Source organism: Prionailurus viverrinus, chromosome D1 (genome assembly GCF_022837055.1).
Source record: "Prionailurus viverrinus isolate Anna chromosome D1, UM_Priviv_1.0, whole genome shotgun sequence".
In the NCBI taxonomy this organism is placed as follows: domain Eukaryota; kingdom Metazoa; phylum Chordata; class Mammalia; order Carnivora; family Felidae; genus Prionailurus; species Prionailurus viverrinus.
In genome coordinates, this window is record NC_062570.1 from 8,556,472 (window position 1) to 8,678,367 (window position 121,896).

The window sequence follows — 121,896 nt, forward strand, 5'->3', positions numbered from 1 at the left end:
TATCTAAAAAATTAAAGAGAGTCAACTGAAAACCTATTAAAAGTAACAGAAATTTTAGTAGGAGGGTCAGACATAAGATCAATATATATAAAATTTTTTTTTCAACGTTTATTTATTTTTGGGACAGAGAGAGCCAGAGCATGAACGGGGGAGGGGCAGAGAGAGAGGGAGACACAGAATCGGAAACAGGCTCCAGGCTCTGAGCCATGAGCCCAGAGCCTGACGCGGGGCTCGAACTCACGGACCGCGAGATCGTGACCTGGCTGAAGTCGGACGCTTAACCGACTGCGCCACCCAGGCGCCCCAGATCAATATATATATAAACCAATTTTATTTCTAGTTCCTTAATAATTTCACAACATAATGAAAAACTATCCATTCACAATAGAATCAAAACTGTAAAGTAGCTATGAGAAAACCTGTCAAGAAAAACAAAAGAAAACGATGAAGAAATATTAAGAAAGAAGGATTTAAAAAAAAAAAAGACCAAAATAAAAAACATCGTAAGTTTCTGGATGGAAAAACTCAAAGTTGAAATTGAAAAAAATGCCCATTTTCCCCAATTAATCCATAAATTTAACATAATACAGGATAAAGCCTCAGAAAGAATTTCATAAATCTTAACTTTACTGCTAAATTTCATATGATAAAGAAAATAATTACAATCGCCAAGATTAAGAAACAAAGAATTGTAAGAGGATAGGTGTCTCCTAGATTATTCTCTGAAATATTTGGAAGCCATAGTGATTACATTAACGTGATTTGGATGTAGAAATATATAGATAAATAAAACAGAATAAAACAGAAACGGACTCACATATAAAAAGAACTTCAAAATATTCCGTAAAGATGGCATCAGAATCAGTTCGGAGAGGATATACTCATTACAAATGACCTGAGGATAAATATCTGTATTTGGAAAAAATAAAATAAAATTAGACCCTTATTTCAAATTATACATAGAAAGTAACAGCAAATGTAATCGAGAGCTTAAAGGTGAAAAAAAAATTTAAATATTACACTAAAACAACAACAACAACAAAAAATAAGGGCCTCCTGGGTGGCTCAATCAGTTAAACATCTGACTCTTGATTTCAGCTCAGGTCATGGTCTCATGTTTCATGGGATCCAGCCCCACTGATTGTTCAGAACCTGCTTAGGATTCTCTCTGTCCCTCCGCCTGCTCATACACTCTCTCTCTCTCTCTCTCTCTCTCTCTCTCTGTCTCTCTCTCTCTGTCTCTCTCTCTCTCTCAGAATAATTAAGCATAAAAAAAAGCAGGGGCACCTGGGTGGCTCAGTCGGTTAAGCGTCCCACAGGGGCTCAGGTCATGATCTCACAGTTTGTGGGCTTGAGCCCCACGTCGGGCTCTGTGCTGACAGCTCAGAGCCTGGAGCCTGTTTCGGATTCTGTGTCTCCCTCTCTCTCTGCCCTGCCCCTGTTCACGCTGTGTCTCTGTCTCGAAAGTAAATAAACATTTAAAAAAAAATCAGATTTGTAATCTTAAAACTGAAAAGGCCTTCCTAAGTTATAAACACAAGAATTCAAAATGGGAAAGATTGATTTAATTAAATAAAGTTTAAAAACTTCTTAATGATGACATTGACCATAAATAAAGTAAAAAGACAGTTGTGGTAGAAAATAATAGAACACAAAACACATAGAGAATTACTATCCAATAGTGGCAGAAAAGCTATAAATGGCCCATCAAAACCTATCAAAAGATGTGTAACCAGTAATAATCAAGGAAATACATATTAATATAATATCATATTTCCACCATCAGTTAGTAAGAGTTTAAAAGATTTATACTACCTGCTACAAGCAAGGATGCAGGAAACTCAGCACTATTAGTAGATAAATTGGTAAACTCTTTTGAAGGGAATTTGATGGCACTTAATGAAATTTTAAATGCACGTTCCTCTGGTCTAGCTATTACATTTCTAGGAATTTATTTTGCAAAAATTTTGCCCATGTGTACAGATAAATATGCATTAGAATCTTCAGGACTATCCAAAACATTTAAAAATAGAACTACCTATTAATAAGGGAATTAATAAGTGAACAGTTAAATAAACCACGAAACAATCATATGGAACTACTTAGTCTGCTATCACCAGAATGAGGCAGACCAAATTTTTTGACACGCAAAAATCTCACACGTATGGTGCGATTTGTAGAGCAATGTATACAGAATGAGTGTATTTACACATTAAAGTAAATATGCGTGTGTGTGTGTGTGTGTGTAATATAAATGTTCAGAAGAAGACTGGCGAATATGCTTCAAATTGTTATTTTTATTTTTAAGTGAAAGCAGAGTTTATTGAAGATGTATCTAATAGAGACAGAGATACAGACAGAGAGTCCAGGAGACTCAGAAAGGAAAAAACCCCTGAGGTCTGGGGTTTTTTACTGGCAATCGTAGTCTGGGGTACGTGTCCTCTTAGACATCCAGCTACTGGTCAGAACAAGGACAGGGTCCAGGTGTCCTCGATAAGTCATGCATTCCCTCAAGTCAGGGGTCTTTGCATCAAGGTGTTTGGAGTCCACGTTCTTGGAGACCATTTATGACAACCTCCCTCAGTCATTCTTTGGATGTTATCTCTGGCGCTGGAAGACTCCAGAGATATCATTATCTCTTTGTCCCTTACACAGAGGTCGTATGCTATTTGCATGACAAGTCATGTGTCGGGTTGGGGATGCCCTGGCAAGAATAGAAGCTGGAGCAAAGTGGGGGAGGGGGAGCCTTTTTTAACGGGATCCCTTTAGTTTCCCTGTCTCATTCCCCCGTGGGATTTTTATCCTCTTTACTCTTGAGCTGTTTAGAGGTTACTTCTGGGAAGGGTAATGGGAGTAAGTATGGATAGAGAGCTTTTAACATTTTGTTCTGTATAGGGTCTATTGTTTGAACCTTTAGTTAGGTTACACCTCTTTTATTAGATTGGACTATTTGAAATGGCTGGTGTTCTACCACTTTGACTTACAAAAGTAAAAGCTTCATAAAATTCAGCTTAAGGGAGGAAGAATTTTTTATGTGTTGCCTCTGTAATCTGTATAAGTGGATAAGAGGGGCGCCTGGGTGGCTCAGTCAGTTAAACATCTGACTCTTGATTCCAGCTCAGGTCACGATCTCATGGTTTGTGAGTTTGAGCCCCACATGGGCTCCATGCTGACAGTGCAGAGCCTGCTTGGGATTCTCTCTCTCCCTCTCTCTCTGCCCCTGCCTGGCTTGTGTTCTCTCTCTCTCTCTCACAATAAATAAGTAAATATTTTTAAAAATAAGTGGTTAAGAAAAGGAGTGAAAGACAGAGTATGTGCATGCTTCCTTGGGACTGAGTTAATGAACAGCCTTAAACAGAACTCTAAGAATTGAGGAGGAACTGTCCAGAAAGAGGGCAGTGTTCAGTCAGTGATCACTTAAAACGGCTGCCCATTGCCCTGCTGTCCTTTCTGCTGTTTTGTCCAGGAGTTTTGTGACCTCAGCGTTGAGGAGACAGGCCCTCTTACCTCCTTCGGGCCTGTAACCCTGGCTGCTGAGTGTGACGGTGGTCTCAGCAGCACCTTCCTGTTTGGACACATCTTGACAGTTCTGCACGCTATAAATAGAAATGCCACATTTTACAAGAAGGTCTGAGAAAGGTGATAGTCGCTATTTCTACGTCTCCATTAGTAATTTTCTAAAATCATCCTGAGTTCCGTGGCAGTTTACTGTAAAAACAATGACCCAGGCATCCTATTTTTTTTTTTGCCATTACCGAAAACCCCATTAGCAATCCCATTTGAACAGACTTTTTTCCAATAACCACTGCAAACAATTCTAAATCAATCCACTTTTGTTCTTAATAGAATGTGTAGTTGTCAAAAGCCTCATTTATTTGCCTTTTAAAAAAAAAGCATGCTTTTTCATTTTCCTTGCACTAATTTACTGAGAATATATAATCTTAGTTTTAGAAAAGGAATCTCTTCTAGTCTCTTCAAAGATGACAGGTATAATAATTCACTTTTTAAAATTTTACCAAAGTAAATTTGTGTCAGGTCTGTAGGTTACATGATAGTATCGGAGCGGTGTTGATTTCCTAATTTTAATAATTGTTCTGTGGCCATGTGGCAGCAGTGTTCTTGTTTTCAGGAAATACACATCCAAGTATTTAAAGGTCAAGAATCATTGTATCTTCAACTTACTCTTAAAGATGTCAGGGAAAAAAATTATGCACACGCACATAGAGAACACATAACATCAATAGTAAAGAAGGGCAATACTATGTCAACATGAAATTATATTAGAATAAACCTCTTTTAAAAACATTTTTTTGCTGTTTTTTTTTTCAACGTTTATTTATTTTTGGGACAGAGAGAGACAGAGCATGAACGGGGGAGGGGCAGAGAGAGAGGGAGACACAGAATCGGAAACAGGCTCCAGGCTCTGAGCCATCAGCCCAGAGCCTGACGCGGGGCTCGAACCCACGGACCGCGAGATCGTGACCTGGCTGAAGGCGGACGCTCAACCGACTGGCCACCCAGGCGCCCCTACTGTTTATTTTTGAGAGAGAGCATGAGCAGGGGTGGGGCAGGGAGAATCAGAAGCAGGCTCCAGGCTCTGAGCTGTCCGGCGCAGAGCCCCACGTGAGGCTCAAACTCATGAACTGTGCGATCATGACCTGAGCTGAGGTCAGACGCTTAACCAACTGAGCCACTCAGACGCCCCTAGGATAAAAATTTTTTTAATCTGTATTTTCTCCCTAAGTGATTCATAGGTTATGATAATAACAATCCCTACTGCCCCAAGGCCTCCCATGTACCAGACGCTGGGGTGGGCCTTTACAAAGACTGTCTACTTCCAGTCCCTGTGAGGTGATCTGTTATCCCCCCACTGCAGAGCGTGTGAGGTTACTGGTCCCCGACGCCTGTGGTCGACCCCTGATCCAGGGCCTTAGGGGCCGTTCTAATCCTTCACCACTCTCTTCGAGCCCCGCCACGCGCTCCACCCCCCAAGCGCATTGATTCATTCTTTCGTTCATCATGTAATTATTTCTTTTGTCTTCTATATATTTGGAATCACTGCCTCTCGTTGAAAAGAAAATACATGTGCAAAATGGCATCACTTAGGTTCAGGCCCCAAGTCAGGAAACCAACACTTAATACGTAACCTAACTGCAGTTTCAAACCCTGCACCCCCAATGTAACCTTTAACTGGTCAACATGGAATTTCCCGGCCAATAGTAGGAAGTTTACTGATAGAGACTTCCACCCCCCTTAGGAGAGGCACCTTGCTCAACAACGCATTCCTTGCTAATAAGTCCTTTTCTTTTGGGGCGCCCGGTGGCTCAGTCATTTGCAAGTCTGATTTTGACTTCAGCTCAGGTTGTGATCTCATGGCTCATGGGATCCAGTCCCGAGTCAGCTCTGGGCTGACAGTGCGGAGCCTGCTTAGGATTCTCTCTCTCCCTCTCTTTGTCCCTCCCCCGTCCCCGTCTCTTGGAATGCTCTCTCTCTCTCCCTCTCTCTCTTTGAAAACAAATAAATATTTAAAAAATTCTTTTCTTCTTTTTTTAATGCTCTCTCTCTCTCTCTCTCTCTGCCTTTAAAAACCATTCATTCTCTGGTTTAGCGCACCAGAGCTCCCCTCTACTTGTGAGGTGCGATACTACCCAATTCATGAATTGTTCCACAAAGCCAACTTTACTCAGTTGAATTTTATTTTGTGACACTCTCCACTGCCTCCCCTCAGGCCACATATGCATGGTGAAGTTACTTCCATCCTATTTTAAAAGTTCACCCTGTGGGGCACCTGGATGGCTCAGTTAGTTAAGCATCTGACTTTGGCTCAGGTCATGATCTCCCCCACTTGCGCTCTCTCTCTCTTTCAAAAACAAAGAAACAATAAAAAAACACAAGTCCACCCTTTGCTCAGTGTCCTTCTCTGGCTTCACCTCAGTCTCTGACTTCCATTCACAATCATTCCAATTCTTTTTGGAAAGAATGACGTGTGTTTCCCCCTCTCCCTTCCATCCACACAAGTGAAGAGAGGGAATCTACACCTACCATGTGATTGATGTTTGCCAGTTTTTTTTTGTATAGGCTTCTAGAAAACAGAGCAACACTGAATTTAGAAAAAGATAAGGATGGGGAGCCTGGGTGGCACAGTTGGTTAAGCATCCAACTTCAGCTCAGGTCATGATCTCATGGTTCGTGGGCTTGAGCCCCGCGTAGGGCTCTGTGCTGACAGCTCAGAGCCTGGAGCCTGCTTTGGATTCTGTGTCTCCCTCTCTCTCTGCCCCTCCCCTGCTTGTGCTCTCTCTCTCTCTCTCTCTCTCTCTCAAAAATAAGTAAACATTAAAAAAGAAGAAATTGCTGCCAGGTGAATTCGACCTCTGATTCTTTTTTCATCAAAGGAGAGTCAGGTAACATCCTCACTTAAAGAAGGCTTAACCCCCAGGACAGCTGGGGGCTTTGCTCGTTCCTTTGGGCTCACAGTATTCCATGGCACAGGTGGGGCTCCGGTGGACCCCAGTCTGGAGTTGCAGGAGCCCCTCTCAGGAGAAGGTTGTGAACAGTCTCCTCCCCATTCCCCAAGGCCATGTCCCCACTCCCGGCGTCTGGACACTTACCACTACTATAGAGACGAGTCGGGGCTGCAGGAACAGGGGGCAACATTCAGCATTGTTGAATAAAAGGATGAATGAGTGGATTGTATCCTCAGTGGCCAGCGCATAGATGAAATTTTATGAATATTTCTCGGATGAGAATTAACAAACGTGATCCAACACATAAAAAGCCGGGGCAGGATGACTGGCCTTTCGCTTATGATCCCAACCTTTCCCCACTGCTCTCCCCGGCCCACCACCACCCCCCTCCCCAGGCTCACCGCATCATTTGCAAATATTTGAGGGGTCAACTGAGGCTGAAGACCACAAGTTAGTTACATTTTCCTCTAAGACTATTTCTGAGCCAAATGCAGGTAAAAGCAGAGGACACGTGCAGCCACCTCCGAGGCGCTGCAGCTTGCAGGGGTTGCCCTGTGCCACGAGACAGTGGAAAAACAGAATATCACAAAGGAAAGAAATAACTCACACAGTATATTGGAAGGTGATAAACCCAGGGGGCGGTTAGAGAGAATGGACAAGGAATGCAATTTTAAGTAAGGTGGTCAACGTAGATGGAAGTCGCTGAGCAAGTGATAGTGGGGCAGAGTCCTACAGGAAGTGAGGCAGCAGAAGGTCTGGGGAAGAACATTCCAGGCAGCAGGAAACAAACAGAAAAGCCCAGGGCTGGGAACGCTCTTGGCGTGTTCAAGAAAGAAACGCTCTTGGCGTGGAGCAAAGAGCTCCATACGGCCGAAGCAGGACGAATAAGGAGAAATAAGGGGAAGAGGTGGGTTGAGAGAAAAGGATCCTGAGCCCTACTCGTTGTTCTACAAGCTTTGCCCTTTCCTCCGACTGAGACAGGAATCTGGCAGGTGGTTTCTAACACGTGTGACCCGGGTCTTTACAGGATCCCTCTGGCTGCTGAAGTAAGAACAGGCTGGAGGAAGGCAGGGGAGGTGGCCCGGCAGCCGTGGGGGGTTGTAGGTCGGTGGGAAGGCTCTAGTGGAAACACAGAAAGGGAAGCTGCAAGGAAAAGAAGGGGCAATTGCTAGAGCCATGTCCTTGAGGAGGCCAGGGGGGCGTGGCTCTTGTGCCCAAGCGAAGGGTCACCGAGAGTCACAGGGGAGGGCAGAGCCGAAGGCCGTAGGCGAACACGAGTAAGTAGACGCGGCGGCGGGAGCTGGTGTTATTTCTCTCGCATTTGCCTCAGTGTGTCCGCCAACTAAGACTCAAGACCCGCAAAGAGACTGACGATGAAGCAAGAGGTATTGCAAAGCTGAGGAGAAAAAGGGATCAGCCCTGCTTGAACGCAGCTTTAGATAATCCCTTGAAAAACTCGTAAAACAATACACAGAAAAATTTGGCTATAGATGTGGTTCCAGAAAAAAAAAAAAAAAAAAAAGACCAGAAAATATTTTTACACATACAGCATATGTAAAGCCATCTGAGTACAACAACATGTACAGACGAAGTGACACGATTTGGCACATTTCCATGAAGCAAGGAAAACTGTAAGTCAGTTCTCTAAACTCCACCGAGATTCGAGTCAGGCTCAACCATCTCTTCATTACTGGAAGTCTCTGAAATGTAGGTCACTGCGTTAGGAGTTAAACACGGTAGGGTAAAACACGTGTCCAGAGTGAAGCAAGTGAGAAACGCCACCGAGGAGCATAATCGGAGGCTCCGTTTCACGCCCCACACTGAATTCCAACTGTCTTTCTCACCGAGTTCTGAGCTGTACCTCCCCCAGAGACGGGGAACCCGGGATTCCCAGGATTTTTTCAACCGTCTTCTCTGGTAATAGCTCAACCCACAGTTCCACTACGGAAGAACATGCTAGAACACACACGGTGCGACTACTAGATTTCGGCAACGGGGTCCGACGGCTTCACAGTGCAACACACAAAGAGTTCAGGCGAATTGAAAAACCCCAAACACAGCTACTACACCTTGTTAAACCGGGAGCATGTTAAAGCATTATATGCGCTTTCTTGGTACCTCAGGAGGCTGTCCTCCAGCTCAAACGCTGACGACGTGGCTCGGCACCCAAGGCTGGTTTTTGGTGCTCCGGGCTGGGCTTCACACAGCCGCGGTCTAGGGTAGACAGGCACAGCCGTCCAGCAGCACAGAGGACATTTAACCAAGTGGACAAGTGGGCACAGGGGTGGGGGTGGTACGAGCAGCGCCAGGGGCAGGCAGGAGGCTGTACCACCTTGGGCTTGGTCTTAGGCAGTCTGGGGCCCCACCTTGGAAGCAAGCGTCCTCATCTTGGAAGCTTCGGAGGCAGGTCCGCGTGTGGAGATGTGAGCCCTGGAGTTGGTATCTCTGACCCATTTTTACTTTCATTGTTAACTCCGTGGATTTTAGCTTTTTAATTTTGCAATCTCTTGGCTTCGTTGCTTTCTTCTAACATAGTATTATTTTTATCTTTTAAATATCTTCTTTGCCTATAATGGCTTTCTTGTACCTTAGTCATATTTAGCCCATTTGGTCTTCCTTGCTGTTTTTTCACAATATTCAAAAGCCTATATTTTATCTAATTTTCTAGCCACTTTCAACTCTCTGACCACTTTTTTTTTTCAATGTTTATTTATTTTGGGGACAGAGAGAGACAGAGCATAAATGGGGGAGGGGCAGAGAGAGAGGGAGACACAGAATCAGAAACAGGCTCCAGGCTCTGAGCCATCAGCCCAGAGCCTGACGCGGGGCTCGAACTCACGGACCGCGAGATCGTGACCTGGCTGAAGTCGGACACTTAACCGACTGCGCCACCCAGGTGCCCCTCTCTGACCACTTTTTATGATAGCTATACTTGGGGTGCCTGAGCGGCTCAGTCAGTTAAGCCTCGGCTCTTGATTTCGGCTCAGGTCATGATCCCAGGGTCAGGGGATTGAGCCCCACGTCTGGCTTTGTGCCAAGCATGGAGCCTGCTTGGGATTCTCTCTCCCTCCCTCCGTGTCTCTCTCTCTCTCTATCGGCCCCTTCCCCACCTGCACACACACCCTCACTCTCTCTCTCTCTCTCTCTCAAATAAATAATAGCTATATTGATTTGTTCTCTTTTTTTTTCTTTAGTTGCAATGTTGCTTCTGATTTCATATCATTGCTCAGTGGCTCCCTATTTCTTCCAGTTTTAACAGCCGCTCCCCATCCCCCGCCACTCTCCCAAACTCCCAGCTAAAGCCTTTCACAGTTCAGGAGATCCCACCACCACTCCTTCCCTGGAAAACAAATTTCCCCTTAGAGCCGCACATACTCGCACATTGGGAATGGGGTTTGTCGTGATGTCCTTCTAGAGCCTGCTGTCTCTCCTGTACAGATTGACAGACAACAGGAACAGGACCTGTAGAGAATCCCCACGTGGCCGCAGGGGGAGGGAGGCGCCAGCTTTCTTTCCTAGAGGAACCGGGACAGGCTGTCCCCGGGGGAGGAGGGGGCTGGGGGGGGCCTATTTTAACGAGGGGGTTGGGTCTCCAACCTTGTAACATCTCTCCAGAGAAGGAGCTGCATCAAGACCAACAAAACCTTCAAAATATAAACTCCCTAATTAATAGGGAGTTTCATTTCAAAGTTTGCTGTTTTTCAAATCTTGCCGTCAAAACTTCTGCTCTGGGGTAGATCTTCCACCCTCCTCCCCCATATTTAAGTTTCCCGGAGAAATGAGCTCTGGCAGGAATTATCCTGAACAGGGTTTGGCTTTGGGTTTCGGTTTCGGTTTCGGTTTGGTATTTCATAAGTATATAAATCTATGTGTGTGTGTACGTATAACCGACTCAGCTACTCTTTTCTTTGACTCTGAATCACTTCAAGTCCAGAATCTTAGGAAGCAGCCTGGGGCCCCGTGAATCCCAGAGCCCCACAAGAATGTATAATCTGCTCCTTTCCTTGATGAAAAATGAGTCATTCTTCAACAAAGGAGGGACTAAGGCAAGATGCTTATGTACCAGGGCTTAGTTCCCTGAAAGAAAGCGGGATGCCATCTTGATGGGACTCGACTTTCTAAACACCACCTGATTTAGATGGGCCTAGCCCATGGGCCTAGCCCATGTCCACGATTGCCGTAAACTAAGGGAAATGTCACCTGTTAATTTTCTCCTTACATTGCCCGAAGAATATGTTTAAGCAAGAGTCCCTCTATCATGAATCCAACCATTCGTGCTGTCATTGTATGTCCTTTCCTTGCAAAATTTCATTTTTGGGCTTACGGCTCAGCCTTCTTAGAGCCTCAGTCCCCTCTACTGCCATGGTTTGTACTGCTGTGATTCTTCTCCACGGGCTGGTTCAGGGCAGAGGGACCCCTGCGTGCCTGCTAAATTTCCACTGGTCCCTGGTCTTCACCTCAGTGAGCTGTTCATTGATGCTCTGCTTTATGAACCTCAGGAGAGATAAGCCAAGTCTAGCCAGTTCTGGTTCCCATCTTAGCCAGCAATAAAAGGTCTGTTCAGCCCTTTGCTTTGTTTTTATTTTTTAAGTTTATTTTTATTTATTTTGAGAGAGAGAGAGCAAGTGGGGGAGGGGAAGAGAGAGAGGGAGACAGAATCCCAAGCAGGCTTCATGCTGTCAGCACAGAGCCCAATGCGGGGCTCGAACTTACAAACTGCGAGATCATGACCTGAGCCACCCAGGCGCCCCCATCCCTATGCTTTGTGACTCTCATGGTCATCTCCTGCCAGGTTCAGGAGATCCCCAGGAGCTTTCCTGCAAATGACAGAGATCTGTCTCCTACAGTACAATGGGAGGCTTTGTGCGTTTTAATACCTTATGCCATTGACCAATCCAGATTCCAGTAAAAATAATCCTCTCCTTTGCAAGAATTAAAGTTTTTAAAATTTTCTTACGGAAGAAAATGACAGAGAGAAGAGTCTCTGCAATGTAAAGCCATGTTAAAGGGTCTGTCACTCATGTCCCAGGATTACATGGTAGCAACCCGTTTATCCACACCTGCTCCTGCTTTTCAATAAGATGAGTGTGATAGGCCTTCGGGTTTGCTCTCCTGCCACGATGCACACTGATCGCTCAGGTATATGGCCTCTGACAGATGGGAATTTATCTCCAAAGGCTGCAACGTCAAGATGTCCTCCACGTGTGGCAAAATCTTTCCAGAAGATGGCTTGGACCAAAAGGATTGTTTCCACGTGGCATGGAGAGAGTTATTTTAACCTAAATGAAAAAAAAAATCCCCTAGAAAGTGTGTAAATTCCACCAAATACTACTGAAGGGCAGTCTCTGGTAATGAGTTTAGTATAAATCTCACTTTATTCTCAATTCTCTTGCATTTGGGGAGGAAGAAGGGCAAAGTACTAAAATCAATGGCGGGTGAAATTTGAAGCACCACAGACTTTTCTGGAAAGCCATCTGGCAATATCTTTAAAAATTAAAATCATATATACTCTTCAATTCATCAGTTCCATTGCCAGGAATCTACCCATTGGACACAAAAGTGCCTCTATAAAAGGATGCTTATGTGAGAGCCAAGAACTGAAAACAAAGAGGAAATCCCGTAGGGTGGCTGTGGCGCTCGTGGAATACAACACAGCCACGGAAAAGAAGGAGGTAGGGCAATACAAGATGATCTGGGAGGGTCCCATAAGCAGCTTTTGAAGGAGAAAAGCCAGAACCACAAAAAAACAAAGACAGGAAAAAAAAAATGTGTATGATATAATTTGTTCCCATTAAAAAAAATTACTCAAATAATCTGTATGCGATAGATATATATATAGATAGATCTAATACACCCATATAGAATTATATAAAGTTGATAAAAAAATAAAAAGACGGGGCGCCTCGGTGGCTCAGTCGATTGCGTGTCCAACCTCGGCTCAGATCATGATCTTGCGGTTCATGAGTTTGACCCCACATGGGGCTCACTGCTCTCAGCACAGAGTGCACTTCAGATCCTCTGTCTCCCTCTCTCTCTTGCCCCTCCCCTGCTTGGCACACACAGTTGTTCTCTCCCTCAAAAATAATAAGTAAATGTTATATATATACATATGCATATATGTATATATATAGAGAGAGAGAGAGACAGAGAGAGACAATCGCTAAGGATTAACATGGGTCACTTGGGATGGACAGTGATCAGAAGTGGGATATGAAAGTCTAGACAGGGTGGGATGATAAGTGTCCATGAGAAGAGCAATTACTGTTCGTGTAAAGTCATACATATATTTTTTAATTTTTATTTTTATATATAATCCTAAAATAAGACATAAAACAATGATCATCAAAGGTTAATGATGGTTACCTCAGAGTAGTAGAATCTTAGATGAACTTGACTTCCTTTTTTTTTTTTTTGAAGATTTTTAAGTAATCTTTACACCCAATGTGGGGCTTGAACTTACAACCCAGAGATCAAGAGTCACACGCTCCATGGACTCCAACCAGGCACCTCCTTTTTTTTGTTTGTTTTTATATGTCGTTTGAACTCTTTAAAAAGAGCATGTGCTACTTGGGGCACTGGGGTGACTCAGTCGGTTAAGCATCTGACTTCAGCTCAGGTCCTGGTCTCATGGTTTGTGAGTTCAAGCCCTACATCAGGCTCTGTGCTGACAGCATGGAGCCTGGAGCCTGCTTTGGATCCTATGTCTCCCTCCCTCCCTGTCCCTCCCCATCTTGTGTTTGCCCTCTCCCTCTCTCTCTATCTCTCAAAAATAAGTAAACATTAAAAAATTTAAAAAGAAAGAGCACGTGCTACTTATAGTTTATCTAAATGTATTTATATATTATATCTGTGGAAATAAAGACCAACCAAAATAGAAAAGCAAAGCCTACATGTTCAGAGCTTGCTACAGCAAGGGAGACAGCCACTATCCAGAGAATTCTGGCAGAGTCAAAGGCAGGAAGAGGAATGGGAAAGCTTCGTAGTAGACAAGAGTCATCAGGCATGCCCTGATTGAAGGCTGTTGGCGTGGGGGCGGGGCGGGGACAGTAGGCGGGCTAACCAGAGGGGTGCATCCTATGTGATTGGTTAGAAGTGCACATTTGGCTTTCTCTGATTGGTCCTAAGTTGGAAGCAGAGACAATCAGGGAAGCTGTTACTTCCTAATCAAATTCTGCCCATTTTGGAGTGATTGTTGCATGTTATTGTTTAGCTTACCCGATCGTTTCTAGAGAGAGCCATCTGGCCTCCTGAAAGTGTGACTTACAGCAGGCTGGCTTCCCGGGCTGATTTCGTAGGTAAATGGGCTGCTTCTCTGGAAAGGTTGCTTCAGGTTGTGCGTCAGAGTTCTGGTTTTATAGTTGGTCTGGGCATTGTCCGTTTGTATATTCAGTCCCCACTATTTTATTATATTTATAAGTAAATATATTTTATGTATTGACAAATATATTTCATATTACCTAATTTGTATTTTGTATAAAATGCCAAATTTCCGGGGCGCCTGGGTGGCTCAGTCGGTTAAGCGTCTGACTTTGGCTCAGGTCATGATCTCACAGTCCGAGGGTTCGCCCGCGTCGGGCTCTGTGCTGACAGCTCGGAGCCTGGAGCCTGCTTCAGATTCTGTGTCTCCCCCTCTCTCTGCCCCTCCCCTGCTCATGCTGTCTCTCTCTGTCTCAAACAAAACAAAACAAAAACATTAAAAAATATTTTTAATGCCAAATTTCCATTTTATGTAAATATAAAGCTATTTAACTGTGAAAAACAGAACAAAAAAATTTTTTTAATTAAGGAGGCTAATGAATGATGTAAGAGAAAACAGGTCCTGTCTTCTCGGCCCTTTCATTATATGGTAGTGGTTCCTAAACCTGTTTGTACACATTGTTGCACCTTTTAAAACAGGAGTTTGTTAAACTGCAATGGAAGAATGTTCCTATTTCTGTAGGAATCTTTTCCTTGTAACTTAGAAGAGCTTCTAAATCCCTGTTGCAATTGCCCTGCCAACTTCCCACTGCTGGCTTGTTAAGTGTATCACTCTCTCTATGGGAGTTTGTGAGGACTGTTAGTGGTGAGCACCAGCCTGGCTTGGTTAGCAGGGTAAAGGGGAACACGCCATCGTGTGCCCATGTGCCGAGCTGGTCTAGAAGCACCATGATCAACTATCCCAGTCAGTTGCCTCTGGTCCTCTCACTGGGGAAGTTAAAGGTGTAAAACACCCCACATGGGGGGAGGCTGGGGCAAAGGAGTTAACAGACAAGAGAGCCAAGCCCCAGAGTGGGGCTGCTGCTGGCTCCTTCAATCAACTGGGGCCACACTAGAATGTATCATTTCTTTGCAACCTGAAAGAGTCCAACTATCACATGTGGGCCCTCAAGAAATACATTCGATTTCATTAAAAAACATTAAAAATATGCACATATAAAATAATACAGAAATACATAAAATAGGGGTGCCTGGATGGCTCAGTTTTGCATCCAACTTTGGCTCAGGTGATGATTTCCTTGGTTCGTGAGTTCGAGTGCCGCGTAGGGCTCTGCGCTGACAGTTCAGAGTCTGGAGCCTGCTTCTGGTTCTATGTCTCCTTTCCTCTGCCCCTCCCCCACTCACACTCTGTCTCTGCCTTGTCTCTCTCTCTCTCTCTCTCTCAAAAATAAACATTTTTACAAGAAATATGTACCATAAATATATATAAAATAAATGTAATAAATCAAGACAGGAGACCCTATGCTTGGTTTGCATGACTAATTATAAAGATCTATTTATTGACAGTCTTCCAATGTACAGCTTTCAGAAAAAAAAAAAAAAAGAATTGGAAGCACATATCAAAATGAATGTCTGAAAGGCCTGTTTCTTCAAGCTCTGTAAATCTAAAGTGACTTTGTTTTCAGTTCCTAAGGTTTCATATACGTTACGCTGTTCTCGGACTGAACCTGGTCACCGGTCTTACGACTCATCTGAACACAGCTTCTGAATTAAAGTCTAGGGTGACTATCCTTTGTCACAGAGCCATTTACTTAGTTCCTACTCCACCACTGACTATGTTACACCCTCATCTCATAAAAAAAAAAAAAAAAGAAAATCAGAAAAGAAAAATTTAAGATTGTGGACTGAATGTCTGCTTGAGACACGTTTGTTATCGTTTCTCTTCTCGTTCTCCCTGAAGACGCCCCCTGAGAAGGGACAGGATAGAGATTTAGTGCGGCCATCCTCAGACCCAGCGCAGGACTGCAGATTGGGCCACCTTGAAAGGAATATGTGAGGATTTCGGGAACTACTCCTCCGGGGGGGGGGGGGGGGGGGGACATGGGTAGTTAGGGTGGCCACCTTTAGAAGGGAGGACAGAGCACTGTGATCTGGAAAAGAGGGTGGGAGGAAGGAGGTGAGGTCACCGGAACTAGAAGTGGAGGACGAAACAGTCGTGTCTGGGGATTGGATGGCTGGACCTCATCCCCAGCAAGGTCCTAATTCCACCTGAATTAGCCCAGGAGAACTGTGGTGTGGGGCACCGTGGGTGAGCTCTAATGCTGCGGCAGGCTGTTCCCTGCGAAAGAAGCAATATTAGACCTCCCCCAGCCATCACCAGGATGTGTTTTGAGTCCACACACACCAAGACGATCTGGTCACATTCAGGCAACCCCACACCTCACTCCAGGACACATAGGAACCACTGGATACCCGGTGGGGCAGGAAAGGAGAGGCTGTCACATCTGGATTTGGGAACCCAACAGTGGTTCGCTTGAACAACTCTCTCCGGCCAGGAGAGGCAAGAGGGGGCACCTTCACTGCTACCGCCCACAACTTTTAGTGGCCTGTCTCAGCCCTCTTCCTGTGGAGTCAGGAAGTGGCCCTGGGCCTAGCTGCAGGAACTCTGCTTACCCACATTCACACAAAATGAGGGTAGGCACAAGAGATCTCCTGATAAGTCAGACGATCACCACTAGCCGTATGCATTCTGGCCCCACATTCATAATTCAGAATTACTTTAGATGATGGGGAGGGTGTCCTCTCTCATATATAACACGAAGACAAGTATCCTCCTTCTTGCCATTAATAATGTTATATGATGAGCCAGGGGGTGGATTCACAAACAACTGGGCCTTGAATCTATTGCCAGAAAGAGAGGCTCAGTATTAATTATGCAAAAGCTAAAAATACTGTCTTTGATAGTCTCCAAGATTAAACTCCAAAATTTGACACAGAAAAAGAAAAATACTTACCATTAGCTAATGTGATTTGCTATCTGGAGATACATTTTGCCATCAATCTACCCTGGAAAATACCCCAGGAAGGCAACTGAAAAGCTCTAACATCCACCTTCCTCTTCATCAGCTGTGCCACTCTCTTGTCCTTTAATGTTTGACTGGACAACTCTACCGAGTTCTAACAAGTCTCTATGCTTCTGGTCTGTTTCATCCTGGGTACTTCCAATGAACCCATTCTGCCCACAGAAATGTGTGAAAATATGTAGCTGTGCCACAGAAATGTGTGAAAATATAAAAGTCCCACCATATAACAGGGCCTCTGCAGTACTGGCTTCCATCCTTGGAATTGCACATGCTATCTCCTGTTCCACGGATCCCAATCTGGTACTCTCTACTCCTGTCTCTTCTGCACCCCTGACCCCAACCTTGATGGTTCCCATTGGACTTTCCACTCCAACTCAACCCAGCATCTCTGTCAGACAGAATCCTGATACTTGCCTTCCACATTCGCCACCGAGTATTTGGATAAGAGATACTCCTAACCCTCCCCACACCAGTCTTTCAGCAGCTATGCCAAGGGAACCTGGAAAGTTTCCAGCTTTATCTCCTTCTAATCTATCCTCACTGAAGCCAAATTCATCGCTCTAAAATAAAATTTTTATACTGTTTCCCCCCTGCTTATAATTCTTCAATGGTTCCCTGTGGCCTTCAAGATGAAGTCCAAACTCCCCATGGCAAACATGGCGGGCAAAATCCTGCTTGACATTGCTCCAACCACTCTTTCTAGATTCTTACACTCAACTCCTCAACCACTCTTTCCAGACTCTTACTCTCAACTCCTCTCTACCCAGTTTTCATCTTAACCATCATAATATACTTGCAGCTCCCCCAGCACACCATGATTTCCTGCCTCTGATATCCCCCCTTTCTAGAATGTTCTTTCCTACGCTGTTTATCAAGTGAACTCTCACTCAGTCTTCAAATATAAATGCTTTCTTTTTCGGAAAGCTTTTTTTTTTTAATTCTCAGAAAAGAGCTTAACATGTCATTCTTGGAGGTCCTATAATGCTCTTTACTAAAATTGTTATATATCACTGTAATCATTTGGGGTTTTTCTGTTTGTTTGTTTTTGAAGTTTATTTATTTATTTTGAGTGAGAGAGCAAGAGCGAATGGGACAGGGGCGGAGAGAGAGAGGGAGAGAGAGAATCCCAAGTAGGCTCCTCACTGTCAGTGTGGAGCCCAACGTGGGGCTGGAACTCACGTACCATGAGATCATGACCTGAGCTGAAGTCGGATGCTCAACCAACTGAGCCACCCAGGCACCCCTGTTATCATTTGTTTTTAATGTTTGTCTGCCCACTTAACTGTCTTTGAAGTCCTAGTCCCTTGTGTAATATCTGACCCATATTTATTCTTGAGTGAAAGAACAAACAAATGAATTAAGAAATGTTAGAGTGCCTCCAAAGCATGTTCTTGAGAAAATTTTAACATGACTTTTGGATGTCAATCTCTACCAGAGTTGGATAATATCACTGATTTTATTATTATTATTATTATTATTATTATTATTATAGTGAAAGAGAGAAAGGAAAAGCCTGTCCTTTATAGCTTGAGCCATATGTTGTGACAGTTTCTCTGTGACCCCGGTGATTCCTGACCATTCACCAGGAATTCTGACAAGGAAGAAGTTGTGTTGAGAAAGGAAGGAAGTAGAAGGAAGAAATTTAAAAAGAGAGCAGCTAATGGTTCTGCCAGGTTAAAAATGGGAAAATAGGAGCTTTTGCTTTGATAACATTTTCAAATACATGAGCTACCAGGTAAGACACCAGAACAAACCAATTTTGGACAAGTTGAGAGAGAAGGAAAATTTGCACCCAGAGATGTGAGTCTGTAATCAACTCTGTGAGGAAGCGTGCCGGTGGGCAGATAGGACATCTGCTCAGAAGAGATGGAACCGTAGGATTGTTCCTAGTAGTTTAAATTTTTGTTATTGCTGTCTATGGTAATGAAGGAAAAATAAGATTTTGGTACGTGTGGCATCAGAGAATAAATAGAACCCTGAGATCTGTCTTAAACTGACATAGCTGATTATATATGCTTTGGTCGTTCTATTAAATATTTAATTTTTTTTAAATTCTGAACAGTTGGGTGGGGAGGAAGAACAAATTCTACCCTGTCCCATGTCTCATAGATGCTGTGCTCATGATTCTCTGATTCATTTCCACGTAGAGGCAGAAATGATCATCCAAGAGTGTAGTGAACGAGCTTATATATTAATAATAGGATGGCAATCTGGCCTCTCTGCTGTTTTTACTTTCAAAGCACATATCGATCTCACCAGCCACAGAGACCATTGACTTATCAGGCCCTGGACAGAGAAGGCAATCTCTGCTTTGTCTGTCTCTTAGCCAACTCCCATCAAGAGCCTCTGGGAGAATGGTATTTTATATAAATATATAAATGTATGTAAATAAATAATATATATTAATACATAATCTATTTTATGTATTTATATAAATGTATATAATTATATGAATAATAATTACTTAGATAGTATCTCTTATGATACACAATCTCTCTGCTCTTTTATGTACTATATAAAATTGTTGAATAGAATCAAATGAGATGTTCATCAAGAAAGCCTGCAAGAAACAGTCATACCATTTCCTATTTTAAAAAATCACTGGGATTATTAATGACCATCCCTTAACAGAAAGTTTCATGTGTCATAGGGGTGCCTGGGTGGCTCAGTCGGTTGAACGACCGACTTCAACTCAGGTCATGATGTCACAGCTCGTGAGTTCGAGCCCCACATTGGGCTCTGTGCTGACAGCTCGGAGCCTGGAGCCTGCTTCGGATTCTGTGTCTCCCTGTCTGTCGCCCCTAACCCACTCGCATTCTGTCTCTGTCTCTCTCAAAAATAAATAAACATTAAAAAAATAAATTAAAAAAAAGAAAGCTTCATGTGTAATATTTCTTTAAAATACAGAGAAAAGAGGGGCGCCTGGCTGACTCTGTAGGTAGAGCATGTGACTCTTGATCTCAGGGTTTTCAGTCCATGCCCCACTTTGGAGGAGGGATTACTAAAAAAATAGAATCTTTAAAAATAAATAAAATAAAGGAAAAAGAAACAAAACAGGACTCAGACAGTTTTAGCTACTCTGCTTCCTCCTTTTTCAAGTCAAAATCGCAATGCAGTAGCTGACTTCTTTGGGTGCTCTGAGCCCAGTTCGCAGGAAAAGCTAGATTGAGCCACACCAAGCAACATGGCCAACCCAGCCCTTCCTTGCTATCTCTTGAGCTTACAAGCCGCCTTCTCTATCTCCTCTGCTTTTCCTCTATTTTCCTTAAGAGTAAGCCTTTTCTAGTGGTAAATTCCCGGCCCTATTCTCTTATTTATTCATTCAACAAAATGTATTGATATAGTGAGAGCCCACTATTTGCCAGATACCATGTCATATATTGGAGGTTATGAATGAGACAGAACCAGTCATGGAGTTGATAAGCTAAGGTAAGAATCAACTCAGGCTAAGTTATCCTTAGCTCTTTGACAACCCCACGATTCCTCTGGTAAAAAGCACAAGCTCTTGGCTACTTTCTCAGCCGTCGGATGCCAGCGGTGGTCTCTGTGGGCTGGAGGACTCTGCAGACATCACCAGACACGTGCACATCAAGAAGCACCAGGTGATGAAACATTCCATTTGCAACTCCAGGCCCCACGTTCATAAGGACTTTGGAGGGAGATGCAGTTTAACAAAGGTACAGATTCCTTTTTTTTTTTAAATGGAATTTATTGCCAAATTGGTTTCCATACAACACCCAGTGCTCATCCCAACAGGTGCCGTCCTCAGTGCCCATCACCCACTTTTCCCTCCCTCCTACCCCCCATCAACCCTCAGTTTGTTCTCAGTTTTATAGAGTCTCTTATGGTTTGCCTCCCTCCCCTCTAACTTTTTTTTTCCCTTCCCCTCCCCCATGGTCTTCTGTTAAGTTTCTCAGGATCCACAGAAGAGTGAAAACATATGGTATCTGTCTTTCTCTGTATGACTTATTTCACTTAACGTAACACTCTCCACTTCCATCCACGTTACTACAAAAGGCCAGATTTCATTCTTTCTCATTGCCAAGTAGTATTCCATTGTGTATATAAACCACAATTTCTTTATCCATTCGTCAGTTGATGGACATTTGGGCTCTTTCCATAATTTGGCAATTGTTGAAAGTGCTGCTATAAACATTGAGGTACAAGTACCCCTACGCATCAGCACTCCTGTATCCCTTGGGTAAATTCCTAGCAGTGCTACTCCTGGGTCATAGGATAGGTATATTTTTTAATTTTTTGAGGAACCTCCACACTGTTATCCAGAGAGACTGCCCCAGTTTGCATTTCCACCAACAGTGCAAGAGGGTTCCCATTTCTCCACATCCTCACCAGCATCTATAGTCTCCTGATTTGTTCATTTTGGCCACTCTGACTGGCGTGAGGTGATATCTGAGTGTGGTTTTGATTTGTATTTCCCTGATAAGGAGCGACGTTGAGCATCTTTTCATGTGCCTGTTGGCTATCTGGATGTCTTCTTTAGAGAAGTGTCTATTCATGTTTTCTGCCCATTTCTTCACTGGGTTATTTGTTTTTCGGGTGTGGAGTTTGGTGAGTTCTTTAATTTTTTTTTTTTAAGTTTATGTATTTCTGAGACAGAGAGAGACAAAGCAGGAGCAGGGGAGGGGCAGAGAGAGAGGGAGACACAGAATCAGAAGCAGGCTCCAGGCTCTGAGCTGTCAGCACAGAGCCCGACACGGAGCTCGAACTCACAGACCTCGAGATCATGACCTGAGTTGAAGTCGGTCGCTCAACCGACTGAGCCACCCAGGCGCCCCGATGAGTTCTTTATATATTTTGGATACTAGCCCACCAAAGTGCAGATTCTGCCAGAGGCTACTGACTTTTGAGACTGTTCTGATTCCCATGATACAATCCCTGTCTGCCCCTTACACCCCCTCCCTCCCTTGCACACTACGCTTGATTGACAGTAAACTGCTCCAGTTCCCTGAACCCACCGTGTCTTTCAATTCTCTGCATCTTTGCAAACTCTGCTCTCGTCCTTCCTTTGCCAACCTGTTCATCTACCATACTCCTGTCATTCAAGTCATTGCTTAAGGAAGACCCCCTCCCTAATGCCTGCTGGCTTCCCTTCTCCCTTCCCCTTCTCCTTTCCCAAAGTAATCCCTCCCTCTTCTGTACTGGAGATGGATGATGCAAAGTTTTCTAGCTGACTCTCTGAATTCTAGTTAATCTGAGTTCATCTCCTGGCCCTACCGCGTAGCAATGGCAATCTTGGACAATTTACTTAACCTTTCCGCGTCTCCATTTCCTGACCTGCAGAAGGGGGCAACAATACTATCCACCTTGTAGAGCTGTTAGAGCTAAACAATGTAAAGAAATACAAGTGCTTGGAGCAGGTTCTGACGCATAGTGAACCCTTCTACCATTGATCATATCACATTGGGGTGGCTACACATTCGGTTTCACTTCACCCCACTGGACTGGCAGCTTCCTAGGAGCAAGAATCATATCTAATTTATCACCGGGCCCGGCATATGGTAAACGCACAACAAGTGGGCTTTTAGCTGAACCTAATAGTGGTGTAAAATATGAATGTCAGAACTCCTTGCAATTCAATGCAATTCAAATGCAAGGGGTTTTAAGTGGCTCACGCTGTACTAACCGCAGTGAGAGATCCTCCTTCCCTATGCTCTCTTTATAACTGCCTTTTCCTGTATGACTTCACCTGAGCCGTTCATCCATCAAGCGCCTGCTTTGGGCCAAGCACTGTGCTAAGACAGTTAAGATTTCTTAGTGAACAGAAGGCAGTCCTAAGCCTCTAGAAAGACACAGACAAGTAAACGAGCGTAGGAACCAGGTCCTGTGAGAGTCACAATGAACTAGCACACAAATGCCAAGGGAAAATCTGAGGAAAAGCAACCATCTGATTTTTGATGTCAGAGGAATGAAATCTGGCTGAAGGTAGCAGAGTGGAGTCTTCGGGAGGTATAGTCTTCACCCACTAAGTTAATAACTGACCAACCAGCTGCCCAGGGGCACCCTTCTCGTGTTATTAACGGCAGCCCGGAGCAACCCTAGCTCCCTTGCAACATTACTTCCTAAAGAAGACGCCACCCTTAGAAGTGGGTAGAGTTGAAGGCACAATGTGTTGTGAGATGCCTGGGGCCATATCCTAGCTCTCCTAGAATTCGTTGCAATAAATCTTCCTGCTTTATGCAACTACATCTCTTCTTGGAAGGATCCAGGTGTTTTCAAAGCACCAGTTAAAATTATACAGGCATCAATGATTTTTATTATGGTCAGAAAGACCTTGATTCTCTTTGCATGTAACGTGTGCTCCACATCTAAGACATTCGGAGACAATCTCTAAGTTCTTGCATTAGTGAAACATTTATTGGACATCTACTGGGGCACCATGCGTATTACCACTACCCCCAAGGGCCGGCATCTCTTGACTTTTTAAATTCTTCATTTCCTTTCTCCATGATCTCACACTCCGTTTCCCCACACCTGTGGGTTTGTTGATACAATGCAGTAAGTTGAGGGAAGTGTAAATACATGGGAGACATGAAAGTCAACAGAATCCCTCATCGAGTTTTGAGTGGCTTCTGGCCTTAGCCAGAGGGACTCCATTCTGGGACTTCTAGTCTGGTTAGCAGGGAGTGCCTTCCTTTATCTGAGCATCACCGTGGAGCAGTCCTCTTTAATTCACACTTGTCCCTCCCCGTGTCAAGTACAGCACTCCCCCTCTCCTCTTAGCAACAGAATATAATTCTACATGTTGAATTTGAGTTCATTGGTAAAGGTGAAGGGTTCTGGCGTCAGGCAGAGCTGGGTTTGAATGCTGCTGGCTCCCAACCAGTAAAGTCACTGTGTGCTTTTGGGTAAGTTACTTAACATGTCTGGACCCAGCTTTCTCATCTGAATAGAGTTGTTGTAAAGATTAAATGAGATAACATATAAAAAGTTTAACTAATCATTGTTCTAAGTGCTTTATTGTATGAACCCATTTGTCTTTTACAAGGAGCTCATCCCATAGGGAACTTAGGGGTAAATATCATGTCACCATTTTATAGCGATTTCTGCCAGCCCACACCTCCCTTACATGCCACATTCTGTACTTCCCGGGCACAAAATAAAGGCAGCTTTCCTGCCACGGCTGGCCTTGAGATGTTGCTAGCCCCAGGCACCCAGCCCTTGAGCCCTTCTGAAGGGGACCTCTGGCATGCCCACTGTGGCTGCTGGGCTCAGACAGCCTTCAGCACTTTGCACTAGCTGCAAATACATCTTGCATTTTAATCCAAGAGAGCGGGCTTTGCTGACATTAAGGACGTGGTGCAAAGCTCAGCTCTTTAGTTTCCAAATGAATGAAAATGACACATTGAAAGCGAGGCTGGCCACAGCATCTCGCTGGAAAACAATAATGACTCACAGGAAAGACAAAGGCTGAGTAAGCACTAACGAAAGGCCACTCATCCCTTCATTAGCATCACATGGGACAATATGGTCTTGCTATGGAACAACCAGAAGCATATGGACAAAAATCTCCCAGGCTTTTGAGGACAGTCTCATTCCCATCTGGCTTGTCAACTGCCTGTCTTCCAAAGGAACTCCACTAGGAGTTGACAGAGGATATACAGGGGTCACGGATATACAAATATTTGCATGTGGCATGCATCTGCATCAGGACTGGCATTGCTAATCAATTGTGAAATGACTATTAGATAGCCTTAAAAAGCAAGCTTATTATTTACAGTCGAGATGTTGGACCACAAAAGCATTCCACTGGTGACAAAGAGAGATTGACGTTTCTTTCTGTAAGTATACACTGTCAGAGGTCAGGGGAGAAAAAGGAAAAAATCTAAGCATAAATCAAACATTTAATGTGTGACCCTTTCCTTGTTTATTATTATTACTGTCATTATCATCACCTTGTAATGCATATCTTAGGCACAAAAGCATCTTATAACACGTAAGCTTTTCTTTCAACCTATTCATTATTTTTATAGATGATCACTTATTCGCTATATTAATAATTATCTTTGTGCAACAACAAGAAAACACATCTTGATTTTTAATGCTAGTAAATGTTCACAATTTTGAAGTAAAAAAACTGTCTACATACCATCCCACAGGGAAAAAAATTACCGAGGGAAAAGGGTCTCATGAATCACTGTTGCCTTCACTTTCTTGGGGCCTTCTCGGGAGTTACCAGCAAGGATTGGGAGCTAAAAGGAGATGTCTAGAATCTTTTTTTTTCCTTAATTTTTTAATGTTTATTTATTTATTTTGAGAGACAGAGCATGAGTGGAGGAGGGGCAGAGAGAGAGGGAGACACAAATCTGAAGCAGGCTCCAGGCTCTGAGCTGTCAGCACAGAGCCCGACCTGGGGCTTGAACTCACAGACCGTGAGATCATGACCTGAGCTGAAGTCGGAAGCTTATCCAACTGAGTCACCCAGGCACCCCAATGTCTAGAATCTTGTATTAACTAAATCAAGTGTTTGGTTACCAACATCAGGCATTCTTAGAAGACCCACTTCATATATATTTTTAATGGTTTTGGTTCCCCAGCATCTAAAACTCTTTGCTTGGCTTGAGAAACCTAATGAGGCAGAGCCCGCCCCTCACTGCAGAAGCTGAACATTCCAGGTGCCGGTTTGCCCAGCTGCCCTGGTAGCTATCGCACTGGCACATGGTCTAAACTGATTGGCTGCACTCACATCAGAATTTGAACCAGGAGCTAGTGACCGAAGAAAGAGAGCCCTCATGGGCTACCTTCTGGCAAGAATCATAACAGGGCCAGAAGCTACACTTGCTTTCCAGAGGTGCAGCAATCCTCGTGGCCCCTCTGGTACCAGCGTGGGGTGGTGATAGGAAAGCTGTGGTGTCTGCACCTGTCACCAGAGACGTGGCTTCTAGGTCAGCTTTCTTGCTCCATGGGACTTTCCCTCATTTTCTTTATTGTCTTTCTACTTGCTCGTCAGAATGGCAGGAAATTGTGCATGTGTAGACTGCTCTTGCCATACTATCTCTCATCAGCTTTAAGGAATTTCTTCTTCCTACACCTCTGAAAGAATAGAAAGTCTTTTGTGGGAATTATATCTTTATCCTACTCCCAGAGAGTACTGCTACTTAAGAAAGTTTTCAGCAATTAGCTTAACCCTTCGATTAAAACCTAAGTGGTCTCCTACTAAGCCACCAGGCTGCTTGAGACCTAAGTGATTCGAGGTGGTTACAGTTCACATAGAGCTTTCCAAAGCAAACATCTATGAAATTATAAACATGTCCACTTGATAAAGGAGATGGTAAGCATTAGAAAAATATACTAACTCGCCCAACGCACAGAACCAGTTGAAAGTGGGACTAGATTTCGGAGACTCAAAACCCAAGTTTCAAACTTCATACTTTTTCCTCTATGTGACTGTATCTCTCAGCTGTGTCGTTCATGGTGGCCCTCACACTCAGAGCCCAGAGTCATTTCCAAGGGAAATTGCTCCGTGCTGAGCCCCTGCTGACAGGATGGCTATTCACACCCCTCTCTGTCTTCTATTGATTGAACAGGGGCGGACAGCTGACCCCAAAGAAAGGCAATCCACAGACTGGTCAGCAGTCTCTGAGGTGGCCTGACACGAGAAGTTTTGACTCGACAGAGGTGACCTGAGTCAACCAGATTCTAGCTGATTCTTGTTGCTTCTAACCGGGAGACCATAATTGACTCAACCTTTCTGTAGATAGTTGCTGTAAATGCTATTCTGATAAACGGATTGTGTAGAACAAACTTGTTCAACTTTCTATTTTACCACTTTAACATAAACATGTCCTGCAGGACCTCACATGTTTGAAACCTCCCAGTCTTCTTCATCTCCGATAACTACTTTCCTTTTAGAGATTCTGTTCTGTGGGCTCCTCAGTCCCACACAGTCTCGATCCTTTCTCTGCATGATAGGCAGCACTTTGAGTGCTTTACATAAATTATCTTCTTTTAAGGCTCACAGCAACCCCATAAAGTAAATACTATTCGTGTCTCCATTTTACAGATGAAAACACAGAGGGGTGGTGGTGGTCTGGGTCCAGGTGGTGATAGAGGAGAAAAGGGGGCAGATCAACAGATATATTTCGAAAGCGGAACCAACAAAGCCTGACTGCTGAATTAGACGTGGAAGCCAGGGAGGAGAAGAATCAGGGATGATGCTTAAGTAACAGAGGGAATTGTGCAGCCATTTGCCCAACCGACTGTTCATCTCTAATTGGATGTTCCAGAAGCCTTTCCAGAAGATAAGTTCACCATGTCTAAAACCGAAGTGTATCATTTTTCCATAAGACCTGCTCTTGCTTTTAATATTTTCTTTTTCAAAGAGCATCACCACCACGATTATTAAGTGGCAGGTACTTTGCAGAAAGGATTGCAAATGAGAGAAGCCGTTTAAGACTACAGTCCAGATCCTTCTAGATAGTCAAAGTTTTCTCCAACTTACCCATCTGTTTACTAGACTTTTAGCTTCATTGTTTGACCATACACTTCTCAGGGGCAGAGATTGTGTGTATAATTAGAGCTAACAGTTACTGAATATTTGCCAAAGGTCAGGGCTTATGTTAAGCACTTTGCAGGCATCATCCCATGTAGTTCTCCCAACAGCCTTGGGAGGCAGGGCCCAGGGCACCATGGTTAAGAGCCCGGGTTCAAATCCTGCCTCTGGAGTATGCTTTGGGGAAGTTACTCAACTTTTCTGTGCTTTGGTTATCACACGGGACCCTGGTAGAATAGAGGGGGGACCTCTAACTCAGAGAGACAAGATCAAAGAAGGCTTTCTAGAATGGAATGAATTGCTTTGTTCACAAAGTATTAGGGGAAAGGTGTTGCCAGCACAAAGAGCACACCAGGTGGAGGCCCAGGAATAAACCAGAGCATGGAACCTTCTGAGAACTGCCAAGGCACTTTACCAAGAGCAAGGAAGGGGGACAAACTCAAGTGCCTACAAGAGCCAGGCAGGTAAGGTAAGTGAGAGGGGCTGGCCAGGAATACGATAATGGGAAGGTGTGAGGTCGGGGCAAACTGGAGAGCAAGGGACCATCCACTGGCGCCAGGTTCTACTCCCAATACAGGCTTCATTCTCTTCCCTGACCCACCTGGCTTACACTGCCTTGGGGCTCCTGCACTTGCTATGGCCTCTACCTGGAATGTGCTTTGCGTAGGCTGGCTCCTTTGCATCATTTCTGCTCAGATGGGAGTTTTTTAAAAAAAAAAATTTAGTTTATTTATTTTAGAGAGAAAGAGAGAGAGAGAGAGAGAGGGAGAGAGATTGAGCGAGCACAGGTGGGGCAGGGGCACAAAGAGAAGGAGAGAATTCCAAATAGGACCCACACTGTCAGTGCAGAGCCCAAGGTGGGGCTCGAACCCACGAGCTGTGGGATCACGACCTGAGCCTAAATTGAAAATCAGACGCTTAACTGACTGAGCCACCCAGGTGCCCTAGCAAGATGGGATTTAAAGGAATCCTTCCCTGATCACTGCCCACAGCCACCACTGACCTGCTATGCTAGTACTCCGCTCTGATTTCTTCAGAGCATTTGCTAGTATGTATTGTATATTTTTAAATACAAGTTCTACCAGAGCAGGAAAGTTTTCCAGCACCTACAACAATGGTTGACATAGTGGGAGCCCCCAAAAGGCCATCTATTCATTTTGAGTAAACAGAAGGTGCATTTACTGTGCACCTACTCACTGCCAGATACTCTGGGCTGCAGAGATGGATGTGGTAATCACCAGAATATAGGTGGCACTTCATGCCACAGGAATGGGTGAGAAAACCCGGGACAGGCATGTGGAGCCAAAATATAATGGGCCAGAGAGGAATTCTATGTAGGAGTAGACAGAACAAAACCCCAAAGAGACGGATCTGGGAGGTGAAAGGGAAGCAGGAGAGATGTGGTATCACAGAAACGAAGGGAGAACAGAACCCATGATATAAATTACCACTTGATTAGATAATCTGCTTCTGGCTGATGATTCTGTGCAGTAGCTTCTTGGGATGTGGCTGAGACTTGTTGACTGTGTTGTATTTGTGTTGTGTGCCCATTGGGGACTTCTGAAGAAAGCCTTATCTACCTATCTACTTTCTGTCTGGTTTCCTGGGATATAGCTCATTAGTGATGTCATATCTGTTCTCCTTTCACCTTAATTCAAGTAAACTTTCCAGAATTCTCCTCTTTGGATAAACAAATCTCCATTTATGTAGGCATCCTAGCTGGAAATAGATATCTGTATCTATATATCTCTGGTATCTGTCTATCTAAATCTGGATCTGGATCTGGATCTGGATCCGGATCTGGATTTGTACCTCTCTCAGGTGATTATAAGGGCTTAAAAAAAAAAAAAGGCAGGGTTAAGGGATGGAGAGTGACCAGAATATACATGAAGGGAGGCTATGTGTGATATTCCAGATAAGAGTGTTGAGGGATGACTTTGCCGATAAGGTGACATTTGAGCAGAAGCCTGAAGGAATTAAGGAGCAAGCCTTATGGATATTTGGGGAAGAATGTTCCAGAGAGAAGGAATGGGCAGAACAGCAAGAAGGCCACTGTGGCAGGTGGAGAATGAGCAGGGGAGAGTAGGAGAAGACAGGGTTTGGCCATGTACAGGGTGGACTGAAGGCAGCAGCCTTGGCCTTCAGCTTAGGAATTCTCCAAGGCTGCTTTAGGAAATAGGGGGACATCCCAGTGGTGCCCAGAATACAGCAGGTACCCAAAAAGCACTTGTTAAATGAATGAATCCCTAAGGCGGACAGAGAATTATTTTGAGATCTGCATCCTGGGGTTTGCCGCTAACTGAGTGAGTCCCTAACTCAGGCAAGATTAGCATTTGATTATATTGAATTTAGTGTTTTCCCTGGATTTCCCCCCCAGTGTATGTCTTAATGTTTCCTTTAAAATTTTGGTGTAGGGTCGGCGCGCCTGGATGGCTCAGTCGGTTGAATATCTGGCTTTGGCTCAGGTCATGATTGCACAGTTCATGGGTTTGAGCCCTTGTCAGGCTTTACACAGGCAGCCCAGAGCCTGCTTCAGATTCTCTATCCCCCTCTCTCTCTGCCCTTCCTCACTTGTGCTCTCTCCGTCTCTCAAAAATAAATAAATGTTAAAAAAAAAAAAAAGCTTTATTTAAAAAATTGGTTTAGGGGCACCTGGGTGGCTCAGTTGGTTGAAAGTCTGAATCTTGGTTTCAGCTCAGGTCCCCATGCTGGGCTCTGCACGGTCAGCATGGAGTGTGCTTGGGATTCTCACTCTCTCTGCCTCCCCCCACCCCCGACATGTTTCCTCCTTCCCTCCACCCCCCCTTTCAAAATAAATAAATAAACTTTTAAAAATAAATAACAAAAAACAAAAATTTAGTTTATTTAGGACATAGACCATGTCTTTTATGATGGAAAGTCCAGTGCTGGAATTCAACACTTGCTTGGCTTAATTAAATCAAGAAAGGTAGTGGAATATAGATACAGAATTTTTTTTAAAAAAAAATTTAATGTTTATTTACTTATGGGGGGGGTGTAGGGGCTCAAACCCACAAACCGCAAGATCATGACCTGGCCCAAAATAAAGAGTCAGACGCTTCACAGACTGAGCCACCCAGGCATCCTCAGCAGTTCCTACTTTTTACTGGAAACCTTTCTAAAGAAATTCAGGAACTTATTTTATTTTGGATAGCTCCAAGAGGCAGTTAAATGTTCAGTAAGTTTTGGCAAGGACAACTTGTTTACTAGAAGGCATGTCCAGATAAAATATATTGTCATCAATTTCTGTGTTTACTTTGCTAAACTACGTGTTTGTAACAACATTTTAGAGTGTTGGTAGGATTGAGTCTATACAATAACTTGTATTGTCTTGGGTGGTCAATTCTTTATATACAAAAGCAATAGCTAGGATTTACCAAGGCTCTTTTATATATGCAGCTGGCCGATAGTGAAACTGAGGGTCAAGTACTCCTGCCTCATGGATCTTGAACACGGATAACCACGGAAGTGGTTTTCACTGGCTTTTCTAGTACCGGGTAGTATTCTGATGTATTATTTTAAATTATCACGAGAATACATGTTCATGGCAGAAAGTCTTTAAGACACACATGTAAAAACACAAGTTTTCAGAAATAACAAATTATCCCTCATCCCATCACCCAGAGATAAACAGCCACCCTTACAATTTAAAAAAATGTGGGGGCACCTGTGTGGCTCAGTCGGTTTAGAGTCTGACTCTTGGTTTCCACTCAGGTCATGATCTCACAGCTCATGAGTTCAGGCCCCACATCGGGCTCTGCACTGACAGCATGGAGCCTGCTGGGGATTCTCTCTCCCTCCCCCCCTCTCTCTGCCCTTCCGCCATTCATGCTGTCCCTGTCTCTCTCAAAATAAGTAAATAAACTTCAAAAAAATAAAAAACTGGAGGAGGTCACATGATAACTAAAGAGCCAGAGAAACATTTCAGGGGAATACTGATGTTGTTTCAAATAAGGTAACTGTTGTGACCAAAATGAAGGACCATGAGGGATAGGAATCGATACACGGCTGAACCCTAGGCTAAGGTACTGCCTGACTCTGCCTCTGCTTGTCAAGTGTAAACCTGTATGCTCTGGACTGACCACAGGATCAGCAAGACAGAACACAAATCGCTCCTCTATGATCAGAGCTCACCTCCACCAAACTCCTGACTGTGATCAGTGACTTCCCAAAACCACGAAAAGCCATCAGATATTTGTATCATATTTCTCTCTTGAGCCTTGGTCACCTACCTAGGCTTGTGGCACTCACTTAGGGGACCCGTAGAGGTGTGCTTAATGCTTCCTGCCTGGCGGGACTCCTCGAATCCTCGTTTCGGACTCCTGGATGTTCTTTGACCGAATATCCCCTGGAATGTCTACATTCAGACCCAAAGAGCCGAGAGTGGAAATTTCCCTGTGACTTCCACTCTTAAGGTTACAAGTAAATACCCAGAAGCCTGTAGGTTGGCTGTTTTCCCTGTCTCCCTCTGACCTCAGCCACTAGGCTCACTTACCTGTCCCCCATCCTAGACTCTGAAGCCAGCCTAGACCCTACATCAAGGTGACTTTCCCAACCTAACCACCCAACTCTCCAGCGGCACAGTGACTCAGCAGCAAACCCGCTCTGCTTCCTGTGAACTGCAGCCCTAATTATAGGGCTCTCGCTTCCATTTTATTGTTGTGCTACTCGTATGTGTTTGGGGAAGCTGTCTTGTTCTAATTCGTTTGTGATTGGTTATCTTTCTTTTTTCCTTCCTTCCTTCCTTTTTCTTTCCTTCTATCTTTACCAAGCCCCTACCTGGTTTGCTATTCAGTAGTTGGCTCCTTGCCCTATTCCTCTATGCATAAATAGTTTTCTACCTCCCCAGTTCTTCTGAGATTTGAATTCTGCTTTGCCCATGCTCCCAGATGCTGGAGGCCTGAGGCCTGGCTCCCCTGGCCATGTCTGTACTGCCTTCTGGCAGATTAATGCCTAAAGAGGCAGCCACGGGCTAGAGAGTCACGGGGTGCTGTGGTCCCCAGAACGGAGCCAGCTTGAGTGCTTTCTACACGTTGGGCACAGAAGAACTGAGGACACTGCAGAGAGCAGGACAGACAGAGCTCCCACCTTCCAGGAGCTTACCTGCTGATGTGAGGAGACACAATAAAACAGATAAGCAAATATAATTCTAGGAGTGAATACTGTGGAGAGAAAAGAAACATGCTCGTGGGCGCCAGGCCTCCCGCTGATTTTCTGTGATGCCAGCCGCTTACGTGAACTGGTCCTGTATCTGCTCGTGAGAACTTCCCTGAAGGCTCCTTTAAGGTAAAGCAGTTCCCATCAAAAATCTTCATAGAATCTGAGTTTGACGCTTTTGACAATTAAGTTGTGAAAACAGCGACTAATCCCACTAATGCTGGCTGGGAATCCTTTAGCAATTATGGGACCTCCCCTTCCACATGACCATAGGAATCTTTCCCTTCACTGGGAAGCCCCAGAACCCACACATGCAACTCACAGGACTCTCAACTTCCTCTTCCTTGTGGCTGGGGTACTCTTTGCAAAAATAATATCTGCCTATCTATAAAATCCAATAGAAAAGGGCAGACAGTAGCACATATCACCAATAAAGGTAGACTTAAAAATTTTGGGGGGAGAGCTAAATCAAGCACCCCATTTAAAATTCAAAAGCTATAAATGGTTATAGAATAAAAAGGGAATCTCTTTTCCACGCGTCCTTTGAATAATCATCCAGTCCCCCTGCCCAGGACAACCACCATGACCAGCTTCTTGTGTGTCCTTCCAGAGATAATGCAGGCACGTGTAAGCACAGGTAGAAATATTCTGTTTTTCACACAAATGGTAGCATATTGTATACACTGGTATTGACATCACTTTTTCAAAAACAATTCCAAATGCATTAATCCACTTCATTCTCTTTAATAGGTGAATGACTGTCTAATGTATGCAGATACCACAATTCATATAAATAGTCTCCTATGAATAGATATTTAGGTTTATTCCAGTTTTTTTTTCCCTCTGCCAATAATGCTACAATTAATATTCTCGTGATACAGCCTTTTAACACAGGGTATACTTTAACCCGAAAATTCCATCATTCTCTTTCCAACTGGCTCAGTTATGTGCGTTTGTAATTCTGTATACGAGTTTCCTTTTAAAACAAGGGTAGCTTGCAGAGGTGACGAGGATGTTTCTGGTACACTTAAAATTGCACAAAAAAGATTTTGTGCAATTTTTACAACAAAAAGTCTTTGAACTTCTGGGCAAGGTGAACTGTCATGACACATGTTGGTCCTTGTCAAAATGGCAATGTGCCACCTTAGGAGCAGTTTTAAATTCAATAGTAAACGTTCGTGATTCTCAAAATTCCTATGTTGACCAAATGTGGTAAATTAGGGCAGCCACGCTGTCTGGTTCAGGTAGAAAACCAAGCACATGACTGTATGACACAGCATATTGAAAACCTTGTGTTCTGCTCTCTGGGGGCCTCCCACAAATGCTGGAGAAAAAAAAGAAAAAAAACAGGAGTCATGCTGCTGATATAGAATCTTGTGGTAACTCCATCAAGAGAAAGAAGTCCTGGGATTGGTCAACAGCACGTATCTCGTGCCCTCTAGTTTCCTTTCCCTACGAACTCAGCATTAAAAAGCAACTCTAAGCAGTCCCTGAAGGACCTGGGCAAGGATGTGTTTTTTCCCTCTGTGGCTGTCTTCTACAGATCATGATGTTTAGGGGAATGATATTATTAAGAAAACTTTACATTTTGTGGATGGTTGGAATTAACCAGAATTGTCTGGAAGACACAAACCGAACGAAAAGTCACAGCAGTCGTCTGGCTATGGGTGCAAAGCTCTTCAACCAGAGGAAGTCGAGTGCTGGCCAAAGGGCTGGCGCTGAATGAAGCGCATGGAAGGGACCACTGACATTGTCTCAGCTGAGTAAGGTAAGTGCTTTGGTGGAAAAGGTGGAGGCAGGAGAGAGAGTTCTCTTGCATGCTCAAGCATATCCATTGTATACACACATTTTCAAAGAGGAAACTTCGAAGGACATCGCTAGGAAAGTTCTGGATAGAGTAGAAGCAGTTGCTGAGGGTGTGTGACACTTTTCAGTCTGAGAGTGGCTTATGGGCCCTCACTTTTTAAGTCCCTGTAGGTCTTAGAAAAGGCGGCTGGCAATTGGAAGTTCCAGGCTGAGGGTAGTCAGGTGGGAGGTGATGGCCATCTCAAACTGTCTTTTGAAGTTCAAATGTGAATATAGGTGCGCAGCAGTCTACCTGGGAGCTATAGTTTAGAAAGAAGCGCTGCTCTTTTTTTTTTTAAGTTTACTTATTTATTTTGAGAAGGAGAGAGAGAGCACAAACAGAGTAGGGGCAGTGAGAGAAAGAGGAGAGGGAGAATCCCAAGCAGGTTCCATGCTGTCAGCACAGAGCCCGATGCGGGGCTCGAACTCACGAGCCACGAGATCATGACCTGAGCCAAAAGCAGACACTTAACCGACTGAACCACCCAGGTGCCCCACGAACTGCTGCTCTTGTGCCCATTCTCTCCACCCTGACCAACCCCCTGTCCCTAATCTGTTCTTTCCAAAGCATTTGCTTTTAACTAGTGAGGCTGTCCCAAGGCTTTAACTTCTGTGGAGCTGTGGCCACTCAAATTCTTTTCATTATGTGCAATTCAAAGTCACAGCTTGAGGTCCAAGCTTGATTTTATAACTAAAATACAGATTGGTTGTCTCTCCAGAATTGGTCATGGCAAATGTGCCATAGTTGCCAAATGCCTATTTTGAAATTTTATTGTCAAGACATTCAAAGTTTGATCCTCAATTTCACCGTCTGCAAAACGAAAAGTCGGATCAGGCCAAATGAGCTCTTAATTTTCTCTCATCAGTCTTATATTCTCTGAACTCATGGATTTTCTTTCCTGTATATTCTTTTGCTTCTAAGTTAATATAATCTGGACTCAGAAAGAGAGACATTCCCTAATACTTATTTGTCTCAGGGGCACAGAAGCATTTTATTTTTGTTAGAGATTTTCTTTCAACTCTTGTTGACTTAAGACGAATAACCACGCCTGGTTATTCTTATAATAGTGAGCATTCAAAGTTTTCATACCCTCTCTGTAACATAAAAGTCTCATTTATGTAACTATTTGTCTCTTCTAGATAAGGCCATAAAACATTGCCACATACATATTCCACTATTACCACAAATACATGCCTAAAACCAAAGTATTCTCAACATTTGTTCAAGAAAGTAGTTTCCCAACCCCTAAGCTTCCTCTTTTGCCCAGTCTGCAATACTAAAGGTTTTACATTTACACTCACAGAGTTACTTTGGACTTCTCCCGTTTCTCACGTCTTTCTTGGTCAAGTGTATGCAATCATTCACAAAGCCTCAGTACTTTTCAAGTCCCAGTGCGTCACTAAACTGTCCCTTCCTCTCCTTCACTATTTACTTCAGGATTTCATGTCTGTTCTGCCATATTGGCTGTCAAACGTGTCTCCCTGCTCATACCCAGTCCCTCCCCTTTCCAAACCATCCAGTAACCATCACAATATTTATTTTCCTAAAATAGGATGTTCTCCACGTCACCCTGCCTTCAAAACTCTTCACAATTCCACAAAACCCTTCCAATTCATTGATACGCCTTTCCCCATCTGCTCTGTTTATCAAAATACTATTCCTCATCATTATCCAGCTTCGTTGTCTTGTCTTTTTGAAGCCCAGGCTCTTCTTCTATGCCAGTCTTCTCAGCTGCTCCAACTGAAGGCAACCCTTCTTTGGTCTGAAATGTCATTGGATTTATGACCCATGACACACACTAAACACTTATACATTCTCTTGTCTTCTTTGAACTTTCATGTGTTTTTATTTCCTCAGCTGCGTCGTGAGGTAACTAAGGGCAGTTACCATATCGTGTTCTCGCAGTGGGTCCTGATTCCAGAGGGAGACTGTGCTCCCACCCGTGCACTGTTACTGACTGTGATCTTGGTCTCAGTTTTCTCATCTGTGAAATGGAAATAATGATACTTACTTCCTCACAGGGGTTTTGTGTGCCTAGTAGGAGACAACACATGCCAAGTCCCTAGAATGGTAAGCATTCACAAATGTTGGCAGTTGCAATAATTATTCATGTCTCTTAGCTCCAGACTACCTAATATAGTGCCCTGGTCTGTAACTATGCTTAATCAATACTGAATGGAATTCAGTTGAGTCAATGAGGGAACTAAGACTGTGTGGGTGATATATTGTGGAGTAGGGGAACTCCTGGCATCACTAAAATCATGCCACAGATGCTGTCACTTATTGTCAGCCAGCCAGCCTCTTTTTAGGTCCCCGCCGCTCCCCGATACTGCACAAGAGACTTCTGAGGGTTTGGCTCAGCGAACAGGGGATGATTTCCCAGAGCATCCCTCCCTGCTTGCCAATCAAAACGGACCGGGCTGCAGAGATCAGGGCGCCAGACAGGCTGAGGGTCTTAAAGGTGATACTAGAAACGTGGACCAGAGAGCTCTTGTGTCCCAGAAGAAGCCTACCCGTCTGCTATTTCCTTTAATAGGCCCCAAGCCCGGCCTGCTGGAGCGGAAAGCAGGCTCAGCAAGGTGTACCTTCCGTCTTACAGTTACCAGGATGTCCATGGGCACCAGCCAGCAGGATGCTGTCAGCTGGGACCCCGTCATCAATAGCTAAAGGGCTACAAATGTTGGCCAAATAAGTGGGGACACCTGTACTGCTCGACGGAGCCATAGAGGCAGATTTTTTTTTTAAGAACTGGAAACTATAAAGTTGTAGCCCCAGTAAGCGGTATGGATGTCACTACCATTAAGTAACCCAAGCAAAGTCAGCAGATCCCGGCTTAAATCACATATGCTCTATTGAAAACAATTCAGAGAGACAAGAGAGAATTTCATTAAAGGTGAAAAGTCTCATCATCAAAGGCATGATGGTCCAGTGAAACAAGGATGTGCTTCGGCCGCAGACAGGCCTGTATATCCTTCCTGTTCAAACCGTGTCGTTTCAGCAAATTTTTCTAACCTCAATTTTCTGAGGGATAAAGGGGATAATAACACCTAGCTCACGTGGCTGTGGTGACACACACATGAGACAATGCACTTAAAGCGGGCTACCCAGTCTGTGGCGCATGGTAGGGACACAAGCCACATAAATTCCCTTCCCTTTCACTCCCAAGGCGGATTCATCCGGCCCAAGGCTAGGAGTGGGGCAGCCGCTGAGAATTCCACAGGCAGGCGAATACGATTATTTGAACATTACTGAAATGTTGACCTAAATTGTGCCGGCGGTTGGACTACTGACAGGAGAGGAAAAAAGGCTCTCTGCTCTCAGCGCTCTTCACTCTCGCAACTCAGCGCACAGGGCTGTCCGTCTCCTCCCAACCTCCAGCGGGAGATCTGGATTTATCCCGGGTTTAACCTCGATTTTGACACACTGCCATTTCCAATAAGGCCAGTTTCCTTGCCGAGAGAAGTCCTTCCCCTGGGTGAAATCCCAACAGCTTCATTTGTGTAAGTTCCCTTATTGGTCTTGCTAACGCGGGTGTGGTTTTTCCTCGTTACAGAATATTGATAATAAGCAGAGGAGCACGGGCAACTCGCCCTAAGTAGGCAGCCTGTCGGTTTCCCTGCCCGCCCAGGGAATGAATGGGCCGCCTTATTGCTGCGAGGACGAGGTGTCGCCGAGCAGAGAGGCGCCCTCCGGGACGGGGCTGGGGGGGCGGGCCGGGACAGGAGGCCAGGACCCCCGGGCCGGGCCGGGGGAGGGCAGGGGTGCGAGGGGAGGAGGCCAGGCGGGCGCGGTGGAGCCCGACAGGTTCCCGTGGCTCCCCTCACCCCTCTCCACGCCTCCCGGGTTTTCCCCTTGGCTCGGGGTTTCCTGTTTCAGTTCTCGGTGATCTCCAGCAGCAGGTGCTGGTTTGCCAACCTCGGCTCCAGAGGAGGCGAAGGAGAAGGAAAAGAGGGAAGGGGAGGAGGAAGCGGCGCGGCGGCGGCGGCTGCGGCTGCGGCTGCGGGCGGGCGGGCGGGCGGCCGAGGAGCGAGGCGGCAGGCGGGAGAGCCGGCTTCGCTCTCGCCCGCGGAGCAGCGGCGCGGGCGGCGGGCGAGCCGAGGCCCCGGCGCGCGGCCGGCCGGCCGGGCGGGCGGCATGGGGGAGCCTCCCGCTCGCCCCGCGCCCTAGCGGCGGCCGCGGCGGCCCAGGGCGGAGGCGAGAGGCGGCCGGCCGCCGGAGGGCCCCGGGGCCGCCCCGGCTTCCAGGGCATGTCGTGATGGCCGCGGAGAAGAGACCGCAAGTAGGTTGAGCAACAATTCCGCGTGCGCGCGCGGCCGGGGCGCGAGTTGTGCAAGCCCGGGGGAGGGGGCGCCGGGGCCGCGGTCCGCGGGGAGGGAGAGAGCGAGGGCGCGCGGGCGGGCGCGGCTCGGCGCGGGGAGGGCCGGGGCCGGCCGCCGTCGCTTGCGGGCCCCGCCGCCGGCGCGCCGCTTCCTCGCGGCGTCGGCCATGCCGGGCTGCGGCCGCCAGGTTTGTCCCCCCGGCGGCGGGGGAGGGGGCGGACAGCGGCCGGAGGGGCCCTGCGGGAGCCGCGCGAGGGGAGGGCGGCGCGCCGGGAGGCCGCGCCCGGGCGCCGGGCGGAGAGGCCGGAGCGGCGGCGCCGGGCGAGCTCCAGGCCCGGGCGGGTCTGTCCCCCCCCACCCCCCCGGAGGACGGGGAGTGAGGCGGGGAGGGGGTGGGGGGGGGACCGGACTGAGCGCCCGCGGCTCCCGCAAGCTCGGGTGGGGCCGAGCGGAGAGCCCGGCCCGCCGTCCCCGCGGCCGGAGCCGTCCTCGCCGGCACCTCGGGCCGGGTGAGGCCGGAGACCCGGGCCCCGCGGCCTAGGGCAGCGGTCCACTCCCGCCCGCCCGCCGCGGGGCTCGGCCGCCGAAGATGGAGGCGAGCCCGGGCGCTCCGGACGGAAACGGACCCACGGCGCTGCCCCTGCGGCTCTGGGCGCCGCGCGCTCGCGGGGTGAGGCGTCCCCCGGCACCTGGGATCCAGCCCCAGCCCTTAGCTTGCGTGACGCGGCCCCGGCGGAAACCCCTCCGGCGTCCCCGTCCCTCCTGCGCCCCGCGCCCCTCACCCCTCGGCCCCGGGGCGCACCCCGGTTTTCACCTCGCGTTCATTTTAGACGGGCCGCTGCTTCCCACCTTCAACCCCCGACACAGCCCTGTTCCACGCCGAACTCGGAGAAAGGATCCCCGCTTTCCTTCCCTAAACTGCCTCCCCTTTCACCCCTTCAACCCGTTCAGAAGCAGCCTGAGCTTCCAAGTACCGATTACTCTAACTGGGAGTCTTGCCATTTGGGTAACCGTTAACAATACTGGTTTGTGCTCCGTGCTTTGTGATAAAGAGATGAAATCTGAATCCAGATTTAGTCAAAGTTTTCCTATTGGTTGCAAGGCTGGGTTGGAGTATCCCCCAGGCCGGTGAGACGCTTATTGATTCAGATTTCTTTTTTCTTTTCGTTCTTTTCTTTTCTTTCCGTTTTTTAACCATCTTGGAATAGTTACAGAGACACTTGGGCTAGTATATTTAGAAATTTGGTAAAATTCATCAATTCTTGACTCATTTCCTCGTTGAGTTTTTCCAGTGCATCTTCTAAACGGGAAACAGTGGGTATGCCTCAAACACTTTTTGGGCTTACCAAGAACCACAAGAAGTCAGCAATACAGCGTTCTATCCGTATCTATCTCTATAGATAGATAGAGGTATCTATAGAGATAGATAGGAGGTATCTATAGAGATAGATATGTATTTAAGTCTACATATGTTTAGGTTGTAGAAGTTTGTTTAGGTTGTAGAAGGTATGACTTACATGTATTTAAACACTCACATTTAAGTTAATTTTAATGGCAGTTTCTTCATCTTGGTGTTACCGGACTATAAACATAGCTTCGCCAAATATTTGTAAAATTATCTTACTATCTTACCTCTCTGTTCACCTGTTTGCTTCCAATTTGGCGTTCTTATTTTACGTTATCTATACCTGTCTCTTTGAAGATACTCTTAAATATCGGAATGATCTAGTAACTGAAATCTAGAATTTGAAACGTTTTGAAATCTAGAATCCAAAACGTTTTGAGTTTGAGCATTTTTACTTAAAGAGTGGGTTTTACTTTCCAAGTACTGTAAAATTCAACCTCGGGCCTCTGGCCATCACTAAAGTACTGGAACATTACAAACAAAGTAAAATAAACTTTTTAACCAAACGACAACAAAAAGGCCGTTGAATTTAAATCTCCCTTTGATAATGAACATCTAATGAAACTAGTTGATTAACAGTGGAAAATATTAAAGAATAGGAAACAGAAGCGTGGAATGTTTGTATTGTTGATGGGAGTTTTTATTAGTCACTTCCTTTTATTAAGTATTTGTTGTAATTATCAGACTAATAAAAATAACCTATTTTATATTACTGGCTTCTCCGGGAGCTAGGTTTCACGGGTTATATCTGCCAAATTGGACCCCAGGTGCTTCATGGAAATTCTATTTTTGAAGTATTTTCCTCATTCTGCACCTGAGTTACCTTGTCTTCATTCTAGCAGACCACAATGGCTTTTACATTAATTTTAATTAATTAAATTTAATTAATTTTAATTAACAGACGTAAAAGTGTTGCTATCATTTTATAGCTTTCAATTCCTTTTCTGTACCCTCTTGTAAGTTTTTATACTCTTTCTGGGCTTTTCACTGTTTTTGTGCGTAAATTTAGAAGAATTCTCTCATTCTGATGGGATAGCGATTTTAAAGAAACAAACATAAGATATTAAGTAGATTTTTTTTTTTTAATCCTGTTAGTGTTAGAATGTAGGATTGTAAACCAGTCTCCAGTTACTGCTCCCTGGGCACCAGTAAACTTTTATTCCCTCAGCAGATAATTAATTTAGTGTTGATCTAGGTGCTGTATAAGGCCCCTGACCTCTAGAAGAAGACAGATTAGGAACAGCTAGAACACGGTGCTGGATGAAATGGACTAAGGGGGCAAACGAAGAATAGGAAATGCAGGTATTGTAGTGGGAAAGGCTGTTGGCCAGGTCTCCAAAGTAAGATTCAAGCTGGTAGAGCGGGATAAGAGTCCCTTCCAAGCGAACACTGTGAGGCAAGGAAGGCGGGGCGTGGATGGGCCAATAGGAGCACTGAGTGGCAAACACGGTTTCCGGGTATAGCTTTTACTGGACAGAGAAATAGTAAATAAGGTCAGTGAATAACAAAAAAATGTATTAAGTCAGGTTTCCAAATGCAAACCCAAGTGAAACCAAATTTAGAATCTTGAGATGCTGGGGTTTGATCTCCAGTCTACCAAACGTCATAAGAAATCTTGTGTCTCGGAGGTGCCCACATGCCTCGTGGACTTACAACGTCTGAAATACCCTGATCTTTACAAAACTTGAATTTTAAGGTCCACCAGAAGACCTGTTATAATATTTGCTGCTGTTCGTAGTTTGGAGAAATGATGAACAATTGAATTTTTTTTTTATGTATTTCATCCCAGAATATATCTCCAGTGTCTTGTGGAAGAGACTTTATAGGGCAATTGAGCTATTTAAATGAGGTGGCCTGGGAAATGTGGGCCCTGTCTGTCACATCTGGTGCTTTATGGCATAAAGGTAGCTTTCAGATCTGTGATCTGGAGACACCAGTTCTCCATCCTTGCTGTGGTTTTTGTAGCTGATATAACAGCTGTTATGTATTGTGTGCCGATGTGCCCGACCCCATGCTTACACACTGCTCTTCTGGTCCTCATTCTATAGATGAGGAAACCCAGACAGACACAGTGTTCAAATAGCTTCGAGTCACACGGATAGAAAGTTGCAGAAGGGAGCCGGAACCTTTGCTGCCCGACTCTGAAACCCATCCCCTTACCCCTTGGGCAGTTCTGTCTCCCTGTGATTCTGTTTTTACTTTGTTCCGTAAGACGTGTCATCGTGTGTACATATGTAGACACACATCGTTCGAAAATTAAGAGATGCATGATCATTAGCACTGATGGGTCTGGAAGATGAGAAGACATACACTAACTTACTCTCTGCCAAGTACTCCCGGGTCTGGACAATATGAAATCCCGTCTGGCCGAAATAGTTTGGAGGCAAGGACCGTGTCTTTTCAGCAGATTGCTTAGGGTCCCTAAGAAGACAAACCTGAAGACAGTTTTAGTCTGACATGGGGAACATTTCAACAGAAATGTAGCCCCACCAGAAGGAGCATCTTTTGGCAGAAACCGCAAAGGTTTTTATGAGTAGTGATTTTTACTGACGTTTACAACACTTTTTTCTGGCTAGAGTAACGTCACATGCTTCTTGGTAAAAGACTCAGAAAATGTAGACAAACGTAAACAGTTTTTTAAACCTCTATGACCCAGAGCTTGCTAAAAACACTACGACGCATTTCTCTCTTTAACTTTGCTGTGTACCAGCAAAGGATTGTTTTACTTCGTTAAAATGAAAATGGAAAAATAATTCCCCCCCCCCCCCGCCCCAAAGCCTAGTGTATGTGGTTTTACATCACAACACTGACAGTGATTCTTAGGCTCAGTGAACGAGCCCACAAGCAGATGTCTGAAAAGTCAAAGTGTTCTTCCTTCAAGGTAATTACCCACTCCTTAAGGGTGGATAGGGAATAAGCAGAACATCCCAAGGTTGTCCTGTTTGCCTGGAACATTGTCCTGTTTGCCTGGAACATTACCTTTTCTTCGGCTCCTGGCTCGCTGTCGAGGCCTCTGCTTAGATCTCATTTGGTTTGCTTTGTTGTATTTTTAAGGCTGATGACAGTAGGTAACACTTAATGGTGCCAATCATCGTTCCAGGTGCTGTCCGTGTATGTTATACTGCACTGCCCTTGAAAAAGTATTTATGGCCTCTTTTTCTTTCCTCCCCTGATGAAGAAAACAAACCACAATGTGGTAAAATAACTTACGGAGGTCTCACAGCTAATAATGGCAGAGCCAGGGTTCCAGGTTGGTCAGGTTTACAACCCCCTGCTTTAAACACATATTTAGGGCTCTGTAACCTAATGTGTGTTAATAAATTTGGTGGTGTGAGATTTAAACAATGTGATGGAATCCTCTTTCTTGGAAGTTTGGTTCTAAAAAGCTTGGTTTCTAAAAAGTTTGGTTCTAGAGGTCTTTTTCTTGTGCAGGTAGAATGATAGAGCTTTGCCCCCCACCTTCCCATCCCCAGGTAGCATACACTAAGGATTTTCTCAGGATATTCAAAGTATTTCAAACATTTTCTTGCTAAGAACATGTCATTTAATCCTTATTCTGTGTGAGTTACACATGTTTTCCCCCAATATTTTAATATCATTATGCTTTAGCTGAACATCCCAATGAAATGTTTTCTGCACCTGGGTCCTTAGGAGTCATAGAAGTAATGCTCAAACACAACAAGCTTTAAGGTTTTTGATGGCCAGAAAGCTTTCCAGAAAAGTTGAATGGATACGTATACCTGGTAGCAGAGAGAGAGGAGAGAGAGAGAGATTGGATTTCATCATGTTTGAATGCACTATGGACTTTTTGGGGCGCCTGGGTGGTTCCAGCGTCCATCTTCGGCTCAGGTCATGATCTCACTGTTGGTGAGTTTGAGCCCTGCATCAGACTCTGTGCTGACAGCTCAGAGCTTGGAGCCTGCTTCGGATTCTGTCTCCCTCTCTCTCTACCCCTCCCCCGCTCACACTCTGTGTGTGGGTGTGGGTGTGGGTGTACACGCCCTTGTCTCTCAAAAATAAATAAACATTAAAAAAAATTTTTTTAATAAAATTTTTGAGTTTGCTAGATGAGCATTGATACCTAATTTTAATGCTGGCTTTTTTTTTCGCCTTATATTTTAAATTGTTTAAGTACTACAAGTTGGTTAAGAAAAAGCAAAGAGAGAATGAAAGCCACCTGGAATCTCCTTACCCAGAAATAACTAATGTAAATATTTGGATGAATCCTCTATTTTTTATTCCCATAGGTATACTTTACAGAGTTTTTACTTGGGTTTTTAAATAGAAACACAAGCATTCCATAATCTCCCAGTTTTGGGCAAAATTATTTGCTCCCCTGTGTTTTCAAAATATTACATATTCCTCCCTAATCTTTGAATATTTGTCTATGTTTAACTGTTTACTTCTTTCTTTTCTGCTTTTTGCACCTCTACTCTTCATCTGCAAACAGAAAATACTACCTAGAGCATAGATTTGTCATAACGATATACTGATAATACAAAATGTTGATAACAGTACCTTATATGTGCATATGATTTTTTTATCTTGTTTTAGGTTCCCTGAGGGCTAGGACTCTGTGGTCTACATTGTTCTAACCCAACTCTGATACAACGCTTGGCACCTAGTAGATATTTCATGAATGTGTTGTTATTGAAGGGCCACATAGCACTTAAAATGAACCTGCTAATGTGGGTGGGATGAACAAAAGCCTGTGGATGGTGAAGAGATGGTCACAATAATTGATTCAGAGCAAATAAGAGAATTGGTGCCCAAACTGTAAAAATTAACTTAGAATGAATGATGAGATTTCTTGAGGGGCCATACAGGTTTGCCTTCTAAGAATATACTTAACCTTATCTACCCCACTTAGCAGGGGAAGGATATTATAAAACTGACTTGTGTAAAACGTTTATTCTTAAAGTCTTCGAAGAGTGAGATGTTTAAACTGTTTTAAGTGGGAGATTTTGTATGCAGACATGATAGTTTTCTACCTTCAAATAATATGCAGCTTATAATTTCACTTACTGTGAAATCTAATAATAGCTAACATTGATTGGGCACTAACTCTGTGCCAGGCACCGGTATTAAGCACTTTACTTACATTATCTGAGTTCGTTTCACACAGTTCTGTTAGGTTTATACTGTGGTTGTTTTGCCTATCTGCTAGGTAATGGAACTGATGTCCAGAGATGCTTATAACTTGGCCAAGGTTATCGAGATTTCTGGTTTATCCTAAAGTAAATGGGAATACTTATTCATGCCTTTTTTGTTTGTTTGTTTGTTTTTTAAATGGCAGGGGCAGCAGGACCTCATGATGTATACTGGTTTATATCAGCGAATTCTTTGGTCTTCTTGATGTTACCTGTTCCTTGCTGACATTGTCCCTCCCTCCCTCCCACTAAGCCGGGTTGGACAACTGAAAGCTTATGCTGCACAGAGAAAGCAGGTGGGACCTCAGAATTGCATCTCAGCTCTGCCCTTCCCAGACCATGACCTTAGGCAAGCCTCAGTTTCCCTTTGACTTTTCTCAGCTATCAGACACTGTGTACTTCGCAGAGTTGTTTTTACTGAATCAAGATCATGAGCACAGAAGTGTGCCAGGCACTCGGGATTATTAGAAAATGCTTTAGCTGTATCCGTTGATTTGATTGGACAGAGATTTGGTTTGTTTTGTTTTTCTGTCTCCTTATTCACAGGCTCTTAATCATGTCCTGAGTGGTTGGGATTCCCAGGTAGGAAAAGCCTATAAAATTGAGTTTGCCGTTACTGCTTTTAATATGTCAGTTTGTATTATAGATTTTCCGAAGGGCTTTCAAATCTATTACTTCATGTTTTTTAGGGTGAAGCTAAAATTAGTTTTTGTTCTTTGTTCTTCGTCATCTGTCCTCATTTACTATTCAAAATTATGTGGGTTTATTTTATCCTTATTCTGTGACTTAGTCTGTTTCACATCTTGGCTTTTACTTTCTAGCTCATTTTTATCGTGTGCTTCCGGGGAACAAGTTCCCCATGTAATTGAGGCTTTCTGCTTGTTGTTGACTTAGACATTTTTGTTCTACCTTTGAATTGTCATTTTTGTTAATTGCCTCACTGATGTGGCGATCTTCTATATTAGATAACTTCTGGAATTTTGCTATGATTTTAAATGATTAGTACAGACTTAAAAGGCTTAAAACGTGCAGTAAATGATCTATGTTGATAAAGCAAGTATTCCTGTTTTTGCTAAGAGAGAAAAGTACCTTAAGTAGCATAAAAGTCATGGGCATAAAAGTATGTTAAAATTGGCAATATAGTGCATAGGAAGAAACACTCTGCGGTAGCGGAAATATTTTCTAAACTGCATTTCTATTATTTTGATACCTCACTTTATCTTTTAAAATTAAATTTTGAGTTTCCTTAACACCTTCACTTTATCACATTTTTAGAATACAGAAAAAAGATCTAAAATGATGCTGAAAATCATCTGTGATTCTCACCCAGAGATCATTTTGGTATCAGTGTTGCCATTTTTAAACTTTTAGCCCATATAAACACATTGCTTGTGTTGAGAGAGACAGAGAGAGAGAGAGAGAGAGAGCTAGCGGGGTAGGGGCGGAGAGCGAGGGAGACGCAGAATCCGAAGCAGGCTCCAGGCTCTAAGCTGTCAGCACAGAGCCCGACGTGGGGCTTGAGCTTGTGAACTAAGAGATCAAGACCTGAGCCAAAGTCAGGTGCTGAACCAACTGAGCCACCCAGACGCCCCTGATTCTGTTCCTTACAAATTCCTAGATGTGTCGTGAAAATTGCACCATTTTATATTCTTACTGGCCGTGTGTCTGTCCATTCTTTGTACCTGTTACTATTTCCCCACATAGGCTAGCTTTGCTCATTTGAGAGAGAAGAATGGGCATGATGGTGTTAAGCAGCTCATTCTTTGGAGGCAGAGGGACTGAGTTTGAATTCCTTTTCTGACACTCACTGGCTATGTGATCTTGAACAATTTTTTTATTTCCCAAAGCCTCAGTTTTTGGGGTTTTTTTCCCTCTGTAAATTTGTGATAGTAGTACCTACACTCACGGTACTGTCCTATAATAGTGTGGTTGTGGAGATTAACAGATGATGTGTATTGAAGCGTATGTCCTTGAGAGATTTTAGCTGTCATTATTTATTATAAATGAGATTTCCCATCATTATATTTTATAATTTGGTATGCCTATATTTTATACCTAGTCGTAGCTGGTATAAAGGAAAAGTTACTCATTTTTAAATAACCATCTAGCTACCTTACTGAACTCTTTTATGTGTACTCTTAAATTGTAGGACTTAGTTCCAACACCTTTTCAGTCTGAGTCTCTTGATTTTTCAGAATAGGTAATGGTGATAACAATAATAACAATTTTTTTTCAATCCTTCAATTCTACGTTTTCTTCTTATATTGTGTTGGTTGAATTTAGATAACAGTGTTGATGAATAGTAGGTATTTGTTGATGACTTGGGCTTATTTCTGATTTTAATGTGACGTCTTCTCTGGTATTTCACTTACTAAATGTCAGTGGCTGTTGCTTTCATAGATAGGTAGGAATATATACACATATTCCTGCAAATAACCATAAAAGTCAAATGTGAGAAACTTGAAAATAGATTTATATGTTATGGGAGGATTCCCTTAAGTTACTAAATCCTTAAGTATCTACTAGGCACATCTTCAAAAATATATTTTCAGTGTTTAATTCGTATTCTCTTTTTTTATGGAACATGCAATCAATCAATTTAAATATATCTTCAATTTCAATAAGTTTGAAATATCACTGCTTTCAACGTACTTAATGATTCGATCCGTGTCTCATTGATACACCCTTCAAGACCTACTCTTGTTTTCACTATTGTCCATTGTTGTATCATATTTGAATGAAATGAAATCATATTTGAGTAAATGAAACAGTTTTGCCCCTGGAATAGAACCTTTTATTCAAATGAAGTCTCAGGATCAGGGTCCCAGCGTCCTTGTTATTGAGCCTCTGAGGCCTCTTTTAGAACACTACTTGAAAACTTCTTCCCCTCCGGAAAGATTCAAGTAATTTCTAAATCCCCCAAGCTGACAGTGCCACTAAACTGACATTTTCAGAAGTTAGCAGGAGAACTACCTCGTGATCTCATGAGGTTTTATTAGATTTTATACTGAAGTCCTAACTTAGCATGTTTACAGAGATGATTAAGTATGGCAATATGTGCTACAATGAAAATACGGTATTCACAAATCTAGGTAGTATCTTTCCATCATGAGGTTACCGAAGTTTTGGTCCTTGAGTCTCTTCTTTTTTCTACATTCTTCCATGTATCCATCATTACGGTTTAAAACCCCGTCAATATGCCAGGGATGACCAACTTTATCTCCCTCTTAGGCAGCTGCCTGGACACAGCTCCCTTTGGATAGCTATTGGTATCTGAAATGAAAATCATCTACAACAATTTCTATCCTTCCAAATCTGTCTCTTTCCAAGCCTTCCCCGCTTGAGTGTCCTTCATTACCTTCTTCTCAGCTGCTCAAACCAAAAATCTACCAAGCCCTTGATTGCCCAGGTCCCTCCTTCCTCTTCCACAACCAAGCCGGCGCATGAGCCTTTAATCCATACACGTAAGGAATTGAATTAACAAGGTTGTTCAATATTAGAAATATCTATTATCATAGAATAAAGTCTACCCGGGTAATGTGTGTTGTGACAGTTTGAATATGCTATGCAATTCACTTTATATGTAGAACTTCTATGGATAGAAGTAAGATTATGCATATATTTGGTTAGTTTCTGTGCTATTTTTGTTAGGTTTTGTCACCAGCATTATATTAGACTTTTAAACCAGTCACATGCTCTCCATGGTGTCCAGTGCCCTCAAATAATCTAAGTGAAGCTGGATGTTTTGAGGTTTTGCTGGAACACACCCATGGAACCTGTAGGCTCAGCAGCCTTCACCAGGAATGGAGTCGAGGGTATAAATCTTTCACAAGGTTGTATTACTTCCACGGTTATTGACACTAGTAACCTTTTCTTAAGTCAGCTTTAATGATGGATTCTTAATTGATTGGCGTGAAGATTTCTGGGACGAATCCTTTCCATCTCCGTGAACATGACGTGTGTAACATTCCCTATCTGCAGAACTCCCCACCTCTTGGTCACAGTTTCGGGGGGTTGTCATTCATTCGTGCATTCAGAACCACTCCTCCTTAACCGGTTCTGCTTTTTCCTTTTTGCTTCCTAATTTCTTTGTGCTTTTAATTTTATTCCTTTGTTCAACTTTATTTGGTTCGCTTGCTCATTTTAACCTTTCCAGTTTAAATTTTTAATTCCTTTATTTCTTGTCTTCTATTAAAAACAATTAAATTTTCTTTGAGTTTCATTCTGGCCACATCCCATAGATTGTAATTTTTTTTTTAATTTCTTTAACTACAGAGTTATTTGGAAGAGACTTCTAATTTATAGATCGGTGGTTTTTAAAATCTGTTTTTGGCACTCTGCTGCTAACTCCTGTCTGTGTATCATGGTCAGAGTGTACTTCCATTGTCTAGGCTTGGGTTTTTACTAAATGCCTTGAAGAAGGTAGGCTAGTGTCCATGGCTGTCTGTATCTTAACTTTGAAGTCAGGCAGCCTGTGGCGAATTACTCTGTGAGTACTTGAGATAAGGGTCATTGTTACCTTCATTGTTATGGCTTAAATACGAATACACCTGGGAGGTTAACGCCCTCATCATCATTTAAGGCCTGTGGATAAGAGAAGTAAATCTAACATTTTGCATTTGGGGGGCTTTCTGTCATCTTAGTGTCTTAACTTCCAAAATAAGCTGTTTTCACAGTTGGTTTTAAAAGTGTTTGAGTTACTTAAGTGGAGCTCCTCTCCTCCTAGATCTCCACACTTCTTGGCCCTGGTACCGACCCTTCCTTTGTGCTTTCTAGGATGTTCTGGGGGTAGGAGCTGAGCGAGCACCTGTGGCTTCTCCACGGTCCTCCCTGTGCTCTTCACTGATTTAACGGTATGACAGGGAGCATCTTCCGAATCCTCCCCACTGCCCCCCTCAAGACTGTAAAGCTTTGGAAATAAAAATGAACTGTTCTTTCCTGACCTGTGTATGGATGGCTGGATAAACTGGCCAAGAGGAATGGCAGAATTTTTTCACATTCTTGAAGGTGGGGAGTGGTGGCAATTCTAGTGGCTCCTGTGAGAAAATTAACAAATTACTCTGTTTCTGAAGGAGAACCAAGTGCTTCAAATTACTGCCTTTTTATTTCCCAGTAAGCTCCCTGCTGTCCAGTGTGCTCTGAGGTCGTCTGCTTGCATTCGGGGGAGAGCTGCTGATTGGTCCCCACACGTCCGCGCTCTTCCCCTTTTGGAGAAAGATCGCGAGCTGGGAACCAGAGCCTGCTAATGCCCGTACCCCGTCCACAGATGACACAGATTTTCTGTACCGAGACAGACCCTAGACTCAGAGTGCAGGTAGCCGTTTAAAGTATGATTTGGGAGAAACACCAGGAATCTGCTTGTTAGGAGAAATCTCGAAGAATTGATGCTGCGACTTTGGTCGAGGGAGGCAGTTTTCCTGCAGGCCTGGGCGGTGGGCAAGCACGTGCCAGGCTGGCAGCTGCAGCTCAGCCTGGAGACCACCCCGTGCCTCGAGAGCACCTGAGGGAAGCCGGGGCAGGTGAAGAAAGCACTTTGGAGCTCCTGGGTGACAGCCAGCAGCCAGAATGCCAGTTTGGCAAGTGTGCTGCTGGGTGCTGAGTGTTGGGCCCGAACGCTCCTGCGAATAACAGGTAGATCAGCAGTGTTTATTACCCACCTTGGTAGCAAATGAGCGCTTAGATTCTTTGTGCATTTCAGTAGATTGGGTACCTCTTCGATGATCAGCACCTAATCCAAGCAGGACAGTTCAACGTGGATTCACGTTTGATCGAAATAATTTTTCTTGTCACCGTGTGCTAGCCTCGGACTCGATTTTGTGTGTATTATCTCTACAGAAATAATCCAAACTGGAAGATGAGATAAAAAGATGAGTTACTTATTTTAGAAATACTAGTTCACAAGACTGATTAATTTGTACACTTGCCAAATCTTTGCTTCCCAGTAATGTAGCTTTTTGTTTACCAATCCAAATGGGTTAGGAGTCTCTTGGAAGAGTGAGGAACGGGATAAGCTGACCCTGCCCTCCCTGCACCCTCCGTTCTCTGTGCAAATGCGTGCACACATGAGCAGGGAGGAGGTGAGGTGCGGGGGCAGGGTAGGGGGGCCGAGGACCCACAGTGTGCTCATGCTGTCACGTTTCACCGGCTTTCATCAGCTTCCCCATCTAAGTAGTCATTTGCTCTAATGAGCTGTCCTTTCACCCCGTCCTCCAGAATCCTTCTCACGTCGATGTGTGATGACTTCTTGAATTACACAAGCCTCCCAGCGCCCCCAGTGGTCTGTCTTTGCGAGTTTGGGGTTTGGGTGGGGGAGGGACTGAAGCAGCAACATAGGGAGTCTGTAGGCGCAGCATTAAGCCCCAGGTATGGTGAGGGCTGCTCAAGAAGGTGGAAGATGTGTTAGAAAAGGAGGCAGGAGAGCAACAAAAAACAAGCCCCTGCTCCTGAGTTTCTTGCCGGGAGAGGCTTTTTCTCTCGCCCCCTGGCAGTCCTGGCCCCCTTGGTCGCACAGAAGCAGGGACAGCCCGAGAGTTGGGGTAACATTAACAGGCTTGTAGTTGTTCTCATTCACTCATACACAGATGTGCGCACCCTTTCTCTCTCTGCCCCACTGACTTCATTCTCCTGCCTTGCGCTTCTTAAAGAGGAGAAACCTCATCCTTCTCCAACATGCCCCCCACAGTCTCTTTCTGCGTCTGATTCCTTGCCTGCCGCCAAACTTCTCAAAAGGATACATGTGCTGTCCTTTCCTCTTCACACACTCTGTGGCTGGGAGTTGTAACCTGTGGCCTGCGGTTCCCCGGGGGACCCATGGGCAGAACACGCGCCTTTTGTCATGTTGGGCGGGAGGAAGTTTACGTCTTTGTGTTCCTGGATCTGCTATATTCCTGATATTCAGCGTTTCCCCCGATGGTGAATGTAAGCAGTAAACCCGGTATCAAAAACAGCCTACCTGACTTTGTCACCCGTAGAAATTGCAAACGTGTCCCTCTCTGTTTCAGTTGAGGTAGATTCTCTGAAATGCCTTTTTCACTGTTAGCTGCAAAATCTCGGTCCGTGTCAGGTCTGCTGCTGCATCTTGTTCTTTGGGATGTATGTTTTTATTTTACGTATTTACCAGCACTTCTTTGAAAAGCGATCTGTAGACTTCATTAGCCCGCGAAGGGGAGGTCTGGCACGCTCGGAAAAAGCACCTGCCATCCACCCCTCTCTCCGTCGCCCTGGAGTAGCTCCCTGTGAGGCCGCTAACCGCCTTAACCCAGTGTCCTCAGCCTTTTTGCAGGGGATGTGTGTCATTCGCTGCCCTCAGTTTTTTAATATTTTACTTCTTCTTGGTCTAGACCCAATGGCTCTAATTGAGATAATATATCCTGTTTGTTTCTTTTCTTTTTTCCTGTGTAGCTTTAGATACCTGTCACCATTTGCTTGGCCCATTATAATACCTCCCTGACACGTCGTCTTTGAGTTTCTTTTACCCCCCTCAAAACCAATGCAGCTGGAGTGATCCTAAAATGTAGTTAGAAACACATCATTCCCGTTGTCAGAAACCTTCAGGGGCTCCCCATTACCTTTCTAAATCGTGGGAAGAAATAGACCAGTCCCTTTAAAAATTTTTTAATTTCCATATAGTTAACATGCCATGTAGTATTCATTTCAGGTGTAGAATATAGTGATGATTCAACACTTCCATACATCACCCAGTGCTTGTCACAAGTGCCTCCTTAATCCCCTTCACATATCCCCCCCCCCCCACATACACCCCCATCTACCTCCAATCTGGTAATCATCAGTTTGTTATCTGTAGTTAAGAGTCTTTTGCTTGGTTTGTCTCTTATTTTTCCTTTGTTCATTTGTTTTGTTTTTTTTTAATTTAAAAAAATTTTTAATGTTTATTTTTTGACAGAGAGAATGAGCAGGGGAGGGGCAGAGAGAGAGGGAGACACAGAATCTGAAGCAGGCTCCAGGCTCTGAGCTGTCAGCACAGAGCCCAGTGCGGGGCTCAAACCCATTGGCTATGAGATCATGACCTGAGCTGAAGTCAGACACTCGGGCAACTGAACCACCCAGACACCCCCATTTGTTTTGTTTCTTAAATTCCACATATGAGTGACGTCACATGGTACTGGTCTTTCTCTGACTAACTTATTTTGTTTAGTATTTTACTCTCCAGCTCCATCCATGTTGTTGCAAATGGCTAGATATTCTTTTTCATGACTGATACTCCAGTGTGTGTGTGTGTGTGTGAGGGGGGGGTAGACATATTTATTCATCAGTAAGTGGACACTTGGGCTCTTTCCATTTTTGAGGGGGTGGGGAAATACCCACTAATGAAATTAGTGGGTCATAGGGTAGCTCTGCTTTAACTTTTTGGGGAACCTCCATTTGTTTTCCATGGTGGCTGTACCAGCTTACATTCCCACCATCAGTACATGAGGGTTCCTTTTTCTCCACATCATCGTCAACATTTGCTGTTTCGTATGTTTTTCATTTTAGCCATTCTGACAGGTGTGAGGTCGTATCTCACTGTGGTTTTGATTTGTATTTCCCTGTCGATGAGTGATGTTGAGCATCTTTTCATATGTCCGTTGGCCATCTGGATGTCTTATTTGATTTGGAGAAATACCTATTCAGGTCTTCTGCCCACTTTTTAAATTGGATTATTTGGTTTCTGGGTATTGAGTTGTGTAAGTTCTTCACATATTTTGGATACTAACCCTTTATCAGATATGTCATTTGCAAATACCTTCTCCCATTCAGTAGGTTGTCTTTTAGTTTTGCTTCCTTCACTGTGCAGAAGCTTTTTATTTTAATCTTGTCCCTATAGTTTACTTTTACTTTTATTTCCCTTGACTGAGGAGATACATGTAGGAAAATGTTGCTGTCGCCCATGTCATAGACATTACTGCCTGTATTCCCTACCATCATCACTGTTTAAAAAAAAAAAAACCTTCAATAGTTTCCCAGTACCAAAGTTGAAACTCTAGTATGGCCTCTTTCTAGCCTCTTCTACGGCAGTAGAATTAATCAAACAGCAGTATGAATCACACGGTGTTCTGCATATTTTATTATCTGTCACATCTCTGGGCCTTCGATCCTGTTCTCTGGGCAAAAATCCCTTTTCCTCCCACCTTACCTCGCTCACCACCTTCCCCCCAGCCACAGACACATACACCATAGTCTGGGTGGGACTGACATCACCATCTGTCTGTACTCACCTCTCAGAACCTTCTCAAATCATAGCCAATGTCCTTGTCTCTTGTACCCTTATGTGTTAATAGCATTAATTTTGACATACCCTCTACTACACAGATGGTCATTTATCGGGTCTCCCTAGTACACCTTTATATCCCTTAGGGAGCACTTGTATCCGTGTTTATATCGTCTCTCATCTTCACTCAGCATTATCCCTTTGTCACAGTGGGTTTTAAATACACACTTGCTGAGTGAGCACGTGGACTCCTGGAACCCAGACTTAAGCTCTCATGCAGTGTGGTTGGGTGCTCACAGACGATGCTAGTTCCCCGCCTTTCATCAGAGCATTACTTCTTAAATGTATAAATGAAATGTGATCAGCTACCTAACTTCCATAAAAATGCCCTCAGAACCGAGGTGCTCCATAATTAATGATGTTACTATCGATAAAATCCCTCAGTCATAGGAATTCTTTCTTTTCATAAAAGATTTTGTTCAATAGCAATTATTTAAGGGAAAAATTATCACAGCTTTAATTGTTCAATAGTTAATAACTTCGAGGTCTTAGGAGAAAGCTAACTCTGAAAAGTGAAGCAATTTATTACTTTAGGAAAGTTCTGTGGAACTTTTAGGAAATTAAAATGTTAATGAAATTATGAGAGAGGTGGGAGGGGATCACCTTGTCTAGAGCCATTTATTTCACAGCCCACCATCTAAATTGTTAAACTGAAGGAAATGTTTTCTTATTTTCTACAAGAAAAAAAAAAAATCCTTGTTTCCTTTCAGGTGCCTCTCATTACTTTCTTCTAATTATGCTTCCATTTTCTCCCTCATCCGTTTACTCCTGCCCACCTTCATGCCAGTGTTTTTCTTCTGAATCACTGGCTCCCAACCACCTTTATCATCATGTTCCCTTTTGGCTTTCCCTCAGCATCTTGTAATTATTTTCACTGGCCGAGATATCATGACCCTTCAATCTTCAGCTTTTCTTACGAAAAGCTTGGGTATGTTTGGCTTTTCCAAACTAAATGTTTGGAACTAAACTAAACTAAGTGTATTAACTCATTTAATCTGTATAACAACCCTGTGCTGTTGGTGGTATTGTCCCCATTTTCTGGTTAGTGAAACTGAGAGCAATTAAATAACTTGTCCAGGTTACTCAGTTGTTGGAAGAGGGCATGGTATGGTGTTGGTTTTTATATTCCTAAATTAGGAGGTCAGCCTCTTTTTCTTTGGTCCCTATGGTGGAACAAACTCTGCCCTGGAATTTATAGTCAAGGTTCAGGGACGTGGTTCAGAATAGCACTAAACCAGACCTGTAGAAATAGTGGTTCCTCTTTCGGAAAGCATGGCCCACCCAGTCTAGTCAGGCACTCTCTGGTACACTGACCGTATCCCTTTGCTAACAGCAAAATTGTGCCCAAATATGGCAAAGCAAATACGTTAAGGAAAGTGACAACACAATCTTATATTTGATTCACAAATTCTTGGGGAAATGTAAGCATATATAATCCACAAAATGTAATTGTGTTTCTATATTAGACAATCTATTAATATAATTCATAATGTTAGTAAGCCAAAGAAAACAGTATGATCACTTTAACATATTAATGCAATCCACATTCCTGATTTTTTTCTCCGTATCTTTCATGTAGGAGGAAAATGTATTTCTATAAGTGATTTTTCAAAGGCTCTATGTAGTGTGGTGTGTATATGTATAGTTGTATATAAACAAAGAATTGCATATAGCTCACACTTGCTGAATGCTTACTATGTGCCTGACACCATTCCAAGTGTTCTATATTAGCTCATTTAAATTTCAGAGCAACCATATCACATCTTTTTTTTTTTCTATTGAGAAAAATGGGGCCTGGTGTGGTAAATAAGCTCAAGGTGAGGGATGTATGTGTTGTATATCTGTATGTGTGAACACCGCCTAGCCGGCAGTCCATATATGCTTAATAATAAACTCCCAGAGGCATTCCCATCAGTATTGGGAAAAACACAAAATAGCCATTGTTATCTAATAATACAGTGTAATTGGACAAAAGGATGGAGTAAGAGATCTAAACATTGGTAAGAGAGGCCATGTGATGATTTTACGTTATTGTATGTATCTGGAAATCCCCAGAGCCTCAGGGAGACACTGATGGAAACATGCGGAGTTCACAGAGGTACCTAGTTTACTGAAGTTTTATGTGAATAAAATAATATTTTAGACACCAACAATAACTAGTCAGTAAATATAAGGACAGAAGAAAAAAACCTTCATTCACAGCAGCAAGAACAAAAGCAAAACATTTTAAGACAAGCTTAGTAAGAAGTTTGTCTTTTGTGAAGAAATCAATTTTTTTTTTGCTGAGGTATAATTTACAGTCAATATCATATGAATATTAGGTGTACATCATAGTCAGTATATGTTCATACATTACCAGATGATTCCCATGAAAAGTGTCATTACCAACTGTCGCCATACAAAGTTATTACAGTATTCTTGACTCCACTCCCCAGGCTGTGGATTACATCCCCGTGGCTCATTTATTTTGTAATTGGAAGTTTGTACCGCTTAATCCCTTTTTTTTTGCCCCTCCCCTGCTCCCCCCCCCCCCCACCGCCCCTGCCCCTCGTAACCACCAGTTTGTTTCCTGTATCTCTGCGTTTATTTCTGTTTTGTTCATTTGTTTTGTTTTTTAGATTTCATATATAAGTGAAATTCTATGGTATATTTCTTTTTCTGAATTATTTCACTTAATCTCTCTAGGTCCATCCATGTTGTTGCAAATGGCAAGATCGCATTTCTTTTGATGGCTGAGTGATATGTGTGTATACCAGATCATTCTTGATTCAACAGTTCAACAAATCAGCAGTACTTTTTAAGCAAGTCCTACTGTGGCACAGTCTCCCTCCAATTACCAACAGCTTTTTGATTAAAATCTGTCAAAACAGTTCTAAAGCATCTGCATGTACATGTAAAAGTAGCCAAGAAGAGAATAAGAAAATGAGAAAAAAACGTAATTGGGGCACCTGGGTGACTCAGTTGCTTAAGCGCCTGACTCTTGATCTCAGCTCAGGTCTTGATCTCAGGGTCGTGAGTTCAAGCCCCACATTGGGCTCTGTGCTGGGCGTGAAGCCTGCTTAAAAATGTAATGATAGAAGACTTGCACATTCAGGGTCCCCAATATACTATCAGTCTACAGTCTTAATATATGGTATAGGCACAGAAAAAGAAAAAAATCAGTGGAACAGAACTGATAGTAAGTAAGCCCAAGTTTACAGGACATTAGTATAAAATAGGGTCCTATCACTCCCATCTCAGATTAAAAGCCAAGGCCTTAGTGTGACCTCCAGTCTTGCTTCTCACCGTAGGGTCAGTGGGCCAACAGCCAGAGCCTCAGCTGTGAGCTTGTTAGGATGCAGTATCTCAGACCCCAGCCCAGACTTCCTCAGTCACAATCTTGAAGATGTTCATGGTGCAAATGCTGTGTAAAGTCTGTGAGGCACTGCCTTTTAGAGCTCCACTTGACCTGGCTTCTTATGTGGGTCCCTTTCCGTCCTCATCTTCTCAGTCCTCCCCCTGCTCACTTGCCACCCGTCCTGCTGGCCATGTTGCTGTTCCATAAACACACACTCCTGTCAGGCTTTTGTACTAAATCTTCCCTCTTCCTGTGCACATTTTCTTTGCTGTCTGTGCAAATATCACCTTAGCAGAGAAGTCTTCCCTGACTGAAAGTTTCTTTATAGCCTTTTCCATCGCCTGACATTTATGTATTGTATATATTCTCTCCCTGTCCCCCAGCCAGGCTACACAGTAAGCCTGGGGAGAGAAAGGAGCTTCCTTCATTCCTACCATCTCCCCAGCACCTGCACCTCAGAGGTGCTCAATTACTGAGTGAAACTGGCATTAAAAATACCAGTCCTAAAGGTTCTGAGGAGAGGGAGAAGTTACACTCAGCTCTTGTTTTTCATTGTACTTTTGTAAAGTTGCTGCAAGTCCTGAACCATTGTTCCTAGAGGAAATAGAGGAGTAAGTTCCTGTGAGCCTCCAGTCAAAACACTTCCATGGACCAATCAACACATAAACCTGTTGCCAGTGTGTTGCTGTTTAAAGACTTTTTAAAAAAATGTTTTAACATTCACTTTTGAGAGACACAGTATGAGTGAGAGAGGGGCAGAGAGAGAGGGAGACCCAGAATCAGAAGCAGCTCCATCCAGGCTCTGAGCTGTCAGCACAGAGCCTGACGTGGGGCTCATAGTCCCAGAGCACGAGATCATGACCTGAGGTGAAGTCAGATGCTCAACCAACTGAGCCACCCAGGCGCCCCGTAAAGACTTGTTATTTCATATATAGTGTTGGTTCGTTCACCCACACCAACCCCACTGCCAGCAGCGCTGGAGGTCGGGCCTACCTGGGACGCGTGCTTTATATGCAAGGCCTTCCTGCCCTTCAGGACACTGGACAGCGCTTGAGAGCCAGGCTGGAGAGCCATTTAAACTGCAAATCCAACAAAAAGCACAAGATGCAGAAGACCCAGCAGTAAATAGTACTTTTCAGCAGCCATGTTGACAGTAGGAGAGCTTGAAGGAAGAGGCACAGCCTCACTAAGTTCAGCCTCAGCTGGAATGTGCCTCAGGCAACTCCGATTTTCCACCTCTCCTCACACAGGCCCGCCAAACGGCTTTGAACGAGTATGAATTTGGAGGGAACAAATATTTCTTTACCAGGAGGCACATTTGCAAACACAGAATCTGCCAGTAACGAGGACCACCTGTACATCAGTCTTTCAATAAATATGTATTGTGTTTCTCTGTGCTCTGCTCCTGGAATGATCTACCGCTCAAACATTTATCAAGTCCTGGCCATAGGCCAGGCCCTGTGCAAAACTCAAGTCCTCCAAAGATAAATTTAACTGTGTTCCAGGAAAGGTTTCTGCAGATTTGGGGCTTAGCTGAATCTTCAGTAGTAATGGGTAGGATTTTAACACGTGAAGCTGTGAAGAAAAGGTGTTTTAGAAGAAAAAACCTGTAAGTCACTAGCCATTTTAAACTTGGGTACCCATTAGACACACCTGGGCTATCGCCAGTTCAAAATAAATAAACAACTAAACCTCTCTAGGCATGAGATTCTGGCATCCATATCTTTTAAAACTCCCCAGATGGTTCTAGTGTGCAACCAAATTGAAAGAATCATTGCTTTATTTAAAGCACTTAAACTCGTGTTTGGGAAGAATATAGGTTATGTGACGGGAAGATCAAATCAATCTGGAAAAGGGATTTTGACCCAGGTATTGAAATGCTGTCAGTTCTTTACTGCATATGTCTTGAGTGCCTATTGTATGTGGAGCACTTGGCGGGGTACGGGGGATCCATCAGCAAGACCCCAGGAGTCCCTGCCGTGCTAGAGTTGACAGACGCTGTTGGCAGCTGTTGAGGGTGATTCACATTCTAAATTTAACTTCTTATAGTATATGGTGATTGGTATGGAGGAGTCTTGTCAGGGAGGCTCAGAAATCTAAATTTAGTATCTAAATGATTACATCTCTCTCTTATGGAATAGAACTCTGTAGAGAAAAATGTTATGAACTCCTGTGCCGATTTCGCTTGGCAGCGTCTAACACAACCGTTCGGTTGGCCAGCCTCTCCGTCTTGTTCAGTTTCTTGAATACCAGGACAGTTGGCCAAAGTGAGCAGTGCAGTACTTGGAAATCACTGGTGTGAGGGCCTGACAGGGCACTAGCTCCAGCATTTCATGCTCCCATCTTAGAAGAGTTGGTATGTCAGGAACTATTTCTATCATGACTATTAATGAGAATTTCGATGGAATTCTTAATAAAGAACTTTGGTTGGGCCATAGTTGGTTTGTAGTTACTTTTGTGTCATTTTCTGCATCCCATGCTTTTCTCTCCCCAGTTCCTTTCTACTCCGTTCACTCTTACACACTCTTCTGGGCCATTCGTAAGATCAGACCTCATGACAGAGCTTTCTTTTAATTCTGTCTGATAGTTATTCTTTATAGCCTGACTCTGTCAGTCTCACTTTTCAACAGTGCTCTTGACCAAGCAGTGTTTGAATTAGTTTGCTGCGTGGAATTATTTAACACCTAAAGAACCAGACCCATGTCCGTCCTCCACTGGGATGCACAGGCTGCAGCGACCGTGGTGTACACGAACGAGTACACAGTGGGTGGAGCGGGGGTAACGGCAGAGTCAGTGGACGATAGGGGCCCCCACAGCATCAGGAGAGAACAGTTCTGACTAGGCTTTGATAATGAGGTTGCAAATATCGTCATTACTGTAAGAGGTAAGGTGTCATCAGGTTGTCCTAATTCGGAGAATGTCTTACCTGTATTTTATATAAAATTACACACTTTGGGTCAGCTTTTCTTGAGAGTTTCAGTTATATTTAATGTAATTGTGTATTTTAATATGGATGATATCAGGTGATTTCTACCTCTTTTAAAATCATTTGTGGCCTTTTATGCCTATGAATTTTCTCTCCCTTTACTCCCTTTTACATTAGCCGCTTTAGGAACCTGTGACGTGAGCATTCAGGATGTCATTTGTATTCACTGAGCTTTTCTAAAATTCCTTGTTCCTTGATTATTTACAAGTTTGATAAGAATTGAAGATCATCTTAAAGTTTTTTTTTCTATTCATCTTTGAGAGAGAGCGAGAGAGCTTCCGAGTGGGGGAGGGGCAGAGAGAGAGGGAGACACAGAATCCAAAGCAGGCTTCAGGCTCTCAGCTGTCAGTACAGAGCCCTATACAGGGCTCAAACTCACAAACCGTGAGATCATGACCTGAGCCGAAGTCGGACACCTAACCGAGTAAGGCACCCAGGCATCCCGAAGAGCATCTTTTTAAAGACTTACTGCTTAATGAATTTTCAAGAATACTGAATAAGAAGTTAATACTGGGAAATAATTGAAGCCTTACACTGTGGAGTATGTTGTCACTTAAAATGCAGAAAAATTTTTGCTTTTAGTCTACTGGGAAGAAATAACTGCTTTTTGTGTATTTGCTATTTGTCTCTGAGCCCTCTTCGTGATGTAACACTGAAAGATTGTCAGACCCTTAGAATTTTGATATTGAGGGACATTATCTTCCCTCTTTAAAAAAAATTTTAACATTCATTTTTGAGAGAGAGAGAGAGAGAGAGAGAGCATGAGGGAGGGAGGGGCAGAGAGCAGGAGACACAGAATCCAAAGCAGGCTTCAGGCTCCTAGCTGTCAGCACAGAGCCTGACAAGGGGCTCGGACCCACAAACTGCAAGATCACGACCTGAGCCGAAGTTGGAAGGTTAACTGACTGAGCCGCTCAGGTGCCCCTTATCTTCCCTCTTGTTACAGGACTTTTTCTTCTGTAGAACTTTTTTTTTAAGTTTATTCTGAGAGCAAGCATGCCTGTGCATATGGGAGGGAGAGGCAGAGAGAGAATCCCAAGTAGGCGCCACACTGTCAGTGTGGAGCCCAGTACAGGGCTCAGTCTCATAAACCATGAGATCATGACCTGTGCCGAAATCAAGAGTCAGATGCTTAACCAACTGAGCCACCCAGGTGTCGCAGAATTTTTTCTTTTTTGAAAAAACTTTCCCATTATATGTGTTTTAACTGTAGTCTGACCAGAGTTAATTTACCTAAGTCTTCATACCATTTTTTGTTCCCCTTAATAGCTATTGATAGCAAAAGCTTTTGTTGAATGTTGTTTGAGGGGGTGTTTTTCCTGCCTTAGTTCTGAACCAAGTGAGAAATAGACAAAGGAGCCAGACAGATGGACATGAAAATAGCCTTTTTTTTGGTGGAACCATGGCAGAGCCCAGCTTGGAGGGCTCGATAACCTTGAACGTCCAGACTAGAAAGCTTTAACCACCCAGTCTTGGGCAGTGCTGGGGAGCAAGGCAGCCGTGTACTCTGTCCGTGGGCAGATGCCCAAGGGAAAAGGGCAGAGGAAGGGGCCAGGCTTTGCTTACAAAATTCTTGTTCCCAGACTCCCCCACCAGATCAGTCCTCCTCCAGTGAGGAGGCAGAAGCCAGATGGAGTGTTGTACCCAAGGAGGCCACTGTAGTTGGGAAGTTGAAGCCAGAGCAGGAGATGCCAGGAAAAGACCTCTCATCACAGAGAGGCTGATGTGCCCTCAAGCCACCGCTGCCTTGGATGTTGACAGCAGCCTCAGTGGCAGAACCAGGGCTACAGGAACACTGCAAAGAGCTGAGGGCTCTTGGAGAAGCTCACCCTGTCATGAAAGAGAAATAAAACTCGCCCACGAGCACTTTCGTTCACATGCTGGTACCTGATTGATTTTGCTTCATTCTCTTACCCTGTGTGTGTAGATTAGGTTTTTGTAGGTTGGTTATTTTGTTTGTTAGTTTAATTCTCAAAAATTAGAGAAGAGTTTTGACTGAAATTTTAACCTTTGAACCTTTGGGAGACAGTTGGGAAAATGTGACATGGTAATTTCACTTCCATGGTGTTACTGTTAGGATCAAGGAAGATCGTGTACTTTGGGAAACAAATCCACATTAGAGGGAAGGTACTGGGAAGCGGGCTTGTATCACCAGAGATAAAGAGAATTGATTTCCAGACATCAGCATCAGAGCCCACGTGTTCACATTCAGACTTGAGCAAACAAGGTCCTAACATTAGACACCCCCTTGGCATTGACAGATTTCAGCGTGCTCCCCAAATTACAAATGACACCTGCCTTGTTTTTTCCTGTCTTAGCCGCAGGCCTGCGCAGCCCTGGTTTGCGACACCCCGGAGAGAGCCCAGTGCAGCTGTTTGTATTGGCTTTGGGGTGGGGCATGGCGGGGGGGGGGGGGGGGGGGGGGTGGGGGGGGGGGGAGGGGGGGGGCGGGCAAGTGGACCAGGCAGGGCCTATGACTAAGAAAGCCAGACGGGCTTTTCACCTACAGATGTTTTAATGTGCTTAACATTATCCAATACTAGCAACCAAGATAGTCTAAATACCCCAGCAGGATCTGATTAGCTTTTTCAGATCACTGCCTTTATTTGCTGTTTGCAAAAAAGCTTAATCCAGTGCTAGAGATCAGGCTCCCTGCTGAGCCCTTGGGTAGTTTTCTCTCATTCTTTGTGTTCACAGTGGCAGGAATTAGTGAGAAGATTCCTCCTCCTCCTCCTGAATTAAAGCTATAAAGTAGTAACTATAGTAGCAGGGGATAAAGAGAGGACTTTCTATTCATACTAAAGAGTTTCCTTTTTATACACACAAAAAAGTTTTAATATGAATTCATAAATATTGACCTGTCTCTCTGAGTGCATAGCTTAGGTTTTATTAGGGTTTAGTTGTAACTACTTTGCTTTCGTGTGTGTTATATTTTTTATTTCTTATCTTGCTAAATCAAACTCCATTTTACCAAAAGAAGTACATTTGCTAACCATCCTAGTGGCCTTGATTTATGTTTCTTACCCCTTTGGCTCATGAAATTTTAAAGAGAAATACCACCACGTCACTTTTAAAACATTTTTTAACTTTCTTCGCTTCTGTGACATTCATATGCTTACCCAAGACATAAAGTCTAAACTCTCTGTAATTTACCTTATAACTTGCAGTAAACTATGTTAGAGATGCTTTATCTTTAATGAGCTTACAACATTAGACCATAGGCTCACCTAACTGCAGAAACATTACCGTAAATAACCCTTGGCGGAAAAAGAATGGTTTCTGCTTTAGACCTAATAATTACATTTAGTTAGAAAATATTTCCACAGATTTTGAACTTTTCTAACATTTGGGAATGATATACCTTAATAAAATAGTAAACTCTTTGGAGAAAAAAATATAGACAGTGCTCTAAAGTATACTCTGTGTTTTTATTTTATTTCTGATAACAGGACTTTTTTAGGCTTCTGGTAGGCATAAGGAATGTTTTCTTCAGTGAGATAACTGAAAACTTGTAACTGTATGGAGTAGGCCTTCCTCTTGGGTTGTAAATAGAGAAAATCTCATTAACACTTGAGTGGACACAGTAAGGGCGTGGCCAGGAGTCCCGACTGGCACTTTCCCCCCAAGTATTCACAAATGACCCTAACGGAGAGTAGCTCCAGTATTTGTTATTGGTTTCTATCGTTAGGGGTGCTTTAGCCAAATTTTACATCTTGGCTCTCATAACGATACAGTGATAAATCCTAGGCTGTGCATAATTCAGCCTGTTTCAGAAAGTCGAATTTTAGTAGAAGCTCCTGCTTTACCTGGAGGAGAGTGAAAAGTGGGTGCGTGCTTGTGTGGGCGGGTGGGGGCGCGAGCTCACAAAAGTAGGTGGTGCGTCGGAGGTAGGTTTCCTTTAGCGGGGGGGGGGGGGGGGGGGGGGAGAGTATTTTCACAATACCTGAGGGGTTGTAAATTTTGGTTGAACTTCTTTAATTGAGGCCACTCAGGATGAAACTGCAGCCCTCAAAAGCATGTAGTGGTAGCATTGTAAGTACTGCATTCTGGAAGTTGGAAATAAATCTGGGGTAACAAGCTTCCTCCCCGAGGAGGTCCATTTTGGTCATTCTTCCCCCCATAGTTCTTCTTCATAAAGTTAACTTGTTCCTGAGCTGGAATTTGAGCTGAAATACAAATCCCTTTAACAGGTATAATAATGTTGTATATTAGAACATAATGAAAGCTTTTATTTAATGAGATGGGTGAGTGGAATCCGTAATAAAAGAGTTTTACGTGGCGTTGCACATGTGTAAGGTGAGCCGTGCTGGTGATTTTAGGCTGAACGTAAGCAGTTTTGTCTAAATGTATAGTTTGGATGACACATTTGGCACACAGTCGGACCACACTCGTTTCGTCTTCCCACACTACAGGACTAGTGAACTCACTTTTTAAAATTCTGTTTGTAAGCTCTTATCGCTCCCCCTCCCTTTCTTGTCTTTTTATTGCCTTGCAACAAACGAACCAATACCTAAAAATATTTTGGATTTCCCAGTGTTTCCAGGGAAATCGTTTGACTGTAGCCTTCTGTCTCATTTCACTAGTCACTCATTTATTAAAGAAAGGGATTACTGCAGTAGGGAATCGCTGCTTTGACACACTTCATTTTCTTTATTTCTCAAAACCCCAAAGCTAATAGACTGGAGTGGAGCCTCAACTTTTTGGAAACATGCAACTCTGACTACTTGAAAATAGAATTGGTTTCTTTGTTTGGTGCATGAAAAGCAAGGAGGAAAAGCCGAAGGCCGCCCAAGCCAGGTGTTTCTTGTTGGCAGCCTGCTGCCTAATGACTCGGCTCCCAAAGAGCAGCTGCCGGCGAGTGGCCTTTGTCTGGCCTATTGTTGCCCGCACACCCCTCCTTAATACACACGCTGCCCGGGGCAGGCCCCGGGAATGACATCAACTCGCTTATCGTAGGAACCTGCGAACCTGACGCAGGGAGCCGAGCTTGGCCCGCATCTGCCCAACTAATTGTGAGCTCCCGCGCCGTGATTGGCTGTCCCTCCACTCGGTAATCGGTTCAGCCAAGACATTGCCATTGCATCTGTCCAACCATTCATTGTTCTTCCTGGCTGCCTGCACGTCTGCGGCTACCACTGTGTCAAGGAGTTCCCGCTGAAGCTGCTGCAGAAACGTCTTTGTATTTTCCTGCCGCCGTGAGTATCTGCGCTACTTAATGCCTGCCTCCCAAGTTCAACTTGGCTAAATACCGAGAGTATTGACTTGAACTTTGTAGAAGAGAGGATACGCCTCAAACGAAAGCCTACAAATTATTACGGAGTGCCAAAATACAAGATCATTCTCTCCGTAAAATACGTGCAGCAGATCTTTTACAGGTTTATCTTCTGGAGTCCGATCAGTCGTTACAGCCTCATGAACGTTTGCAAGGCGCTGCGCACGGCACGTGATCATTTGGTACTTAAAGATAAGTGATGATCACATGTTCTGATATTTTGACAAACAATGAAATAGGATTTTATCTTGTCACATTCTTAGGTTCCTTAAAGTGTCACTGTCAGACTTAGGTGCTCTAAGCTGATAGTAAGATATGATCGATTTTCCTACTGTCGTAAAAATCTAGCTTGGGGAGATGGACCGATGCACAGGTAGATGTTTCAGACAGCTTGCTGTAAATACAGTGACTAAGTGTTCACCTGCTCTGTCAGCGGTTTTTGATAGTAACATAGAGTCCTGATTTCTCCCATCTCTTTTTCCCTGCAGTGGTTTCAAACATTAGGCTGAAGATGTCGTTCCCATAACTATTGCTTTCACGAGTTGTGTAATGGGGAAAAGAGGAGGAGACAAAGACTTTCATCTATCAGTTGGGAGGGAAAGAGAGAGCATAAAGGGTTAAAAAGAGGTTTTCCTTTCTACCACATGCCCTATTGTGTGAACATATGCAGGAGTCTATTGAAAGTTTTCAGAAGATGGGCAGGCCACCAGTTGCTGGTCTCCTGCAGTTCTAGTAGACATCTGCTGCCCCAGAGCATTAACCAATCTGTTCAAAGGGACATCCTTCCTTTGTTAGCTAGAGGGATGCGGACAACAGCACTCACTGAAATACAATGGTAATTAAATACACAGAGACTACAGCAGTAGGTATTTATTACATATTCATTATTTTATTTTCATTGTTCTCATAGTATTACCATTTGGATAACAACCAGAACCCACTTTATGGCAGTGTAACTTTACATTACAAACAAATAAATTGATTTAACAACTTTGTGGTCTAATATTCCGGATCTGTGAGGCTCTTTAGAATAAAAACAAAAACAAAAACAAAAACTTTTTTACTGGATTTGAGGTGAAGGATTATCCAAGTCATCTAATGAGAACTTTCAAAGATCTCACCAACCGGGGAATTCATGTGTATACAACACATTTCTAGTAAATAACCGTTCTATTATAAACCTACTTTCAGCTAATAGAAAGTTTCTTTTTGACAATTAAAATAGTTACACTTCATCATCTACAAAATTAGCATGAAAATTTGGTTATTTTTCAACAAATAATATTATTTGATTTTTAATCTATTAGGCCTTTGGCAAAGAAAATTATTTGTGTCCAGGATAGTATCTGGACGGAAGCTATAGCTTTGTAAGTGTAGAAATCTGTATTCAGACCATGATGTTTTTGCCCAGTGCTTTTTGTATTCACGAATATAGTGTGTAAAGGCCAATTACAACAGATTCCTGATATAAAGCTTAAAAGTTAAGCCATATTTTTTGTAGTTTTTTGATAATGATGGGAGTATAAACGCTGACCTATTTTATGTGTGAAATTTTGTCTACGTTGCTTCTTCATGAACTGGGGGAAATTAGCCTTATTGGTTAATAGTTGATTAAAGGTGGTTTACCTATGTTTGCATTTGAGTACATGCAAACCTTAAAAGTCTAGTAAGCAATTTAGAATTAAGGAGAAAAGTATTTTCTGTCTTACATGTAATAAGAAATGTGATGGTATTGAAGTCTTTGCTGTCTTTTTCAACATTATGTTGATAATCTTGAAGGCCCTGAACAAGAGTAAAGACCCTTTACTGTTCTTTGTCCTAAGATTTCTTGTAATAATTCCTTTAAGTTTTGCACATGACATGAACAAGTACTGCAGCCTATGAAAATATTTTTTCAGCTTTTAAATCTTAAGACTAGCCTTTAATATTTTATTGAATGATTTCAAGATCATTTGTGAAAAAAATGTTAACTGCCATATTAAGTCAGGGCAGTCTTTTACTAATTACGAATGGGTAAGGAAGCATTTCAGTGATGAAAGTTTTAAAAACCAAATGTTTGCCATTTGATCGGTACAAATGAGGCTGCTTCAGATTTGGATTATGTAGTGAAGAAAATCTGTGTGGCTTATAGGCCTGGTGACAACTCCTTTGCCCTTGTTCTTACTGTTTCATATTTAGTCTGTTGATTGACAGGAACTAAAAATTATTTAACTGCTTGTTTAGGGAAGATGACGTTGGAAAATTCTGAAGTAACCAGTTGAAATATGGAACATGAAGAGAGAGGCCTGTCACTGTGGAAAAAAAGGTTCAGTGAGAATATTTGAAAAGAAAAAACTGTTTTGCCTAACAAAATAAAATGTTAGTTTTTTTTTTTATTTTTTTTTTATTTTTTTTTTTTCAAAGTAGGGTAGATCAAGCTTACTTTTATCCTTAGTGTTAAAAATCATGTTAGCCCAGTTATCGTAAACTTTTTATTTAAATAGGATGTATAAATTACATGAGTGATTATAAGTTAAAGGTGTGTGATATTCACTACATTTGTATACAGTTGCGTTTTCTGTGGTTTAATATTATAAAAAGTAAACTATTGGCAATCTCATTTTTTTCTCCCTATTTTATCATTATAGCTGTAGAATAAAATTTAATAGAGCAGTTTTACATTGTGTCACGAACACTTTTTTAGATTAGACTGAAGTGATATAGAAAGATTTAAATATTTGTTTAGGGTGGATCATTTATGGTTTAAAAATCTTTACAGTATTGGGTTTCATTTCTTTGGAAAATGGGAAAATTCAGAATAATTTCACTTACTCTTTAAACATAACATTTCATTTCCCTGTTCCCCAGTGGCTGTGTTTTTGATAAAGTATTCATCTTTTCTGAAACTGTCCCAAAGGAGGACACTCCTGCTCAATATTAAAATAATATCTCCTACTTCAAGTCAGGGATTGGGTCAGTGAGTCATTACCATGAAGAATTATCCCACAACAGCGCTTGTGCAGAACCCAAACTTTTCGGGGGAGATCAGCAGCGTGGCCCATTAAATACACTTCCTGCAGTCAGAACAGATTGCGGGGTTTACGGAACAATGATGTGGGAGCTTCCAGATTGGCCTGGCAGCTGCATTGTTCTCGGAGGGTAAACCAGACGCACTTAAGTCCCAGTCTCTTTTGTAGGCTTTTGTTCATACCAAATTATTCTTTGACTGTGCTAGCATTCATGATGGCATGTTAAAAGAGTGCAGCTTAGCAACCAGCTTCTGGTTGCCAGGCAGCCCAGCTTCCAATAGGGTTTTCCTTGTTCAAGATACTTTTGGTGGGAGCTCTGCGAAGGCCACGGTGCAGATTTTTCTTTTAACTGTATCCCTTCATTAGGATTCTGTTGTGATTTGTTACTTGCATTATGGTGTCAGTATATTACAGTAGTTAATAAATCACTGGGCGTAAAGATGTGCTTTCAGAATCCCTTCCTTTAATTCTAAATAATTGGGCTCGTGCATATCCATATTAATAGGAAAAAAATGAAATAGATACGGCTCAGAGCTCTCCTAAAGAGTGTCTCTTTTTATCAGTTGTGCCGTCCCAGGCCAGGAGAACTTGATGTTCCTTTAAGACTAATGAACGCTCTATTAATAGAACAGCGTTATCTGTCTTCTCGAGGGATAAAACCCGAAGAAACTCCTGTAGAAGTGTGTAGGAGTTCCACACGGAAGAAATGTTAAGTGTGTGGTTATCAAGCTAAAGATTCCATGTTCTGTTCTCTAGTATTTGCCATACTTAATAGAATTTATTTCATTATGTGGAAATACTTCACTCTCTAATAAGTTCACCAAGTATGCATTCAGATGTTTGACTTCTTAGAAGAACACTTAGCATTTTTTTCTTAACATTTATATAATAGCTCCTTTCTAGTGTAAATAAGATGTTGAAGAGCTTTAGAATAAAATGTTTTTTACAATTTTCTTTTTTAGATTACTTAAATAGGTGTTTTATGACAGTCTCAAATTCAGCTACCCCTGCCTTACTAATCTCTCCAGATGGAACACTGGAATTGCCTTAATAAGTAAATTTACAGCCCTTGCACTGAAGCACAAGAACAGATAATTTTATTTTGCTAACCTGTTCCTGGTAGAGAAATAATAATGATTCCCAATAGACTTTAAGGAAAACTAGTAAAACAGCAAAAGCATTTTAAACAGCAAGGCATTCCTGGGGGTGGCAGGGGAGGGAGTAGCAGAAAGGATGACTTTTTCGCGAAACGTAGATAATGGTGAACTAATTATCTGATATAATACAGAGAGATATTTTCTTCTGTAAAATGCAGGAAATTAAGATAACGGTCAGTGTACTTAACTGTATGCTGCTAATTTTATGAGAACGATTTCATTTCTGCGCTTTCTAGCAATGTGCACAGAATAAAAAAGAGCTCTTTTCCCCTGGAGTGAAGTAGATGGTAGTGTCCTTGACAGTAAGGGTGGCGTATCATTAAGATTTGTATTCGTTACTATGTTCAGCAGTCACAAAATAAAGATTGTTAGGACAAAACTGTTCATCTCCTAAACGGAGTAGGATTCACTCTGTAATTATTTCATTCTTTGTTGGCCATTGTACAATTGTGCTTTTACAGCACACCCCCTAAAATTTTTTTTGAAATGTCTTTAGGTTGTTGTTAAGCTTGATCCACATTAACGTCAATTTTTCAATTACAGTAAAGTTAATGTTTTCCTTTCTCTCCGTATGGCTTTCTCTTTAATCTTTACAAATGTTTATGAACTCTTGTAGAGAACTTGTACACAACCTATCCTGGTATATCTAAAACATGCTTTTGGGTAATGTTCTAGGTGTCGCTCTGGAAACACTGGCCTTTCTGACAGTGGAAAGGTCTCTTCCGTAATGGTCGAGCGGCATCATGACAGAGTGGGCGAAGCATGGGTGTGGGAGTCGGGCAAAACTGGGTGAAAAAAAATCCAGTTCCACTGGTTATTTTCTTTGTCGCCTCAGAGGGATCGCATGGCATTCTAATTCCTAACTTCTTCATCTGAAAAACGGGGCATGATGCCATCTTGGGCAAAGGTGTTCCGTGGGATGAGAAGACGTAGGTAACTGCAAAGTAGGTATTCGGTATAGTTTGGTAATAAATAATCTTTCAACTTCTTCACTGAAACAGGAATGAAACTGTACATAAGAGATTCTAAATATTTTACATTTTTTCTCTAGGAATACGGGGTGCTTTGCATTCAGGAATACAGAAAAAATAGCAAAGTGGAGTCAAGTACACATAACAGCTTCATGGGCTTGAAGGATCATCTGGGGCATGACCTAGGCCACCTTTATGTGGAGAGCACTGACCCACATTTGAGTACATCTGTACCTTGGTCAATGGTGGAAAAGCCAACAATGGATAAGGTTAATTCCGGGAAGGAAGAGAAAGAGGTGTCTGAAGAGAATGTGAGCTCTGGTGACTCTGAAGAAAGCACAAATTCCGATAACGAGTCAGACCAGTCAAGAAGCATTTCAGCAGAGCCATGCTTATTAACTAAGACTCACAGACAACTGTGTAGGTCTCCCTGCTTAGAGCCTCACATACTCAAACGCAGTGACATTTTGCAAGACTTTAAACCTGAGGAGTCCCAGACTACCTCCAAGGAAGTGAAGAAACCCCCCGATGTGGTTCGAGAATACCAAACAAAACTAGAGTTTGCACTGAAGTTAGGCTATTCTGAAGAACAGGTTCAGCTTGTGCTCAATAAACTCGGTACCGATGCTTTAATCAATGACATCTTGGGAGAGCTCGTCAAGCTTGGAAACAAAAGTGAGGCCGAACAGACGGTTAGTACGGTCAACAGTCTAACTCGGGAAGCGCCTTCCCTGGAGTCTCAGCGGTCGGACTCTCCGATGCAAGAGCTCGTGGCGGATGACGGGGAGAACCTGAGACCCGTAGTCATCGATGGCAGCAATGTGGCCATGAGGTAAGTGCCAAAGTCTTCACTGGGTATTACTAAACCATCTTTGAGAGGTGTTCCTAGTGTCGTGACCAATTTCCCTTCTAATAGTCACTGAAGTCAAGGTTATTCTGCATCCCCACATTAGCTTGTGTATTTTTTGAAAAATGTTTAATGTTTTTATTTACTTTTGAGAGAGAGACAGAGAGAGCAGGGGAGGGGCAGAGAGTGGGGGACACAGAATCCAAAGCAGGCTCCAGGCAATGAGCTGTCAGCACAGAGACTCACATGGGGCTCGAACTTGTGAACCAGGAGATCACCACCTAGGCTAAGGTCGACCACTCAAGCGGCTGAGCCACCCGGGTGCCCCTAGCTTACATATTTGGAATCACATCTCTTTCACTTTTCTTCCTCCCAGCTGCCAGGGGGCTCTGCCAGTTCTCCTCCCGTTCATCCTTAGATACAGACCCTCTTTCCCCAGATACATGTCTTTTTGTTCCTCATCCGGCTAAATTACTGTGGCGTAGAAATCCATGCATATTCCTGGTTGAGTGTTGACCACTAGTTTTAAACAAAGAACTTGACTGTGATAATATTCGACAATTTTGGAATCTAGTCAGGTAAACAGTCTATTTCTAGGTGAAGTCAAATAATCCTAGGGGAAAACACCAATTCCTTTAGAAAACTGTTTATATTGATTTGGGAACAAATCAAAGTTAGAGTTTCAAATTTTTTTGTTTCACTTAAGAAATGTAAATTCAAAAATAATTCCTTACAAGCTGGGGATAAAAAAGCCAAAGCGAAACTTCTAATGAAATTCTTTCTATGAATTTTAAGAACTCAAAATTTTAAGTGCATCTAAATTCAGTTAGTATAAAGTAAATAACCCCCAATGTTCAGAACACTATAAGGCTTATAAAGATGTGTAAAGGCATTGATTCTTTCAGAGAGCTTAGCATTTCACACATGGTTTCTTAAAAAGTGATCTGAGGATACCACAGAATCGTCGCAGAACTTATTAGAAATGCACATACTAGACCAGTGCTGTTCATTGGAAATGCACTGTGAGGCATGTGCATCATTTAAAATTTTCTGGTACCTACATCAAACAGTTAAACAGGTAAAATTAACATGGATGGTATATTTTATCTAGGCTTATAGACCCCAAATATCATTTCAACATGTCATTGATAACGTTATTAATTAGGTGTTTCGCCTCACTCTTTTGATACTAAGTCGTAAAGTCGGCTATCTTACACTCACAGCACGTCGCCGTTCAGACGAGCCTTACTTCAAGTCCTCAAGGGCCACCTGGAGCTGGTGGCCACCATACTGGGCTGTGTAACTCTAGAGACCTGCCAGCTCTCCACGCGGACTGCCCAAGTCCAGACCCAGGTGCAACTCGCACATCTCCTTGTGTAACGAGTATGCCAGCTGCCAAGAATGTGTACTGACATTTGAGAAGCACTGTTTTTAGCGGGTGAGGGTGAGGACTTACACACAGGGTATGAGAAGGACCAATTTGTAAGCCTCAAGGTAACCTTCTCAGGTAGGACCAGCATTATCTTTCTTTCAGTTATAAGCCAATGAGACTTGCAGGATTTGAATTGCTCCTCCCGGGTAAAGCATAATTCAAACCCATGTATACCGGACTTCGAAGTCTGTACTCTTTTTATCGGATAATGAGAGATAAAAACAAGTTGAAAAGGTTCAAGTCAGACCTTCTAAGGCCTTGAGTGCGAAGCTAGAGAATTTAAACTTGACCCTGATCCAAAGATAATTGAAGATTTTTGAGAAGAGGACTATAAGAGTACAGTTGTGCCTTAGACTGATAATCTAGCAGTGATGTTTAAAGTGGATCATAGGGACACTTGGGTGGCTCAGTTGGTTAAGCATCCAGCTTCAGTCGCTTCTCAGCCTTTTGGCTAAGGTCAAGTGTAGTGTCCAACTTCAACTCAGGTCATGATCTCACAGTTCGTGGGCTCTAGGTCTGTTTCGGGCTCTACGCTGACAACACGGAGCCTGCTTGGGAGTCTCTCCCTCTCCCTCTCCTTCTGTCCTTCCCTGATTCCCACTTTCTCTCAAAATAAATAAACTGGAAAAAAAAAGAAAGTGGATTATAGGAGGTAGATCCATTTGGGTGCAAACAACCCTTTCTAATGGAATAAAGAGGGCCTGAAGTGGCATAGAAGTATGAAGTGTACGTACGGCCTTGAGAAGTCTTTCAGTAAAATAACCTACTGTTTAATCTTTCCCGAATGAGTTTTTTTTCCTTGTAAAAATCCAGAACTAGCGAACAATTACTTTAGCAGAGTGATCATTTGTAAGGTCTAAACATCATGAAATCTCTAGGGGAGAGCCTAACAAAGGAAGGTTCTGGAGGGTGACCTGTAACTATAGCCAGATATGACAATCACCAGGGCAAGTCTTGGGCTCTACGCTTGGAGAATCTGAATGAACGGGGCTGTGGTAGAGCCCACATCATCATATATTTTTGAAGGGTGAAGGTATTTCGGATGTATAGCCAGTGTCAAAAATCACTTAGCATGAAATGTGCATATTTACAGATCAGGAAGCAGAGGAAAGCGATAGTTCAGGGAAAGAGTAGTGTGAAAAGCACAAATGTTAGAAAAAAGTAAAATGCTAGAAAAACCAAGATGTACAAATGCAGTCAAACTCGAAGAAGAGCAGGCTTTAAGGAGAGAGATTAGAGGACACGACAGCCAGGAAGTCACTGTCTTCAGGAATGCCACGTGGCATTAAAGATCGAAGCCCGGTTACAGGGATGCCAAGAAAAGAAGCAATGGGGGTGTCTGGCTGGCTCAGTCAGTAGAGCACGTGACTCTTGGTCTCAGGGTTGTGACTCCAAGCCCAACAGTGGGCATAGAGCCTACTTGGAAAAAGAAAAAGGAAAGAAAGAAAGCAATGAAGAACTACAGCTAGATCAGTATCGTAGAAAGTTGACAGAGGAAGGGGAAAAACAGGATGAAGGAATGTTGGGGCAGGATTTTGTTTCGTTTTCAGTTTAAGAATGAACCTAGATAAGGAGGGGGTGGGAAAGAGAGTCTCCACAGGAGACAAAGACGGTAAGACTAGGACGGTCTGGCCTTCAGACCGAACCAACTGCCAATTCTGACGGAGGAAACAAGAAAGGCACAAGTGGAGTATTTGGCGTTAGAGGGGAACGCACTTTTAGAGAGGCACAAAGGGCATGAGATTTATAAAACCTGGAGCCCGCAGAAATGAAGTTCCGAGATGGGTGTCCTTTAGATAAATGATGTCACAGTTGGGTCAGCCTCACATCAACTCATATGACCCAAAACGGCTCCCAATGGAAATGAAAGGTACTTGGATGATGGAAAATTTACGTAAGACTCTAAACTTTACTTCTCCCACATGGTGCAAATTATCCACAGGAAAACTGATTCAAAAATAGATGGCATAATGAAGGCATTTGAACAATCTATTCTTACATAATTATGAAAACAAACGTCTACCCCCACACCCTTTTGGCACCCCCCTGTATCGCTTGCTGTAAAGACGGGACAGTGCAGATTCTGTTCTCCTCTCCGTCATATATTTTAATCTGACACTTAAACGAAAGTGCTTCAGGCATTTCAGGACAGAACAGGTTGACAGGAAATTTTTATTATAGCAGAATTATACTGTCAGTCACAATAAAATGTTGTACCACGTCCATAACTTTGAAAGTGCCAGAACTCATGAAAATTCATAGTAAACTTTCATATTCTGCCATTTATAAGATCTACATAAAGTAAAAAAAAGTCATTTAAAAATACATATCTACTTCAGATTCATAATCTTATTTTAACAGAAATGTAGATAGATTTCATCTATGTCATGTCTCATAAAATATAACATGGTTTTACTTTTCAGATTAATTTCCCACTCATGATAAGTTAAGCAAACCTATTATATAACAAACTCATACACAAAATAAGTAAATACAAGCATGAGGTAAGAATAGAGTACTATTTTATTTTCTTTCTGATCTCTGAGGCAGAATGATTCCATATATAAGATGAGTATATTTTAGTTTCATTTAAATGCTAGCTATAGAAGTGATAAAAAAATGATTAGATAGAAGTTAAAGGTAGAAAAGCCAGGGCATTTTTATTGAAATTGCCAAAGGAGACTTTTAAAAAAATAAGTTCTCGGGGCGCCTGGGTGGCTCAGTCGGTTGAGCGTCCGACTTAGCTCAGGTCATGATCTCGCGGTTTGTGGGTTTGAGCCCCGCGTCGGGCTCTGTGCTGACAGCTCAGAGCCTGGAGCCTGCTTCGGAATCTGTGTCTCCCTCTTTCTCTGCCCCTCCCCCGCTCGCATTCTGTCTCTCTCTCGCTCTGTCTCTCAAAAATAAATACAAATTTAAAAATTGTTTAAGTTAGTTCTTTACATACCACTTTTGTGATTCTGAATTGTTAAAACTTTCCAGCCCCACTTTTCAGAACTGAAAAAGGGGGAAGTCTTACGGGCTTGTTATTAGACTTAAAGGTAATTAATACCAAGTGCCTGCGATGTAATAGGTGTTCAGTAATTACACTTACTGCATTAGCTCTAACTTCTAGATTTCAATCCAGAATATAGTAACTCATGTAATGAATACTTTGTTATCCCAGGGTTTTATTTAAGTGTTTATTTAATAAGCATAGCAATTTAGCAGTCCATTTTGTTCCTATGATTTATAGGAATATTTTAATTTTTGCCTTACTTTTATATCGGTGGTTTTCTGTGATGGTTTCTACAGTTTCATAAAGGAGCCTTGGATCTTAGATCTGGGTGCCTTCAAAGTTGCACAGAGACAAGCCGCATAACCAAGATAGACCCCAGAGTCCCAGGGTTGCAGGGGTCCTACTGTGTTGCCTTGGAGGGAGCATGCTTCTACTTCCCGTTGACCAACATGCTTTATTTTCCTTTATGTTTATTTATTTTGAGAGAGAGAGAGAGCGAGAGCACATGTGTGCATGAGCAGGGGAGGGGCAGAGAGAGTGGGAGAGAGTCCCAAGCAGGCTCCATGCTGTCAGTGTGAAACCCAGCTCGGGGCTCAAATTCATGAACCGTGAGATCATGACCTGAGCCGAAATCAAGCCACTGAACCAGCTGAGCCACCCAGGCGCCCCTGATTAATATGCTTTTTAAAATGCGCCACATGGATGGAAGTTCTGGGTAAGTCTGTTGAATAAACAATTCACCAAAAGTTGACAGTTACCCAGAACTTACTGTAGCATAATTTGTGATACTATTTCACTGCTAAGTATGGAGGACGTCAGTGTGTTAAAATAGAAAGGTGAGCTAAGTTTAGAGAAAGCCCTAAACTTGCGCATATAAAATAGTAAGAATTCAAAACCTGTTGGGTTTCTGAAATATGAAACAGAGTGAAAGTTATACTGAGTGGAGCTGGAGTAACAAATCCTGACAAAAAGTGCGGTTGGTTTTAATTCCTAAAAAAAAGAATAATCCCTCTTTAGTAATTTAGCAAATTGGTCATTCAGTCAATAGGCCTCTTTCCTTAATGGGACAGATACTTGATAATGTAGATATTCCATGAAATGTATGCCTCAGAAATAAAGCATGATTATTATTTATCATATTTCTGAAATTAAATTCTTAGGATACTGTGATTTTCATTTCCTCCAAGTAGCTTTACAACTTTTCAAACCCTGTGATTCCGTTAAACTGAAGGTAGTTCATCAGTGGAGTTGAATTCGTCTCAGTCCACATGTATCCAGTAGTTTAAATTTTTTTTTTTTACATTTATTTATTTTTGAGAAACAGACAAAGCGTGAGCGGGGGAGGGGCAGAGAGACAAGGAGACACAGAATCTGAAGCGCAAGCTCCACGCTTTGAGCAAGCGGTCAGCATAGAGCCCGACGCAAGGCTTGAACCCACGAACTGTGAGATCATGACCTGAGCCGAAGTCGGATGCTCACCCGACTGAGCCATGCAGGCGCCCCTGTGTCCAGTAGTTTAAATTCATATTTTTCCTTAAAGAAATCCAGTGCTCTTTTCTTTTACGTGTGGCTTAAGTTACCAGGTGACTTGTCCTGTCATTAACGAAGTACAGTTCTGAGAGCTGTCATGGATGGGAGTATGATAACTTGGGGGTCAGTGCACTTTGATGACTGAGATTCCTTGATTTCCTTTTTCTTTTAAAAAAATTTTTTTTATTTCCTTTTTCTTGAAGAATAATTCACAGACCATGTTATATTAGTTTCAGGTGTTCTGTACGTTGCTCAGCGTTCACCAGGATAAGTGTAGTCACTGTGCACCGTTATTACAGTAATTTGACTGTATTCCCTATGGTGTATTTTTTATTTCCATGACTTATTTATTTCATGTCTGTAAGTTTGTACCTCTGAATCCCCCTTATCTGTTTCACCCGTCCACCACCAACTTCCCCAGTGGCAACCACCAGTTTGTTCTCTGTATTTAAATGTGTTTTTTTTCTTTTGTTTAGTCGTTTGTTTTGTTCTTAGATTCCACATATAAGGGAAACCATAGAGTATTTGTCTTTCTCAGCCTAACTTATGTCACTTAGCCTAATACTCTCTAAGTCCATCCCTGTTGTCACAAATGGCAAGATCTCTCTTTATGACTAAGCGATATGCTTGTGCGTGTGCGTGTGTGTGTGTGTGTAACCGTATCTTCTTTATCCATTTAACTCTAGATGAACACTGAGATGGCTTCCTTATCTTGGCTATTGTACATAATGCTGCCATAAACATAGAGGTGCATGTTTCTTTTTGAATTAGTGTTTTCCCTTTCTTTGGGTAAATACCCAGTAGTGCAATTACTGCATCGTGTAGTGTTTCTATTTTTTTAATTTATTGAGGAACCTCTCTACTCTTTTCCTCAGTGGGTGCATCAGTTTGCATTCCCACCAACAGTGCACAAGCGTTCCCTTTTCTCAACATCCTTGCTAGTTTGTTTTTTTTGGTGTTGAATTGTATGAATTCGTGAGATATTTTGGATATTAACCCTTATCAGACATATCATTTACAAATATCTTCTCCCATTCAATAGGTTGCCTTTCATTTTGTTTGTTTCTTTTGTGCCAAAACTTACTTGGATGTACTTGCAATAGCTTATTTTTGCTTTTGTTTCCCTTGCCTAAGAAGACGTATCTAGAAAAATGTTTCTACAGCTGACGTCAAAAAACTTACTGCCTTTGTTTTCTTCTAGGAGTTTTATGGTTTCAGGTCTTAAATTTAGGTCCTTAATCCATTTTGAGTTTATTTTTTGTGTAAAGAAATATTTACTTTGGAAATATTTTATTTAGAAGTACGAATTTTGGAGTAAGAAAGTGTTCCAATTTCCTTCTTTTGCATGTAGCCATCCAGTTTTCCCAGCACCATTTATTGAATGGACTGTCTTTTCCCCATTGTATATTCTCTCCTTTGTTATAAATTAACTGACCATGTAGATGTAGGTTTGTTTCTGGGATCTCTAGCCTATTAAATTGATCTGTTTATGGGCCAGTATTATACTGTTTTGATTCATAGAGCCTTGCAGTATATCTTGAAATCTGGGGTTGTGATATTTCCAGCTGTCCTTCTTTCTCAAGATTGCTTTGGCTACTCAGATTGTTTGGTGGTTCTTTACGAATTTTAGTATTATTCTACTTTTGTGAAAAATGCTATTGGTATTTGATAGGCCTTGCATGGAATCTATGGATTGCTTTGGATAGAATGGACATGTTAGCAATATTCTTCAAATCCATGAACTTGGTGTATCTTTCCATTTGAATCATCCTTAATTTTTTTTTTTTTTAATCAACCTCTTCTAGTTTTGTGAGCATAGGTCTTTCACCTTCTTGGTTAAATTTGTTCCAAGGCATTTTACTCTTTTTGGTGCAGTTGTACATGGAATTGTTTTCTTAAATTCTCTTTCTTCCCCTTTGTTTTTAGTGCATAGAAATGCAACATATTTCTGTGTATTAATTTTGTATCCTGCAACATTACTAAAATTAGCAGTTCTAGTAGTTTTTGGTGCAGTCGTTAGGATTTTCTATGTAGAGTACTAAATCATCTGCAAAAAGTGATAGTGTTATTTCTTCCTTACCAGTTTGAATGCCTTTTATTTCTTGTATTTGTCTGATTACTGTGTCTAGAACTTTCAGTACTATGTTAAATAAAAGTTGATGAGAGTGGACATCACTCTCTTCTTCCTGATTTTAAAGGAAAAGATTTCAGTTTTTCACCATTGAATATGATGTTAGCTTTGGGTTTGTCATATGCAGCCTTTACTATGTTGAGGTATGTTCCCTCTGTACCCACTTGGTTGAGAATTTTTATCATGAATGGATATTGTATTTTATCAAATTGCTTTTTCTGCATTTATTGAGAATATCGTGATTTTTATTCTTCTTCTTGTTAATATGATATATCATGCTGATTGATTGCAAATATTGGACCACATTGGCATCCCTGGAATAAACCCCACTTGATTATGATGAATGGTTTTTTTTAATGTATTTGTTAATTCGGTTTGATTATGTTTTGTTGACAATTTTTGCATCTGTGTTCGCGAGAGGTATTGGCTTATAGTTTTCTTATTTTGTAGAGTCTTTGTCTGGTTTTGGTATCGGGGTAATACTGGCTTCATAGAACAAATTTGGAAGTTTACCTTCCTCTTCTGTTTTTTTGGAATAGTTGAAAAGAGTAAGTATTGACTCTTCTTTCATGTTTAGTAAAATTCACCTGTGAAACTATCTGGTCCTAGACATTTGTTTGTTGGGAGTTTTTTGATTACTGATTCAATTTCATTAATAGTAATCAGTCTGTTCATTGTTTCTTTTCCTTCCTGATTCAGTCTTGGAAGATTGTATGTTTCCAGGAATTTATCCATTTTTCTTGGTTATCCAGTTTGTCGGTGTGTAATATTTTATGATATTTTTTTATAAACCTTTCTATTTCTGTGGTGTTCATTGTTACTTCTTTTCATTTCTCATTTTATTTATTTATGTCCTCTTTTTTTCTTGATCAGTGTCCCTAAAGATTTATCAGTTTTGTTTATCTTGTCAAAGAATTATCTCTTAGTTCCATTGATTTTTCTCTTGTTTTTTGGTCTCTATTTCATTTATATCTGCTATAATCTTTCTTCTTCCTTTTCTTCTTCTAGCTGCGGGTTTTATTCTTCTTTTTCTAGTTTTTTAGGTGTAAAGTTAGGTTATTTGATATTTTTCTTGTTTCTTGAAAGAGGCCTGTACCATTACAAACTTGCCTCTTACAACTGCTGTTGCTGTGTCCCAAAGATTTTGGACCATTTGTCTTCATTTTTATTTGTTTCCATATATTTTTTAATTTCCTCTTTGATATTTCAGTTGACCCATTCATTGTTTAGTAGCACGTTTTTTAGTCTCCATGCATTCTTGTTCTTTCCAGATTTTTTCTATAATGGATTTCTAGTTTTATGCAGTTGTGGTCAAAAAAGATGCTTGATATGATTTCAGTCTCAGATTTATTGAAACTTACTTTGTGGCCTATCATGGTATCTGTTCTGGACAGTGTTACATGTACACTTTTAAAAATTGTGTATTCTGCTCTTTTGGGAGGAAATGTTTTCTGTCTGTTAGGTCCATCTGGTCTGATGTGTCATTCAAAGTCACTACTTCCTTGTTGATTTTCTGTCTGGGTAATTTGTCCATTCATGTAAGTGGAGTGTTAAAGTCTGTTATTAGTGTATTACTGTCATTTTCTCCCTTTATGTCTGTTAATATTTGCTTTATGTATTTAGGTTCTCCTATGTTGAGAACATAGATATTTATAATTATTATATCCTCTTATTGGGTTGATCCCTTTATCATTATGTAGTGTCCTTTGTCTCTTGCTACAGTCTTTGTTTTAAAGTCTTATTGTGTCTGATGGAAGTATTGCTACCCCTGCTGTTTTGGGGGCTCCCATTTGCATGGTATGTTTTTCTACCCCTTCACTTTCAGTTTGTATGTGTCTCTAGGTCTAAAGTGAGTCTCTTATAGGCGGCTTAGAGAATGGTCTTGTTTATCATTCGGTCACCCTATGTCTTTTGATTGGAGCATTTGGTCCATTTATATTTAAAGTAATTATTGACAGCTGTGTACTTATTGCCATCTTTGTTGTTGTTTTCTGGGTGTTTTGTTTTTTTGTTTTTTGTTTGTTTGTTTGTTTTAGTTCTTCTCTGTTCTTTTTCTCTCTTCCCTTGTGGTTTGATAGCTTTCTTTAGTGTGCTTAGATTCCTTTCTCTTTATTATTTGCATATCTCTTATACATTTTTGATTTGTGGTTATCATTGGGTTGATATATAACATCTTATGTGTATAACAGACTATGTAAGTTGATGGTTACTTCAGTTGGAACATATTTTAAAAGCACTAAAATTTTATTCCCCCCACCATGTTTTATATATAGATTTCATATTTTCCAACTTTTTTTGTATATCCCTTGACTAATTTACGTGGATATAAGTGATTTTACGGTACTTTATATTTGCTTTTACCTGTGAAGTTTCCTTCCATAATTTTCTTCTAGTTATGGCCTTTTCACTTTTAAAGGATTCCCTCTAATATTTCCTGTAAGGCTGGTTCAGTGGTAATGGTCTTTAATTTTTGTTTATCTGGGAAACTATTTCTCTTCTTACTCTGGATGATCTTGCCGGGTAGAGTATTCATGGTTGTGGCGGTTTTTTTCTTTCTTTCAGCACGGTGAAACATACCATGCCACTCCTGCCGAATTTTATCCAAAACTTTATCTTGCCTGTAAAGTTTCTGCCCCCAAATCAGCAGACAGCCATAAGGGATTTCCCTTGTATGTAGCTATTTTCTTTCTTCTTGCTGCTTTTTAAATTCCTCTTTAACACTACTTTTTGCCATTTTAATTATTATGGGTCTTGGTAAGGACTTTCTTGGGGGCCGTTTCTGCTTCCTGACCTGGATATCTGTTTCCTTCCCCAGATTAGGGAAGTTTTCAGCTGTGATTTCTTCTTATAAACTTTCTGCCTTCTGCTCTCTCTCTTCTTCTGGGACTCCTCTAATGTGACTGATATTACTCTTGATGATGTAGTTGAATTCCCTTAACCTACTCTCATTTTTTTATTATTTATTTATTTTTATTTATTTATTTATTTATTTATTTATTTATTTATTTATTTATTTTGCTATTCAGCTTGGTTGCTGTCCATTACCCTGTCTTTCAGATCACTGATCCTCGTGTCCTCACATCTATTTATTTTCTGTAGTGTGTGTTTTTCTTAGTTCTGTTATTGAATTCTTCAGTTCTGACAGGTTCCTGTTTCATATTTTCTATCTCTATTTCTATCCCTATCTCTATTTCTATAAGTTCTCACAGATCATCCACTCTTTTCTCAAGTTAGTGAGTACCATTACTTTGAATTCTTTTTTAGGCATATTGCTTATCTCCATTTCATTTCGCTCTTTTACTGTCTTGTTACTTGCCTTGTTTTTTAGCAGATATTTCTCTGTCTCCTCGTTCTGTCGGACTCCGTATTTGTTTTCCTGTGTTAGGTAGGTTCTCTGGGTCTTCTCGTCTTGCAATGGTCTCGTGTAGAAGAGGTTCTGTGTCCTGTGTTCCCCGTGTGGACTGCATGTTCCTTGCTGTCGTGGCTCATCTGGATTGCTTTCGACCCAGCAAGCGGCATTGACCCGCTTTGTCTAGTTTGGGCATACTGGGCAGGGTTTGGTCCCCATGCTGTTGAGAGGCCTGAGGCCACTGCCGTGGTTGCTTGGTGGGCAAGCCAGCGGTCAGACTCGGTATCTGCAGTTAGCTTCTCTGCCACAGCCACAGGGCATGCTCCCCGTGTGACAGAGGGGCTCTTGTTGGTGAGCAGAGCTGGCGATCAGACAAGGCACGTGCCGTTGTCCTCTCTGCCACATCTACAGGTGCACTGAGGAGCAGGGCTTACCCCCCTATGCCGCCAGCTAAGAGGCTGGCCTGCTGGAGCTGTGGGCGCACCGGCATGTGGGGTTACCTCCCTCCCGGGGACCCCCAAATAAGACTCCGGGGACAGGAGTCACTTTGCAGTGGTGCCGGGCCCTCTGGGATTGCCTGCAGGGTGTGGTGGGACACAAGCTGCTTTGGAGGCCTGCCCGCCAGGGTGGGTGGATGAGACGGTGCAGGTCCGCAGGGGATGCCGGGGCAGGGTTTGTGGTGCTAGCGAGGTGGGTGTAGAGTGGCTAGGGCTGGCTCCTGCAAGCCTCTGGCCGTCTGGACTGGGCATCAGAAATGGCACCTGTCAGCACATTGGCCCCCGGAGAAATCCACAGTTCTCTCCCCCTCCATCACATGTTCTCAGATTAGCCAATAAATCTCTTACGTGTATACCGTAGGCGCTTTTCAAACTGCTGCTACCGTGCTGTGCCTGGGGGGTGGGGGGGGGTGATTTTGCTCCTCTGGCTCTTGATGGGCGGGGACTCGCTTTCCTCTTGCCCTCTGGCTCTACTGGCATTAAGCCCACTGATGTTTGTGGTTCCCCGAGTTGAGCCCTGCTGATTTTTAAGCTCCTGAAGTTAAGCCCCACTGGTTTTCAAAGCCAGATGTGGGTGGCCTCATCTTCCCAGGACAGGTCCCCTGGGGCCATGGGCACCTGGCATGGGGCCACATTGTCTCGTCTTCTCCCCGCTTAAGATTCCCTCCCACTTGTGGGTGTTCCCGCCAGAGGTTAGGTTCCCAGCCGGGGCTCCACCCCTCCCACCCTTTTCAATGTAGCCCCCTTCCTATGACTACTTGTAAAAGGTCTGTTCTGCCAGTCTGGGGGTCATCTTCAGAATTAGTTGTATGGGTGTAGCCGTTGGTGTATCCATGGGACAAGGTGAGCTCGGGGTCCTCCGAACCGTCTTCCCGACCCTAAGAGGGGGAGAGAGAGAGAGAGGAGAGGGAGAGGGACAGCGAGCCAGAGAGGGGAGAGAGATTCTCCCCCGCCCGCTCTCGCTCCCCCCCACCCCCCCAGTCCTTGAGTTCTTCAGCAGGCTTCCGTGACCTGGTCACCTGATGACTTTGTTAAAATTAACTATATCTCCACATTTTGCTTTAGTCTGTATCCGTGATGTGAGTAGTGAACAACAAGAAAAAAACCAGAGCGTCATCAGTCCCCCACATGATGATGTAGTACAGATTCTCCTGTTGAATGGAATGAAAACGAGGCACACCAGCCTTTTCTTTCTGATAGGAACGAATTACTGAAAATCCTCCCTGTCCCTTCCCCCGCATCATGGCAAGTCCTCTATCTTGGTCAGGGAACCAGGATTTCTGGGTTTAGATCAAATCTCCTGAGTGGTAGGTAGCCTTTATTGGTGTATTTTTGTGCAGAGTATTAAGATAAATAGTTTCTTTGCTGCTAATCTCAGGTAGACCACTTTTGGCCAGTAGGGTCCATGCTTGTATTGCCTCACTGATAATGATAAGGAGCCACCAAAAAAAAATTACATAAGGGAAGAGTGGTATATGAAATTTGCCTTGAACAAGTTCACTCTGTAGAGAAGTTTAGAGAAGGATTTCAGCACTGAGACTGCAGAGAAGGGGACAGAATTATATTTGAAAATATATGCAAAGGTTAAATTATGGACAACTGGAAAAAAGGATGAACTAAGAATATTCATTGCTCTCGTACACTAATCAAAGGGCAGAGAATGGAGACGTTAACCATTTCTGCCTCCACCCCCAAATAAGGCTTGTGATCGGAACCAGCTGGTGTTAGTTAACAGGGATGTAGACAAGCTCTCCAGGTGAAACACTGATGTCGTTTCCTTAAAGAGTGAACGGAAATCAGATACAGATTTTAGAGTCAGAGTGTGAGCAGAGAATATGCGTAAGTTGTGATAACTTTTCTTTACATCAAGACTAATGGGGTAAACCCAAGTATTTATAACCTACAAGCAGAGTTTAGTATTCTTGATGCATGTGATTTAGCTTCTGATCTTTTCAAGCCACAAAGGCTTTCACGTATCTAATCTGGTTTGTGAGGTTTTGTGAACTTGAGAACCGGTTTCAGTTGTCAGTTTGAATACTGAAGGTCATTTTACCCAGGATCTAAAATTTGCCTCCACTTATCTGGTGTATTCCTTGTCCTTGGGCCTGTTTGCCATTGAAGTGCATCCCCCAATTAATAAAGTAAAATCCTCCTGGACACCTAGTGCAGGTGTTCAGTTTGTACTAACAGAGAGACTGCGAAACGCCAGAGTTCATTTGTATTTGGTTTTGGTTCTCAACACAAATCAAAATTCTTTGCAACGGACCTGTGTGGCTTTGAGCACTTGTAAGGTACCTAGTCCAAATTGAGATATTCTGTAAACGTACAATACATACCACATTTTGGAAAAGTATGCGAAATTTATTAACTTCCGTGTTGGTTATGTTAAAATGATCATTTTTGATAAGTCGAGTTAAATATTGCTAAAATTGTCTCAGCCGCCTTCTCCTTTTAAAATGTGCTATATCATGCCTTTTAAAATGATGTATATGGCTCACATTGTATCTCTACTAGATAGCCTCTCAGCGGAATGCTTTTTACGCCCCAGCTTAATTGGGGCTTACCTTTAATTAAAGGACAGCTTAATTTCCCCCTAAGTGAGTATCCTGGGTATTACTTACAGGCTAGCTGGCCGTGTCCCATTTCTCTTACTGTTGTAAAGAACATCCTTAGAGACTACAAAAAGAATCGAAGAATCATGACTAGTTTTCTGTTTTTAATTCGATCAGTGTGGAAAACGACAGAGACAAGTACTAGTTATATTCCACTGCATCTCTTTATAATCTTAAATCCACAGATGTGGTGGTCATCAGTCATGAGTTTTAATAGGCCAGTGGTCCATAAACTTTCCTGTTATCTCAGATGTGTTTAAACCGTACCCTAGCAATCAGCAACCTTAGTAATCCTATTACCTGTGAATGAAGTTAATTAAAGATCACCTAAGCAGTGTTCCCAATGATAAGACATGGGAAATGTTACCCAATTATATGAAAAAGGAAAAAGTGATTAGGGTCTATGTTCCCTACTTTTGCTGAAATTGAAGACCTCTTTACATGTACTTAATAGATACGTTCTCTTCAGCACTTGGATCGAGATTAACTAGGTGTGCTTCCTGTTACTAATTTTGGCTTCAAATAATGGACCTCATAAAGTCAACACAGTCTTTCTCCTTCCCTTTTTCCTTACACTTCTCCATTCTCAAAACTCTGTTGGCCCCCCTGCCGTTAAATCTGTAACCAAGTGGAGGGTAATGATAAACTGTTTTACATTTCACATATTTCATCGTAATTTGGGCGTTGAATATTTTCCTTTTTCCATCAGTGATTTTTCAGACTTGTATTTTCTTAAAAGCAGTATAACCCTGCAAATCTTGCTGGAAGCCCATTTTCTTTTTCTTTTTTTTTTTTAATTTTTTTTTTAACGTTTATTTATTTTTGAGACAGAGAGAGATAGAGCATGAACGGGGGAGGGGCAGAGAGAGAGGGAGACACAGAATCTGAAACAGGCTCCAGGCTCTGAGCCATCAGCCCAGAGTCCGACGTGGGGCTCGAACTCACGGACCTCGAGATCATGACCTCAGCCGAAGTCGGCCGCTCAACTGACTGAGCCACCCAGGTGCCCCAGGAAGCCCATTTTCAAAACCGACAAAACCAGAGTTCTCTTTGAATTGAGTGGTATAGGCAGAGCTTTGTTTCCCACTTAAAAATCCTCTTCCCTGCTGCCTCGAAGGGTCTCTGAGCCACAGTGTGGAAGTTGGGCATTCAGTCTGGTGAACACCGATTAAGTACTCTCTAACAAGGGTGAGGTGGTTAGAGATTACTAACAATCTCTAACGCAGTTTCCGGTGGTACGTGCAGTATCCTCAAGACCAGGTTTAGCTTCCAAGTGATCTTGGCCTATCGGAAAAAAGATCAGAGATCATAAACTTGAGCAGCTGTACGACTGCCAAAATTGGCATCGGTCAGTCAGTCGTATGAACCTTCAGGATAAAAGAAAATTTTGGATTCCTGTGAGGCAGCACCTGGAATTAATTAGACATTCTCTTACAACATAAAATTTAATTAGACTCCAGAGTGATAGAAAGCAAACCTTTCTCTTCTTTCCATATTCAAGGTTCTATCCAGCTCCACTCTTTCCTGCCTGCTTAAGGAACATAGGATAGACGTGAGACATTCTTTTCCATAATCAGAAAACGATGAAAAAAATATGTTAGTGAAGAAGGTCTCAAAGCCATTTTTTAAAGAGTTCTCTAAAATTAAAATCTGTTTTCATATGTCCAATATGGCCTGTGTATGATCAGGGCCTAAAAATTGAGAAAAAAAAAATCAAGTAGTCAAATATTTGAAGAGTCCCTGACTATATTAATAATTTAGTGCTCGATATTTTTATTAGTGTTACCATATTACGATTATTCTGTCATTAACGTCCTGTGCACCCTGACTTCTTGCCACATAACTAAGTCTAAACTCCAAGGACTTAGTACAAAAGATTCAAATATGGTTTTCTAGTTTAAAGGGATACCTTTGGCTCTTACATATTTCACTGTAGACACTTGACTGACAAACCCTGCTAACTTGTATCCTTGCAGGTAGCTTGATATAATGACCCATTAAAGCCGTAGGAGTTTTATAATCCTCCCTGGACCTTCCAGTGGAGGGGAGCGCATACTTCTAGGTCATATATTATACTTAAATAAAAAATGATATACAGAAGGTTATAAAAAAAGGCAAGTGTCCTTTTTTCAGTCCTCTGATTGATGAGCTTGATTACTTTTTGGTTTCTTTTGAAAACTCAGTGTGGTGATCTCTGTACATCAAATACATTTCCCTCAAAATCACAATTTACTGTTACTGGTGAGATTATTTTGTCAGTTGCATTTTCATTCCAAAGTAAGTGTTTTCCATTTTCTACAAATTAGGACTACAGGGACACGAGAGAGTAGAGGCACTGGTTTGTCACCACCAGTGAGGTGACGAGGGCTCTCTATGCGCCTGGCGCCCTCCTGGGTGCCTTACGGACACCGCCTTGTTCGTCTCCCACCCGCAGGGTACACAGGTTGACTTCCGTTATAAACATTAGAAAATTGAGGTTCAGGGTGACTCACCGCGGTCACACAGAAAAGTGGTAAAGATACCTGATCACTTGTCTCATCCCAAAGGTCGGTCATTTTCAACATATTGGCCCACTCCCTAAGAGCCATCCCTGTTGAGCAGTCCTGGTATTATAACTGCTGTTGTTTCTGTTACAATAATTAGCTGTGCTACTTTATTACTAGTATGACCTTCTAGGTATTATTTTTATAATTAGATCAGTTATGGAAAGACTTGTCTAAGCAGGAAGAGCTTTCCTTTGATCCTGTAAGTCCTGTGCTTGCTACGTCAATACCAAAACAGGAGAATAAAAATCACCTATTTTTTTTATTGAAATATAATTGAAATATTATTGCCATATGCTGTATTCATTTCGGGTGTACAACATAGTGACCCCACAATTCTATACATTAGAAAAGGCTCCCCACACTCAGGTACTTATCATCTGTCACCATACAAAGTTACTGAGATATTATCAACTCTATTGCCTGTGGTGTACTTTTTTCCCTGTGACTTATTTTATAGCTGGAAGTGTGTCTGTCTCGGTCCCCTTCACCTCTTTTGCCTTTTCCCGTAAATCTCTTCCCTCCGGTGATGGCCAGTGTGTTCTTTGCGCACAAAGAACGTGTCTGTCTGACTTATTTCACTTAGCATAATACCTTCTAGGTCCATCCGTGTTTTCATGAATGGCAAGGTCTTATACGTTTTAAGGCTGAGGAGTGTTCCATTGTATTATCTATCCCACATCTTCTTTATCCATTCTTCTGATGGACATTTAGGTTGCTTCCCTATTGTAAATAGTGCTGCAATAAACATAGGGGTTCATGTATCTTTTCGCACTGGTGTTTTCTTTTTCTTTGAGTAAATACCCAGGAGAGGAATTAGTAGACTGTATAGTACTTCTTTTGTAATTTTTTGAGGAACGTCTATACTGTTACCCATAGTGGCCAGATTATGGCAATTTATAATTCCACCAACAGTGCTCGAGGGTTCTCTGTTCTCTGCTTCCTCACTAACACTTGTTCTTTCTTGCATTTTTGATACTAACATTTTTGAAACTAGCCATTGTGACCGGCTTGCGGTAATCCCTGATTGTGGTTTTGATTTCCCTGAGGGTTAGTGATGTGTTCAGCATCTTTTCATGTATCTCTTGGCCATCTTCATGTCTTATTTGGAAAAATGTCTGCTTAGCTCCTCTGCCAATTTTTTTAATTGGATTATTTGTAGAGTTTTTGTTTTTGAGTTGTACAAGTTCTTTATATATTTTAGATAGATATAAGGTATATTCTTGTACACATAACTTCTCCCATTAGGTAGGTTGCCTTTTTATCTTGTTGATGGTTTCCTTCTCTTTGAAAAGGATTTTTTTTTAATGTTTATTTTTGAGAGAGCACTAGTGGGAGAGAGACAGAGAGCGAGGGAGACAGAGAATCCGAAGCAGGATCCAGGCTCTGAGCTGTCAGCACAGAGCCCGACACGGGGCTCGAACCCACAAGCTGTGAGATCATGACCTGAGCCAAAATCAGATGCTTAACCGACTGACTCACCCAGGCACCCCCTGCAAAAGGTTTTTAGTTTGATGTAGTCCCAGCTTTTTATTTTGGGTTTGTTTCCCTTGCCTTGGAGACAAATCCAGAAAAATATTGCTGAGGCCGATATCTAAGAGATTACTGCCTATGTTTTCTTCTAGTAGTTTTATGTTTTGGGGATTTAAATTTAGGTCTTTAATCCATTTTGAATTTATTTTTGTGTACAGTGTTAGAAAGTGGTCCAGTTTTCCCAGCACCATTTACTGAAAAGTCTGTCTTTTCCTCCTTGTATATTCTTGCCCCCTTTGTTGTAGATCAATTGACCGTAGAAATGTGGGTTTGTTTCTGGGCTCTGAACTTCGTTCCAATAATCTATGTGTCTTTTTTTGTGGCACTACCATGCTATTTTGAGTACTATCGCTTTGTAATACATCTTCAAATCTGGCATTGGGACACCTGCAGCTTTGCTGTTCTTTCTCAACATTGCTTCAGTTATTCGGGGTCATTTATAGTTGTAGACAAATTTGAGGATTATTTTTCTAGTTCTATAAAAAAAAATGTTGGTATTTTGATAGGGATTGCATCGAACCTGAAGACTGCTTTGGGTAATATAAACATGTTAACAGTATTTATTTCTTTATCCGTGTCTCACAGTTTTCAAAGTACAGATATTCTATCTCTGTGATTAAATTTCTCCCTAGGTATTGGGGCACCTGGGTGGCTCCGTTGGTTAAGCTTCCAACTCTTGATTTCACCTCAGATCATGATCTCACAATTTGTGGGTTCAAGCCCCGCATCGGGCTCTGTGCTGACAGCACGGAGCCTGCTTTGGATTCTCTTTCCCCCTCTTTGTCAAAAATAAACATGTAAAAGAAGATTTCTTCTTAAGTATTTAATTCCTTTTGATGCAGTCGTAAGTGGGATTGTTTTTTTATTCTTTATCTATTTTTGAGAGAGACCTTGAGACAGAGTGCACGTGGGCGAGAAACAGAGAGAGAGGGAGGCATAGAATCCGAAGTGGGATCCAGGCTTTGAGCTGTCAGCACAGAGCCCAACGCAGGGCTGGAACTCACAAACCATGAGGTCATGACCTGAGCCAGAGTTGGACACTCAACCGACTGAGCCCCCCAGGCGCCCCAAGTGCGATTGTTTTCTTAATTTCTCTTTCTGCTAGCTCGTTATTAATGTATAGAAATGCAGCTATTTTATATCATGCTACTTTACTGAACTCATTTATTAGTCTGATGGGTTTTTGATGAAGTCTTTAGGATTTTCTGTATGTAATATCTTATCATCTATAAATAGTGACTGTTACTTCTTCCTTACCAATTTGGATGTTTTTTGTTTTTATTTTGTTTTGTTGTTGTTTTTGTTTTTGTTTTTGTCTAATTGCTTTAGCTAGGACTCCTAATACTATGTTGAATTAAAGTGGTGAGGGAGTGGACATCCTTGCCTTATTCCTGATCTTAGAGGGAAAGTTTTTTGGTTTTTTTCTTTACCATTGACTATGATGTTAGCCGTGGGTCTGTCACAGATGGCCTTTATTATATTGAGGTATGTTCCCTCTGCACCCGCTTTGTTAAGAGTTATCATGAACAGATGTGTATTTTGTCAAACGCTTTTTCTACATTTATTGAGATGATTGTGTGGTTTTTTTTATCCTTCGTTTTGCTAATGGCGCAAATCATCCAGCCTTGCATCCCTGGAATAAATTGAGGTGAATGATCCTTTTAATGTATTATTGAATTGTTTGTTGATAATTAATTGAGGATTTTTGCATCTCTGTTCAGCAAGGATATTGTTCTGTAATTGTCTTTTTTTTTCTTTTTTTCTTTTTTTTCTTTTTGTCTTTTTCTTTTTTCTTTTTTCTGGCTTTGGCATCAGGGTCATGCTGGCCTTGGTAGAATAAATTATGCTAGCTTGTTTAAGACAATATTATTGTTTCAGTAACTGGGAATGATAAGGGATCAGGTCGCAGTTGTCCAGGTGGGATTCAGGAGCCCACAGTTTGTCAGGTGACTCTGTCTTTCCCATGATCCTTTGGTTCTGCTTTCTCCCGTGTAACCGTCATTCTCAGACTCTTTCTGTAACAGCCCCACAAGCTACTTGTCCTTTCCTCATCCTTAAAAGAAGAAATAGGTGGGGCGCCTGGGTGGCGCAGTCGGTTAAGCGTCCGGCTTCAGCCAGGTCACGATCTCGCGGTCCGTGAGTTCGAGCCCCGCGTCAGGCTCTGGGCTGATGGCTCAGAGCCTGGAGCCTGTTTCCGATTCTGTGTCTCCCTCTCTCTCTGCCCCTCCCCCGTTCATGCTCTGTCTCTCTCTGTCCCAAAAATAAATAAACGTTGAAAAAAAAAAATTAAAAAAAAAAAAAAAGAAGAAATAGGTGATGGTCTTTTCCTCAGAGCTCCAGAGAAAATAGTGAAAATTCTCACTGGCCTAACTTGTGTCCTGGGTCTATTCCTAAATCTGTCAGTGTGACAGCAAACACTGTTCCTCAACTTGGGGAGCTTCTGTCTTGGGCCTTCGTCCCAGGTAGGGAGAGGGAGAGAAGGGCGCAAGAATTGGGTCAGGTAAGAGTGGCTAGAAGCCCATCCTTAAATGAAAAGACCATTAGCCAGTCAGGAATAACAAGCCAACACCTGGATGTACCTCATTTACTGGGTATTAAAAATAGTGAAACTGTATCTTACTAACAATTTTACTTGATGTTTAATGTGAATGAAAAACAGGTTTTCTCAGCTCTCTCGTTTCAGTAGTACTGTGGTATTTAACAATTAGTGAGACCATATACAAATGTGAAAAAAATGGGGGTGGGGGGTAAAAGCAGATGTGCTTGTCTTGTTCTGATCTTAGAGGAAAAGCTTTTAGCTTTTCACCATTGAGTATGATATTAGCTGTGGGTTTGCCATATGTGGCCTTTACTACATTGAGGTATGTTCCCACTATACCCATTTTATTGAGAGTTTTTATCACAAACGGGGATACTGAATTTTGGCAAATGCTTTTTCTGCCTCTGTTGAGATGATCATGTGGTTTGTCTTCCTCTTTTTGTTAATGTGGTGTGTGACACTGATGGGTTTGTGGGTATTGAACCATCCTTGCATCCATAGAATAATTCCCACTCGATCATGATGGATGATCCTTTTAACTTAGATTTGAATTCTGTTTATATTTGGATAATGATCTTTACATCTATTTTCATTAGGGATACTGGTCTATTTTTTTTTTTCTTTTGCAGTGTCCTGATCTAGTTTAAGATTAGGGTAATGCTGACCTCATAGAATGTATTTGGAAGCATTCCTTATCAGTTTTTTGTAAGAGGGATTTACTGTTCTTTATGTGTTTGTTAGCATTTATCTGTGAAGCCATATGTTCCTGGACTTTTGTTTTTTGATGGTTTTTTGATCACTAAGTTTCATTACAGTAATCAGTGTGTTCAGATTTTATGTGTCTTCTTGATTCAGTCTTAAAAGATTGTATGTTTCTAAGAATTGATCCATTTCTTCTAGGTTACCCATTTTCTTGGCATGTAATTTTCCAGAGTAATTTCCCATAATCCTTTGTATTCTGGTGATGTCAGTTGTAAACTCTTTTTTTCTGATTTCATTCATGAGTCCTCTCTTATTTCTTGGTTAGCCTAAGGTTTTACCAATCTTATCTTTTTCAGAGAACCAGCTCTTAGCTTCATTGATCTTTCCTATTCTGTTTTAGTCTGTATTTCTGATCAGTATTATTTCCTTCCTTCTTCTAGCTTTGGGTTTTATTTATTCTTTTTTTTTTTTAATGTTTATTTTTGAGAGAGAGAGAGAGAGAGAGAGACACAGAATCCAAAGCAGACTCCAGGCTCTGAGCTAACAGCTGTGGGGCTCAAACCCATGAGCTGTGAGAACATGACCTGAGCTGAAGTCAGACATTTAACCAGCTGAGCCACCCAGGTATTCCTGTTTGTTCTAGTTTCTTTAGGTATACGTTTAGATTTTTTATTTAAGACCTTTCTCATTTTTGAGATAGGCCTATATTGCTATAAACTTGACTCTAACAACTACTTTTACTGTATCTGAAAGATTTTGAACTGTAGTGTTTGCATTTTCGTTTGTCTCCAGGTATTTTTTTTTAATTTTCTCTTTATTATTTAAAATTTTATTTTTAAGTAATCATTATTCCCAGGATGGGGCTCAAACTCACAATGCTGAGTTCAGCAGTCACGTGCTGTACCAACTAAGCCAGCCAGGTGCACCTCTGGTTGTTTTTATAGTACTTCTCTGCTTTCTTGCTCTTTCCTTGTGATTGATGATTTTCTTTATGCCTCGGTTTCCTTATGCTTGGATTTCTCTTTGTGTGTATTTATTACAGGTTTTTGGTTTGTGACTATCATGAGATTGTATATACTTAGGATGCTATATATGAAGCTGATGGTCACTTAAGTTCTAACACATTCTAAAACACTACATTTTTACTCCATGTTATGTTTATGTCCTATTTTACTTCAAGTGCCTTGTCTAATTTTTGTAGATATAATTTTACTACTTTTAATCTTTGTACTAGCTTTGTAAGTGATTGATCTGCTACCATTAAGTTTCCTTTTACCAGTGAAGTTTTTTCTTAATTTGCTTCTAGTTAGGGCCTTTTCTTTTCACTTAAGGAGTCCCTTTAATATTTCTTTTCAGACTGGTTTAGTGGTGATGCACTCCTCTAACTTTTCTTAGTGCAGGGAAACTCTTTTTCCTTCAATTCTAATCTCCTTGGGTTCATCTTGTTTAGGGCTCTTTATGCTTCCTGGAACGCGGAGGTCTGTTTCCTTTCCCAGGTTAGGGAAGTTTTCACTTCTTCTTTCTTGTAAATTTTCTACCCCTTTCTCATCTTCTGGGACCCCTATAATGCAAACATTAGCGTATTTGACGTCCCAGAGATTCCTGAACCTCTCATTTTTTTCAAATTTTTACTCTTCAGCTTGGGTGCTTTGCATTGCCTTGTCTACCAGCTTGCCGATCTGTTCTTGTGCATCCTCTAATCTGCTGTTGATTCCCTTTAGTATGTTTTTCATTAAGCCAATATATTTGTCAGCTTTGACTGGTTCTTTTTTTGTATTTTCCCTTTGTGGAAGTTCTCATTGAGTTCATGTATTTTTAGGACTGTCATCCATTGAGCGTCTTTAGGACCATTACTTTGAACTCTTTATCAGGTAGATAGGTTATCTCCATTTTGTCTAACTCCTTACCTGGGGTTTGTCTTTTTCTTGCTTGTGGATCACATTCCTCCATCTCCTTTGTCTGACCGTGTGTGTTACTATGTGTTAGGTCAGCTACATCTCCTGGCCTCGTGTACGAGGCGTTCTGTGGCGTCCAGAGGCACAGTGCACCCTCCTGCTGTGGCTGGGCACAACTCCTCTGGATGCTACGGTGAGCAGAACTGCCTTTCAGCCCAGCTGTCTGCAAAGACTACCAGGGCCACTGCTGTGGGCACATGATCAGTGGGGCTTGTCCTTGGTGCCTCTGACTGAGAGGTCTGGCTGCAGTGTAGGTGCACTGGTTGCTGGGGCTAAGTGCCCCATCCCCGGGGGAAAAACTGCTCTGGAGAGGTGCCGGTCCTGACCAGGGCTATCCATTGGGTGGGGTGAGTCCTCAGGGGAAGGTCTGGGCAGGAAGAGTAGGGCTGGCAAGGTAGGTGCGGTGTCCGACTTGGTTCCTGCAAGCACTGGGCCAGCTAGAGTGAAGGAGAGCAAGGAGCCCGGTGCCCAGAGCACCTTCAGATCCCTGCCCCTTACGTACACCTCCCAAATTAGTAACCCTTCACATGTATCCCAGGCACTTTGCAACCTGCTGCTTCTCTGCTGTGTCCTGGGCTAAGAAATACAGCATGCTGACATTTTAAGGGAGGAGACACGATTTACTACAGCCCTCGAGCGCCCCCCCACCGCCCCACCAGAGTGAAGCCCCACCAGTTTTCAAAGCCTGACGTTCTGGTGGCCTGACTTCTCAGTGCAGGGTCCCAGGGCTAGGTATGCCCTCCTTGGTCGCCTCCCTCCTCAGGGAATAACTGCTCCTGCGGTCCCCTCCCACTGGGGGGTTGCCGCCACACTAGGGTGTCTTTCCCCATGCCTGCCTGCTGTGTTGGTCTCCACGAAGTGGAGGGGTTGTGTCAGTGCGAAGTGGAGGGGTTGTGTCAGTGCCTCCGGGGAGGGGAACGTGCTCAGGATCCTCCTCGTCCTCCTCCCTGCAGCCTTCTTTACAGGCAACACAAATAACATGTTAATGCAAAACAAACACTCACACTATAGCAGAATCAATGTGGAAGAGATAAGATCATGAAAAAGGGACCCATCTGTTTTCCTTTCAGTGCCATCAAAAGAATTGAAAAGCAGTCCCTTTTAATAGATCCCTCATTCCATTTTTAGATTTCTGTGTTTTTCAGTTAATCCTCCTGTCTACCACTGAGGACAAGTTACAATCCTAAACTTTTATTTTTTAATGTTTATTTTGAGAGAGAGCATGAGCAGGGGAGTGGCAGAGAGGGAGAGAGAGAATCTCAAGCAGGCTCCACACTGTCAGCACAGAGCCCAATGCAGGGCTAAAACTCAAAAACCATGAGATCATGACCTGAGCTGAAATCAAGAGTCAGACACTTAACCGACTGAGCCACCCAGACGCCCCTAGAAGTTAGAATTCTAAAGTAACCCTTCCTATCCTCTGGTTAACCCAGTTAGTGATATGTGCATATATAACTTGAGAAATAATATAGGACATTCTATTTCCTGCATATTGCTGATGGAACGGTTGGCCCATTAGCCCCCTCTTCTCAGTCTTGTTTTGTGGCAAACTACATTACAATACGTAGTGCCCTGAATTTTTCTATTACAAAGTATGCCTTTATAGCCCTTTAATCATCAGAGGTGACTAATCTAAAGACACATCAAGAAGTATACTTTAATTCTCCATTGGGATGCGTATGTGGTGGTGTTACATAGCAAGTCATGTTATTTTGAGTGTTTATGGAATTGTCCTGTTGAAGACCAAACTGTGTACTTTTCAAATTTGTTACAGAGGTACATATGAATAAAGATAGTTCTGTTAGATATGGAGACCATGAATTTACGAGTGAAAAGTTAGGACAGTGCCAGTCTTAGGAAGAATACGCCAAGATGATCTGCATCTATTTTAGCTCCCCTTGGGTTCCAGGGTCCAGTTCACAGGGGGTTGCTCGTGTCTGTGAGTCAGAGTCCCTCCACAGAAGTCTCTGGGCCTCCGTCACCTGGGCCCGAACTTAGTATCCTTCTCTGCTGTTGGGTCTGCAAAGTGATCTCTACAGTGACTTACACAAAGCTGTTGGGGAAGTTGCAGTGACTAAGAAATCTGCAGCTTGTGGCTTATTAAATTGAGGCTTCATAGTTGCCACTGATGTTACAAAGCCTGTCTTCTTCAAACTCTGCCCACGGCCTGGCAGACACTCCACAAGTATCTACTAAGTCAGGTGCCTGGTCTCTCGGGGGCTTCCAACTTCCAAAATACTCTGCCTGTAGTACAGAACATGGCAGCCCTTAATACTATACAGCAGGTCTCTTCCCCACAGATTAATGGCATTGGGGGACACCAGAGGGACACGTGCTGCTCAGGATCCTCAGAGGCGAAAGAGCAAGTGGACAGGTGTCTAGGTATACCCACCATCGTGTGTGTTTCTGGGCCTGGGTGAAACAGGAAAAGTCCATACAAATTGCAGACACGAGCAAGGACAGGGAAAGGTTAAGGTTGGATAAAGACATGTTTCTTTTCTATTTTTTTTTAATTTTTTTTTTTTGTGTGTGATTTACATCCAGATTAGTTAGCCTATAGTGCAACAATGATTTCAGGAGTAGATTCCTTAATGCCCCTTACCCATGTAGCCCATCCCCGCTCCAGTAACCCTCTGTTTGTTCTCCATATTTGTCTCTTATGCTTTGTCCCCCTCCCTGTTTTTATATTATTTTTGCTTCCCTTATGTTCACCTGTTCTGTGTCTTAAAGTCCTCATATGAGTGAAGTCATATGATATTTGTCTTTCTCTAATTTGGCTTAGCATAATACGCCCTGGGTCCATCCACATAGTTGCAAATGGCAAGATTTCATTCTTTTTGATTGCTGAGTAATACTCCATTGTGTGTGTATGTATATGTATATATGTATGTATATATACATGTAGGTATGTATATGTGTATATACATATACATACACATACACCACATCTTCTTTATCCATTCATCCATCGATGAACATTTGGGGTCTTTCCATACTTTGGCTGTTGTTGATACTGCTGCTATAAACATTGGGGTGCATGTGCCCCTTTCAAACAGCACACCTGTATCCCTTGGATAAATGCCTAGTAGTTCAGTTGCTGGGTCATGGGGTAGTTCTATTTTCAATTTCTTTTGAGGAACCTCCATACTGTTTTCCAGAGTGGCTGCACCAGCTTGCATTCCCACCAGCAGTGCAAAAGAGATCCTCTCTCTCCACATCCTCGCCAATATCTGTTGTTGCCTGAGTAGTTAATGTTAGCCATTCTGAGAGGTGCGAGGTGGTATTTCATTATGGTTTTGATCTGTATAACCCTGATGATGAGCGATGTGGAGCATTTTTTCATGTGTCAGTTGGCCATCTGGATGTCTTCTTTGGAGAAGTGTCTATTCATGTCTTTCGCCCATTTCTTCACTGGATTATTTGTTTTCTGGGTGTTGAGTTTGATAAGTTCTTTATAGATTTCAGATACTAACCCTTTATCTGATATGTCATTTGCAAATACCTTCTCCCATTTCATTCAGTTGCCTTTTAGTTTGGCTGATTGTTTCCTTTGCTGTGCAGAAGCTTTTTATTTTGATGAGGTCCCAGTAGTTCATTTTTGCTTTTATTTCCCTTGCCTCTGGAGACGTGCTGAGTAAGAAGTTGCTGCAGCCAAGATCAAAGAGGTTTTTGCCTGCTTTCTCCTCAAGGGTCTTGATGGCTTCCTGTCTTATATTGAGGTCTTTCATCCATTTTGAGGTTTTTTTGTGTATGGTGTAAGAAGGTGGTCCAGGCTCATTCTTCTGCATGTCGCTGTCCAGTGTTCCCAGCACCACTTGCTGAAGAGACTGTCTTTATTCCATTGGATATTCTTTCCTGCTTTGTCAAAGATTAGTTGGCCATACAGTTGTGGGTCCGTTTCTGGGTTCTCTGTTCTGTTCCATTGACCTATGTGTCTGATTTTCTGCCTCCACCTTTCTCCATCATTTCCCAACGCCAGTATGTGAGGAAGTGTATATATCCTTATCACCCAAGAACTTTGTCTCTTACCTGTGCCTGCATTTCAGTAACAAGGTAACCAAAAAAGCGAAGAGGGTTAAGGGTCTCTTCTGATCTGCCCCTGAATCCATGCCCATGGGTCTGGAAAATGCATCTGTGAATCACAGATGAAAACGGGTGGAAGACTCATCCAGCCGCAGCCCCATGGCTTCTCCCAGGTCACCTTTTCAGAAAGATTTCAAAGACTGCCACCAGCAGTGCCTCCCAGCAGGCGCGTGAGGCTTCAGGAACAGCCTGCATTGTCGGAGATGCCCGAGGCCAAGACATTCGGTTGTGGGGGGGAGGGGGGGCTCATGTTTAGCCCCCGTCATTCCTGTTCCATGCATCAAGCAGAGCCGTGCAGGGTCACCACCCCAGGCAGGCAGCCAGTATCCGTCTTCCCGCGGAGGGCTGTAGGACTGAAGACCTGCTGTAGAGGACTTTGGTACATGTCTGCACGTATCTGCAGAGCAGGGGAAAGTAAGTGAAGATGGAGAATGTCAGCCATGAAAAGGGCACCTGGGCTCTTTCCCTGTCTGATCCACCCAGCAGTGCTGGGTAACTTCTCAATGCCCTTGAGTCCTTGCAGCTCCGAAGGGAGAAGGCTGATCTTCCCCATGTTGAGATGAAAAGTTGCTTTGTATGGCTCTCCGGCCAGTTTCATCTTACTGTTTCGTAGCCTGACTCCTATCTCCCCTTTCTTTCTAGTTATCAGGGCAACCGTTTGCCAGCTGGATACTTTATCTTACCCCAGTTCGCAAGACTCCTTGTTCCTTCCTCTTCATCATTTCTGCTGCCCTGTGTTTTGCATGATGAATGTAGGGGATCTTGGAGATAGAGTTCACATCAGAACATTTGGGTAAGGCCAGCAATTTTCCTTCTTCCAGAGGGAAGTTATCCTCAGACCCTGAAGCCACTGGGAAGTATCCATCCAAAAAGTTGTCTCCTTCTTCTCAGTTCCAGACAAAGAGTGGAAAGGGGGAAAGGGGTTTCTTATTCATTCTTTATGGCTGTCCCAGCTCATCTTTTCATTAATTTCCTGATGTTCAGAGATACCAGTACTCCTTTTATTATTTTCAGTAAGGTTTTTCTAAAAATCCTTATAAACATACCAATTTCTCTACTTCATCTGAGCCTTTCTGTGGCCACTGCAACGCAGGATTTTTATAAGCATGCTGATTCCAAACATGACAGAGTAAAAGAAGCCTTTCAAGAAAGACACCTGCTGGTCGGCCCCGGGTGTTGGTGAATCACCTGTGAACTCTGTATTACACGGTTTTGCTCAGTAGTAATTCAGAATTTGCAGTAAGAGTTTCAAATTCTCCCTGGGAACCCAGTCGAACTGAGTCAAAAGGACACATTCTGTCAGACGTTCAGGCTCTCTTATGTAATCATAGGTGGCCACAAATGTTCCAACAAATTCAGCATCACAAAGACTCACTTGAGGTGTACCGTCTTTATTGCCAAATTGTTGAAACAAAAAAAAAAATCAAGGCCCAATGGAATATGCCAATTCATAAATATAGAATTAGCTATTTTTATTACAGAGAAAATGCATGCAGACATAGCCCATAAATGACTACAGACTGTAATGAGTCTTCTCTATTTATATGGAATTAAAGCTTCAGTTCTTAAACATCATCCTACTTTCTTTTGGTAAACATTCAACAGATAGTTCATTTGCCCTAGTAGCTACATTGTGCTTGCTCTGACATCCTGTTTTGCATATATTTTTTAGTCAGGCTTACTCTGTTTTTCTAATTCCTTATCAGAACCTCCTACAGTTGCCCTTTCTATTGTATCCAGCACCTGTGATTAGTCACATCCTTCAACATGTCTCAGGAAGGTTACCTTAAGTTCAGTCTCCTGAAGCTCTCCTAGTCTGTACAAGTCCCGTCTGCACTTGGGAACCACTGAGTAGTTCTCTGCTTGGGCTTTTAATAATTCTGGGGATGATTCTGGGCCTTGGGGGCTGGAAGGCACTTCCAAGACAACAGCCACCATTCCAGGGATTTCATGGTTAGCATTCATTTCTTTGATCCGATCAGGAGACGACCGGCTGAGAAAAGGGCCAGAGGCTGGGAGACCCACTGTTCACACCAGCACTTGGACTGCCTCTCCCTGCCCCCACGTGAGCTCTGATCTGGGTCAAGCATGAGAGCCAATTGCTAATTGCATTAAATATGATTTCACATTAGTGTGGGGTGTTACTATACCTGGAGATGGAACTACTATGTTTTAGGAAAAGCACGCCTTCAACTTTACCAAGTATTGCCAAATTGTTCTCCTGAATAGTTGTACCAATTTACACTCCCACCTGTAATGTATGAGTTCCTACTTTCACACATCCTTGGCAACATCTGGTGTTTGCAGACTTTATTTTTTCCAATCTGATGGGTGTGAAGTGGTGTCTCATTTTGGGCTTTAATTTGCATTTCTTCACTATTGAGCATCTTTTCATATGTTCGTTGGTCATTTGGGTTTCCTCTTCTGTGAATTCACTGTTCATATCTTTTGCCCTAAAAAAATGGTTATTCTCAACGTATAGGAATACTTTACATAATCTGAGTCCTAGCTTTCTTTTTGGCTCTGTATGTTGCACATATCTTGTTCTAATCTATGGCCTGTTTATGCATATGCATTTTTGTTCATGCTTTTACATAAAAAGTCTTATGTACTCAAGTTCATCCGTCTTTTCCTTGATAACGCACAGTTGTATGTCATCTTTAAGAAGTATTTCCCCATCCTAATGTCAGTGTATCCTGTAATTTCTTTCAAAGTTTTATAGTATTTTTCATATTTGAATCTTTGATCTACAGCTTATTTTTGTCTATGGTAAGAGCTAAAAAATACAATTTTATGGTTTCCATATAAACTCCCAGTTCTAGTGCCATTTGTTAAATGGTCCATCTTCAAATTAATTTCTAATGTCACTTATACACAAGTCTCACCTTCAACTTGCTTTTCTGTTACATGTTTTTTTAATCTTTGCCCGTATCAATATAACCTTGATTGGATATCACTAGTTTTATGCTACATATTGATCGTTAGTGGGGAAGTTCCTCCCGTTTTGTTCTTTAATATTCTTGGCCTTTTTCTTCTCCAATAGTAATTTTAGGATGAGCTTCTCAAGTTCCCTAAAAATCCTTTGGAGGGCTTTTATTGGAATTTCAGTGAGCTTGCAGATTCATTTGAGAATTGTTGTCTACATAAAGTGAGTCTTGCCATCCATGAAAATGGTATATTGTTCCTTTCATTCATGTCTTCCCTTTGTTTGTTTTTAACATTTATTTTTGAGAGAGACAGAGCTTGAGCAGGGGAGGGGCAGAGAGAGAGGGAGACACAGAATCTGAAGCAGGCTCCTAGCTGTCAGCACAGAGCCCGACACGGGGCTTGAACTCAAGAACCATGAGATCATCCCCTGAGCCCATGTCCGACACTTAACCGACCGAGCCACCCAGACGTCCCCAGGTCTTGTCTTATGCCTTCATTATAGGCTTTCTCTTTTTGTTTTCTCTATAAAACTCTTGCCTCGGGGCGCCTGGGTTGCCCAGTCGGTTAAGCGTCCGACTTCAGCCAGGTCACGATCTTGCGGTCCGTGAGTTCGAGCCCCGCGTCGGGCTCTGGGCTGATGGCTCGGAGCCTGGAGCCTGTTTCCGATTCTGTGTCTCCCTCTCTCTCTGCCCCTCCCCCGTTCATGCTCTGTCTCTCTCTGTCCCAAAAAATAAATAAAAAACTTTGAAAAAAAAAAATTAAAAAAAAAAAACTCTTGCCTCTCTTTTTCCTCCTTAGACTTTAGTTTTTGTTACTTTTACAAATGGGATTTTTGTTAATTAAAACTTTAAATTGGCTTGCTACTGTATAACAGTACAAATTTTTTAACTACAACCTTGTATCTTCAGTGTAATAACATGTTGTAAAAGAATATTGTCTGTAGGATACAGCCCTGTCTATGGAAATCTGTTCGGTGGCATAGTACATAGCCAATTTTATAAATCTTCCACATGGTCTTGAAAAGATTTTTCTCTTATTCTCTGCAGGGTCTTGTGCATGTCCATGAGATCAAGCTTGTCATGGATCCAGTCATCTATATTCTTACTAAATGTTTTCTGCTTCATCGTTCAATTACTGTTTTTTCTTCTAGTAATCCGTTCATCATTTCCATTACTCAGTTCACAATTAGGATAGCTTCCTATCCTAAATTCGTCTTTACTATTCGTTTTTGTGAATTCATTTTTACTATTGTTTAATAACTTTTTTATCCCTCTGTTTTTATACATTGAAAGAGCTTTCCAAGTTTTCTTTGGTTTATGGTACAACTAAAAAAGCAGACAAGGATGTCCTTAGCTACAAATAACAGAAAACTTGACTACAGTTTCTTAAAATGGGGGAAGTATTTTTTGTGAAATAACAATGTCCGAGAGATAGGTGCATGTCTTTCTGCTCAGAAACCAGGCTTTCTTTATGTCCTTGTGCACCATTCACAGGTGTGGTCCCCTCCCGCCTTGGGCCGGTCGGATGGCAACGGGGGTTGTGGGACAAGGAGAGGACAACAACCTTTACCATCAGGATTGCGGGGCCTGATACCCCTTGAAGCACCTGGAGAATCTCTGTTCCTTGACTGTAAATGATTTGCTGTTGCCACACATTTTGTGAACATTCTTTAATTAGAAGATAGAATCTTCTATTTCCGCAGTAAAATGTGACCATTTCCCTTCCCAAGTGAAGTCACCAGGGAGCAAGTGCTCATGTAGAGGCAGAAGCAGTAAAATGCACAAGCTTCAGTAAACCAGGTGTCATTCGGGACTAGCAAAGTACAACACACTTAGATTTCAAAGCATTAATACAAAATAAAAATACAGTCAGTTTTTAGCGAGTGTTTGTATTTAGGAACAGTATATATAGTCTCTTAAGAGATGATCCCATTCTTTCCTATAGCTTTTCAAAAGACTGATTTGAGTATTTTCTATGAAACTCAACATCACTTTGTCCTTTGCTGGGGCATCGGCAGGACCATCGTGTAGCCCTTCTTACCTAGGAAATAGGACCTCAGGCTCCCCCTTCCTGTATCCCTTTCTCTGAAACTTTACTGCCTCTGATTCTGCCCCTAACCTTGCCCCAGCCCGGTTTTTGGAACATGGAGTATTAACACTGCAGTTTGCATCTCCAGCCTTCAGTATCTACAGAGCAGGTCGGTCTATCTCTGTTTTATCCTTAAAAGGATGATATAGATGGTTCCAGTACTTCCTCGGAGGAGTCTACGAGAATATATTAATACACCTAATGTTCAGTTTGTGCTAAAAATGAACAGAGCATTTACTTACCTGACTTGATTCACCCCCTCCTTAGCACCAAGAAGTAAAGAATATTTGTCTCCATTATGGAGCTCAAGCTGCAAAAAAAACAAAAAAAAAAACAATCATTACATTCAAAGTTTTAAAAACTGTATCAATGTTATTTTTGAATTATTAGATTAAAATGCACAGGCAGAGCCTGGTGCTAGATAAATATTTATTGAGTGACTGCACTTTTATTTGAGCATTTTCTTTTAGGCACTAAGACTGCTTAATCCAATTTTGAATGCCCTTTTGTCATCATTAAGCCTTGTCGGGCACAATAGTGTTAAACAGAAACCAGGTGTCTTTTCATTGAAGAACACGGGAAGTGTCTCTTGTAGGAGATTAAGCATTGTAAGCGTGATTTTCCGTTTATAGATATTATTCTGTGTGGCTTCTTTTTACATTTGACTGAAATTCTTGCTGTGGTGGTGAAGTCTTCCCTTTTTCCTGTCCTGATTTAAAAGAGCTTGTAACTTTCAGACTAGTTAACCTTTACAACTGACATTTAAAAACTTTTTTTTTTATTCTCCACCAATTAATCTCAATTTTCCTATTTCTTTCTCACAGATTTTCAGCTTTTCAGTTTACCTGAATGTTTCTCTGAGCTATACAACTCCATCTTAAATTTGAAATGCATTACTCTTGTCATTAGGGGATCATTTCTGTTTACAAATTTGAGTGAAGTTGTAACTTTAGATTTTTGTGTGTCTTAACGTGTTCTCAAATAATGTTTCAGCCATGGAAACAAAGAAGTCTTTTCTTGCCGGGGAATAAAATTGGCAGTGGATTGGTTTTTGGAAAGAGGCCACAAAGATATTACAGTTTTTGTTCCCGCTTGGAGGAAAGAGCAATCCCGACCTGATGCTCTTATCACAGGTAAGCCCCGTCAGCTGTTGGCTTGCAGCTTCCATACACACCTGTGCAGGTGTCGGGCACTATCAGGTGTTTCACTGAGACGCTCATCTGTTTCTGTTTAGTCAGTGCGTGTGACGGCCACTCTCTCTTGGGTGACACCTCAGAGTTGCCGGTGAGTTTACAAGCTATCTGATGATGTTAAGAAAACAGCAATCCTTGCTCCATAGCCAGTTATCTGGGCTTGGGGTTTCGTTTTTAACTTGGAAGCTTTTTACTTCAAATTTTGTGAAATTTTGACTTTTTTTTTTTTTCAACGTTTATTTATTTTTGGGACAGAGAGAGACAGAGCATGAACGGGGGAGGGGCAGAGAGAGAGGGAGACACAGAATCGGAAACAGGCTCCAGGCTCCGAGCCATCAGCGCAGAGCCCGACGCGGGGCTCGAACTCCCGGACCGCGAGATCGTGACCTGGCCGAAGTCGGACGCTCAACCGACTGCGCCACCCAGGTGCCCCGAAATTTTGACCTTTAAAATTTTGGCTTTGCCACACACTTACCAGCCATTGACCGGGAGCATCATGCTGAATGAACATCTTTGGACCTCCGTTTTCTCACCTGCTGTATGAAATTAGTGCCTGGTCAAAACAGACCTGTAACACCCTGGAGGTATGCTCTCTGGGGTCAAGTAGAAGGAAACGACTTGATCTCAATCAAGTATCTGTTATTTCGCACTGTTTTGTAATTTTTAAATGTGTGAGTTTCAGGCAAAAACTGTCAATGACTGTTGAACGTTTTGCTCAAGTTAAGTGATTCTCTGTCCACGTACAACCCTTCTTGCCCCTCTCTTCACCTCCAACATGAACAAAATCTAAAGAGCCTGTGTGAAGAAAACGGCATTTTCAAATCAAAAACAAACGGGGAGACCACATACCTGAAGGGAAGATTAAAGACTCTAATTTTATCTGTAATCATGAAACCATTATTAAGCTAGCCTAAGAACAGACAGACAAGATGTGGAGGAGTCCAGAGCTGTGGAATTAGACCCTGCTCTGTATAAACTGTCACGGGAAGAAGGTGGCATAAATTCAGCCAGGGGCACCAAGACACTGGATAACTCTTGGGGAAAATATACATATTGAGATACTTCTCTTATCCCATGTGACAGTAAACGCCAGACAGTTGAAGAATTTTCACAACACAATCGTCTCCGAGTGGCTGGGAAGACCTTTCTAAATGTAACATTTTTAGAAGACATTAGGAAGGAAATGACACGTACTTGCACTAAAATTTAAACTTGCGTGTTTTGGGAAATCTTCTGAGGCAAATAAGAAAAGTTACCATGTTTAAGGGAAAAAAAGTACAACACATAAAGAACTTATGTCCTTAACACATCAAGAGCTCACACACATTGGTAAAATCAATGCAGAGCCCTCCCAGAAATGGTAATGTGGTGGGAACAGTCTGCTCACAAAAGAATTCAAGTGCCCCGTCAGAGGAAAAAGTTCAACCACATTCGTCGTTAAAGAAGTGCAACCTCAAACGACTCTTATTTTTCAGCCAGCCAATTGGCAGAGATTGAAACGCTGGTCAGACTCAGTGCCCGACCGGAGCTGTTCCCTCACTGCTGTGGAAATGGAATTTGTGACAACTTTTCTAAAAAGCAGTTTGGTCTTAAAATATTAATACTCTCGGATGTACTATTTCCCCTTCCAGGAATAAGTCCACAGAAGATAAGCAGAGTTCCAGGCAAAGATTTACAACCACAAAGTTACTTGTAGTAGAAAAAAAATAGAAATAAACCCTACCTTCGTTAGAACGGTTCAGGGAGTCAGAGTATGCGAGTATTTGGGCAGAACTTCTAACGATCCGAGGAAGTGGTCTTTTACATGAAAGGATTTATTACTGTGTGCGTGTACATATGCACGTATACACATGCATGTGTGTACGTAGATCACCGATGGAGAGGACACGATACGCAGAAAACGACTAGCCGAAGTGTTCACGGTAATTGACTCTGCGTCATGACTTCATGAGGTTTTGTTTCTCCCCACTTCTTAGTATTTCCCTTTACCTTTCCTCATTTTGCTCAAGGAACTTGTGATACTTCAGTGATCGGGGGAAAGCTAAACGGAAAAAGAAAACCTATTGAAACATGTCAATGCCTGGAAAGCTTGAGCACGAAAGGAACATGAGCCCAAGAAGAAGGGGAAATGACCACAGGGAGGGGGAGAGTGGCTGGGTTGAAGAGGCCAGCCTGCCAAGCCTCCGGAACACCTCAGGCTGCGGCTGACTTTGTAAAATGCACGCAACTACGGCGGACCCTTGACCAGCACGGTTTGAGCTGCGCCGGTCCACTCCGAAGCCGACCTTTTACAATACGGTCGTGTAATTCTCACGGGACCGTCTTCACTGTGGCTTACTTGAAGAATACAGTGTATAATACACACAACAAAGAAAATACGTGTCGACTGGCCTACAGTAGTCATGTTTGAGGGAGTCCAAGGTTACGTGGATTTTCGACCGCGTCTGGGGTCAGCAAGTACCCTAAGTCCTGTGCTGTTCAGGGGTCGCTTAAAGGTCGTTAGGGGTTTTCTCCCTCCGGGACATCGTTCTAACTAAAACCTGTAACCAGGTCATACCTGGTTAACAGTCCGTTATTTTTTCACCGTGTTAAAAACATGACAAATCTTGCAAGTTGTCACCTAAAGATTCAGACTAGTGTGTCTGCCGGCCTTCCGGCAAGTTAACACTTATTTCCCAGGCACCAAGCTATGTATCAGGGACTGTGTGAGGAATCTGAGAGCCACTTAGACCTACTAACCATACTGAACCCGTATTTAAGGTCGGATTTCTTTTCCTAATCAGTGTTCTTTTTACCTCACTAGCTATTACAGAAAAAGCAGATTAAGCAAGATGACCGTTAGGCCACCACACTGGTGTCTTCAGTCGCTTCGTGGCATACCACGTATGAGGAAACACTCCCACAGATCAAGTACCAGGGTTATTCATGAACACAGTCAGGAACCTGGAGGACCCCAGAATATGCATCTCTAGAGTATCTCATGTCTTCATTCTGCAGACGCTTACGGAGTATCTGCTACCGTGCCGAAGGCCGTGGCCATAAACGTTCTGAGGGCAGGCACCATGTCTCTTGTATCAGGGAAGCACAAATAATTAGAGTAGGATAAATCCTATAGTTGAGACCAGGCTTCTGATTTTGTATTGGTTTTCTGCGATTTTTATCTCAAATTAAGTTGAAGAACGGTGTTTATTGAGAACTCGCCAGGCACTGTGCTAAGTGCTTTGCCACATGACAACTCACTGACTCACTGACTTCTCCCACCCGACCGGCTGCCTCTCCGGCTCAATAAGATATGACTGCCGGATCCAGAAAGTGCCAGAACCCGAGATTTACCCATGATTCGCTGATGAGAACACCCCCGTTTCCGCCACTTCTATTCTGCCGCTTTTCTACACCAACGTTCTGGTCTCGGTGATCTCATGTCAGGAACGTCACTGAAATCCGTATGCCAGCGTCAGAGCCAGCAGACCCCTAATGGCTCTTGTGTTCCCTCCTCCCGGGTCCCCTGCTCATCCTTCTGTTGTGGCAATTCCAGCCTTTGCTTACTTGGTTTGCATGTTCCTCCAGTGACTGATGGCTTCCCGAAGAGAGGTCCTTCTTAATGCTGGTGGCGGTTGATGCTTCACATACCATAGCATGGTATCATAGCACAGCCGTGATCAGTCGCTGGAGAGAGCGATTTTTTTTTTTTTAATTAGCCATTCCAGTTAATAAACATGGAGAAGTAGCCTTAAAAAAAAAAAAAAAAGTCATGACCTCATGACTCTGTGCCAGTACAAACAATGGTGGGAAGACACGAAGTGTGAGAGCAAAAGCAGAAGGAAGGGATGGTTGGGGGAGAATCTTTATCACGAATCACAATATGAACTCTGGCACCTTTAAAAAAAAAAAAAACCACTACAGGGGTCCATTACAAAGGGCCGTGAGAATGTTCCAACACAAGATGTTGGGAGCTTTCCTCTACCTGTTCTTTTTCTATGGTGGCTCTCCCCTAAAATCCTTTTTTTTTTTTTTTTATGTTTATTTTTGAGAGGAGAGAGAGAGAAACAGTGTCAGCTGGGGAGGGGCAGCGAGAGAAAGAGGGAGACACAGAATCTGAAGCAGGCTCCAGCTCAGAGCCTGACACAGGGCTCAAACTCACGAACCGTGAGATCATGACCTGAGCCGAAGTCCATCACTTAACTGACTGAGTACCCCTCCCCTGGAATCACTTCTGATCTCTTCTCATTCAGTCCAGCCCGTCAGGCTATCGTCATTTGTTGCCACACGTTTCACAGGAAAAGACGCGAGACATGTAGTGGCCACATCTGTAACCACAGCTCTGACTCCTGCCTCCTCTGTGAGCCTTCTGCCTGAGACCCTCCCCCTTGCTGCCTCTGCTACTTCTAAAGCTTCTCAGACTGTCCCACTTAGTCCCACTGCTTAGAAGACAAAACTACAAACCAACAGACTTGTGGGGGGCAGGGCTAGGCCGGGGGTGGGGGGGGGGACTCGGTTGCAGAGCTGCTTTGTCAGAATAGCGGGGAGCACGAGTGTGAGAGAAGCCAAGTGCCTGCCACAGCCCGGGGCCCCAGCTCTCCAGCAAAACCTTCTGTAGTAGCAGACAGCCCAGCACATTCTCATTAAGCTTTATTCTTTCCAAGTTTTAAACCGTTCTAAGCTCACTTTTTTGGGCTCTTTTCAAGCCTTGCAACCCTGAGGGACAAATACAGGGAGATACAAGTAAGTTCTGTCCACACAGTGCAGATTATCCTAATTAAGTGACGACTTACGGGGCACCCGGATGGCTCAGTCAGCTGAGTGTCCGACCTCAGGTCATGGTCTCACAATTCTTGGGTTCAAGCCCTGCATCGAGCTCTGTGCTGACAGCTCAGAGCCTGGAGCCTGCTTTGGATTCTGTGTCTCCGTCTCTCTGTCCCTCCCCCACTCATACTCTGTCTCGGTCTCAAAAATAAACATTAAAAAGTTTTTTTAATGATTACATAAACCCATTTCCTATTTTAAAAGCTCACGTTGCACAAAAATAGCCCTGTGTGTTAGGTACGTGCTGATTCCTGAAATCTCACCCTGATTGTTCCTGCAGATCAAGAAATCCTGCGCAAATTAGAGAAGGAGAAGATCCTGGTGTTCACGCCCTCCAGGCGAGTGCAGGGGAGGCGAGTGGTGTGCTATGACGACAGGTTCATCGTGAAGCTGGCTTTCGAGTCGGACGGGGTCATCGTGTCCAATGACAACTACAGGGACCTGGCCAATGAAAAACCAGAGTGGAAGAAGTTCATCGATGAGCGGTTGTTAATGTACTCGTTTGTCAATGACAAGTAAGCAAGACCCTTCCCTTACCGGTGACCCTGCTTCCCTGAAATTCCCTGAAAACACACCACCCTGGCGGCCGCTCCTGGAGCACCCCACCCCCACCCCCCCAATTTCCCCTCTAATCCTCAGTGGGAGTCAGGAAAACCTCGGAGTCCTGCCTCTGGAGGCCGTGTGTGAGCAACAGGTCGTGCCCTGTAAAACACGCACAGAGCAAGTCTGTCATCACTGACAGGGACAGTGTCCATCTTCAGAGAAAGCAGATCTCGAACATATTGACCTCCAAAACACTGCCTTCCAAAATCTACTTAAAGCATTGATAGCTTAAATGCTGTTCAAATACATTTGTTAAATGCACGAGTAAGTTGAGAAACGGACAGATGACATAAAAGCAGGTCTCCTGAGAAATATTTACAAATATGTGGGGAAAGTTCACCTGTTGATAATCAAAAATGCAAACCAAATCTATCAAGAACATATTTTTTGCCCATTTAATTCACAAAAATATTTTTGCACGTGCTTTATGCTGTTAAACATGTAGTGAAACTGATAGGCAATTCGGTTTGGTTAGCAGAAGCCTTGAAAATACGTACACCCTCTCAACTCAACCATCTCATTTCTTGGAATTTACATACTGAGGGGAAAAGACCAGAGATGCTCATTTCTGTATTTATAAACTCAAGAATTCAGAGGCAGCTAAAGGTACAACAGAGCAACCAGTTCAGTCGCTGGAATATTCCATCTCGTGGAATATTCTTCAGCCATTCAGCATTGTGATTACGGAGACTCTTAAGGAACGGAAATATATTTGTTAAGAAGACAAAGCACAAAATTATATTTGTGTTTGTGAGATGTGTTTGCATACGGAAACAACTAAAATGCAACACATAAGGGGAAAATAATTGTATTAAGGTTACAGGATTTTGCACCTCTTCTATTTTTAATAATTTTGCCATATTGGTTTGGCTAATAGTAAACACTTATCCGTTAAGTGTTCTTACCCGGCCACGTGGACACTCTCTTAAGAGTTCATACGACATTATTCACATATTATGGGTAACTGCTTGGCTCATTTGAACTTCAGTGACATAATTAGCACAACTCTCGAGGTGTAACTTCCTTTTGTGGTGCTGTGTGTGCCCTGAAATCTTGCATCCATGAGATTTTTTCCGTCTCCACTAAGAGGCAAAGAGAATGGACTGGGGGGTTAAACATGGAACCCTGACTGTGCCATGTGAACTCAGGTCAAAAAACTTCCTTCGGAAAGTGTATTAATCTGCAAAATGGAGCTCATACTTCAAGGTCTCACGATCAGGAAGAAGAGGAAGGTGGGGTACGCCCAGCATCGGGCGTGGAACACGGACCGGGGTGTGGTGGGTATCACGTCTTCCCATCATCCCCCCCACCTTCCCCTCCTACTACCGCACCAGGTCGAGGGTCATGAAGCCCTCCTAAAACTTCAGGGTGTCGTTTTCTGAAGCCCTTACAAAATCCCAAGACTGACAGGAAGAAAGAATTATTGAGGACACGCAAGGCTCAAAACTTACTTGAATTACAGCAAATACAAATTTGGCTTGACACATTTTGTTTTCATTAAAAAAGTTTCGTGTACTGATTTTTTTTATCCCATACACGTGGAATCAAAATATTGGATTGTAAATGACAAACCACGGGAGTCTACCCCCAAAACCAAGAGCACACTGTATACACTGTATGTTAGCCAATTTGACGATAAATTAAACTTAAAATTTTATAAATACCTTAGAGTGAATCAATGTCGACCTTCTGTCTTTAGAATTAAATGATCAGCCTTCTAATTAGGTTTCTTTTCTATTCTGTCCTTGACAGATTCATGCCTCCAGACGACCCCCTTGGCAGACATGGCCCAAGCCTCGATAATTTTCTGAGGAAGAAACCTATTGTTCCTGAACACAAAAAGCAGCCTTGTCCATATGGTAATTTTCTTTATAAGTATTTATGCCTTTTTTTGGGGGGGGGGGGTTTGTGTGTGTGTGGTTTTTTTGTTTTGTTTTGTTTTGTTGAGAAAGAGAGAGAGAGAGAGAGAGAGAGACAGAGACAGAGACAGACCGGGCATGAGAGGGAGAGGGACGGGGAGAGAATCTCAAGCAGGCTCTGTGCTGTCAGTGCAGAGCCCAACGCGGGGCTCAGTCTCACCAACCGCGAGATCATGACCTGGACCAAAATCAAGAGTGGGACATCTAACCGACTGAGCCATTCAGGTGCCCTAATACACACCTTTAGTGCACAGTATGTTGCTAAACTCCTGTTAATAAAAATATTTTAAATTTCAGGGGCGCCTGGGTGGCTCAGGCGGTTGGGCATCCGACTTCGGCTCAGGTCACGATCTCGAGGTCCGTGAGTTCGAGCCCTGCATCGGGCTCTGTGCTGACAGCTCGGAGCCTGGAGCCTACTTCGGATTCTGTGTCTCCCTCTCTTCCTCTGACCCTTCCCTGTTCATGCTCTGTCTCTGTCTCAAAAATAAACGTTAAAAAAAATTTTTTTTAATATTTTAAATTTCAGACGGCATAGTGTGTGGTTCTTGTGATTGTAATTAAATTTAAGGAAACGCGTTAGCGCTGAAAAATTCATCATTTTGACCTATTTGGATTCAGTGCAGATGCCCTTCCCAGAGTTTAAACACGGTTCCAAAAACTCAGCCAATGCTACGTGAAGTTAGTCGCCAGGCGGCTCAAAACGTGGGGTTTCTTCCATCTACGTGCACGTCCGTTTGGCCTGGGCTTATCACATTCCCGCGGTGTGGTTTGCTCTTGGAAACCACGTCCTGCCTGATGGGGAAGCCGTCCCGAGGAGAATGGGCAGGGAGGGAGGGGGTTGGCGACTCTGGAAGCGACTCGCTAGGACGGAGGCGGGAACCACTGAAAGGCGGCCCTTCTCCCAAGTAAGGAGCAGAGGGGCGCCCCGCGAACCGCCGCGCCGCCTGTGTTTCCTACCCGGGGTCCAGCAGCAGCGCCAGGCTGAGGGGCCGGGGGCAGGCGGCGTGCTCCTTTGCCTGACTAGCTCTCCTGTCCACAGGGAAGAAGTGCACCTATGGCCACAAGTGCAAATACTACCATCCCGAGAGGGGCAGCCAGCCGCAGCGGTCGGTGGCTGACGAACTCCGGGCCATGTCCAGAAACACGGCGGCCAAAACGGCGAACGAAGGCGGGCTGGTGAAAAGCAACAGCGTCCCCTGCAGCACTAAAGCGGACAGCGCCTCGGATGTCAAACGAGGCGCTCCCAAGAGGCAGTCGGACCCCAGCATCAGGACTCAAGTCTACCAGGACCTCGAGGAAAAGCTGCCCACCAAAAACAAATTGGAAACCAGGTCCGTCCCCTCTTTAGTTAGTATCCCGGCGACTGCCACTGCAAAACCCCAAAGCGCTACGTCTTTAAGCAACGGCCTTCCATCCGGAGTTCACTTCCCACCTCAGGATCAAAGACCCCAGGGGCAGTATCCTCCGATGTTGATGGCAACCAAAAATCACGGCACGCCAATGCCTTACGAACAGTACCCCAAATGCGACTCGCCTGTGGACATCGGGTATTACTCCATGCTGAACGCCTACTCGAACCTGAGCGTGTCCGGCCCGCGCAGCCCCGAGCGCCGTTTCTCCTTGGACACGGACTACAGGGTGAGCTCCGTGGCTTCCGACTGCAGCAGCGAAGGGAGCGTGAGCTGCGGGAGCGGCGACTCGTACGTGGGCTACGGCGACCGCCCGTACGTCAGCTCGCCCGACCCCCAGCTGGAAGAGAGCCTCAAGTGTCAGCACGTGCACCCGCACAGCCGCCTTAATTCCCAGCCCTTCCTGCAGAACTTCCACGACCCCGTGACCCGAGTGCAGAGTTACAGCCACGAAGAACCAAAGTACCACCCCAAGGCGCCTCTCCCGCACCTGGCCGTGCACCTGCAGCACCCCGCCGTGGGGGCCCGGGCCAGCTGTCCCGGCGACTACCCCTCGCCGCCCGGCTCCGCCCACTCCAAGGCGCCGCACCTGGGGCGCGCCCTGGTGGCCACCCGGATCGACAGCATCTCCGACTCCCGGCTCTACGACGGCTCTCCCTCCCGCCAGCGGAAGCCTTACTCGCACCAGGAGGGGCCGGGGGGCTGGGAGCGGCCGGGCTACGGGGTGGACGCGTACGGCTACCGGCAGACTTACTCCTTGCCGGACAGCTCCACGCAGCCCTGCTACGAGCAGTTCACCTTCCAGAGCCTCCCCGAGCAGCAGGAGCCCGCCTGGCGCGTCCCCTACTGCGGGCCGCCCGCGGAGCCCCCGAGGTACCAGGACAGCCGGGAGAAGGTCTACGTCAACCTGTGCAACATCTTCCCGCCCGACCTCGTGAGGACGGTCATGAAACGGAACCCTCACATGACAGACGCCCAGCAGCTCGCCGCAGCCATTTTGGTGGAGAAGTCGCAGCTGGGTTATTGAGAGCCGATGCATCTTTGTGGTGTTTAGTAGTTTTTTGTTCAGCTCAAACGCTGAGGGAGGTTTGCTACAATAGCACATGTGATCTCCTTCTCGGCAAGGAGGTTCTATAGTATCCATTTCTGTGAAGTACTGTATCATGGAATCTGTATGTATCGCCCCACCTAGTGGAAATATCACGGGATTGCTTTACATGGAAACTTTTTTTTTTAACATTTCCTTTTTAAAAGCTCTCTCCTCGGCTGGAGATTTTTCCAGTTTGATTTCTTAGATGTCTCTGTGATCTTTGATATTCCTCTTTGGTGCATCAGGGGTTTATATGCAGCACTTTTTATCCTTGTTTCGTGTTTTCTTAACTTGGTGTTTGTCTATCAATCGCGAGCAATTACGATACCTTCAGAACGTTGAACATTTGACTAGACCCTAGCCAACTATTTTTTCAAGCCAAGCTTCATTGGAATCTTTTACAGCTTTTTAAGTTATTTTTATTTGGGGAAAGTGGGCTTCTTTGTGCTAGAATCATTATTTATAGAAACAAAGATATACTACCGCACTGACTTTATATTTGAAACAAAACGGAAGTTACCAGTTTATGTTGAAATGGGTAACCGTCTATATATTAGAATGATTTACAATATGGCACTTTTCATTGTTCTAGTTTTGTTCGGATTTTTTTTTTCCTGTTAAGTAATGAGTTAATTTAATATGGATGATTTAAAGGAAAGCAGATGCAATCAATGGAAAAAATGGTTTCCATTTTATTACTATTTTTCTTACCCAATAAGGCAAAAGCCGCGTGTGCTCCAGCGTAGAGCTGTGTGACCCAGCTCTGATGTGCTTCTAGACGGTAGAAACGGAATTGAATTCCCAGATCCTCCTTAACCTGTATTTTTTAATGCGTTTGTCTTTTTCTTTTGGGGGCACAACAAGACTGGATAAAATAACCCTTTCACAATACTTGCCTGTTTTTAATGAATCTAATTATTCTCAATGCAACTTTTATATTTAATATACTCTTTAGCTTTCCCGCTATTTATCAAGGCTGGCCTGAAGGGGGGGGGGGGGGGGTTGTGTGTTGAGCATATGCAAAGCTGACTGGTACTGCACTAGACGGAAGGTGGTGGTGGTGGACTTGTAAATGGTAACTTAAAACGTTTGTAAGATAGTGTATATTTCCCATTTTCCTGAAGGTAGTTTTTTTTTGGGGGGGGGGCCTGTTATATTATTAAGGCCAGATTCTTGCCACAAATAGTGTAGTTTTAGCTACAGACTAAAGTCTGTTCTAGTAATTAGTAAGGGATATTTCTGGTTTCCAAGTCATGGGTTTTGCTAGATGCGAATTCATGTTTGTCTTTAAAGGGCGGACCTCGCACGCGGGGGGCAGACGGCGGGGGGTTGTCACGACCTCCACTGTTGCCTCCAGGCTCTGAAATTTTCTTCGTGTGACAGACTCCTCTGATCTCTGCCTCGAGGCCCTGGTCGTTCTGATTACCCTACATGCCACAGTTTGAAGTAAAGCCCTGAAAAGCCAGAAAGTACCTTTTACTGTTGATACAAATTGTATCTTTTTAACTCTAAGAACTATTTTGATTTGTAGATCTAGTGAACACACCAATGTGTAACTATGATTAGACTTTTGGGCAACATTTTATCCCTTATTTAAATACAAAATTTTAAAGTAAAATTGAGGTCTAGACTAGGGTAGAGCATAAAAAGTAACTATTTAGGTAAATAAAAGTGTCTGTGTTAGTTTTATATAATACATTAAAATATATTAAATACACTTATTGGCATTTTCTTTCTCCTAAAACTTACCTAGTGAGAACTTAAAAAAAAATAAAGGTAAAATGCTGCCTGAAAATAACGTCCGAGCACCTTTGACTAGGATAACATTTTCACTACTTGTGTGACACTGTGTGTCACATCGAGTAGGAATCGGGTACACAGTAAATGCTTCTAAAAGGCATTGTGCATATTGACATATCCAATAATCTGAACCGTGTTCAGCAAACTTAATTCAGGAAAGTGGCGTTCTACATAATTATTGCTGTTGTTTTTGAGGTGAGGGTGGCCCTCGTCTGTGCCCGGAAACCGTGCGGACGGTGCCACACCTGCCATTCCGAGGGGTGTCTGAGCGCGACCCTGCTCACTCGTGACTCCGTTCTCCTCGATTCCGTCGGTCAACTGTCTGTAGAACAAGTTTCAGTGTAGAGGCTGAGTGAGTGCCAAAAATAGGGTTACGAGTGTGGAGTACCTTTTACTGTAGTCCTGTTCTCAGCCTTTTTTGTTTTGTTTTGTTTCTCATAAGCATGCAAGCGTTTGTAAATTCTAGGTTTTGCTTCCATTTTCTTAGTCTTAGCATTTCCGTTAGCTGAAGATTCTGCCACACTTGACTGCATTTATTGAAAGGAGGTCTTCGGTGAAATGTAGGTCCTACTTTTCACGTGGCCTGCTCGCCGTTTGTAGCCGTCTGTCATTGCTTCCTGGCTTCTAGATTAAGGAAAAGTAGTTGTAGCTTGCGAGCACCTGTCCTGAAGTGACTAGCTCTGAACGACTCACACTGAAATCCTTCAGTGTAATTCACTGTGAGTTAAGAAATAGCAGTTTTCTAGAGAGGACAATTTGTCCCCCCCCCCCCTCCTTTTTGTTTTGTTTTGGTTTTGTTTTGACACCCATGTGGCTTTCAGAGCTTAAGAAGGAGATGGTTGGCAGACTTTAGATACAGCGAATTCTTGATGATCTAAAGCAATAAGTAAAAGGATCCATCATTTGTTAAATCCGTAGCTGATCCCAAACCTTCACTGTCGCCAAAACTTTCACCAGACTTGCTAATAAATAACTGGAAAGGGAGGGAGGTAGTAGGAAAACTGCCCCAAGTGGTCAGCTGAGAGAAGAGAACGAATTCACATTGGAATCTTCTGCCCCGAGTAACTGACAGTTGACGGTACTTTGCACAGTCATTAGCCGGTTCCTTGTCTCTGTGTCTTACTACAGAGGGAGTAGCACCCAGCTGGCCAGTTACTGGCCGTCAGTATTTCCTCCTTTCTTGCACGTGATAATGTCAGTTTTCAGTCTGTTGATGATCTCTGTATCCTGATAGAGTTTGTCATTGACCTCAACATTGAATGAAATGCACACCAGTATAAAATGTTTGATACTGGTAGAAACTTGAACTTTGTGCTTTTATGAAATTTCCTTTATGAGAATATGTAATATAACTAATAAGCGCGGTTTTCTATGTATATATACACACATGCATACATATTTGTTATCAAGTATTAAAAACAGGAGGGTGGTAGGCTTTCGGTGGCTAACTTTCCCTTCGTTGAACTATGTATGTTTCTGAGTTGCGGACGACCAAGCCTGGAGTCTGGATGACCAATGATAAGATTTAGAACCACTTGAATGGAAAGCAACTCTTCAATGGTTTTATTCCTGGTATTTTTAAAGAGTTATTTTGATAATTTTAATAGAGTGTGTAATTTTAAAACACACACACACACACACACACACACACACAAAGTAGTATTGATTATACAGATAATTATTTAACATGTCTTTTATGGATGTATCTATGTATATGGACAGTAATATATTTATAAAGCAAATATACTTTGATTATGTCATAGCTGTTAGTTTGTGATAGGTTAGAGGGTGCCTCTGGGTACAGAGGTGTGTGTGTTTTGAAAACTCTCGAGCTGTTTTTCCCCCAATTTAATGGCACTGACCCTAAGGTATATTTGGTTGTCGTTCTCATTTTTGCTGTCCGACTTCCTTATATAAGATGAGCTTCCTAGGTATACACCAGCCAGTCAAATGAAGCGTAAAATACATGAACTGCACACGTGCATGAGAATAAGAGAAAGCAGAGTTAAGAAAAGTAGAGAAACTGCGTCATTTTTGATTGGTCTGGGCAACTCCCTCGGGCAGAGGTTGACAGGCGTTTTCTGTAAAGGATCAGACAGTAACTAAGTCAGAGTTCGAGAATCATACACTCTGTATAAACTACTCACCTCTGCACTTAGAGCACGAAAGCAGCCACAGACAGGAACGTCAACGAGCCGTGTGGCTGTGCGGCAACAGAACCTGACTTAGGCCAGTCTGTTCATCTCTGTCCTAGAGGGAGAAAAACGGGCCTATGAAGCAGTAAGTTCTGATCCGTGTTAACGTAGAAGTGAGAACCATATTTCAGTTGATGCTGTTGATGGCTTTCAAAAGAAGATTTTGAGCCTGTCCTATTAAAGCATCTTTCTTATCCAGTCACACCCATTATATATTAGCGACGTTTCTTAACGTTGAACCGCACACAAAGAAAGCATTTGGTCAACAGATATTTTACTAAGTATCGAATTTTTTTCACAAACTTTGTATTTCTATTGATAAATGGGAACACCTTACCTACATTTTGTGTTTTAAGGGCCTCACGGACCAAGAATTCTGTTGTATTTTGAAAGTTAGCATGTAATTAGCCACAAAATATTTTAAAGACTGCATTTATCCGTTCTGTTTTTCTGGTTTTTTGACTTCTAAAAAAAAAAAAAAAAAAAAAAAAAAAAAAAGACGACAGATGTGCCCTTCTTTAAAAGTGGTTTTAAAGAAGATAAACATACTGTAATTTCACATACTATATAGCTTTATTCTGTAAGATTTAAATTGTGACCAGTGTAACTGTAGCGATAATGTGAGTGCATTTGCTGTATTGTGGCTCTCTTTACAAGAATCCAAGTGTACCCCTGCTCTCTCTCTGTCCAGATCTTTAGTGTAGCTTCTTGAGACACCTTAGGACTGTCCTTGGTGAATATTCTGAACACGGTCACGTGTGATTTTAAGTCCGTCGGCACCACACACGGTCGGGCACGTTCACTCACAGCACTGTCATCGGTGGTGGTCACATTTTCACACCATTTCGCCGGGAACAGTAAATGGGGTGGAACACCACCGTGCAGTTTTGTTACTTTCTTTGAAAATTGCAACACACCTCTAGCTCTTGACCGCATCCACTGTTTAAAACGGTCACTTCCCGCGGCCCTTTGCTTCCCTTACAATAACACGGTTACGTGCCAGGAGTAGCTTTTTCCCTCAGGTCCGTAGCCTCTAAGATTTAAAAACAATTTCAGGTTTTGACCATTTGGCAGTTAAAATTCTCTGGAGAATCTGGTGCATGTCTTCATTTAGTTTTATAAAATTTTAAAGTTCCACTTTTCAACCACATATCCAATCTGCCAGTCGTCTGTCTAGGTATTTCAAAAGAATAACCAGTTGTTTGCTGTCCATTAAAGCTTTTGACCCCTCTCGTAAAACAGCTTATGTCTTTAGGGAAAAAGACCTCGAAAAGCAGTGGCTTGTTTTTTTAAACGGTTTAGGTTTTAGATTTTCTTCATTTTGTTTTGTTTTGTTTTTTTAACTTATGTTTCGTAGCCGACACAAAATGCCCACAAACATGCGAACCTCCTCGGAGACGTAAACGTAGTGCTGTACGTGACCAGAGACTGATCTCATCTTCTGTGAGGTGGTGTTCTTCCTGAACCCTAGACGCGTGCCGATAGAATTTCCAATTCAGCCCTTCAGACTTTTCTTCTAGGAAAATAAAGTCAAGAATGTTTAGAACCACCATTGGACAAAGTGATGTGATTCTATTTATCCTATGTCTGCTCTGTGTGTTTCTGTATTGGAATTTTTACAACTCCAAAAAGCAGTATTTTAGACCTACTGGAAATCCCTATCAAAACAGCTGTGTGATTCTGCCACTGAGAAAAAAAAAAAAATTAAAAAGTTCATTTTTTTATGGTGGTTTGTTTTTGTTTCACAAGGAAACGGACCTCCTGCAGAGGCACAGATGCTAAAAAAATCAGAGCATCTTTCTCTTATCCCTTGGCCTGCCGACATTCGGCGGCGGTAACGGGGGTGTTCCACAGGACACCCACCAGCCCCTTATCGATGCAGTGGAGCCAAATTAATGCCTGTGAAAATTGCAATTCAAGGCCACAGAGACCCAATGGCCCTTCCCTACCATTTTAGCAATTGCCCGTCTAG

General features: G+C 42.9%; 1 protein-coding gene across 9 annotated transcripts; it reads left to right on the forward strand.

The window, feature by feature from the left end:
• The first annotated feature begins 34,066 nt into the window (after positions 1 to 34,066).
• On the forward strand, positions 34,067 to 121,646 carry ZC3H12C (zinc finger CCCH-type containing 12C). 9 transcript variants are annotated; one of them, XM_047878730.1, is made up of 7 exons: positions 38,726 to 38,781; positions 45,296 to 45,445; positions 71,229 to 71,980; positions 105,906 to 106,045; positions 111,189 to 111,423; positions 113,264 to 113,370; positions 114,470 to 121,646. In XM_047878730.1, the coding sequence occupies exons 3-7, from the start codon at positions 71,301 to 71,303 to the stop codon at positions 115,864 to 115,866; spliced, it is 2,559 nt and encodes an 852-aa protein (XP_047734686.1). In that variant the 5' UTR covers positions 38,726 to 38,781; positions 45,296 to 45,445; positions 71,229 to 71,300; the 3' UTR covers positions 115,867 to 121,646. The 9 variants fall into 9 exon arrangements, with proteins under 9 accessions (XP_047734689.1, XP_047734681.1, XP_047734682.1 ...); XM_047878729.1 differs by lacking the exon at positions 38,726 to 38,781 and adding an exon at positions 39,151 to 39,264; XM_047878727.1 differs by lacking the exons at positions 38,726 to 38,781; positions 45,296 to 45,445 and adding exons at positions 64,726 to 66,194; positions 68,236 to 68,370.
• Positions 121,647 to 121,896: the final 250 nt, after the last annotated feature.

Excerpts from the sequence above, each read along its gene's own strand:
- ZC3H12C (XM_047878724.1), top strand. The coding sequence starts at position 39,184 with ATGGAGGCGAGCCCGGGCGCTCCGGACGGAAACGGACCCACGGCGCTG. Across the intron at positions 71,981-105,905 it reads GGCAGCAATGTGGCCATGAG|CCATGGAAACAAAGAAGTCT; the intron begins GTAAGTGCCAAA and ends ATAATGTTTCAG. Across the intron at positions 106,046-111,188 it reads ACCTGATGCTCTTATCACAG|ATCAAGAAATCCTGCGCAAA; the intron begins GTAAGCCCCGTC and ends TTGTTCCTGCAG.